This window comes from Corylus avellana, chromosome 2 (assembly GCF_965113065.1).
Source record: "Corylus avellana chromosome 2, dhCorAvel1.hap1.2, whole genome shotgun sequence".
NCBI classification, from domain to species: Eukaryota; Viridiplantae; Streptophyta; class Magnoliopsida; order Fagales; family Betulaceae; genus Corylus; species Corylus avellana.
In genome coordinates, this window is record NC_142491.1 from 3598432 (window position 1) to 3712599 (window position 114168).

Sequence of the window (114168 nt, forward strand, 5' to 3'; positions counted from 1 at the left end):
ATTTTCTTTCTTCTAATGTTGGCCAAAACGATGAAAAAAAAAAAAAAAATTAGGTGGGATTCTATAAGGTAGTTGTGACTTAGGTAAGTATGTGGGTCTTTGGGTGATGGGTTTGTTAAAGGGATGTTTAGATTATGACCCCTCACCTACACATAGTCATTATCCCACGGGACACGCTCCTTTTTCTCTGCAATGATTTTACCTAATTCTAATTTTATACCTATTTTCAGAAAATATGAAAATATGGGAGACCCAACCTAAGTTTTCTTAACATTTTAAAACAAAAAGTTATTTCTTAAAGCAATATATTTTCCTATATATCATAATCAATATTCCTTGAATAACTAAAATAAATGAAAACAATGCAACTATTTTTAATAATATTATCGGAAACTTTGACTTGTAACTTTTTTTTTTTTTTTTTTTTTTTTTTAAGTTGAAAACATTTCAATTAAGTGTACTACATTTTTAGATTTTTTTCAATGTCCCCCATACGTTAAGATTTTTCGTTAAATTTTTTTTAAAAAATTCCAAAATTACCCCTCCCTTTTTTTTTTAGAAAAAATATTTAATTTTTTTTACAAAAATTGAGACAGTTGTATTTTTGTAAATATCATTAAATTCGGACCAACGCCTTAATCTTTGTAATTTTTTTTTCTTAAATATCGTTAATTGGGAGATGAAATTGTAAACAATTGAAAGATGAATACACTAAATTGAGAAAAATTAAACTTTAGGATGGCATTGCAAAGCTGATGACAATTGAAAGAGTTAAGTGAAAATTTCCTTAATATTATATTAGCTTGAGAAGTCGTGTCCACCTTTTTTTTTTTTTTTTTTTTTTTTTTTTTTTAAGTTCTACTATTTTTTTAAAAAAATAATTTTGGGAGATCCATATTGGATTCCTTTTCTTCGGGAAGTTTCATTACAAATTTACAAGACAGTCTTAATCTAATAACAGTTGTTCTTTACCTAATGCACAATTTGAGTTGGCAAATTATCATTATAAAATAATTTGAAAGACTCTTTACAGCTTTGATTTGGACTTTAATTTGGATATTTATGTGTAAGGCTTTTTGTCTTTTGTCCAAATCATGCATATGAATAGCAACATTAATTTTTTATTTTATTTTCTTTTGTGTTGCTAATATTCTATTTCTTATACTCTAATAATAATAAGGGAAAAATATAAAATAGCCCCCCAAATTATCAGTCATTTGTAATTTAGCCCTATAATATTTAAAATGTAATAAAGTAGCTCCCTAAACTACGAGTTAGTTGCAATTTGGCCACTCCGTTAGTCAACACCGTCAAATTGGATGAAAAATACAATACGACGTCATTTTTTGGGGTTAAGTTACTTAAATACCATTTTAAAAAAATGAATTTAAAAAAGGCCTCCAAAACGATGTCGTTTGACGAACCCTAAAAAAAAAATTAAAAAATTAGTTAAAAAACAAATTAAAAATTAATTAATTAAAAAAAGGGGTCGTGGGTGGCCGTCCAGCCTCCCCCATGCTCCAAAGCCTCCTCTCTCTTCTTATACGAAGAGCTTATGACAGTCACATGGTGCCCCATGGCCTTTGCTATCTTCACCCCCATATGTCCCACTCCTCCAAGCACCAATATCCCTCCTCTCAACCCACTCTACTTCAAACCAAAGTGACTCAGTGGATTGTAAAATGTCACCCAGGCGCACAACAGCGGCGCCACCTGCTCTACATCCATCCCATCTGGTATCTTCACCACAAACATGTGAACCAAAAGAAAAAACGTCAGCTTTACTTTAAATTTCATCCGACGGTGATTTTTCATGAACACGTCGAAATATGCAAAAGTCATGGGGGTGGCTCACTGGCCCACCCCATGGCCAGTGGGGTGGCCGGCGAGCCACCCCAGGCCGACGAGCCACCCCTAAACCACCCCTTCTAAATTTGTTTTTTAATTAATTTGTTTTTAGGGTTTGCCAAACGATGTCATTTTGAGAGCCTTTTTTAAATTGAATTTTTTTTTTCCAAAATGGCATTTTAGTAACTTAACATAAAAAAACGACACTATATTGTATTTTTCATCCAATTTAACGGTATTGACTAACGCAGTGGTCAAATTGCAACTAACTGGTAGTTTGGGGGGCTACTTTATTACATTTTGAACATTGGGGGGCTAAATTATAAATGACTGGTAGTTTGAAGGGCCATTTTATATTTTTCTCTAATAATAATAATAATAATTTTACATACCCCTCAAACTACCATTAAATTGTCAATATATCCCAAAAAATTCAATTGGGATAATGTCATTCCAAACTACGAAACAATTATCACTGTCCCCCGTACCAGTAAAAAGAAAAAAATGACTCTAAATTTTTATTAATAAGACAAAAATACTCATTTTTAAAAAATAATTTTTCTTAATATATATATTCACTCCCTATTTTTTTTCTTTTAATTTTTAATATTAGGTGTACCATCCCACATTGTTTGGGTGTGACAAAGAACATGTTCTTATATAGAGCATACTCTCTCTAAATGATATGAAGTGTTTTGAGATAAACCCAATAAAAAGAATCGTGTGGGCAGAGTTCAAAGCGAACAATATCATGCCACTTGGAGCGAAGTGTTACACTATGTTTTTATTTTTATTTTATTTTAAATAATGTTAATTTTATTAAGAGTATTTTTTCTTTAGGAAAAACACAAACGATTTTAATAATTTGCAAAAAATATTGTCACAATTGAAAATTGAAAAAAAAAAAAAAAAAAAAAACATGTTCACTTAAATAATAATTTGAGGGATTAGTAGAACTTTATATATACAAAAAAATAAAATTAAAAAAAAATAAAAAATAAAAACAGAAAAAATAATAATAATAATTTTTTCATGGTCAAATTTGGTTTCATATGTCCACTCGTGAACAACTAGTACACTAGAAAGTTAAAAGTTCATAACTCTCTGCAGGAGTTCCTGTGAAATATAGGTGGGAGCATGATAATTAAGTGGTACTAGAACTGCTTTTTTAGTCCTTGGACCGATGCTGACCTTGGCATTTGAAAGTTAAAGAAACGATATTTATGAAAGGTGGGGTCAATATGGACCATGTCACTCTGATGTTATGATTACATAAACGAGAAACACAACTAACTTTGGAAAAAAAAAATCAAAGTTGAAAAGTAAATGGGTCTGACATCATTACTTTGTCACTCATTTCTCACATCATTGGCTTTGTTTGGCATTGGTTTTATAGGGTGTGTTTGTCAAACGACTTCAAATTTTTTTTTTACTATTTCTCTCAAAATTAATCCAATATTTTTACCTTTTATATCATATTAATCACTTTTTATTATTATTCAAATAAAAAAATTACTATAAAACTTTTTTTTTTTTACTTTTTCATACAAAACATTCTTATTTTTTTTTTATCACATCAATCAAATCTGTTACAGTATCAGTTCACTCAATTTTTCAAGTCTTTTGCCAAATACACCCATAGAGACCATTTGTCATTGGCTTGAAAAAAGAAAGTGGTTTGAAACTGTAGCAAGATTTGATTGATGTGTGAAAAAAGTAAGAATGTTTGATATAGAAAAGAGAAAAATTTTTGTTTTGAAGTGATTTTTTTTATATAAATAATAATAAAATTGGATTAATGTGATATAAAAAGTAAGAATATTAGAGTCGAATAGTATGACGCCTTTTTTTTTAGTCCATTAGCAAACAACCCCATACTGATTTGTTGTTTGGTAATATAACAAAAATTGATTGATGTGAAAAAAAAAAAAAAAAAAAAAAGTATGAATGTTTAGTATGAAAAAGTAAAGAAAATTTATTTTGTAGTAGTTTTTTTTGAATAATAATAAAAAATAATTGATATTAAATACGATGAGAAATTAATTTTTTTAATAAATAGTAATTGTTCATGTTTATATTCGCTGGCCGTTGCCAAACACAGCCATTAGTTCATGCATAGTTGGGGTATTACTGCTGGTTCCCATGATAAATGGTCCCACTCCATGACCACCTAGCATTTCAATTTTGGTCATTATTTCTGGTAGGCAACTTTATTGACCTCAAGTCGTGGGTGGAGCCAGCATGGGGTGAGAGGAGGCAACGTTACGTTATTGACCTCAAGTCGTTGGAGCCAGCATGTTATGGGGTGAGAGGAGGCAACGTTATTGACCTCAAGTCGTTGGAGCCAGCATGGGGTGAGAGGGGGGTGAGAGGAGGCAACGTTATTGACCTCAAGTCGTTGGAGCCAGAATGGGGTGAGGGGAGGCAACGTTATTGACCTCAAGTCGTTGGAGCCAGCATGGGGTGAGAGGCGGGTGAGAGGAGGCAACGTTATTGACCTCAAGTCGTTGGAGCCAGCATGGGGTGAGAGGAGGCAAACGCTTTTAAGAGTTCGTGTTAAAGTAATTTATTTTACTTAAAAAGTCTTTTATTTTTACTATGCATTGCAATTATTTATTTAAAGACATTAAGCTCATTAATAAATGAATTAGAAAATTAATCATAAATATTGTGTTTGAAAATGGTTTTAGGTTTGCTCAAAATTTAAAAGATTTAGGTTTCCTCATAATTTAAGGTCTAGGTTCTCTCAAAACCTAAGTTTTATCCCCGTTATGTATTTACATAACATTTGGTATCAAAGCAGGCATGTTGGTTGTTTTCTACATCAATCAATGATTCATGGAAGATTTATGTCTTGATCGACTTGAGCAACAAATTGCTAGTCTCATAACTATGTTCGAAGGCTTGATCAAGAAATCAGAAGAACAGATGCAAATATTGGAGAAAAAAATCGAGAATCTTCTCTCAAAGAAAGGGTTGGATGCACAAAACAATGAAATCGTCATTCGGTCATTCTGCCACCATCCAATCGCACCAATGGTTGTCATATTGTCTAGCGCTGTTCAGCCACCCCCAGCCTTTGTCTCCAAAGGGGGCCATCACTTCGACCCAAAAACCACAGCGGCGGTGATCCATCAACCACCATGCGTTACACTAATGAGCCATCGCTCATATGAGTTGAAGACAAATATAAAAAATCTGAGATTTTTGCCAAAGATTGGAGATGTCGTGAGTGTAGATGTGAAAAAAATTAGTGCTATTGTGGCTAATAGTACGACCATCGATATAAATTCACGCTCGGAACGACTGCCTAGGAAGCGTATGAAAACCCTGAAGACCGTGGATACGAAGACTCTCTTTCTCTCCCTCAGATTCTTCAAAGAATGTTTCGTGCTACCAGTGACGTGATCAAGACTTCAAAGTTTTCAAGTTCAAATTTACTTTATATTTTCAAATTTGTAGGACTTTGACGTTAAGGTCTTTTTTTAAGGGGAATGATATATTAGGGGGTAGAGCGCTGCCATACTTCATATATGGGAGGCTTGACGAGATTGGCTGCAGGGAAAAGTGAAGGCGAGTTTGAAAAAATGGTTTTGCTGAAATTTCTATTTTATCCTTACGTTTTTCCAACTAAAATATTATCCAACTTTTTCCCTCTTTTAACACAAGCGCCGAAGATGTCAAAAACCTCTCCCCAGCCAAAAATTGGTTTTCTTCCTCCTTCTGTTATTGATTCATCTCCATTTTTTTTTGTGCTTAACTCCATTAGCATTTCCTTCCATCACTTTCCTCTTTTCGTCATTCTCTTTCTCTTTCCCCCATTCTCTATCTCAGCGTATACGAAGATCAAAAGGGAAAGGGAATCAGCCGCACATTCATCGGCTTGGTGACTGGGTTATCTCTTTGAACCTGTGTGCCGATGAGTGTATCTCTTGTGAATTAGCGTTTCACTACCTCATTAGAACATATAGGAAAAAAAAATAAAAAAACAAAAATGGAAAAATATAAAAAAGCTTTCCCAAACTACTAGTTGTTTGCAATATAATCCCCAATGTTTAAAATGTACTAAAATAGCCCCCAAACTTCCAAAATGTATCAAAAAGGCCACTTATTTTTTTTATATTCCTATAATACCCCTATTCTTTTAACAAATAAAATAATAAAATAATTGTAAAAAAAAAAAACAATTTAAAAAATAAAACCAAACAAATTATTATTATTTTTTTTAAAAAAAAAAACCAATGGGCAAATAAAAACAAAAAAAAATGGTTTTCTGTAATAAATAATAAAGAATTAGTCACTGTAGTTGACCTAATTTACAAATTGCTTCATATCGTATTAAAGTAAAATAAAAGTTACGGTTCTTGAGATATTCAAAAAAAAAAAAAAAAAAAGGTACTAAAGTAGCCCATCAAACTACCAAATTGATTTTACTTTAATACGGCATGAAACAATTTATAATTTATGCCAACTACAGTGACTAATTATTTATTTATTCCAAAAAATATTTTTTTTGTCTTTATTCACCCATTGGTTTTTTTTTTTAACAATTATTTTATTTGTTAAAAGAATAGGGGTATTATAGGAATATAAAAATAAGTGGCATTTTTTTATACATTTTGGTAGTTTGGGGGGCTACTTTAGTACATTTTAAACATTGGGCGCTATATTGCAAACGACTGGTAGTTTGGAAGAGCTTTTTTATATTTTTGCCAAACAAAAAATAGTTGAAAAAACTAGGGGTGTCAAAAATTACCGGGAAACCGGAACCGGAACCGGAAAACCGGAAAACCGGAAACCGGGAAACCGGGGTCCCGGTTCCGGTTCCGGTTTGAAAAATCTAAAAACCGGGTACCCCGGTTCCGGTACCGGTTTTTGGTACCCGGTTTTTACCGGGAATACCGGAACCGGGTTTCCATTTTATTTAATAATATTTATATATTATTATATTTATATATTAATATTTTTTACACTTAGGTTTAGGTTTAGGGTATTTTAAAAAATTAAATTTTTATTTCTAAGGCCCAAATAGGCAAAAATAATGATTTTTTAGGATTTTTGGACTTTTTAAGGTTTATTTTTTAATTATTTGGAACAATCACAACAAAGCCCCTTTAATTTAGACAAAGAAACTAATAGATTTTTTAAAAAATGGGCCAACTTATGAAAAAAAAATTGGCTTATTTTAGGCCCAATACCTAAAATAAGCCCAAAAATTAATTTTTTAAAAAAACCGGTTACCGGACCGGGTAATACCGGAACCGGCCGGTAACCGGGACCCCGGTTAACCGGGGTCCCGGTTCCGGTTCCGGTTTCTCAAAATTGAGAACCGGGGTATCCCGGTTCCGGTTCCGGTTTTAGGCCAAAAACCGGGAAACCGGACCGGGTTGACACCCCTAGAAAAAACCCACTGCTCTCTATTCCTCTTACTCCAGTTGGCTGTAATCCCGAGCTAAAAAACCAATTGCTATCTATTTTTTGTAATATGCCTTAGGACAGTATAAGCCAAGCAAGGATACCTCCTCGAACCAGATTGACGACCAAAGTGAGTGGGTTAAACTTCCTTCTTTTTTTTTTTTTTATATATATATACTTGTTTCAAATACATGTTTGAAATGCTAGAAATTAATAGGATGGGGGGCATGATTAGGAAATATTGTATTGAATAATTAGGAAAGATGCTAGAAAATATTCTTGTCGTTATTGTTGAGAACTTCATGCTTGTGTTTACTGCATATTGTCATTTCACTGGTTGAGGTTGGAAATGAAAATTCTTGAAACCCAGCCCTGCAAAGTTCCAACGTCTTCCCTCTAAACATGTAGCATTTTTATTTAGGGTTTAGTACCATTTTTTTTTTTTTAAGTAATAGGGTGTGTTAAAAATATAACTTGTACATGAATATTGGAGGAAATTTTGTGCACTTAAAAATTTCATTTTTATTCTTTCGAACCGTCTACCAATTGTTAGAAAAATTAACTTCTAAATGAAAATGCCAATAAAATGTGGACCCTGGATAGCTCCTTCATCTTCTTCCTAGCCGTGTAATTTTTTGTTTTGTTTTCCAATATTGTTGGGGGTTTAGGGATGTAGTTGTGCAAGAGTTCCCTTCTGATTAATTGAAAAAAAAAAATTAAAAAAATAGTGTAATGTATGACATGATAGACCAAAAAGAGTGTATTAAATAGGTAGGTTTTTCATGTCTTGGTAATTCAAGATATGTTTCTAATTATTTTTTTAAAAAAATTGTTTTAAATTTATTATACTTACTAAACAAATGAACAAGTTGTGTGTGGAAGATGGTACATGCTCCCCATGTACAGCTTGTTCATTTGTTTACTTTAATTTGTATATTATTTCCTTTGTCCTGTTGTTCAAGAATTGAAGGATTAAAATGAAGAAGCAAATCAAGTTTTTTCATCTGAGTGAGGAATGTTTTTCAATTTTATATTGAATACCATTTTACAGCAACAACAAAAAAGTGGCAAAAGGGATTCGTGGATAGATATGATGAAACTGTAAAGAGAAATCTATGTTGGAGTAGTTGTAACTTGTAAGGGGGCTCTTATAGGTTTCTTTTGATTTTTTTGTTTTTTTTGTTTTTAATTTATAATTTATGACATTCAAATACATTTAATAATATCTTCTCTAATCTTTCTGTATACCATAAAACTATTTTTCTTTTGCCAAATGGTGGATAGGAACATAATAACCTTGTGCGGGGTCCACATTTTATTGGCATGTTCATTTAGAAGTTAATTTTTATAACAATTGGTACACCGTTCGAAAGAATAAAAATGAAATGTTTAGGTGCACAAAATTTCCGCCAATATTCATGTAGAAGTTATATTTAAGGTCTTGGTAATTCAGGTCTCTTTAATGTAGTGGCAGGATTATGAATTAATAAATGTAAATCACTAATATGGATATCGTTTATCTTTCAGTACGGTGGATATAATCTACGATCACGCCAAGTGAAACAACCACAGGTAGGTTGCGCAATCTGGAGTTCAGCAATATGGAGTGGCGGGATTATGAATTAATAAATGTACAATCAAGATGTTTCATATCCATCTCCATAGGTTGTTCAGCAATATGGAGTTCTTTTCTTTTTATCTCATTGTCCAATTTTAGTCTATCTATTTTTGAATTAACTCTGACTAAATCATCCATAATACAATCAGTGTCTAGATTAAGAGTGGAAAGTTCCTTGGACATCGTATTATAGGAATATAGCAAAGCATCCAAGGAAAGAGTAGGATTAATACGATCACTTTCAATATAGTTAGAAGAATTAAGAGATTCAGCAATACTAGCACAAGAAACTGAGGACATATCAAAGTTGTTTAGATAACCACCAAGTTCATTCAGAAAAGGAATATTCAAAGACATGATAAAAACAGTGGAAAAGTGTAACGCCTTGTGAAAATCAATTAACTGGTAATTAACTCCATAGTTCGCCTCCCAGCCTACACCCTTGTTGGGACAAGACTCAAGGATCTTAACCTCTCATAAATGAGAGAATACAGCAGAAGACTTTAAACTAAAAGAATAGAAAGCAATAACTAAATTTCACAACATAATCACCAGAGTAAAGATAAAACATCATGTCATAATTAGATCATCAAGCGTACTGGTCAAATACTGGTCATCAAAATATTACATCCCAAAATATTAATGTCTGGAAATAAAGTAATAAGATTCATGCCTAATCTTGAGTAATGCCAATGAGATAATAATCTCTATCATGTCTGCTCGTGTGGTTCCTCCATTATCCCACATGGACTTCAGCCACACCGGATCCATGTCTTAAAAAATTAACAATCATCCCACGAGGATTGTTAATTTTATTTAGATTTGATTTTCCTAAATTAAATTGTCAAATTGTCACAGATTTGCAATGGTGAAAATATATAAAGATAATGAAGAGGTTAGGGTTTTGATATTCACTACAAATCATACTAATTAAGAAAATATTAGATCAATGTTCCAATCACATGGCATTTTAATGTTTGTCAATCTAAGGGCATGGTATCTACATCTTAAATTATTGATCTCCCTAAGCAACGAATTATGTATGGTATATACTCTAATTCTTTTCTTCCCTAAGAGATTTAACATTGTATCTATTAAGTTGTTCTTGGGAAACATAATTCTATGGAGATCGACAAACACATGAATCGTAAGACATGATATGTACTCCTAGTTTCCATGTTGATTAAGCCAAGAACCCATGATGAGGTTTTTTTGTCACTTTATTAAGCCCAAGATTTAGTTATCTAAATTGACTTAATTAACAGATTCCAATCATAAGCAAATAATGGTGAGACACATTCACAAGGGGAATTCAATTACATAGGCATAATCAATTAAAATAACCACATATGATTGAAACAAAGACACTAATATTAAACTTAAAAAGATATGATTAAGGCTTCAATCTAGCCCTAACAATTGTTTAGTTACACATAATTAAACTAAAACTAAAAAGAAAATGGAAAGAAGAAACCGGAAAACGCTTCTTGAAGTAGTCTCCAAATTCTCCTATCTGGAATTGTATATTTTCTAAGAGATCTAGAGGTCTATTTATAGGCTTTAGAAAGACCTAGAAACCATAGGAAACCTAAAAAAATCGGAGAACAAAATCATAGTCCAATTAGGGTTGGGAAAACCTAGTTTTAAGTAAAAAATAAGTCTTTCCACATCTGGGTTGCCCGAGTGCGCTCGATCGCCATGCCTTACGCTCGATCGTTCCTCTTTTGCGCTCGAGCGCTGATGCGTTCGAGCCTAAGTGTGGTGTGCTCGATCCTAACTCCAGCTTTATCCAAAATTGGCCTTTGATGCCCAAAACTCCCATAAACAGTTCCTTTTTCCTTCAAAGACCTAAAAATAGATAAAAACATGAAAAGGAAGTAAAACAACATAAAATAGCACAACTAAAGGATTAACACACATAAATTAAGGGGCTAAAATATATATATTTTTGCACTTATCAGCAATCCAGCATAGTTTGTTGAGAAGGCATCTGGAAAGCCCGCACCACAGGGATATCTTGCAAGTTCTTCTCCTCCTCCTATGCCGGGGTAATGACAAATGCAAAGAACGTCTGACCTCCTCACAGGATAAGCTTTATGGCCTGCACTGCAGAAATAGTGGGAGGTAAGGATCTTACTTGCGATTCGACAGATGTGACTTCTTCTTCTCCCTATGGCCTGAGCATAACTTGCTTACTAATGTAATCGATGACTGCAAAATGCTTAGCCAGCCAATCCATCCTAAGAATAACGTCATAACTATTCATAGGGGAAACAACTAAGTTTGCGGGAACAACTGTAGCACCCCAGAATTTTCAAAGTTATTTAAATAGATTATTTTGATGATGATGTTATTTTAATATTCATTTTAGCCAATGATTTTTATTCTTGGAAAATTTTTGGTGTTACGGAGAGTGGTAATTAGAGAATGGTAATTGGTGAAATAATAGGATAGTAAAAGGTAGGAAGAATAGTATTGGTAAGTAGAATAGTAAGGGAATGTAGAATAGTTAATGGTAGGTATAATAGTATTGGTAAAGTAAAAGGAGTGTAGAATTGTAAATGGAATGTAGAATAGTTAATGGTAAGTATAATAGTGTTGGTAGATGGAATAGTAAAATGAGGGTAGAATTGTAAATGGAAGGTAGAATAGTATTTAGTTTTTCCTATAAATAGAGCTCTTCCCCTTCACAAGTTTTACCACTCCTCTCCCTTCTCTTTCACATATTCTTTCTTCTTCCACTTTCTACTCGATCTTTCTTCTTTCTAAGAGTGTTTACACAGAACAGAGAGAGAAAGGGCGGGACAAAGTGCTGCAAGAAATAAAGAACACGATAGAGAGAGAGAGAGAGAGAGAGAGAGAGAGATGGTGAGAGGCAGAGTTAGACGGAGAGGTAGTGAGACGAAGATAATTCAGAGAAAGATGAAGACAGAGAATCAGAGATTGAGAGGGAGTTTTTGGAGACAGTGAGAGATATTGAAAGAAAGAGACTGTGTGAAGCAGAATGAGTTTCAACAAGTAATTACCTTTGATGATCCATTCATGTAATCCACTGTAAGTATTCTTGTTTACTGAGACTGATATTGATATTCAATAATACAGATATTTGTAGTTTTATTAAATGTCTGGCCTTTTGATATAATTGCTTCAACAATGATTTATATTATCGTGACTCAATTGACTCATTACTTTACAGTTTTAGTAGTGCTTGCACGAATGGAAAGTCAAGGTAATTATGCAGTTGTGATTAGAGCTTCATATTTGTGATGTATAGAGATTCTAAGTTGGTGAAGTTTGTCTAGAGTTTATATAGTCAGATAAATTTGTATAAATGCCTTGTTTGGCATAATTGTGGGTATTTGTATAAAGAAAAATATTTTTAAGGGTATTGTTTTGTATTGATAAATTTCAGATTTTTCGCATTGTAAGATTATTTCAGCGTAACACTCGATTTATTTAGAAGATAAAAAAAGAGAAATATTGGGATGTTACAACAACCCTTCCTAAGTTGCTCACAAGGCATCCATAAATTGCATGCATACACAATACAGTTTCTCCTACAGGGGTAGCTGCAGCGAGACCGGTTTCCAAAGTATCACAAATCTAAATAGTCCTACAAGCATGATAGATACAAAAGAGTGGGTAGCCCCCGAATCAAATAAAACTGATGCTTCGAATCCAAGTATATGGATGGTACCTGTCGCCACCTTAGATCCCCCTAGGAATAAGCGAGTAGACTCGTGTTGGTCCCTAGTTGAGGGACTGCCTTCCCCGTACAGTCTTTGCTGAAGTGGCCGAACTAACCGCATTGGTAACACGTCCTAGCACCCATCCTACAGAGTCCCCAATGGACCCTGTTACACTTCCGGCACAACTCTGGCGTCTGGCCCTTCTAGTGCTGCTAAGGTTGAGCTTGAGGGGCAATTGGGATACGCCCTTGTGGTCGTTGGGGTGGATGACTCCCCACAACCATTTTTTTAACTGGTTTGGCTCCTCTAGTCGATGAACCAGATCCACGAGCCCTTCGCTTTTGATCCGCAAACTCTACCGCATTCTCCGTCAAACTCTCCTCATAGATCAAAGCCCGATCCACCAATTGAGAGAAGTTACGAATATTGAAGCACGTCATCATAGTCCGGATATGGGTGTTCAGATCCCTCTCAAACTTATTCGTTTTCTTCTCCTTGCCTGAAATGATATACATAGCAAATCTTGATAACTGAAGGAACCTCGCAACATACTCAATCACGGACATCCTCCTCTAGACCAGGTCCATGAATTCCGTTGCTTTCACATCTTGCACGACCCTAGGAACGAAATGCCGATTAAACTTGTTCTTGAAGATAGTCCAAGTATGGCTACCTCCGATCCTAGCTCCACGACGAGTAACGCCTTCTTAGCTTGCCACTAGCGCTTGGCTTCTCTAGTTAACCTGTAGGTAGTGTAAGCCACCTTCTGTCACTCATTATTTTGTTGGGTTACTTTCGTATATTTTAAACATTGCGGGGTTATATTACAAACGGAGGAGACATTTGATGCTCTTTTATATTTTCCCCTTAAAAATTTGTACAACCGAATAGTAGGGGTGTCAACCCAGTCCGGTTTTTCGGTTTTTGGCCAAAACCAGAACCGGAACCGGGACCCCGGTTAACCGGGGTCCCGGTAACCGATTTTTTTAAAAAATTGGTTTTGGGGCTTATTTTAGGTATTTGGCCTAAAATAAGCCTTTTTTTTTTTTTCATAAGTTGGCCAATTTTTTTTAAAATCTTTTAGTCTTTTAGTCTAAATTAAATGAACTTTGTTGTAATTGTTCCAAATAATTAAAAAATAAACCTAAAAAAGTCCAAAAATCCTAAAAAATCAATGTTTTTGCCTATTTGGGCCTTAGAAATAAAAATTTAATTTTTTAAAATACCCTAAACCTAAACCTAAGTGTAAAAAATATTAATATATATAATACATATATTAATATATAAATATAATAATATATAAATATTATTAAATAAAATGGAAACCCGGTTCCGGTATTCCCGGTAAAAATTGGGTACCAAAAACCGGTACCGGAACCGGGGTACCCGGTTTTTGGATTTTTCAAACCGGAACCAGAACCGGGACCCCGGTTTCCGGTTTTCTGATTTTTCGGTTCCGGTTCCGGTTCCGGTTTCCCGGTAATTTTTGACACCCCTACCGAATAGTACCAAAACGATTATATTCTTAAAAAGAAAGGAGAAAAACGCACGGAAACAGTGTTGGGCCTGGGGCATATGCTTTCCAATCAAACCCAGATTCCCCAATCCCCATCACTCTTTTCCTCCATTTCTTTCTTCGACCCCCAAAACACCCTCTCGTACGGACACGAATGGAGTCCATACAGAGCCGAGTCGAGTCATGGATCAGAGACCAGCGAGCCAAGTTTTTCAAGGTCTCGTGGGGGCCTCTGCAATGGCGGATGCGGTGGCCGTGGAACAACAACGACAGAGAGCAGAGGAAAATGATCCAGGAAGAGTACGAGCGCCGGAAGAAGCAACTCCATCAACTCTGCCGCGCACTCAAGGCCGAGTCCGTTTCGGACTTGCAGGACATTCTCTGCTGCATGGTCCTGGCCGAGTGCGTTTACAAGGTATGGGATTTTTGGGACGCTTTGAATTGCTTAAAATGTTTCTTTGGTTGTTTAGAAACCTCAGGAAAATAAAGGGCATTGTGGATTTTGATTATACGGTAAGAATCGGTTGGTGGTTTAATGAGAAGGGCGAAGGTATGGAAGGAAAATGAAGATCTGGAGAAGATTCTCTTATTGTGTTGTTTCATAAGCCAGAAGTAATGGTTTTTCTTTCGTTGGTTGTATGGGTTGTGAGAAATTTGAGTACAGGAAGGAGAAATGATCTTGGCACGTGCATGTGGGTTTTAGGCCTTGACCCTTGTAATGCAGGGGCAGTAATGATAAGCAGTTTTAGTTAAATTGCATGTGGCGCTTGTTGATAATTTTGAGTGTTCGACTAGTTGCATCTCGATGATCATTGGGCTTTGATATTTCTAAATTCGTTCAATTATTTGTTTGCGAAAAACGTGACCATTATTTTGTAATCTGTTTATCATTCCATTATAAAAACAGTGGCAATATGGTTGTGCACGTTTGATGTAGTTTTGAGGCTTAATTGGAGGAGTTTTCTAGTAGAGTTTAAAGACTCTCCATTGCCTTTTTAGCTCTTACTTAGAATGACATTATATAAAAGAAAAGTGTGAACTGTTCCCTTAGAACACTTTCCCCTTATCGCGGCGACGTGGGCGGTTCGCTGCCAGCAACGTCGTGAGAAGTCCACTGAACCTTATCATTTAGAGGAAGGAGAAGTCGTAACAAGGTTTCCGTTGGTGAACTTGCGGAAGGATCATTGTCGAAACCTGCCTAGCAGAACGACCAGCGAACTTGTATAAACAACTGGGGGCGGGGGGTGTTCTCGCCCTGTGCCCCCGAATGGTAGGGAGACACTCGTGCCTTCTTGCCGAACAATGAACCCCGGCGCGGTCTGCGCCAAGGAAAAAAAGACTTATCAAAAAAAAAAAAAACACTTTCACCTTTTTTATGAAAAGAAAAACATAGAGAGTTATATATCTTGAAACTGTTTTCTGTTTTTTAGTTTAGGGAAAGCAAAGCTATTTAGAATATCTTATTTGTGATTTCTTTAATCTGTTCTCTGAAAACAGTTTTTAGTTCATGGACTTTTCCCCATTTCCTTTATTAATGAGATTTAGATTCAATGCTGGTTAATACGGATGTTTAATGCACCTTGCTTGATGCTTGAGTGGGAGGGTTCTTACATTTCAAGAAACACTACTTTTTTTTTGCTAAGTCCACACAACACTACATAGTTGTCTCTTGGAATAGCCTCTTCAACACGCAAGTAACCACTACCAACTTAAGCGTAACTGAAGAGGCCCCAAACAAAAAACTACTAATGACTATAATTCTCTATGAGAGTACAATGAAGAAGGTGATTGTTTGCTGTCTCCCCAATTTCTTTGCACAAAACACCGGCCAATTATAATTATCTTGTGTTTCCTGAGGTTATCCACAGACCAGTATAACATTGTTTCCCCTCAAGCCTTGTTGTCATTCTGATCAGAAGGTGGCTTTGGCTTTAGATAATGATATAGATGTCTGTTAGTGTCATACATGTGTCTCCATTGTCTATAGTGTTGATTTTGACAGCCTACAAAGTTGGGATGCAATAAAAATGCAATGATGTTGACCCATACAATGCGTCTATGTTTTTGCTGGTGGAATAGTTCTTAATTGAAATTGTTTTGGCACTGAACTGAACTTGCTTTGAATTATGGTATCTGTTCTTCCATACATGAAGAAACCAGCTGCTGAGATAGTTCGAGCAGTAAATAAATTTAAGGCCGACTTTGGAGGGCACATTGTTTCTTTGGAACGTGTGCAACCTTCTTCAGATCATGTTCTTCACAGGTGTGTTCTGCTCTATTTCTCTTGAATACTTTCTTTAAAAGGAAAAAGTGTAAAATCAATCCCTTTGGTTTATTTAATTTATAATTAACTCCATCTGGTATCAAAATGAACTCAGAGGTTTCTAGGGTATGCCAAAAAAACAATTCAGTTACTATAGTCAAATTTGTCAAAATATTTGATTTATTTTGCTAGGTGCCACGTCAGCGCCAATAAAATGACGACATTTGTCACTTTTAATAAAAATAATAAAAATATAAAAAAGAAAAATTAGAGAAACTTATAAAATTACTTTATTTTTTTTTTAAAAAGGAAAACGAGAGGCCTATGAGCCACCCCCAGAGGTGGTTGGCGAACAGCAAGAGAGAGAGAGAGTCTGGTATGGGCAATGGGTTGGATAGGGCTTTGGGTTTCATCAATGGTGTGGATGGAACTGTTGTGATTAAACTTGCTGGTGATGGCGGCTACACTAAGGCAGTGGAATGTGCAAAAGAGGTTTTCCCCTTGTTGGGGATCTCTTGTGGGGGTAATGAGAAAAAGATCTTGGACCTCTTGACAGTTCTTGATAAGGAACAACGTCATGAGGTTTTGACTTCTCCCTCTACATCGAAAGGTAGGAGGGAGCTTAAAAATTTGGGGTGCTCTATTAATTTTGATGGTAGAGGCGACTGTTCTAACCGGGATAAAGGCAAGAGGGTGGTTTTGGCTGGGTGATGAAGCGATGGGTCTTGTGCATGTGTCTGCTTGTGGGTGTCTTGTTGTCGTTTCGTTCTTTTTTTGGGTGTTTGTGGGTGGTTTTGGTTGGGTTTTATTTGTTTCTTCTTTTAGTTTTTCTTTTGTACTCCCTGTGTACTTAAGGGTGCCTTATGCTTTTAATGATACTTTCAATTACTTATAAAAAAAAAAAAATTGGTGCTGACTTGGCACTAAATGGAATCCATCAAATGTTTTGACAGAATTTGACTGCAGGGACTAATTTTTTTTTTTTTTTGGCATACCTTAGAGACCTTTGAGTTTATTTTGATCCTAAAGATAGTTAATTGTAAATTAGGTAAATCACATGGATTGATTTTTCATTTTTTCCTTTTTAAAATGATTTTTCTTTTGCCAGTCTGTTGATACACTTTTTTTTTTTTTTTTAATTATTAAATACTGATTGCTGAGGTTGTAATATCTTTTACTTTCCCATCTGTGGGCCTATCTTTCAGTTACGGAATTAGCTACTACCCTCTGAAACTATTACTTTTTGAGTAAATTACCTCTCTCCATTACCTTTTCGTCCCTTTTTTGAATGGCACTTATTTAGGTCATATGGAATATTGTGGATAATGAAGTTTTGGGAAAAAGAGGTTACACGCGCGCACACACACAGAGTATTACATCATTGTTTTGAGTTTTTGTCAAGCAATCTCTATATCAATCCACTATGTTGTATGATATTTCAAGTGGTGCGCCATCCTTCTGTATTGTCCTGTGTACCAGAGCAAGCATCCATGTAGTAGAGATCTTTTCCTGTTAAGAAATGTAAAACATGGAAGATTAAATGTAGGCAAATGCTATACACACTCCTACTCCCACACTCTTAAGTGCACAATCCTTGACGTGTTAGTAAAAATCACAATTAGATGATGAATGGATAACTATTGGATTTTGGATTCAATGGTGATTTTTATTGCCACATCAGGAGTGTGTACTTGGGAGTGTGGAAGTGGGAGTGTATGTAGCATATCTCTTAAATGTATTAGAGTTTTGATGGGTTGATGTTTGTCTATAAATGGTTAAGTGTATCATACTTGATTTCCAATGTTAGCTGGTGCAAACAAAGATATGGAACTTTGGATATGTTGAAATTTCAAAATTTTACTATATTAGTTGACTGTAGGTGTGGTAGTAGTGACATTATCTGTTCAGGAAAGTTACTCTAGTTTCTTATGTAGTAAAGTTATATGTCTACCTATGTATTGTTTCTTTGTTTTTATTCAAGGTGTTTTGTTTATTTTCATTTTTAATAAGTTTTAATTTTTTGTTCTATCATATAAGCTTATTTGCATGTTGGTTGTTACAGGTATTTGTTGGCAGAAGCAGGTGACACATTATTTGCTTCCTTCGTTGGAACAAAGCAGTATAAGTAAGGATGATGTAATTTATTTATCAGCTGCCTTTGTCTGTATTATTTTTTGTGATTTTTTTTTTTTAATTTTCTTTTGTAAAAATCAAGGGATGTCATGGCTGATGCAAATATACTGCAAGGTGCTATATTTCATGAGGATGCCATGGAAGATGCTGAGGAAATTGAAACTGTTAAATCTGAACAGCATGAAAGTCGAAGGGGAAATTTGGTCTGGAATCCCCTTGAATCAAAATCTAAGCAATTAAAAGATAAATCTAAACCTGCTGCCCATCGGGTAAGATAGCAGTTATTGTTTTCATGGTCCATTTGATCATGTTTCATTTGCATATGTCAAATATCTTAGATCTTAACTTCTGTTTTCCCTCACTTTGCTATGCAGCTCTTATTCTCTATATGCTAATGTGTTGGTGTCTAGTTCCTCCATCCTACACATGCTTAATGTAGCATTCTTGTCTGTGTAGTGTCTTTCTGATTTTTTTTGTCTTTCCAATTTTCTTTAGGGTTTTTTGGCTCGTGCTAAAGGGATACCTGCTTTGGAGTTATACAGGCTTGCTCAGAAGAAGAAGCGAAAGCTTGTATTGTGTGGACATTCACTCGGTGGAGCAGTGAGTCTGATTAGCTTGTTTTGCTTCAGTTTTAGCCAGTCCTCTGCGTATGATTAATTGACATAATTTACTTGGGCTGCGACCTGTGGCCTTTTCAATAAACTAATTTGCTTATCAAAGAAAATTACTCATACTATACCTGTCATCTACGCTTATTTTGTCTTTGTAGGTAGCAGCATTAGCTACTCTTGCCATTTTGAGGGTCATAGCTGCTTCATCATCATCTAAGGAAAGTGAACAGGTTTTAGTTAAATGTATAACATTCTCCCAGCCCCCAGTTGGAAATGCTGCTTTAAGAGAGTAGGTTTCTGATAATCTTTGTAGTAACTATGTAATTTTTTAATAATGTGGGTTTGACTTGGTTAAGATAATAAATCCATGTTTTGATTTTATTGTATTTTCTTTCAGTTATGTTAATAGTAAAGGTTGGCAACATTATTTCAAGAGTTACTGCATTCCAGAAGATCTGGTGCCTCGTATCCTGTCTCCAGCATATTTTCATCATTATAATGCACAGGCTCTCTCAATGCCCGCTGAAGCTGAATCTACTAATTTATCAATGTTAAAACGTGAGGAGGGGATAGAGAAACTTAAACAGAACAATGGAGAGCAGTTGGTTTTGGGGTTGGGTCCTGTACAGAGTTCATTTTGGAGACTTTCAAAGCTTGTTCCTTTGGAGAGTGTTAGGAGACAGTTCAGTAAATATACAGGAAAACGAGTTGACTCTGTAGAAACGTCTTTATCAGCTAATTCTGTTGCAACAACTTTGGCTGAAGATGAAGTAGTTGAACCACAGTCTCTTGAAATCCAAGAGGGTTCAGATGGCATTTCCCTTAAGCCGTTTTCTGACACTAATAAAGGGCCACTGGATGTAGCAACAAATGGAAAGTTAGAAGAACAAGGCAGCATTAAAGGTGGAGATAGTAGGACCTGGCGCAAAGTGCCTTATTTACCTTCTTATGTTCCATTTGGGCAGGTATATATATAATGTAACTCATTTTATTGTCTGTTTTTCTTTTAATAGTTTGTCATCATAGAGTTCATGCATGAGCATCGGAAAACTAGCTGATATTACATAATTTCTGTTGATATTGTTGCTACTTGCTAGCAATCCATGTTCTATTTTTCTTTGGTGGCATGTCCTAGTTGTTTCATAGTCATTAGGTTCCCTTGTTGTATTTTATTGATTCTCATAGGGGTCTCTGTCCATTCCTACGGAGTGTATGTGACATTATTGACTTGCTAACAATTTGGTGCCCAAGTCTTATAACTTAAACCAGTCTAACAATGTCTTCCAGAGTAATTTATGTAAAGTAAATTCCAGTGGCAACTATTTTTCTTTACGTTGTGGTATTAGAGATTGTGTGTATAGTTGTCTTTGAAGACAGTGAGAGGACGGTGGTGGAGCTTAAGGCCTTCTTTTTCTATACCTTTTTCCAGTGGATAGCCGCTTATAATTGTTTTCTTATTTCTAGTTTTCATGACTTTTTTGACATTTTTTCTTTTTTTGGTTAGGTGTTTTTTTTGTATACTTCAGTGTGCCCTTTGGTTTTTAATGAAATCGTTATTTATCAACAAAAAAAAGTGTATCTCTGTTTTCTTTCTCCAATATTAGAGGCATCATCACATGCTGTTTGCCAAATTAATTGTCTTTATTGGGGTTCCTGTTTTCACATAACTGCATGCTACTAATTCTGTGCTTTACGTAGCGGAAGACTAAGGTAATTAATCAAAGAATAGCGTCTTTGATTCTGCAAGGAGAAGCGTCTTCGTCTTCTACCTAAAAGATAAAAATAAGCCCGCAGGCTAAAAGAAAAATAAAACTCCCCTGAGTATTTGATAGAGAATTCTCTAATTTTATAATAATTCAATGAGTCGGTTTTTACATAATAAGCTAGCCTATTTATAGGAGAGAAATACTTGTAGAGAAAGTAAACCTACTCCTAGTAGTAATAGTAAACCTAATCCAAATAAGGAAAAGAAAATAATTAAAACAAATCTAACCCTATTAAGGAAAGAAATTAAAGTCCTAATAAAATCCTAATATAAAATTGACAATCAGCGGGAATCGTGGCAATCTTTCATTTTGTACTTCCATTGTTTGAGAACGAGTAAAATTCTGATCAAGCAGCGTTGCTCCAATATTATTTTTAATATTTTTTTTATTTTCGTTTTTAACGAAAATAAAGGTAAATATCGTCCTACATCAGTTCTTTATATTAGTCTTTTTAATTATTGATCTGTTCGTTGTATTGGTGACTTCATTAGTAGCCTTTTATTTATTACAGCTTTATCTCTTGGAGAATTTATCAGTGGAACCACTATCAGGTGCAGAGTATTCAAAGTTGACATCGGTATGTGCTTCCTTTGTTTAGCCATCTTTTTATTAGTTTTTTTTTTTCATTCTTTTTGGGGCTGCAAGATGTTTAATATTTCTGTGACATAAATCCTTTGTTCTTCATGATCATGAGTGGTAGCTGATAGTAGTGTCTTCTGGGATCTCTCATTTTGTTTACTTTCTTCTGGCAAAGACATTTTCAGGTCAAATCTGTCATTGCGGAATTAAGGGAACGGTTTCAATCACATTCCATGAAGTCATATCGGTCTCGATTTCAGAGGTGTGAATTATTGTAGATTCAAAAGTTTACCTATTACATTTTTCAATACCACAATTCAGTTATGATTGTATGTTGTTCCTTTGCCCCCAGATTGGTAGTCAATGGTTGCATTGCTGGCAGGTTCTTGTATGTACTTGAATTTTATCTATTACATTAACAAATCTAGCTCCGAACTGATGTTATTTATTTGCAATTGTCCCTTGAAATCCTGTTTTGTTAGTCACCTTGTCAAAATCAAATCATGATCCATTGGCACTGGTTGTAGACCAAGGAATTTTCTTAGATGGGTTTAAAAGTTTATAGTGAAATTATTGTTTGGTAATAGGACTTATTTGTGTGTTTGAAGCAAATGGAACAGTTCAAAATCATCAATTAATTCTTGATATCTCTTTTATTCTTTTTTTTTTTCTCATGCAACTTCAATAAATTTGACAACTTAGATCCTCAAAGTGTGATTGTTTCTTGAACTGTCTACTTGAAAAGATATTCTCAGATTTGGAATTAGAGGATGGCAATACCATCTGCTTAGAGTGGCCATAACTGAATAACATCCAAACTATGCAGACTTGGACTCTTGTAGGTTGGCAAAGGGATATCACTAGAACTTGAAGGTTGATATCTAATTTTTTAGATACATTACTCTGGAGGGTCCCTTTTGACGTTATTAGCATGAAAATTCAGGAAATGTGAGCATCATACTTGATGCAGCTTTGTCTTTTGTGCAGAATCTATGACCTGTGTATGAGTGATAGTCCTTCATCTTTCTTAGGAATCGAGCCACTGCCTCAGTTTCCACACCTACAACAGTGGCTTGGTCTATCGGTTGCAGGCGCTGTAGAGCTTGGGCATATTGTTGAGTCTCCTGTTATTCGCACGGCTACTTCAATTGCTCCTCTTGGATGGAATGGAGTACCTGGTGAGAAGAATGGAGAACCTTTGAAAGTTGATATCACTGGATTTGGTTTGCATCTCTGTACACTGGTTCACGCTCAAGTGAATGGTAACTGGTATTGTTCTGTCATTGTCATAAAATCCTCCCCTACCCGCTCTTATGTTCTTTCTTTTTTGGTCTTTGTAAATTAATTTTACCATCATTTTGTGCATCCTATATGATCGGCAAGAGTGGTCTTACAAGGCTGTGATTGCAATCTGGCATTTGCTGTTTCTATTGTTCTTGGAAAAAAAGAAGAAGATACTTTGTCATCGTTTTAAATCATTGTCATCCTCATCATCATAATTTATGATCGGTATCTTCAGATCACCTACACTTACCTTTGCAAACCTAATGCTTTTAATACTTTGGCTATTGTCATATGTTTTTTCTTTTTAAATACATGATTCACAATAATATCTTTTGGTTAAATTGCTTCTTTGCTACACCTGTTTGAGCTTTTGACCTGACTAATATGCTCTTCACTTGTGTACGGGGGTGCCTTTGGTGTGCTTTCGAAGGAATCTTTATTTCAAGTTTTGAGCCTTTTGTTGTTGGAATTTGTTCACTGATGATCATAATAAATTAAAGGGCTTATGCTTTGGCTGTTTTCTATGACATTCCCTTGAATTTTAATTTATTTTGGTCACACCTCCTATAGTACCCAGCTATTATAATCTAACACAGGCCTTGTGTCATGTATCGAGCACTTGATTTAATTTTCTACAAAAGATACTTGTGGCTAAACAGGACTGAGACCTGCACAAACATTATGGCCGGGATCACACACCTCTCTCTCTCTCTCTTCATCTGCTTACTAACCCACACAAACAAGAACAGAAAACATCAATACTCCCTCATAGCTGCACACCACCAAAGCCTACAATTCCACCACACACCCACCATTTGCTGCACTCTTCCTCACTGATTAGAAACCCACAGCCAAACCACCATCTTCATGACACCCATAACCTAACCCAGCTCTACCATCAACTGAACATTGAAAAACCCTCACACCTACTTGTCCATGGCTCTACTAGTAAAAATACCAACTCCCAAGGCTGAGAACCTTGACCAAATACCCAAAACCACCCCATTTGTGTCTCGGAAAGCCCCAAACATCCAAACTGGCATTAATGCTGTTCGAGAACATCATAACGCAATCACATGAGGCTGATCGGATAATCCCAACATAAAAAATGGTGGAAACTTTAAAGAAATATTGAAAAAAAGTGAGTAGCATTTGGTTGGATCTGAATTTTGTCGGTTTGAAGATTTGGTTGGTCTGGGGAGTAGTAGCATTTCCTACATGATGCATATTGGATCCAGATGATGTCGCTTCTGGTGTCTTGCACCTTGTAGACATATTTTGGTGGGATACCCATGCCGATTCACTTGAGCACTCACCAGTGCCTTGGGTAAGTTGTACTGAGTCCATTGCTCATGCTGTGCATGTGACTCTGATTCCTAGCAATGGCGAGGAAAGTCCTGGTCTTGACTTTAAGAGGATTGGATCGAAGCTTGAGGTTGAAGAGCTGCTTCAGGATTTTGGTGATGTATGTTTGGGATTTGATTCGAAGTGTTTTGTTGATGTTCTTTTAGTCCTTGTGTGGAAATCAGGAAGGAGACAAAGAGAAGAGCCACATGTGGTTTTTGACAGGTCACATCCTTGCACATGTCGCGAGTGTGTATGAATCTGACAGAAATGCTGGGTTAGAGTAGTTAGGTGTCACTACTGAGGGATAGTCAGAAGAGGAAATTAAAGGCCCAAAGCATAGGGGTGCAGTTGCATCTTACCCTGAATCAGGTTGCAAATTGTTTTAAAAAAATTGCAAAATATTTTTTTATTCTAGTGACTGTACAAGTATAAATTTTCAGCTTCTAGAGAAAAACAATATTCTTTTTTACTGTTAGAAACATTTACTATATTTGTTAATGTGTTTTGGGTTTTTTTTTTTTTTTTTTCTTTTTTTGAGAAAGTGTTTTGATGTGACATGAATGTGAAAATTGCTTTATTGTTTTTATGAGTATTTTGTGTTTTGGGTTGTTTGTGAATATTTTTGTTTTTAAGAACAGAAAACAAAAGACATAACAAAATTTTTTACACCAATGAATTCCTTTTCCAAAATAACAATAAATAATATTTTATTTTTGTGTGTGTGTGTGTGTGTGTACTGTGCTGTGTGCAGTGGTGCTCGGTGGTTTTCCGGTGAAATTTGGGTGATTATTGGTAGGTTTGTGGCTTCCCGGTTACTTTGTGGTGTTTTATGGCACTGTATGATCATCTCCGGTGATTTTCAAGTGGTTTTGTGGTGCCTAACGGTAGTTTTTGTGATCTCCTGCAAGATATGGTTGTCGCCGGCGAGTTGTGGAAAAGACAACCCTGTTTTGTTCTGGTTGCTTAGTTGTTCCCTATCCTGGATAAGGATATCAGGAGTTGTGTTTGGATCTTCCCTTCCTGGATAAGGATAGCTGGGTTTGCTGGTTTTTGACCGGTTTAGGAGGTTTGCATTGTCTCTCATCTGGTTCACGCCGAGTTTCCTTGGTTTTTATCTGGTCCAACATCTTTCACATCCGGTTCAGTTGGTTCTTTACCGGTTCAGTGTGTTTCTCACCATGTTAAGTGCATTCCAGGTCAATTCAGTGGTTTTCTTAGCTTTTTGTATAGCCGGTGCAGTGCCTTTCTTGACTAATTCAGTGGATTTTATGACCCTGAGTTTATGTCCGGTTCAATTGTGTTTTAGTTCCGGTTCGTGTTGGTATGGACATGGTGCTTCCATTGGGTTTGTTGCTCAGGGGAAGTAGTTCTTGTTCCAATTTTTGTTATTGTTTGTTGATTATGAGCAACGTGATCGTCGTTGGCTGTTGAGATCCGACCAGCCTTGGTGTTTTTCAGTGAGAGCCGACCGGCCTAGGTGTTTTGCAGTGGTTTTCGACTGGTTGTTGTTTTCTATTGAGGTTCTAACTAGCCTTGGTGTTTTGCTGTGAGATCCGATCAACTCTTTGTTTTCCGTTGTTGGTTGTCGAGATCTGACTAACCTTGGTGTTTTGCAGTGTGTTCCAACTGGTCCTTGGTGTTTTGCAACAAGATCTGACCGCTTCTTGTAGTTTTCCGACGAGTTTTTGATTAGCGTTGAAGTTCTTAGCAAATGTTATTGTTACTTTTATTTTTATGTCTTTGTTTTGTATGCTCCGAGCTGTTCCAACTTGAGGGTGAGTGTTAGAGTATGTTTTTATAGGTGTTTTTCGTTTGCTTGTTTCTTCCAAGCTGGGTTTATCTAATATATATGCTCTAGCTTGACGGGAGTGTTAGAAGAGTTACTAGGGTTTGTGAGAGTCATTAGGGTTTGAGTGGTATTTTGGTCATTGTGATACTTCCCTAAACCTATATAATAAGATGTGTGTGGTAGGCTGTAACACCCCGGTCCCATATTAGGAAGATGAGAAGTAACGCACATAGAGTTGCATTGCTTAGTTATTAAGTGAAATTGAGCTTTATAATGAATTATAGAGAAGCTCCAAATTGACTAGTCCTTTTGGGTTGATAGCGCAGATTCTGCTAAAAGTTTTTCCTGGGTCGTTACAAATAGTATCAGAGCCACCTAGTAATGCCATGCTATGCGGTATTGGAGTGTTGCATGACGTGGCCCTGCCGAGGACGTCAGGAATGTAAGAGGGGGAGTTTGTAATACCCCGGTCCCATATTGGGAAGATGAAAAGTAACCCCCATAGAGTAAGCGGTTATAAAGATGGTCATGAGTGGTAAGTCCCACATTGTTTAGTTATTAGGTAAAACCAGGCTTTATAATGGATTCTAGGAAAGCTTCAAATTGACTATAGTTCTTTTGGGGTGATAGCATAAATGTGGCTAGACCTTTTCTCCAGGTCGTTACATAGGCTACATAACAAGTTGAATAGCCTCCACCTTTTGTGTCTAAACCGTTCATGCAAACTACAAGAAATAGCACACTTTTAATTTACCTACATACTTCATGTCCCTCTTGTCTTTCCCTGTGGGTGTTGCAAACTGTATTGTGAACCTTCAATGATTCTTATTAGGCGGGCTAGGCAAAGAGTTCACATGTCACTTGGTAAGCTTGTACAGGGTGTTCTTTGAGGGAACCTAGCTTGCTGATATTCAATTGTGCTTTCTTAGGAAAATGGCTATGGCGCTATGTGCATGAGAGAGAGAGAGTTGTGGTAGATTCTAAATTTGGTAGTTCGTGGGATGGGTGGTGCCTTATGAGCTGCTTGGGTTGGGTTATGGAAAAATATTAGGAGGGGTTGGGGAAAGTTATCAAATCATACTAGATTTGAGGTAGGAGATGGCTCCAAGATTATATTCTAGCATGATCTATGTTGTTGTGGGGATATGGCTCATGAGGAAGCCTTTCCAAATTTTATGTTTTTGATTGCGTGAAGGATGTTTTTGTTGCGGCTTACTTGGAGCTTTCTAGTGCCTCCAATCAGTGGAATTTAAGTTTTGCTAGGGTGGCTCATGATTGGAAGGTGAGGATAAGCTAATGCAGGATGAAATATAAATAATTGAGTGTTGTAGTTTTATTTAGGTTATTAGTATTTAATTTTAGGTTTTATTTAATTTTTTGATAAGAAGCGAAATGAGGGGTGCAACACGAGGACTTCCCAGGAGGTCACCCATCCTAGGTTTTATTTAATTTTAAGAGTTTGTTATTTGGTAATTCAATAATGGGCGCCCAAAGTCAGTCAAATTAGGGTTCGGGTTAGGGTTAGGGTTTAGTTAGTGAGTTTAAGTGTTTTTTTGTACTCCTATAGGGATAGATTATAATTGATGAATAAATGGATTTTGTTCTTTGTGAGTTGTGATTACTCTTCTCTTGTGTTGAGACACCATTCCCTTAGAGTGACACCAATTCTTCTGTTTGGTGAGACTACAATCCTTTATCTTTTTAGTTCTTGATTTGTTTGCGTGACAATTCTTTTTGTGTTGCGTCACAAGCTTTTGTGGGTCCCTTCCAAAAGAGGTTTGTTCAATGTTAGATCCTTCTTCAATGTCATGATTAGTAATGATGGCTTTCTTTTTCCTTGGAAGAGTGTTTGGTGGAGTAAGAATCCTTCAAGGCAGCCTTAGGAAAGATTCTTACTATGGACAATCTTTGGAAGTGACATGTCGTTATGGTCAATTGGTGTTGTATGTGTTAAAAGGAATGGGAAGTTTGTGGGCCATCTTCATCTCCATTGTGAGGTTGCTTGTGCCTTATGAAGTTTTCTTCAATCGATTTGGGTTGTCTTGGGTTTATGCCTAGATGAGTAGTCAACTTACATGCGAATTGGTGGACTGTTGGCAGCACTCGGAGTTCTATTGTGTGAATGATGGTGCCTTCATGCCTTTTGTAGTATCTATGGAAGAAAATGAATTACATAAGTTTTGAGGATCGTGAGAGGACATTGTAAGAGATTAAGTCTTTATTCTTCAATGCTCTATATCCATTAACAATTGCTTTTGTTTCTCCTTTGGCAATTAGTTATCATGATTTTCTTGTTCTTTTTCTCCTTTTATTTAGGTGTTCTCTTGTATACGTCCTATGTTGGTGAAACCTTATGCTTTTAATGATATCTTATTTACTTATAGAAAAAAGAAAAAATATTATTATTCATCAAAATTTTTATAGTTTATATAATTTTGATGGTATTTTCTATTTTGCAAATAGGACACCTAGCCATCCACTCATTCATGCACATATGCACATCATGAACAAATGCGACTTATTCCTGAAAAAATGGTGCTCCGTGGATTTCTTTCTGTATGGTTGGTGTCTTCATGATTATGTATCTGTCCTGTCCAGGTGTGCTACTAGAGTGGAATCCTTTCCTTCAGCGACTTATTCTTCAAATCATGAAGCAGAGCCGGAATTGCAAAAGATGCGAGTTTTAGTTGGAGCACCCTTGAAAAGGCCACCAAAGCATCAGATCGTGGCAGATACATTGATTCCCATGTTTCCTTCTATTGATTCAGATGCTGCCAATCTCAATCATGAAAAAGCTTCAGGATTATTTAGTGATGAAAAATTCATCCGTCCTGAAGGTTTAAGTGATTTTTTCATATTCTGCACCAGTGATTTTACTACAGTCTCTAAAGAGGTTCATGTCAGAACTCGTAGGGTCCAATTGCTTGGTCTTGAGGTACCGATTATATACATAAAAATATGTTCTGTTTTGATTATTTATGTCGTCACTGAAATGACTTGTGGGTTGGGCTGTAGGGTGCTGGTAAAACTTCTCTTCTTAAGGCAATACTCCGTCAAAGCAAAGTAAACACTATCGCCAATATTGAGAATATGCTCCTTGAGGCTGACATTCAAGAGGGTATTGCTGGTGGTTTATGCTACTGTGATTCAGCAGGGGTAAATTTGCAGGTATTCTTTTTGGTAATGTAAAAGATATGTCCTGTTTATAGGGTTTTTTTTTTTTTTTTTTAATAATTCTTCTATGTTCCACTCAACGTTGGCAGATAGCATTTGCTGTATTTCGTACAAGTATCATGCTACAACATGTTTTTGGTGCACTATTTTACGAAAAAAAAAAAAAAATCAGCTGAACTGCTTCCTCCGCCAACCACCACCCTAATCGGCCCTTTTCCTTTTGATGTTGATGGCCAGTTACTTGTGTCACTGCTATATTATTAGCATCTGAATGTCGTAGAATATATTATTGCTTCACTATGAGTCTACTTTTTTTATGGTTAAGGATGATAGCTGAACCTAAGACTTGGACCTTATAAATTCAAATTCTTTATCAGTATCACTCCCCTCCCACGAAAAGAAAAGAAGCAAAAAAAGGAAAAAGGACATGAAGAAATGTTTATTTTTCATGGTATATCGTACAACTTGCATATGTAGTGTTCTTAACCAAATGTTACTTTTGAATATGGAGAAAGAGAATAGGAAGCGTAAAAAAAAAAGAGGTGCATTTTGTTCAATTTTTTTTTTTCTTGATAGTTTGATTTGAACCCAAGATCCCACATAAACCCATCAATGTCCTTACTTGTTCACTGCTGTGTTCGGAAATATTGATATTAGTTATAATGAACGAATATTATTCAATAGTTGGCCTCATTGCCAGCTGGCTCTTGCACATTCCTTGATATACAAGGTAAGTTCCCATTCCCATATGACAAGTGTAGCTCGCAGGAGTGTTTTTAACTCGAAATGTGTCCTTACTTTCTTTCCCCTGTTTTTTTATTTTTATTTTTTATTTATTTATTTATTTTTTATGGTACTGCAGGATCTGAATAGGGAGATTTCTCATTTCAAGGATGAACTATGGATGGGAATTCGTGACCTAAGTCGGAAGACAGATTTGATTGTTCTTGTGCATAACCTGTCCCATAAAATACCTCGATACAATCACTCAGATGTGTCACAACAAAAGCCAGTCCTTTCACTTCTGTTGGATGAGGCCAAATCGCTTGGAATCCCTTGGGTCCTTGCCATAACAAATAAATTTTCTGTCAGTGCACATCAACAAAAAGCAGCAGTTGATGCTGTTGTGCAGGCATACCAAGCATCTTTAAGCACAACTGGAGTTATCAATTCCTGTCCATATGTTATGCCCGGTGCTGCAAGTGCTTCTTTGTCTTTGGGTGCAACTGTTGGAGATTCTGATGGGAGGATGGGTGCTCAAAAATTTCTTTTTGCCCCAATTAATCTCGTTCGGAGGCCTTTCCAGAAGAAAGATATTGTCCTTCCGGTGGAGGGAGTCACCTCTCTCTGTCAGCTAGTCCACTGTGTGCTTCGGAGCCATGAGGAGGCATCTTTACAGGTAAAAAGCGTTCATTTTAATTTTATATTGCACTAACAGACAAGGGTACAAATGCTCTTGTGTGGGATTATGACCATGGGCACAAATTTGTGTATGGAAGGGGCATGGTAATCACACACACACACACAGTGTATTTATGTATTGACATTTATATGTTTTTAACGAACATGGTTATTAATATTTCTTGTGTTTATGTGAGAGAATCATAGAGTTAAGTACCTGAAGAACTGTGATCTGATAGGTAAGAGTGCTTACTACATGAACATCATGTGAGAAAAAACAAGACACTCACATTATACTTATATCTTGTTAGTCTTTCGGGGAGTACGTACCAGTAAGGTGTTGGGCATCATGCCAACAGGTGCCTGACAAGCAAATATGGATGGAAAGGAGAAGTACTTCATTTTAATATTATTTCTAATCTACTCAGACAACCTTTTCTGTCAATTGCTAACTGCTTAACTTGAAATGTATGTTATACACAAAATAAATCTTTGGTTGGACATATAAATTCCACAGCGAAAAGGTGGAAAATGTGTAGGAACATCCTGTCTGGGTCTGATGCAATTCATGTGTTGAAGCACACGAATAATTCTACAGATAAAGATAACCCAAGACAGAGTTCAAGTTCAAGTGTAAAGTGATAAGAGATAAGTCATAGTGTGAGATGCGATAAGAGATGCGTTATAACTCTACCTCTTGTATAATTGTATCTCTACCTCCTGTAGAGTTTAAATATTGTTCTTATCCTTGTAACAAACCAGTGTAAAGTTTAACTATAAATATCAATGGAGACCCAACAAGATGTGTACGATAGAAACAATATTCAACAGAGATTTAGAGTTCTTATATTATGGTTCTCAGACAATAATCTGCCCACTAGATCTTCCATGAAAAACCATAATGTGATCAGGGTTCTTTTTCACATATAGATCCTTAATGGAGCAACATTTAGTTGGTATGGTTGGATTGAATTGCATATCTTCATATTGATGGTGAGAACTTAGGTTTCTGGATGTACCTCTTCAATGATAAAATAGAATTTGGGTATTATTTAGATTTCTGATCAAGTGATTAGCTGGAAGAAAGGTCAAAAAATGAACTTGGGCATATATTTATTTAGAGAGAGATCTTTGTGATTTTTGTCGCTGAGGGTCATACTTTTGCAAGCTTGTGATATGTTGGTTTAACTTTAGATGAGGCCAATCATCTAAAGTTAAACCAATAGATCACAAGCTTTGTATGTATGTATGTTATATGTACTATGGCTTTTGTTTCTACTCTTTATTTATTTGATATGCGTATGATCAAAGATTACAGTTTACTTTATTTCTTTTCATTTTTTTCTTGCTCAAATTAAAGGAACTTGGTAGAGATAGACTTCTGGTGGAACTGGCACGAGAACGCGCGATGGTAATGGATGCAAGAGGAGATTCTCAAGCCAAGGCATCCTCATTAACAGCCGCAGCTGTGGGGGCTTCCGTTGGTGCTGGTCTTGGCATTGTTTTGGCTGTTGTCATGGGTGCAGCATCTGCCTTGAGGAAGCCCTGAGAATCTGCATTTGTTTTCCTCATATTTCCATGAACACATCTTTCAAGAACTGAGAGTTGGATAGAAGAATGTTCTCTTGCTGTTTCCATTAGTGGCCATTTTTGAATGTAGAGTTAAATCATCTTATTAGGTTCCTCTAGCAGATGGCCAGCCATTTGTCTATTCTATGTATGATATTTGTAGGCAAAGAGCTTGTTTAGGCGTCTTTTTAAAGTTCTTATGTTTATCTAAACCCTGCCTTCTGTCCTGGATGTACAGATTGTATATTTTGGTAGTCCATTACATTGTCATCTATTATTTCAAGAATTTGTCTAACAAATTGAATTAACCGAGGTGCACTTGCAGAAAACTTGCTGAGGGCCTGTACACCTCCGGGATTAGTCTGAGCGAAGCTTCAGATACCCAGTGCCAAATTAAAAAATAAAACAATAAAAAAAGTATATTGATTATTCGGCGGCTTATGTGCTGCTAGTGCCAATCAGTGCCAATCAGTGCCAACAGTTGATCACAGGCCTTCTAATATGCGTAACCCTTGCAGTGTCATCAATTATCTATGAAGTTTAAATGAGGTGCAGAATATTCATTTTCTGCTGGTACAAGTTTTCAAGTATTCTCTGAGGAAAAAGGTGAATCAACTCAGCCGATATGGGTAGCTTTTGGAAAAGGATTTAGTTGGTCTCTTTTCTCCCTTTTTCTTTTTTTTTTTTTTTTTTGTAACAAACCACTTCATAGAAAAGAACCAACAGAACAAAACCCTCACAAGGAGGGGAGAGAAGGAGGTGGATCTTTTCCACTACAAATGGGAATAGAGAGAGGAGGGGAAACTAAGGAGGGAATGCAGCCCGAGATAACTCTTGCCGCGGCCCTATATGCCACATGATGGGCGCAGAAGTTTGCACTTCTGTTGACTTTTCTGGCCTCCCAAAGGGAAGAGGCCGGAATAAGAGAAATTGTGTCAGTAATTACATGATCAATATGCCAATCCAAGACTATAGAAGGTTGCTGTAAAGATGAGATTACAATAGAGGAGTCTCCTTCTAAAATGAAATTATCAAGATGCATAGAAGCTGCCAAGGAAGCTGCCAAAAGGGCTGCTTGAGCTTCACCATAAGTAGGATTACAAGGGGGCCTGACTTGGGAGAGGATTTTGATAATCTGCCCATTAGAATTTCTGCAAACAGCTGCTTGCACAGAGAAACTCTCTCTGATGGCTGTATCAAAATTCACCTTGAAGATGCCTGTTGGAGGAGGAGACCAAAGCTCTCTCACTGGTTTAGAGGAAGGAGTCCAAGCTGCATGGTGTTCCAAGGAAATCCGATTGATTTTTGCAGCCAGCTGGGAGGCTTCAGGGATAACACCGTTATGGACTGCTTGATTTCTGGAAAACCAAAGCAAATCACAAAAGACAGCAGCATAGCTTTGGAACAAATGTGAATCTGCAAGAGGAATACCAAAAGAACTATGAGGAGTTAAAATACCTTTTATCCATTCTGGAAGACTGAGAGAGGACCATTTTAACGAGTCTAGAGGCCAATGAGAAGATCTCCAAGATATTCTAGCAAAGAAGCATCTGAAGAAGAGGTGAGAAAGTGAATCCTCTTCCACATTGCATAGAGGGCAAATTAAATTGGCAGGAGGTATGGGAAAAATAGCATTTAACCTAATCTTGGAGGGGACTATGTCCCAAGCAATTTTCCAAAGGAAGAGTTTCAGCCTGTCATTTAGCTTGAGTTTCCAGAGGAGCTTCCAATGACTGGAAGAGAGAGGGGAAAACCCAGCTGAAGTTCTCGGGCTGCTAATGAGATTATATGCAGATTTAGAAGAGAAAGAACCATTAGCAGAGGGGGTCCAGATATGCTCATCCGAAGAGAGATGGGTATATTTGATTTTTAGGATTTCCCTAACACTGACAGAATCAAAAAGAAAATGAAGGAGAGGAAAATTCCATGAAAAGGTGGAGGAAATAGGATCATAACAGAAAAGATCCGAGACTATAAGGTTGGGAAGATCCCTTTTTCTTTTGGGTAAGTCAAATATTCAATCTTTTTGAAAACTGTTGGCTAAAGAAGAGAGAAAGGAAATTGCAAAGTGAGAAAAATCTGTAAGATTGAAAAGGCAATTACAGTGTATTACCTACCAATTGGTGAAAAGAAAATGTTTCTCTAGCCAACGATGGAGGTAGGTTCAAATCTGGAAAAAGAGCTTCATACTTTATGAAGTTTGGGAAAGAGCTTGAAAGTTCTGCTGCCGCTAGCCGGCTGTCCCTAACGATCAATGGAGCACCATTAGTGACTTGTCAAACGCTATAACTGTAGGTCATCGGTCATCGTCGTCATCGACAAGAGCTCCCTGTGATGGAACCAACATATATTCATAATTCCATCACATGAAGGCTGCTAGTTTCATGGCATTGCATTGCATTGCAAATCCCAGTAACATTATAATAGAAAACAAGAAAATAAATGAACTTGCAAGTACAAACTTGTCTATAAAGAGATTCATTGATGAAAGAAAGCTCCAGAACCAATAAAAATAAATTGGCCACCGGAGAGACAAAAATAATTAATCATCTGTGGGGAAAAAGGGAAAAGAACATACACATAAAACTGAAATAACATAATATTAATTAGATCATTTAGAACAACAAGAGAAATTGAAAGAACTTGTCTTGGATGAGCCTGCACCATTAACCAGGCTTACTCGATTTGCCGACAATTCAGCCTTATAAGAATCAGAATTGAGGACTTTTCTGCTGATATTGTTGTAAATCTCCCGGATAACAACCTCAAATGCAGCATGAACGTTGGTAGCATCCAGTGCAGATGTCTCCATAAAGAATAATCCTTGTGCTTCTGCAAGCCCTTTGCCCTCCTCTACACTAACATCTCTGATATCCTCCAAATCACACTTGTTTCCAACCAACATTCTAGCCATAGTGCTGTCACAATGAGCTGCATTAATCCAATTCGAACTTTGCTTACAAATTAAGGGCCACATACAGGGAGAAAAGAAAGAAATCATAAATGTAAAACATTGCAAAAGAATGGCATCAGAGAGAGAATCAGAGATGAATACACTTAATAATTAAGTAAAAAATTTATATGCCTCAATGAAACAAGATTGGAAACAATGGTATGAAAGAAAATAAACAATAAGAAGGAAGAATATGCCTCTTTAGGTGACTGCTATACCTAAGGTTAAGAGATGAATACCCTTCACCACCATGAAATAAAATTCTCTTAGCCACCCACCATAAAAAGGAAAAATAACTACACGTGTGAAACACTCTATAAAAGGAAATGTACGCTGACTTTATCCTTGCGAAACACTCTTACTTTCCTTCTCGAAGGTCATCACTGACTTAAGCATAAGAGTAATGCCCCGATGGACCACCGATAGGCCACTTTTACCTTTCTTCTGTAGCATTGGCTATCCAGAGCTCAGTGTGCAATCTACTGACATCTTCAATAAGATGCAACACCTCTACTAACCTATATAAGATTGACCGAATTTTGGAGTAAATTTCTTAAATTTTTTTTATTGGTAAATTACATATACAGCTCGTGGTCTTAAACCCACAACCTCACCCACCACCTCATCATTCTGATGGGAAGAGAATACCATTCGAGCCAGAGATTAATTAGCAAAATATCAGAATAACTAGAGGCATTTTTAATTTAATTTGTACTTTTTTTTTTGCACCATCTCCATAAACTCCAGCAAGAACTTGGTGACAAAATTAGATTTTAATCTACTTCCACCTTTTTTGCATTAATAAAATTTATTTATATAGCTAAAAAAACTCACATATCCTATATTATTATTATTATTATTATTATATATGGGTAATTTCCCAGATTTATTGAGAAACGAGGGAGAGAGAGAATGAGAAAAAGAAGTAGTGTTAACTTACTGGTGAGTTCATCGAGCCAGCGGGTGACGCTGTCAAAGGTAGTCCGGCGAGTAATGTCGTAAACAAGGAGTGCACCGACGGCGCCTCTGTAGTAAGCGGAGGTGACGGCCCTGAAGCGCTCTTGGCCGGCAGTGTCCCAGATCTGGGCCTTCACTTGTTTGCCGTCGATTTCCACCAACTGGGTCTGGAACTCCACTCCGATGGTCGCCTTGGTGTTTGTATCGAACTCGTTGCGAGCGAAGCGGGACAGGAGGTTCGACTTCCCCACTGCTGAGTCCCCAATCAGCACTATCTTGAACAAATACTCCTCCGATCCCACCGCCGATTCCTCATCATGCTCCTCCATATCTCTCTCTCTCTCTCTCTGTGATGTGAAGCGGGGTTGAAGAGGATGCAGACAAGCTGCGTAATTGGCGGGGTTATGGGTGTGACCGTGTGATGACTTGTTTCAAGCACCCACCGCGGTTTCAGTTGTTTTCATGTTCATACTTTTGATTTTTTTGTTTTTATCGTGTCTAGAAGAGAAGCCGCAGATATATTCGAATTAGTGATATTCATTTAATTAGCTATTGTCTTGTCCGATTGAGTTACTACTTTGGGACATACTTGTGAGTTAGCAAGGGTGTGTTTGAAATTGTAATCGTTATTTTTAATTGCCCTTTCTAAATTCGCAATCACAAACGGACCGAGAGAGAAATGATAGATATAACTTTGGCTCAACTGTTCTCTTACGTAGTCATTTAAAAAAATTTTATAAGAAAAAATCTGAAGTAACAACATCCTATGTGAACTTTTTTTTTTTTTTTTTTAAATAGTATTTTTCTTCAGAATAATAACCTTTTTTTTTTAAAAAAAAAAAAATACCAAATAAAAAATAACCATATATAATGTTATTACTTAGAAATTTTTTTATTTTTTATTTTATTTAAAAAAAAATGACCACATAAGAGAAAAATTAGGTTTAAATTGTGTTTTTATCGTTTCTCCTAAATTTATTTAGGAAAAAGAAAAAGTCTAAACGTTATTTTTTTATTCAATTTTTTAAAGAAAATTAACTATTAAATTTATAAGATTTACATAAATAATTAATCACGGTGTAAATTTTACAAATTTAATAATTAATTTTTTTTAAAAAATTAGATGAAAAAGACAGAAAAAGGACAAATAGCAATTCTCTGTGGGAAATTATTTGACACCCACTACTAACTCTTATATATATATATATATATATATATATATTTATGAGCATTTTATGGATGTCAGTGAGAGGGACGTTACGTTGCATACATGTGTTCCATAACCTCGTTGGTTGTGTGGTTATGGCTTGAATCAGACTACCTAACTAAACTCATCCTCGAAAAGACAATGAGAAAAAGAAAAGAACCAAGAAAAAAAGGGCAATGAGACGGAGGCGAGCTATCTACCACAAGTTCTGAACACTTGATTGGACCGATTGGTTGCCTTTAGAGAGGTAGCTATCATCCTCTTTATCAAAGATTTATACATTTTCTTGAGGGTTTATTTATTTATTCAAAAACTTCACTTAAGACTTTGAATTATCACGTATTTTGAAAAGGTTCTTCAAATTTTATAAATCCTCAATTTCACTCTTTAAATTTTCAATTTAATAGAATGTACTCTCTCCGTCAAATATTAAACGTTAAAAGTGATAAATTGATCTTTATACTCGTAATTTTTTTATTTTTTTATTTTATAAAATTTTAAATTTACCCTTAATTTCAAATTAAAAATAAAATAGAAAAACAAAAATTGAAAGGGTAATTTTGTTTTTTTAGTAATTTGAGTTAAGGGTTAATTGCTGAATCTGACGGGAGGGGGTCAATTGAATCAAATTGAAAGTTCAAGGGATTAAATTGAGAATTTTTGAAATTTGGTAAGTCTTCTCAAAACGTCGACTATATAGTTCAATGGTCTAAAGTAAATTTTTTTTTTTATTTACTTTTTACTTTTTGCTCAAAATGGCAAACTCAAATTGGGCCACAGTTTCACTAAAAAAAAAAAAGCCCACGAGATGTCCAATTAATGTTTTATTGGGCTTAAGGCTCATAGCATTGTTTATTGGGCTCTAGCCCACAAGGGAACGCGGCTCAAGTAGGGCTCTAGCCCACGATTAACTTCTCTGCACGAGGGGATAAGTCTTCTTTGTTCAACAACTAGCCTGCACTTATTCCTAAATGATCCGGAAGAGCTTTTACATTGGCTTGGCATCTAGTTTCCATTTGACCCAAGTGAAGCTCTACCCAAAAAGGGCCCCAACAAAAAAAAAAAAAAAAAAAAAAAATGCAAGTTTTTATTTGCAGCCTCGTCAAAACTATTCTTTTTAGTTATTTTGGTGAGCGAATTAAGTGAAAAAGCCTTAAAATCTTCATTTTTCAACCTTACCAATTTGGCCAAAAAAAAGTAGAGAGCGAACAATAATAGTGAGTACTATTCACTCACCAAATAAATTAAAAAATAGCTTCTCTTTCCCCATTTTTCTTTTATGTTTATTTTCTCCTTTAATTGTTAAAGAAATAATAAACAAATCTTTGAAAAAATATATTTAAACGGAATAGTAAAAGTAAAATGTTAAATTAGTCAGGCCGTTAAGGATGCTCTAAAAAAGTAAATATTTAAAGTAAAGAAAATTGTACTTTTAATTATTTTGGTAAATAAAATTTAGTAAAACTGCTAATAATGCTTTACTTTACAGAGATAAGAATGCAGCACAATCTAGCCCAAAGAAGACCTAAGTCATCTTTTTCCTTTTAAAGAGGTGAACTATGCACCAGCTCACCTTCACACAGGTTGCATCAAGATGATTACTTTGCAAGCATCCACTTACTTGCCCATTACTTAATCAAACTCTCAACTTATGTTTTTTCAAGATAAATGCTAGAGGTCAATAAGTTATTTATATTTTACCCATATTTTTTTTATAAATTTAATAGATTAACGATTAGATTTGTAGGATCCACCATTAACTTATGTAAAGTCTGCAAATTTAATGGTTAATTTGTAAAATGTAATTGACAAAATATAAAAAAAAATATTAACCCATAGCATTTTTTATTTATTTTTTTCAATTATGAACCAATCCCATTAGACCTTCCTCTTCATAATGAAAAGGGTTGCTTCCTATGTTATTTTCTTGGTTACATCTTATTTTAATAAAAAACAATATATACTTAATAAGTGAAATAATAATTTTATTCTAAGAAGGGCTCATCTCCTAGAGATTATCCGGTAAAAATGAACGACGGCCACGGAGCATCCACTCAAGACTCCAGTCTCCAGTGAAATACTTACAAAGAGAGCACTAAATGCCAACCAATCATAAAAGATTCTGATTTTATGCAACAGCTGCTGCGATTGTCTTCCATTATCTTACAAATAAAATCAGTCACTTTCATTTGTTTCTTATTTACAATTTTTTTTTTTTTTCTAGCTCTTATTTACATAATTTTTTCTTTTATTTTATTTCTTTTGTCGAGTGCTACACAACCTACACCTACACACGGCATACAAGACACCAATCACGGGCGGAAATCTTCCGCCATCGCTTTTTTAGAACATCTCCAGTAAAATAAGTAAATGACCTATAATAATTAAATTTGACTATTATGATTTTTTTTTTTCTTGAGCTCTAATTTACATAGTTTTTCTTTTGTAAGTAACTATTTTAATATTTTGTTTCTTATAATGTAAATAGTAAATAGGCTCTCATTATATTTATTATTCAAATTACAAATTATTTTTTTAAATTTTTTTCTCTCTCCCACTCTTTCTTTCACTCTATTTCTTTACCTCTTTCTTTTATGCTCTCTCTTACCAACAAAAAAAAAAAAAAAATTTAAAAATTTTAAAAAAATTTATTAAAATATGTATAAAAAATAAATAATTAAAATAAAAATTTATATTTTTTAATAACTATTTTGGCTACTCTAATAGAAGATGCTCTTAATCTGTTCCATATAGACAGAGGTTGACTTTCCTTGATTGAAGTGCTCACTAGGTTAAGGGACCCACAAGGTTCAACTCACACAAATGACAAATGATGAAGAGAACTCTATACAAATCTCCATTGATATTTTCTCTGGAGGCTATGCTTTGACTTAGATATGAATGTCTGAAAATAATTTTTTTAAAAATAAACTTAATTATGACCAACTTTTATGAGAAATGCAATACAACATCTATCTATTTTTTTTATTGGAAAAACTTTAGTTTAACCTCTCGAATTTTTACTCAATTTAACAAATTCTTCCAAATTTTCAAATTTTTCACTTTGGACTCCTAAACTTTCAATTGCTCTCAATGTGAACCCCTCCGTCAGATTTTAAACGTTACACGACGTTTGTACCCCTAAATTTTGTATAAAATTTCATCTTTACCCTTAATTCCAAAACCTTTTTTTATTTTAAAAAAATAAAAATCATGAATATTTTAATCTTTTTTGATATTTTTAACTGCTAAAATTGATGGAATGATCTACATTGAGAGTAATTGAAAGTTCAGGGGTTTAAATTGAGAGATTTGAAAGTTTGAGAGTTTGTCAAATTGCGTGAAAGTTTAGGAGGATACAGTGAAGTTTCCTTTTTCATATTTTATTTTTTGTTCTTTTTAAAATTTATGTGGCATTGTCTCATGACTCTCATTACATAAGAGACTACATTTTTTTTTTCTTTTATCACGCCACATCATCTTTAAAAGATAAAAAAATTTTAAAAAATGATGTATAAAATTACAATAACAAGTATAGATTAGGCAAGAACCAAACAGATTTCACTGCTCGCTGCTGCTATTATTAAAAGTTTGGGGAAACTTCAGAAAACCTCCCTAAACTTTCAGTCAATTTGAAAAACCCCCCATGAATTTCCAAAACTCTCATTTAGGCCATTTGAACTTTAGTTTTCTCTCACTTTTAACCCTTTTAACATTAAACTACATCGTTTTGGGCTGGGTAGGTATTGTAATTTTAGGACACAAAACGACGTAGTTTAATGTTAAAAGGGTCCAAAGCGAGAGAAAATCAAAATTCAGGAGGCCTAAATGAGAGTTTTGAAAATTCAGAGAAATTTTTCAAATTGACTGAAAGTTCAGAGGGGCTTTTTGAAATTTCCCCTAAAAGTTTTTAATATATGCACCGTTGAAGTCTTGAATCGGCCTTTTTGTTAATTCTTTTTTCTTTTTTTCTCTCTCTCCCTCTCCCGAAAAAGTCAAAATATTAACAAACAATTTTTTTTTTCATTTTACATTCATAAAAAGATTATCTAACACCACAAAATTTCCTACATCAAGAAGCTAATCAGAAAGAGTTAAAGGCTTTGCAGCCTTTCTTTTCCTTTGTTACTATTCATTTACCATTTTTCAAAGAAATTAACATCAGAACATTCTAATTTTTTTTTACCTTTTACATCACATTATCCACTTTTTGTGACGTCTCACATCGCCTATGTATAGAGATGGGGATGTGCTTAAATGTATATTACACCCTTAATGACAAAAACATGTTTTAAAGCCGTAATGATCATGATTCCATTAAAACTTCGTAGTTAAGCAAGCTTCTGTTTGAGTAGTACCAGGATGAGTGACTTTCTGAGAAGTTTGGTTCGAGGGGAGCCAAAAACAAACAATATTGTATGTCATTGGGGTGGGGTGGGGTGGGGTGTAACACTTTTTATTACTATTCAACTAAAAAAAAATCACTATAAAATAGAACTTTTTCATTTTTCTAAACAACTTTTTCACTTTTTTATACAAAACATTCTTTTTTTCTTTTTTTTCCACATAAATATACATCAACTGCGGGAGTCTGTCTATGCAGCTGCCAAATTGGGGTAGCCAAGCATCGTCCAACGCGTGGCTGCCTCTAAAAAAAAAAAATAAAAAAAAAAATAAAAATGGAAATGAATTTTTTTTTTTTTTTTTTTGTTAGCTAAATTTTCATGACCTAATATTTGTGTTCTAATGCCTAAAAACTTATTTTTGGATTCAAAACTAAAACCTAGGACTGAAAGATTAACCCTTTAGGGATGATGGTATCAACCTAAAGAGATTCAGTCATCTTCAATTTGGTGCTAATGTCTCAAATTTGATATTAATGCCTCAAATTTGATCATCTATAATCCCATGTAACTTGTTTCCTCTTCAATTAAAAAAAAAAAAAAAAAAAAAAATCTTACTTGGCAGAGTCTTGGCTGACTTTTGTTAGCCAAAAATCTTTACTACAACTACGGTATCTAAGGAAAATGATTTGCCAAACATTTTATAATACTCTTTTTTTAATGGTTGCCAGCTCCTTCAAAGCATAATCATAAAAATTCAACAAAAAAATAATTGAGATGTGGGGGACTGACTTTCTAGAAACATGTCTTGTTTAGTTGTTTTCGACTCATTGAATTGGTAGGGAGCAAACAAGTCAAGAATGTCTGCTGGGGTATCCCCACACCCACTTACAATTCCAAAAACCTCAGCCTAATAAGAGAAGAACCTCATGGAACGAAGCTTCGCGTGAGCTTCAAAGGAGGAAGTACTATGAATTCAATACCCAAAATTCTTCTTCTCTTGCTAGCTCTCTGCATTTGCAGTGCAGAATCTGCAGATCCTTTGGGGCAGTATTGCAATAGCGATACTAACATTAAAAGTGGTAGCAAAATATCAGCAAATATTGATCGCTTATTATCTGCATTGATTTCCAAAACCTCCTCCAATGGCTTTACTTCTACTTCTTATGGTGAAGGGAAAGACCAAGTTTTTGGGCTGGCTCAATGTAGAGGGGATGTCGGCAGCACAGACTGCACAAGTTGTATTCAAGATGCAGCAAAGCAAATCCGCCAACTCTGTCCAAACGAAGCCGATGCAAGAATCTGGTAATCTTAAATTGTCACTTATCTTAAAAGTTTCAGCTTTAACAAAAACACGGTTTGAATTCGGAACCTTTATTGTCATACCATATTAAGGACAGAGTTTTCTTCTAAACTGGGTTGGATGGATTTTTTCCAACCTAATTTATAAAAATGACATGTGTCTTTTTTTTAAATAACATGTGAGATGCATATGAGTTTTAGTAATATTTATTATAACTTTGTCCCTACTATTAAAAAAACTGTGTCCCCATATTAATGACAGAGTTTTCTTCCAAACTATGTTAGAGGAAGTTCCTCAAACCTAATTTATAAAAATGACATGTGTCATTTGAACATGTGAGATGCACATATTTTTTTAAGGATCCGTGCATGCTATAACCCAAAAAGACTGCGTTTTGGGCAATAAAAAAAATGTTTTTAAAGAAATAATATAAATATTAAAACAATTAATAATTTAAAAAATAAAAATATTAAAAAACTAAAACTATTAAAAAACTAAAAATAAAAAATAAAAAATGGGATGGCCGACCACCCCATTTTTGGCCAAGGGGGTGGCTGAAGCTACTCCCATGGCCTATCTAGGGGTAGACGAACCACCCCCATGGCCTTTGGGGGCCTTTGGGCCGGGGGTGGCCACCCCCAAAAGGCCAAAAAAAAAAAAAAAACAAAAAAACAAAACAAAACAAAAAAAGGTTTGGGTTTTGGGGGTGGCCGGACCACCACCAAGGGCCTAGTGGTGGTTTCGGCCACCCCTACGGCTGGGGTGGCTGAAACCACCCCCAGGCCCTTAGTGGTGGTCTGGCCACCCCCAAAACCCAAACCTTTTTTTTCTTTTTTGTCATTTTCGTGGTGGTCGGACCACCTCCAAAGGCCATGGGGTGGTTTGTCCACCCCCAGACCGGCCATGAGCCACCCCTTTGGCCAAAAATGGGGTGGCCGGTCACCCTCTTTTTTTATTTTAGTTTTTTTAATATTTTTAGCTTTCTAATTATTATTATTATTATTTTTATAATTTTTTAGTTTTAATGAATTTTTTATTATTAGTTTTTTAAACCTAATTTTTAACGGTGGATAACAGTACCGTTTAGTGGAAAATGGTACTATAGCATGCATGCGGTAGTTTTCACTACAGCATGCAAGTCAGATCTTTTTTTTAATAATAGGGACAAAGTTGAAATAAGTAATATTAAAAATTAATGTGTATCTCACATGTTCAAATGACATATGTCATTTTATAAACTAGGTTAAAAAAATTCTTCCAATCCAGTTTGGAAGAAAACTCTGTCCCTATATTAAACAACCATGACTTATCAAAAACGCTTAAGCAGATAGAAAAAAATGAATTTAGTCATTTAATTTATATTCTAACAGGTACGACTTTTGCTTTTTACGTTACAACAACAAGAGCTTCATTGGGGAACTAGATACATCTTTTGGTATATTCTATTGGAATGTAGCAAATGTGACAGATCCTGAGACTTTCAACAAAGACCTAGGAGCCCTCATGGATGAAGTCAGAAAAGAAGCTGTTGAGCCTAAGAATGAAGGGCTTGGGAAAGGTGACACCAAAGTGTCACCATTTGTGACAGTTTATGCCTTGGTTCAATGCACAAGGGACCTAGCTCCCCTAGATTGTGCCCAGTGTTTGGCCATTGCTGTGGGAAATTTTGATACCTTTTGCAGCAACCGCAAGGGATGCAGAGTTCTATATAGCAGTTGTTATGTCCGGTATGAGATCTACCCTTTTTTCTTTCCACTGAATTCAAACAACGACAACAAGGCTGATACTCTAATGGCCATAGTTTATCCATAACTTCTTTTCCAAGCTCAGCTGGGAGGGCAAAGAACACAGCTTCAAATGAAGATCTCTGTTACTCTTGGTGTGTGTGAGAATAAATGTCAAGTGCTTGATTTCTGGTCTTACTGGCCTTGCTTGTTGTTCATTGTTCTATTTCTTGCTTTATTTTATTAGCTGCAGTTGTATTGTCATTTTATCATATTCTTATTTTATCTCTCCAAAGGCTATTTAGGTTTTCAAATTGTAATTTTTTAAAAAATGTACTTCTAAACGATATATTTTTCTTCGATTTGATTTAAAATCTCACTTTTGGTATGTGAAAATCATAGAGCCAAACTCACTTTCAATCCACCCATCTAGTGAAGTCGGACAAATATCTGAGAGCATTTTCAATGAACTCTCTATTCCTTAGTTAAAATTTGATTAAAAAAATTCAAATTTTCTAGTTTAACTAGAGCGCTTGATGAAGCCTTTTAGAATTTAATCAAATTTTGGCTAAAATGAGGTCTTAGAGAGCTCGTCGAGAAAACTTTGATATTGGACTAGTTTTGGCATTGTTATATTAAAAAAAACAATTAGACATAGATAAGGATAGGGCTACTGCAACAATACTTATGCTACATGCTACTTTTTTATTTTATTTTTTATTTTTATTGTTACTTGTTTTGTCAAGGGTTTTGATACCTGATCGAATTATGGTTTTGATGATGTTGATGGAAATTGCATTGATGATTTGACAATAACAATGGCAATGATGAATCATCATCCCTGTTGATGCATAAATTATGGTATTTGAAAATCGTTATTCTCCGTTCCATTTCTCTATCATTTAATATAGAGAAATGTTAGGGGTTAATAAGTTTTCTATATTTGACCCATATTCTCTTACAAATTAATCATTAGATTTGTAGACTTATGTGGACATCACATAAGTTAATAGTGGACCATACAAATTTAATAGTTGATCTATTGAATTTATAAGAGAATATCGATCAAATATGAGAAAATTATCTACTTCCATATTTTTTCTTCAAGATGTCAATGCCACAATCATATCGGTATACTTAACGCTTGCCAACCTAAGAGCATGGTATCTACTCCTTAAGCTATAAATCTACATAAGCAACGAATTATGCATGGTATCTACTCTAATTCTTTTATTTCTCAAAGGATTTAGCATGGTATCTACTAAGTTGTACTTCAAGAAAGTATAAATCTATGCAAATCAACAAACATATGAAACATAGGGTATGGTATCTACTCCTGATTTTTCATGTTGATTAATCCAAGAATTCGTGATGAAGTTCTTTTGTGACTTTATTATGCCCAAGACTCAGTCATACAAACACATGCATATGTTGATCAGGCACATTCATATTAGGAATGCAATCAAATAGAAAATAATCAAGTTAAGTATCCCAAAATTTAATTGCAGCAAAAACGCTTTTTGGTCAGGTTGTGCAATGCTTAGTTCCCTTAAGCTTTCTAATTGACCCATGTAATGAGTGTTAAGCCAATGACTCCCAAACCAAATGGTTTTAGGGTATTAGGTGTAAAGATACCCTTAAGGACTTACTAACTCGAGTAAAAAAGGCTACGAAACCAAACTAGTCATAACTTTAACCAAATCAAAATTTTCACCTTTTGACATGAACACTCATTGCTTAATGTGGCAAGAGGTCCAATTACTCAGGGAAAATCTCGCAATGATCAACTTTTATTTTATTTTTTATGCTAAAGCATCCATGCAACAAGTCTGCCAGCTTCACCCAAGACATTGAAAACATATACAATCAGGTTCACATGTCATACCTCACAATTTATGTGTTAGTGTGCTTGTGGCAATTAAAATCAAAACAAGTGAATTTTCAAATGTCAAGAGTAAGTAACAAGACTTATAATTTTAGCCATCAGATCATGTGTTCAACATTTTAAGCTTAGTAATGAAATTCAAATCACAGTTTCTAGATCAACCAAAATCTCAAGAATGACATGAATATATATTTCAAAATAAAATTTTTTTAGATAAAATGTGTGTGTGTTTCTCATATCCCCAAACTTGAATTAAACATTGTCCTCAATGTATAGAGAAAAATGGAAAGATCATACCATGGAGATGAGAAAACTGGTTTGAATAGGTATGGCTCAAAGCATACCCCCAAACTTAAATGTAGGAACACTTGTCATGGAATGGGGTGCCTCCCAAGAGCGCTATGTTTACCGTCTTCAGCCAGACTGTGTGACTCTCATGCCATTCCCGCATTGTTGTCATTGACATTACCATTCCTCAAGATTGTTACAGCCTTGAGCTCCTCATGACCTCTCGAGTTTGGTATGGTCTGTGACAGAAATTTTCCTCTCTTTCTCTCACTTAGATCCTTAGCCAATTGCCCTACCTGCGCCTGGCTTGACTAGTAGTTGCTTCTAGTTTCTGAATGCTTTGACTAGTCTAAGCATTAATATGCCGCTATGCAGTCAAAAACTAGTGCATGGTTCCTTCAACGTCATTCTTTTTATGCTCAAGATTCTGTTGGACCGCTTGTGGTAAAGCCTGATAGTTATTTCCCTTCTAGAAATTTCTTTACTACCCTTGAGGGGTCAGAACATTCTGATTGTTATTCCATGAGAAATTGGGATGGTTGCATAACCCTGGATTGTAAGTGTTGGAGTATGGATTGTTCTTTGGAGGGTAATTGTTCTGTCCCACATAGTTCGCTTGCTCCTGATCTGTAAATGGAGACATGGGACAAGTTTCAGTTGTATGTTCAAAACAGGAACGTTCATAGCACATACCTCAACTTGTGCCACTTGGTGAACAGGGGCAATGCTCTGAGTAGTCATGGTTTTGACTAGCATATCCAGTTTCCTTTCCATGGTGGCCATTTGAGCATGAACTCCACCATTGATGCTCACTTCATACACGCCCTTCCCCTTGAGTCCTTGTTTCTCTCTGGATGAGAAATGCTAGTTGTTCTCACTTAAAGTCCCAAAGAGCTCTATAGCTTCCTCACTGTTCTTTTTCATAAGCACACCTCCACAAGCTTAATCAACAAGAGTTTTATTAGTATCATTTAAACCCTTATAGAAGGCTTGTACCTGATTGTCTTGAGATAAGTTGTGATGCATTTGAAAAACAGCTCATTGAAATGTTCCCATGCTTCAAAGAAAAGATCTTCTTCTTTCTATTGAAAGCTTTGAATCTCCTTTCTAAGTTGCCTTGTCTTTTGGGTTGGAAATAACTTTTTTATGAACTTTGTAGCCAACTCCTCCCAGTTGTGAGTAGACCCTGCATCCAAAGAATTTAACGAGAGCTTAGCATTATCTTTTAAGGAAAAAGGAAAAAGAATTAACTTGATTCCTTCTGCAGTTAGGCCCTAGATATTCTAAGTCTTGCAAAGATCGAAGAAATCCCTAATGTGCAAGTATGGATCTTCAGAAGGCGTGTGTCTATAGTGTGGAACCATATTGAGCAGATGTGGAGATAAGTTGTAATTGTTCTGCACAATGGGCTGAAAATCAAAGCATGATGGCTGGTCGAGGTTTTGGGGAATGAAGGAACTCTTCATAGGTCTTTGCACTGGTGGGTTCTCAACAAGTTCGTCTTCCATATTTTCCTCAACTTCGAAATCTTCTTCTATATTAGAGTTGTTTCTTTGCCTTTGTCGAATGGTCTATTCAATCTCTAGATTGTATGGAATGATCGCTAAGTTTTGAGATCGACAACCCTGCATGAAAAAGAACACAATCAAATTCAGTAAGTACATTAGCTTAAGTGTTGTTATCTGGCAGAGGAGCGCTCGATTGCTATTGATGTACACTCGATCGCATTGCTGCAGGGCCGAGGCAGAATCAGGAAAACACAGTAGCTTTAGTGTGGCTGTCCGGCAGTAGTGCACTTGATTGCTGTTGAGGTGAGATTGATCGTATTGTTGCAGAATAGAAACAAAATGAAAACCAGAAAACAAAAACAAATTAAAATTTAAACAAAAACTCACACAAATGACAAATGATGAAGAGAACTGTATACAAATCTCTATTGATATTTTCTGTGGAGGCTACGCTTTGACTTAGACATGAATGTCTGAAAATAATTTTTAAAAATAAACCTAATTATGGCTAACTTTTATGAGAAATGCATACAACATCTATCTATTTTTTTTATTAGGAAAACTTCAGTTTAGTCCTTCAAACTTTCACGCGATTTGACAAATCTTTTTAAATTTTCAAATTTTTTACTTTGGACTCTTGAACTTTCAATTGCTCTCAATGTAGACCCCTCCGTCAGATTTTAAACGTTACACGACGTTTATACCCTTGACTTTTGTATAAAATTTCAACTTTACCCTTAATTTCAAAATTTTTTTATTTAAAAAAATAAATAAAAATTAGGAATATTTTAATATTTTTTGGTATTTTTAACAGCTAAAATTGATGAAACGGTCCATATTAAGAGTAATTAAAAGTTCAAGGATTCAAACTGAGAGATTTAAAAATTTGAAAATTTGTCAAATTGCGTGAAAGTTTAGGAAGATAAAGTGAAGGTTACCTTTTTATATTTTATTTTTTGTTCCTTTTAAATTTTATGTGGCATTGTCTCATTACATAAAGGAGTACAATTTTTTTTTTTTTTTTTTTTTATCACGCCGCATCAATTTTAAAAGATAAAAAAAATTAAAAAAAATGGTGTATAAAATTACACTAACAAGTATAGATTAGGCAAGAACCAAAAAGATTTCACTGCTCGTTGCTGCTATTATTAAAAGTTTTTTAATATATGCACCGTTGAAACTTGAAATCTTGAATGGCCTTTTTGTTAATTCTTTTTTTTTTTCTCTCTCTCTCTCTCGAAAAAGTCAAAATATTAACAAACAAATTTTTTTTTTTTTCATTTTACATTCATAAAAAGATTATCAAACACCACAAAATTTCCTACATCAAGAAGATAATCAGAAAGAGTTAAAGGCTTTGCAGCCTTTCTTTTTGTTTGTTACTATTCATTCATTATTTCTCAAAAAAATCAACGTCAAAATATTCTAATTTTTTTTTTTTTTTTTTCACTTTTTATATCACATTATTCATTTTTTATTACTATTTAAATAAAAAAAAATTACTATAAAATAAAACTTTTTCATTTTTCTAAACAACTTTTTCACTTTTTTATACCAAACATTCTTATTATTATTATTTTTTCACATAAATCTACATCAACTATGGGAGTTCGTCTATGCGGCTGCCAAATTGAGGTAGCCAAGTGTCGTCCAACGCGTGGCTGCCTCTTAAAAAAAAAAAAAAATAGAAATGAAATGAAATTTTATTATTATTTTTTTTTCTTCTGTTAGCTAAATATTCATGAGCTAATATTTGCGTTCTAATGCCTCAAAACTTATTTTGAGATTCAAAACTAAAACTTAAGAGTGTAAGGTTAACCTTTTAGGGATGATATCATCTTAAAGAGATTCGGTCATCATAAATTTGGTGCTAATGTCTCAAATTTAGTGCTAATGCCTCAAATTCGGTCATCTATAATCCCCTATAACCACTTTCCTCTTCAATTAAAAAAAATAAAATAATAAAAAAATCTCACTTGGTTGACTCTTGTTAGTCGAAAATCTCTACTACAACTATTGTATCCAAGGAAAATGGTTTGCCAAACATTTTATAATACTCTTTTTTTGATGGTTGCCAGCTCCTTCAAAGCATAATCATAAAAATTCAACAAAAACATAATTGAGATCAACCCACAAAAAGTTGGGGAATGACTTTCTAGAAACATGTCTTGTTTTCCACTCATTGAATTGGTAGGGAGCAAACAAGTCAAGAATGTCTGCTGGGGTATCCCCACACCCACTTACAATCCCAAAGACCTCAGCCTATTAAGAGAAGAACCTCATGGAATGAAGCTTCTCGTGAGCTTCGAAGGAGGAAGTACTATGAATTCAATACCCAAAATTCTTCTTCTCTTGCTAGCTCTCTGCATTTGCAGTGCAGAATCTGCACATCCTTTGGGGCAGTTTTGCAATAGTGATACTATCATTAAAAGTGGTAGCAAAATATCAGCAAATATTGATCGCTTATTATCTGCATTGATTTCCAAAACCTCCTCCAATGGCTTTACTTCTACTTCTTATGGTAAAGGGAAAGACAAAGTTTTTGGGCTGGCTCAATGTAGAGGGGATGTCGGCAGCACAGACTGCACAAGTTGTATTCAAGATGCAGCAAAGCAAATCCGCCATCTCTGTCCAAACGAAGCCGATGCAAGAATCTGGTAATCTTAAATTGTCACTTATCTTAGAAGTTTCAGCTTTAACAAAAACATGGTTCGAATTCGGGACCTTTATTGTCATACCATATTAAGGACAGAGTTTTCTTCCAAACTGGGTTGGATGAATTTTCTCTAACCTAATTTATAAAAATGATATGTATCTTTTTTGGGAAAAATATAAAAAAGCCTTTCAAACTACCAGCCGTTTTCGATTTAGCCCCCTGATGTTCCAAAAGTCATAAAGTAGCCCCCTAAACTGTCGCATTTTGGCCACTCTGTTAGTCAAAACCGTCAGTCTGGACGGAAACTACAAAACGACGTCGTTTGGTTACGGGTAAGTTACAAAAATGTCCTTTTTTTTTATTTATTTTTTTTTTTTAAGAAGGAGCAAAACGCCCGTTTTGCTCCCAAAAGGGTTCACTTACCCTAAGCAAAACGGCGCCGTTTTGCTTAGGTTAATTAAACCCTTGTTCAGCGTTTTCCTTCCACGCCTGAACAAACCTTCTTCTCGACTCAGACTTCATCTTGTCTCAGATGTTGGGTTCAACTCCTCTGGAGAGAAATATGGTTTCATCTCCTTCTCAATCGCTTAGGTTCAACTTCTCATCAGAAAAATCTGGTTGCAATGCTTGCTTTCGTTTCGGATCTTCGAGAGGGTTTACTAGATCTGAGCTTGCAGAAATATAGATTAAGCAAAACTTGCGGCATCTCAACAAGTTGTGTGGGTTTGAAGCTCAGTGAGTATGACGTTTCTCTGATAAACATCGCTTAAATGGATGCCATTATAATCATTTTCAGCGCATTAAAATCCAGTTTTTGGGTTCAATATTCATGAAAGGCCAAGTTTCAATTTCAAATAAACACAAACACCATCGGGAGTTCATTTTAGCTCCGTGAACAGAATCTGTGGAAGAATAGTGCAACTTGATAACAACCTCATTTCACGAAATTACAATCCCACATAATAACACCCTCAAATCTTAGCCTCTAACTATTGGACAATCCTAAGAGAACCGGGAAAAAAAAAAAAAAAAATCCAAGGCAGAAAACAACACCCAAACCCATCTATGGGAATTGAATTTGGTTTTTCTCTGCAGTAGTCATGAAATCAAAGAACGTGAATGTTACAGATCAACAACCCGGCCAGTGGGTTTTGACGGAATGATTTCTGGGTTGGACAAAATGATTTTTGGACGGAATGATTTCTGGGTTTTTGGGTTTTGTAGGACGACGGCGTGAAGACAGGACGACGAACGATTGGCATGAGGGGGACCACCGGCGCGATGGGCTGGATCACCGGAGCTGTGCGTGTGGAGAAGAGAATCGGCCACGGCTGTGCGTGAGGGGAAGGGGGGGAGCTGTGCTGCGTGGGATTGATTGAGAATGGGGAAAATGGTTTAATTAACCTAAGCAAAATGGCGCCGTTTTGCTTAGGGTAAGTGAACCCTTTTGGGAGCAAAACGGCGCCGTTTTACTCCTCCTTAAAAAAAAATAAAAAAATAAAAAAAAATACATAGAAGGACATTTTTGTAACTTACTCATAACCAAACGACGTCGTTTTGTAGTTTCCGTCCAGACTGACGGTTTTGACTAACGGAGTGGCCAAAATGCGACAGTTTGGTAGTTTAGGGGGCTACTTTATGACTTTTGGAACATCATGGGGCTAAATCGAAAACAGCTGGTAGTTTGGGGGGCTTTTTTATATTTTTCCCATCTTTTTTTTTTAAAAAATAACATGTAAGATGCATATGAGTTTTAGTATTATTTATTCTAACTTTGTCCATACTATTAAAAAAACTCTGTCCCCATATTAAGGACAGAGTTTTCCTTCAAACTGGATTAGAGGAAGTTCCTTCAACCTAATTTATAAAAATGACATGTGTCATTTGAACATATGAGATGCACATATTTTTTTAAGGATCCGTGCATGCTACAGCCCGAAAAGACCGCGTTTTGGGCAATAAAAAAAAAGTGTTTTTAAAGAAATAATATAAATATTAAAACGATCAATAATTTAAAAAATAAAAATATTAAAAAACAAAAACTACTAAAAAACTAAAAATAAAAAATGAGGTGGCGAGTTGGCCAAGGGGTGGCCGGCCACCCCATTTTTGGCCAAGGGAGTGGCTGAAGCCACTCTCATGGCCTGTCTAGGGGTGGACGAACCACCCCCATGGCCTTTGGGGGTGGTCCGGCCACCCCCAAAAGGCCAAAAAAACAAAAAAAAGGTTTGGGTTTTGGGGGTGGCCGAACCACAACCAAGAGCCTGGGGGTGGTTTCGGCCACCCCCTATGGCTGGAAGTTCGGCCACCCCCAGGCCCTTGGGGGTGGTCTGGCCACCCCCAAAACCCAAACCTTTTTCTTTTTTTTTTTTGTCATTTTTGTGATGGCCGAACCACCTCCAAAGGCTATGCGGTGGTTTGTCCACCCCCATACCGGCCATGGGGGTGGCTAGCCACCCTTATTATTATTATTATTATTATTATTATTATAGTTTTTTAATATTTTTAGCTTTTTAATTATTATTATTTTTATTTATTTATAATTTTTTAGTTTTAATGAATTTTTTAAACCTAATTTTTAATGGTGGAAAAGGGTACCGTTTAGTAGAAAATTGTACCATTTTCCATTACAGCATGCAAGCCAGATCTTTTTTTTAATAATAAGGACAAAGTTGAAATAAGTAATATTAAAAACTAATGTGCATCTCACGTGTTTAAATGACACATGTCATTTTATAAACTAGGTTGAAAGAAATTCTTCCAACCCAGTTTGAAAGAAAACTCTGTCCCCATATTAAACAACCACAACTTATCTAAAACGCTTAAGCGTATAAAAAAAAATAAATTTAATCATTTAATTTATATTTTAACAGGTACGACTTTTGCTTTTTACGTTACAACAACAAGAGCTTCATTGGGGACCTGGATACATCTTTTGGTATATTCTATTGGAATGTGGCAAACGTGACAGATCCTAAGACTTTCAACAAAGACCTAGGAGCCCTCATGGATGAAGTCAGGAAAGATGCTGTTGAGCCTAAGAATGAAGGGCTTGGGAAAGGTGACACCAAAGTGTCACCATTTGTGACAGTTTATGCCTTGGTTCAATGCACAAGGGACCTAACTCCCCTAGATTGTGCCCAGTGTTTGGCCATTGCTGTGGGGAATTTTGATACCTTTTGCAGCAACCGCAAGGGATGCAGAGTTCTATATAGCAGTTGTTATGTCCGGTATGAGATCTACCCTTTTTTCTTTCCACTGAATTCAAACAACGACAACAAGGCTGATACTCTAATGGCCATAGTTTATCCATAACTTCTTTTCCAAGCTCAGCTGGGAGGGCAAAGAACACAGCTTGAAATGAAGATCTCTGTTACTCTTGGTGTGTGTGAGAGAATAAATGTCAAGTGCTTGATTTCCGGTCTTACTGGCCTTGCTTGTTGTTCATTGTTCTATTTCTTGCTTTATTTTATTAGCTGCAGTTGTATTGTCATTTTATCATATTCTCATTTTATCTCTCCAAAGGCTATTTAGGTTTTCAAATTATAATTTTTTTTAAAATGTACTTCTTATAGATATATTTTTCTTTGATTTGATTTAAAATCTCACTTTTGGTATGTGAAAATCATAGAGCCAAACTCACTTTCAATCTACCCATCTAGTGTAGTCGGACAAATATCTGAGAGCATTCCCAATGAACTCTCTATTCCTTGATTAAAATTTGATTAAAAAAATTCATATTTTGTAGTTTAACTAGGCTCAGATTTCCTAGTAATCGGATATTTTATCCACCTTTAACTGACGGTCTCTAGACCTGTCGACTGTCGACATAGCATCCATTCGAGACTCCGGCCTCCAGTCAAATATTTACAAAGAGAGCACTAAATGCCAACGAATCATAAAGGTTCTGATTTTATGCGAGAGCTGCTGTGATTGTCATCCAGTATGCATTCCGCACCTTGCAAATAACCAACCACTTTTAATTTATTTTTTATTTACATTTTTTTTTTTCTGAGCTCATATTCATATAGTTTTTTTTTTTTTTTTTTTTTTTTTATTTTTTTTTTTATTTTTATTTCTTTTGGTGAGTGGTACCCACGGCATACAAGACACGAATCACGGATGGGAATTCTCAGCCGTTCGATTAGCTTGTTTTTTTAGAGCATCTATAGCAAAATTTATAAAAGACTAATAATAGTTATATTATCAACACCCTTTTTTTTTTTTTCCATAATAATCATTGTAAAAATTTTGCTATATTAAATTTTAATATTTGTTACCGTGAAAGTTCAATGTAGCACATTCTTCTCTCTTAACAAACAATAAAAATTATCAGGTTTAGGATTGGCCTTATTAAATGAAAAATATCTTGTATTAAGCGTAGTGTTTAAAACAATGGAAAAAAGGGGTTAGATTGTTTGTGTTTGAAGTGCTCCTTGTTTTCCCGTCAGGAAGCACATCATGACATGCTCGTAACGGGACTGAAGCTGAATTCATTGCTTTCTCGTTAGATGCATCATTAGGACGGGCTCATAACACAACTTAAGCTGAAGTCTCTGTTTTCTCGTCAGCTGCTTTGTCAAGACGGGCTCGTAACGGGACTAAAGTAGGACTTCCTATTTTCTCGTCAGATGGATCGTCAGGATGGGACACATGACACAAATAAAAAGAAGCTTCCTGGTATCTTGTCAGATGCCCCGTCAAGATAGACTTGTGACGAGGATGAATTCTTTTGTTCTTCCTGTCATGACTGGACTTTTTTCACATTAAGACATGGACATTTCCATATCTCGAATTTGTGAAGTTTTGTTTATCATGTCATAATGTGAAATCCCGTTAAGACGCGAAGAGTAGAATGTTTTCTCTATAAAAGGTTTTTCCTGTTACTGTTCGAAGCAGACTTTTTGGAAAATATTTCTCTAAGCAGTCTCAAAAAATTTTCTCCGAGCTGTGTGTCTCGTGAGTTGTTTTTACAAGAGAGGATGTGGTGAAAATTTTGGGCTGTCCTTTCTCTTGGTTGGTTTATCCTCATTCCACAATACACAATGATTCCCATTGCTACAAGGTGAAAGAGTCTACCGTAGGGTCGGTGAGGAGATGCGCTCCATGAAAATGGTTAGTTAGGAAACAAGTAAGAAGCTTGTTGTTTTTACTGAGTCTAGAGATTCTCAAGGGTTGTGAATATTTTCTACTATCTATAATCTTAATTTTCATATAGTAATTTTCAGGGTTTGGCTTCCGTGGAGTGGTTTATCCCTTTGATTGGTTCAAAGGGTTTTCCACTTCGTCAACAAGTTGTTGGGATTATGCCCTGAATTCCAAAGATTATATATCTGTGTTGACATTTCAAATGTTTATAATCAATATAGATGTTATATTCATTGATTAAAATGAATTGAGCATATAGCATATAAAATGTCTGTTACATGCTTATTACCATGTTTATCATATTTGTTATGCATATGAAAGGTCTTAGGATTACATTGAATATGGCTATGGGTGTGAGTAATCTGGTTATCACACAAGGTCATAGTCCATAATCCTTGTATCCTCAAAGTATAAAGTTCATAGTCAGTAAATCGAACTGGGCATTCCATTTTGAGTAATACTGTTATATATCGAATCTTAGTGATCTACCTTGATCAAGCGAAGTAGTGACTTCAGGATTGATGTGTAGTGTGCTGAGAACCTAAGGCATTGAACGGACCAATGAGTTGTCTTTTCATAAAGATATTGTATATTGAGAAAACAATAAACTCCTTAAAGACTATTTATACCTTGATTCTAAATCCTGAGAAGTTCGTGAACTTAGATGTGAAGTGTTGATTACTTAGATGTATCATAGAGTAAGACTTATCGTCGGTCAACAGAAACTCAGTGCGTTGGGTAATCACATCTTACATTGTGGGAACACCAAATTCAAGAGGGAATCCAAATCTTTTGTTAGTAAACAAAGAGACAAGAAATTTCACTTGAAATAGATTTTATGGATATTATTCTTAGAGTCTTCGGCCGAAGCGTTTTGGTTGGCATACCAAAATATATACATGTGTTTCTCACATGTACGATAATAGCATAAAATCAGTGACTCGAGGATAAAAAGGTAGATAATTAAGTTGTAACGACTCAGGGAAAAGCGTTAGCCACATCTGCGCTATTACTCCAAAATGACTAGTCAATTTAGAGCTTCTCTAAAATTCATTATAAAGCCTAATTTCACCTAGTAACTAAGCAATGTGGGACTTAGCTCCCATGACTATCTTTATAAACCACTCACTCTATGTGGGCTTTTTCTCATCTTCCCAATATCGGACCGGAGTGTTACAAACTTCCCCTTTTAAATTCTTGATGTCCTCATCAGGGCTACGTCGTGCAGTGCTCCAACACCACATGACCTGAAGTTACTAGGTCAGAATGGTCGGAAAAGAAATGCACTCCATGAAGATGGTCGGCTAGGAGACAAGCTGGAGGCATGTTGTTCTTACAGAGTTTAGAGATTTATAAGGGTTTGTTAGTATTTTCTACTGTCTGTAATCTGAATCTTCGTATAGTGATTTCCTAAGTTTTGTTGCCCCACATTGGTTTTTCCCTTTGATTGGTTCAAAGGGTTTTTCACTTTGTCAACAAATCTGTGTTGTGTTTGTGTTAATGTTTCTATTGTTGTGTTGTTTTAATATTGAGCATTGCAATTTTATTTTTCTTTATATAAACTGCATGTGTGCTCGATTTGGAGTTAGAACATGATCCTTGTGTTTTATCAAGAAAAAATAACAAATAGAGAAGAGAAAGACCCTAATTGCCCAAAATAAGCAAATAGAAAAATAACTCTGAAAGACTTAAATTTATTTGATAGTTTAAATTGAATTGGAAGAAAAAAAAAAAAAAAAAAAAAGACTAAATGTCTTTATATAGTCTAGGCATCTCATAAAATAAGAAGGAAAATGAAAAGGCAAACCTAATTAGAAAAGAAAAACAAATCCTAATAAGAAAAGAAAAACAAATCCTTATTGAAAAAGGAAAACTAAAGTATGAATAATAAATCCACTTTTTTATTATTATTATTGTTATTATTATTATTATTCTCCTGCATCAGTTCTTAAGTTAATATTTTTTTGCATGTGTGTGTATGTGTGCATATAACTATCATAGCATGTATGTATATATAACACAAGTTAATATATTTATGCGCATATATTTTATGTATAAACGAGCATTTAATGAGCTTAACGAGTTGAGTCGAATTTACACGAATGTATAAGAGATAACACTTGCAAGCAACCACATTGAAAAAAAAAAAAACACAAACTTTAGTAGTATTCCTTTTATAGCATAAATTTTTGTTATATACATTTACTTAATTCATGTGATCAAGTGAACATTGAAGGGCTCAAGGATAAACTCTGCATATGGGGGATGCTCTTCTTGGATATGTACACCATAACACCATATATGTTTAGACATTTTCCCCTGTACTGAATGCTGGGACATCTTCATTGCTGAAGCCAAATTCTTTCCTTAAACCCGATTAGCAGTCGGCTTTGGCATGACTTCTGGGAAAAGGGATAACATCTCTAACATTAGTTAGCCCAGTGGCCAAGAGGACCACATGGTCGAAGCCAAGACTGAATCCAGAGTGCTCGACTGTTCCATGCCTGCGAAGATCTAAGTACCACTCGTACTGCTCTCTAGGCAACCCCAATTCCTTTATTCTGTCAACATAAGAGAGAGAGAAAAGATGTCAACATAAACCATCGATGATAGCCACAGATTGAACCAAGAAGACAACATAAGGATGTATCACTTTAACTTCAATTGTTCATACATGATGTCATGTGAAAAATAAATGTGAATTCTTTATTTCCTGAGCAACAACAAATGACCTGCCAGCATTAACCTCCCAATTCAAAAGCCATTTGACCATGACTGTTGAACTTTCTGAAGCCGAGTACTAAACCCATTTGACTAATAGGGGGGAGGGCCAGCAGTATCATTGTTTGTGGAACCACACGGATCCAAGGCAAAATGAAGAGTAAGCGTGCGTAACATTTCTTTACAGACAAGAAGTGCTGTCAATAATTAGTTCATCATTTGATTTACTGATCCAGTTGTCAACTTCTACGACATCTGATACAATGAAAGTACTAGATATATATAATGCCCTGACAAATGGCTAGAGAGAGGGTAAAGTAGAATTTCATTACCTTGAATCTAACTTGTCGAAACGCTCCTCATTTTGGCTACCAGAAATCAATGTTCCAGCCTGCAAAGAAATTTTGTCCAGGTTTAACACCAGCCTAAATTAAAACTTGGATTTTATACAGATAGGAAACCTCACTGAAAGGCACTTCACTGTCTAAAAGACACAAACAAACCCATTTTAGCTCACCTTTGGTACAACCATATCAAATGCTGCGACTGTTTTTCCGTCGTCATTCAGGCGTGCATAAAAAGGCTTAGCTTGTTTCGGATAATTGTATATTATTACAGGCTTCTTGTGGATATCGTCCACCAAGTAACTGTTAAGGCACAAATAGGAGGTAAGCACTCACTACATGTAGAGGTCTCATTTCCTACCTTTCAGACACTCTCATATCCAATTATTAAAAAATTGGCATACCTTAGATGCTCTGCTGTTAGAGCAGCACCCCACTCAAGTTCGGTTTCAAATTTCTTATCTGTGACCTGGGAAAGAAACGGTCAAAGAATATTTAAAAGGTAAAAATTATTCTAGGTGAAAATAGTTGACAGACTGATATGTGAAGAAACTTATAGCATGATATACCTTTTTTAAAACGTCTACTACGTCATTGTAGGAGACCTTTTCAACTGTACTTGATATCAATGACTGAAGACGATCAATGCAGGTTTTGTCACTTCGTTTTGAAACAAATGTGATATCATCAGAACAGTTATCCAGAATCCATTTGCAGAGGAACTTGAAAAAGTCATCTGCACAGCTCATTGCATCCTGAAAATTCCTCAAATATTTAATATCAGAAAAAAAAAATGAAGTCTGTCATCGGTATATGAGAAAGGAATACAAAAGTAAAACAGAATTACAATTTCTATTTGGAGATCTAGTTATTATACTCAGCAAGTATAGAAACATGTTTGACTCCAAATTAAACACATGAATTGTTGCAATAAGGGAGTTTACGGGGAAAAAGGTATAATCAGTTAGGGGACTATTCTTCACTATGGAATTGAAGTGCAGATTAACGAGATGAAAATTTTAGAAAGCCAATATCAAGGAGACATAATAATAATATTAAACCAAACTTGATGAATGACCTGAAAGTTGAAACTTAATTTTCAAGAGTCACTGAATGTAGTATACTCATTTTCTTCTATGCGAATAACTATTTATAAAGCATGCATGCAGCAGTAATAATAATATGAAGGAAAAGCTTAATGGTCAAACTCCCTCCTAGGCCCTCACTGAACGGTGAAGTTCACAATCAAGATTATTGCAAAATGAAAGGGTAAGAAGGATGGAATAATTGTGCCCCTTAATTATTCTATTTTTAACCTCTGATTGACAAAAAAAAGTAAGTTTTTCCAGAGACCAACCAATCTATATGGTTTGGTGAGAAGGCCAACAGCAATCAGTCCTAAAGTGGGTCAGTTCCTCACATTATGAAGGATTATTGTCTCCTATTTCAGTCTACATGGGCAAATGGAACTTTTCCGTGATTCTTTTCTTACTTAGGGCTTTTATTTTCTACTTTTTGATTCTATTATCTTAAAAAAATTGTCTGGAATACTTTGATCTGTTTCAGAGTTCAGCTATTAAAGAATAGACTTTGCCCAACATCCCAACATCCCTATATCACAGTTTCACATGACTTCAACAGTATATCATATTCAAAGTTGTCAAGAATAGCATTTAAAGAGACTGACCAACAATATAGGAGAACTATTCTAATCAACCATTTAATAGATAAAGATAGAAAATAATTCACATATATCGTGCTTCCTAGTTCGACTTCACAGACGTAAAACCATATCTTACATCAAAATCAAAGGTCATGTGTTTCTATAAAATATATTCTCCTCTTGCTCAACTATCACTAGATTTGACAGGCACATATCATGTGATCAATTGGAATACTTTAAAAATGCCAGAATAAATTAGCTTATACCTCCAACTGTGAAAAAGCCATTTCAATCTCAATCATTGACATCTCTGCCACAGGTTTTGCACAATCTGCCTGAAATCTGGGTCCAATTGAGTAAACATTTCCAAGGGAACATGCATAGCTCTCCAGGTGCAGGCGACCAGAAACAGTCAGATAAGTTTGGCAGGAGAAGAAATCTTCGGAAAAGTTAACTTTCTCAACCTTTAGTGAAGTTCCTGGTTTTGATTTTTCTTTTGCTTCTAACTGTGATGCTAGTTCATTAGTTTTCCTTAAATCCTGAACTGCGGCAGCCAGTGCTTCCTTATTGCTGTCACTTCTCTTTAGTTCTTCAACCAGATTACTCTTCTCCTTTACAGCAGACTTAATAACTTCAAGGCTAATGCCTTCAATTTTAGTATTGGCATTTGGCTTCCCCATTTTAACTGCTTTTCCGAAAAGAGTCGTAACCAGGAATTTTTCAGTAAATCCTTCACTGTCTGTGGTCGTGATAATGGGTACTTGCATGTAAAGGAACCCATGGTTATGGAAGAATGTATGACTTGCAAAAGTCAGGGCATTACTAATTCTTGTAACAGACGCCACCTGGATAGTGTGAAACATGTCAAATAAAGTAGAAAAACATTAATTGGCTCTGATTGTTGTGATAGAAAACTACATTGCAAGAGTGGACTCTTTAATAAAGGTAAAAATATTAACAAGCTGTGTTACTGAAGTATTCACATGATAAAGGACAAAACAGGCTCATTAGCACATTCTATTTCCTAGAAGTAGTAACTTAATAATTCAATTCCCACAATTCTGAACATAGTTAAGAGTTGTTATCATTTACTTTCCTACATAGGCTATGAATCATTGAAATCATTCTAGTATAATTTCAAACATGGAGAACTGGAAAAGTATATTGGGAATGCATAATACAACAAGAGTTAGGCATACTTTGCTCTAAGTTGCTGTTAGCTATGTTTATAGTATGGTCCTAAAGCCAATAATAGCATGGATCATATTGGTCAAACATTTCATGAACACAAAAATTATCTCAACACTCAGCAGAAATTATAAATGAATACTATAAGATTGGGCTACATCTAAAGAGAAATGTTACACTACACACTCCCACTCTCACATTCCTAAATGCATACTCTCTGACGTGGTACTAAAAATCACCATTCAATTTTGAATGGATTACTATTGAATTTTGGATTAAATGGTGATTAGTGCAACGTCAAGGAGTGTGGGTGTAGAAGTGGGAGCGTGTGTAGCATTTCTCACAAGGACTAGCCAAGAACAAGTAAAATAAATACAATAAAATTGTAATGGGATTTTCAGTTTACCGTAGTTGTCCGAGGTCGGAAGTGGGAACAATCCCTTAGCATATCAAATGGTAATTTTTTCTTTGATAATGGATACTTATCATGTTCCACTGTCCCTACATGAAGAACTTTCTCTGCTTTAAGCTCGATGACATGTTTTCCCAGTACTGATGGCTGCACCAATACACCTTCCACCAGCATACAAGTTCCAGTTGGCAGGAGCTGGCTGATGGGAGCTACAGCAGCAACTACAACAACCTGAGAGATTTTAATCGGTCAGAAAGATGATATATAATCTTAGAGCTGGTACATAACTCAACTCAACTAAGCCGTAATCCCAACAAATTGGAGTTGGCTACATTAAACCTTTTTCCACTTGGCGCTATCTAGTGTCATAAGAAAACAAAATGACTTAAACGCACTATGTGCAGTCCCACCCAAAATTTGAAAGAAAAGATAAAATTTGGAATGTAATACCTCAAAACTGTGGGTTTCAGAGTGTAGAGTAGAAGTAAAGGACTTTTTTGGGCCCTTAGAATCGTACAATATATTTTGGCAGGGCAATTTTGCAAGTATTGTTTCTATTCATACATGCAGAATCTCGTACAATTGTTTTTCGTTTATTGTATGTCTTCAAATCATACCAGGAAGGGGGTTTAGGCTCATGAGCAGAATACAGTTGGCTATAATTTAAACTTGGATACTTTCAAGAGGAATTTACAATCCCATTAATCAGCAGGCATATCAACAAGCATTGAGGATGCATTGCACGAACGAAACATAAAAACTGAAGATTACTTTCAAGAAAAATAATGATTGATACTATGTTTGATAACAGCAAAATAGGAACAGTTGTAATATCATAAGGAAAAGAGAGAAAAAGGTTGAAGTACCTGAAGACAAGCAACACATGAACCATCACTAACTTGCAAAAAAGCAATCGAAGGCGATGGGGGTGCGGGTGGGCCGGGTGGCCTAGGAATCACTTGCTCCAACTTTTCGCGAAGATGGTAATTCCCACCACCAAAAACTTTCAGAATCGACCTGAAAAAGGGTATCCGAGACTGAAGAATTTCAACACAGCTCACATCTTTCGATCCCGTTTCATCAACCCTTTCATCGGTTTTTGGCCGTGGCGGTGGCAGTGGCGGCGTCGCAGGCTGTTCCGTCACCGCCTTGGAAGACCTCACCCACCCCCCTATCACAACTCTCTTACCAACCAATCCCACCCCGCCATCTCTGCTTCCCAGTATAGTTTTCAAGACAACCCGGTTCGAGTACTTGAAACGAGTCACGTCCACCGGAGCGGAAACCGCAGGTTGTTTCGTGGCCATTTAGAGGTGAAAAAAGAGAGAAAAGAAAAGAAACAGAAGAATATGGATGGTGGGTTTCGGGAGCTGAGCTCTGTGGGTCGAGTTGAGGATGGTAGGTTTCCGGAAGGGACATGGTGGATGGTGATATAGAGGAGAGATTGGATGCTTTCCTTGGGAAGCAACGTTGAGGAGGAAGAGGTTGGAGGGAAGGGGAAAGGGATTGTTTCCCATTTTTGGTTTCTGTAAATCAGAAAGACAGAGGAAGAGGAAGATGTTTGGTTTTGGTTTTCTTCAAAGTTGGGACAACGGTAACCCAACAATATTGATAAATGTCTCGTGCCTTTTTCTTTTAAAAGTTTTTACTCATTAGTTTGTTATTTGAATATTTCCGGAGGAGAAACACAAACAAGATGGATAATATTAGACTTCTCAACATTTTTTTTTATTTTTTATTTTTTTCTAAATAATCTGATTCATTTAATAAATAAATGGATTTATATTACTTTTTTTTATTAAATGAATGTAAGGTTCAGATCATTTGAGAAAAAAAAATTGAAAAAAAGTGTTAAGATATTTAGCTGCCCTCATTAAGTATATGAGAGAGAAACTAATGGCAATCCACATTCCATGATATAATCAAGAGAAATGACTGGCGCCACATTTACGTTCACTCGTATTTTTTCAAAAAATATTAGAAAAAAGCTATTGAGAGATGGAACTTGAAAATGCTTAACATTTATCTAGGTTTAGGGTGTGTTTGGTATTGTAATTTTATAGACAATAAACATAATTTTAAACTAAATCGTAAAAAATGAATTGTTTGGAATTGCTTTTTTAAAAAATTAGCAGAAAATTTGTTTATCTTTATTTTTTATTTTTTCAAATAATAGGTAAAGAAGTGTTTTTTGAAAACGCACAATTTTAAAGGCTAAAATGCGATTTTAAAAGTCAAACCATGATTTTACAAACATTTAATTGTGTTATTAAGACTGAAATTGCACATTTTAAAATTACCATTTTAAAATCGCACTTTTTAAAATTATAAACCCAAATGAGCTCTTAATTGGGCAGCACTAAGAGAGTAGTGGGTTGCATAGTTATTGTAGTTCTTATCAAGAGAAGTATGTAAAAAGAGAGGGAAAGGACCATTTTTTTTTTTCTTTGTTTTTTCAGCGACCAAGTCGGCATGTTCCCAAGTTACAACTCTTGCCATTTCGAACTTGTCCAATTGTCAACTTTTTATATATATTTTTTTCTTGCTTAAGATAATGGAGTAGCAAAGTAGGATTCATGCTTTATCCTAACAAATTGAGATACAACAAATCTTGATTTTTTTTTTTTTTTTTTCAATTTTGGTATTATATCATTCTTTTGAGGGTAAAACAAGTTCCATACATCATAGGTTATGTCAAAATGTGTGTATTTATATGAGCGTTAGATCTAATGGTTGTTCGTGACCGGCGCAATTATGTTTGATTGGTGTGTCACTATAAGACATATATCATTAGTAGCGTGGGCTACCTGATATCGGACTCAATCAGGTGGCTAGTGTTATGGACAATAACGTCTAATATCTAGAGCACCGATATTATGTTACAGGTAGGGGTGGCAATTTGGACACGATCCACGAACCCGACACGAAGTTACAGGGTTTGGGTCATAAACGGGTCAACCTGTTAATTTTTGTGTCAGGTGGGTCAACCCACTTGACCCGCAGGTAACCGGCTTTTTTAAAAAAAAAAAAAAAAAAAAAAAAAAAGTGAAAAAAAAAACCATTTGTTTCTTTTTTCTTTGTTACTTTGTTTTTGCTAGCTCTCTTGGGCTATTTTTTTCTTAATATGGTTCCATCTTACTTGGTAAGTGATTTGGTGTTATGGGTTTAATTCCAAGAGATGGAGTTGCTATTTGCTATTTATTAAACTTATTAGAGACAACTCCCAAAGCATTTACCATGTAAACTTTATAGTTTAAAATTTGCTACTTGCTATAATAGAGTTGAAAATTTGCTAATCTTTGTGAAGGCTTTTATTGAATGCATTTGGTAATCTAATAGAAAATTAAACCTATTGTGTTTTTATCACATTGTGAATATTCTTATTAAATGCCAATTATCAACATTTTTCCTTCAAAATGGTCGGGTCGGGTCAACCCGATACAACTCGTTCTTTTCAATGTGTCAAACGGGGTCGTGTCAGGTTACCCGATAATTTACAGTGTCGTGTTTGGGTTTTGCTGTTTGACCCATTTATCTAAATGGGTCGTGTTCGGGTTGAGGCTAAACGGATGACAGGTCAAGCAGGTCAGGTTCGAGTTGACCCACCAACCCGTTTTGCCACTCCTATTTACAGGTCCTTTGGGATAGTGCCAACCCTACTAAGAAAAGGTTATATCTTGGGTATACCATATGAAGTTGAACTATGACATGACCATCATAACTATAGCATGTACTATATCTATATTGCATCCATGATCATATGATAACTATTACCTCATAATGTCGCATGTGATTAAAAAAAAACTGAATTCATCATTTAATGACATGTACATCATGTGCATTTATACTCACTAAGTCGTCGGACTTACTATTTTATTTTATTTTATTTTTTCCTTATATGTATTATATGTTGTTATAGATAGCTTAGCTAAAGATGGATTTCAAGAGGCATCCGATCATTGTGAAGGACTTGATCCAAATCATTTTTTGAGGACTTTGACCCTGTGTAGCTCAAGTCCGCGTGGGACGTTGATGGAGCTACTCATTAGGATATGATCAAGATTATCTTTATATTGTATCTTGTTAAGTGTAGGCTTTAGTTATGATCGGAACAATTAGTTCTGGTATGTGATATATTTGAATGACTAGTCTTTCACCTCGGCATTTGGTGGTCTATATATGTCATGATACTTTAAGTTTCACTCTGGTTATTTTTTATTATGAATTTAAATTGTAGTTATCTCTGTCTTTTAGTGAAAAGTCTTCCGCTGTAAACTCTTTTCGGAGATAATGAAATCCATGAGTCTTGTTCCTGGTGGAATAAGGCTGTGAGGCGAACTATTGAGGCAATTATTAGATAATTGATTTCACTAGAATGTTACAGGCCTCGATATCAAACATTCGGTATACAATAGTTGAATGTTTGACCAGATGCCATGGAACATTCGATGGGCACTAGAATGCTTGCACAACTCTAAAACTCCTACCTAACACGTATCCTACCTTAACCAAAGTTTGTAACAACTTAATAAAACACATGTTATACTATATTAACGTGATAAATCTTGAAAAACAATAGTAAGTTCATAACTTTTGGGAAAATTGTTTACTTTAAGAAAAATAAATTATAAATGCATTATGTCATACTTAAGACTTGTAAAAATCATGGTAAATCTCATGGATGGTTCACGGTTCACTTCATTCTCTCCCTAGAATCTCCTAATCTCACTATGGGTGAGGTGCATGGGGATGAATGAGGTATGAAGGGTCATGGGGGTTGCTTTTTTATAGGAGTAGGTGGAGTGGATAAGGCTTGATGAGGTGGCTAATAGGTTAAATTTATTTTTCAGGCTTCATCGAACATTTGGTGTACTACCTTCGAACATTCAGTGTACTGTTTTACTAACGGTTCTAGGGTTTTTATCAAACCTTCCAAGGAATCCTCAAACGTTCGAGTCCAGGGTTTCGTCAAATGTTTTAAGGGAGCTTCAAACATTCGACCAGAATTAAAATAATCCAAAATTGATTTTGGATTTTCACATAAAATGATTTAGACCCCTTCTTAAATTACGAGTGTTTTATAAAATATGAATAATATAGATAAATCCATTTGTTTTATTATTATTATTTGGGACATTACATCTACAGTAGCCGACAGACCATCGATTCCCCCCACCTTGAAAGTCCTGCTTGACATAATTGCACAACGATGAGCTTCACATGTCCCCCATGTAATGCCCGAGAAAAATCAATTAACTAGTAATTGACTTCATGGTTCACATCTCAGCCTTATTTCTCTCGAAACAAGACTCAGATCTCATCCTCTCCAAAGAGAGACTGTTGTGGAAAACTTTTAACTAAGGGACAGAGATAGCAATTATTTAAACCACAATCATAATAACCAAAGCAAAACTGAAAGCATCATAACATAGATAGATATCCAAATGTATCGGTCAGAGACCGGTCTCCAAATATAATACATAATAGGAATAGTTTTTCTAAATAAACTAAGGCCAACGTTTAACTAAATAAAGTATAAAGATGATCTGGAGCAACTCTAGACGAGCAGATTCGTCGGCATCCCACATTGACTTGAACCAAACAGGGTCCAAGTCCGTCATAATGACTAGGTGTCTCTTCGGATCCATCATAAGCTAAGCTAACTAAACAGCGTAGTTGTACATAATGAAAGGGAAAGAATACAAGGATAAGTCCAACGACTTAGTGAGTAAAAATGCACAGTATGTACATGTCATTTGAATGATGAACTCAATTGTTGATAAATCACGTACACCATTATAATGTGACAGTTTATCATTGATGCAATATATATTATTCCTAAGGGATTGTTGCCGCACAATCGTAAAGGCCGCTAGACGACCACAATCTCATTGAGCCATAACAATAATAGCTTAAGGGATTGTTGCTATACGACCATTGGATAATCATAATTCCATTGAATAATACCAATGAAAGCTTGAGATCCAGTTCAAGTGCTATTGCTAAGGGACTATGATACAACTGACATGTTATTGTTGGAAGCTTACAAAGTATATGCATTATAAGAATTAAATCATAGTTCAAACTATATGGTCTACCTGATATATTACCCATTTTCAACAAGGTTGATGCTCATGAGGAACCTATAATATAATGCCGATGCTCCGACCATTGTACGCTACCGTTCATAACTAGAAGTCCGGCTGAGTCCGACCTCGAGTGGCCCACGCTACTAATAATGTACGTCTTATAGTGACCCGCCAATTTACATTGGGGGTTAGTGACGTGTGGCACTGTTCCATTTATTAATTTAATTTATTTTCCATTTTTTTCATTCTTCATAATTTTCTTCTCCCTCAGATTATTTATTTATTTATTTATTTATTTTCCACACTACCAGCTGAAATCTTCATCTTCCACACTACCAACTCAACACTGTCACACCTAGGTTCCTCTGTGTTTTGTTTCCTCACGTTTCCTCTGAAATCTTCATCTTCATCTTCTCACTTTTTTCCTCACGTTTTCTTTTCTTTTCACAAGGCGTTTTGCGTTTTGTTTCTTGAAGGTAAGCGATCGATCTGGGTTCCTCTGTGAACACAAAACAGCAGCAAGAGAGAGAGAGAGGAAGACGAGAAGAAGAAGATATGAGGGAAGCAGATCGAGACGAGAAGACGATCTGGGTTCTTCTATAACAAAGAAGAGAGAAGGAAAAGAAAAGAAAAGGAAAAGAGGAGTGGGTTTCAGGAAAGAAGAGAAGAAAGTGGTTTAGGGAAAAGAGGAAAAGAAGAGAAGAAAGTGGGTTTCATGAATCTCTGTCTCTCTCTTGTTGTGTGCGTGAATAGAAAGGAAGAAAGAAGAAAGAAAAAAGGGCCAAAAAAAGAGGGAGGTGTGAGCAAAAGGGAGAGAGTTAGCGATGTGTGAACAGTAACTCATCACTAATTAAATTTTAAAATTTTTTTTCTCTAAGAAAAAAAATAATAAAAAAATTCAATTAGTGACGTCACTAGTCACTAATCACTAATTAAATTTTAATTTTAAATTTTTTTTCCTCTTTCTTTTATAAAGAAGAAAAAATTAAAATTCAATTAGTGACGTGTGAATGTTTAGTGACGTGTGAACGAACACTGACAAGTCACTAAATTTTTTAGTGACGTTTTACTCTTTGGCACGTTACCATTTGATGACACTTTGAAAACCAAAATACTGTAGACACGTTACAAAAGCCTTAATTTTTTCTAGTGAAGAAAAGGGTATTTGAATCTAGCACAATAAGGGGAAGGATTGGCATTGGATTGCCAACCGCCGGCATACCCTGTGAATTTCCTGCATATGTTATCCTCAATCAGATTATTGGGAGGCGGTTAAGTGTACTGACTGCACAAACAACATGGCACATCTCCCCCGTATCAAACTCCTCCCGGCACATCAATGTAAAAATAGCAACATGTGGGAAACAAAATCCTGATCAAACATCATTTCCTAAGTCACAAGAAACATATTTGAGAATTTGTTCTCTGAAATTTGTACAAATATTTTAGTGGTGGGATTTGCATTGAAGGTCCATTGACCACATTCTATTCAAGAAAGAATCTGCCTTCTCATAATTTTCACCAAATTCAGGCCAGATTTCTTTCGAGGAATCCCACAGGACACTACAATTCCTGTAACCCCTGCAATGCAATCTGCTTAGTTGTCTCTTCAAATGATTCTCTTACTTGAAATCCCCTTTTAACCCTTATGAATGTAATGTTCACACATAAAATGTTGAAAACTATGTGGGCATTTTAGTAATTATGTTAACTAATATACAAGTTCATGAGTTAGCCACAATAGGCAATCTCTCAGTTGGGGACCTCTTAATGTGCTCCTCTGAGTCACTGCAAATTTTGCCAGTCCATCTCTTATGGCCATTAATTGACCACACATCTCTCCCTCTCTCTGTCTCTCTGTCTCTCTCTGTCTCTCTCTCATATTTATCCTTCAAGTATACTGACCACCAATTCATCTCCTTCAAATTTATTCCAATACCAAGGGGAAAAAAAATGTCCAACATTAAACTATGCAACTTACTGTTGTTTTTCTTGACCTTAATCCTAGCAGCATATGTTATACAAGGTCCTCATCAGCTACTATCTTTTTTCCCACAGTTTTCTCTTCACCAATCTACTATTTCTACAGAGCTTTTTTGCCTACTGCATGCAATGGTTTTCCTTTCTTGCACTTACTATAATATTCCGAGATAATAAAGCAATCCCTCCTCCTAAAAACTCTTCATTCTTCTGGTGTTCTTGGTTGCATGCAGGATCTACAAACCATTCAGAAACTCATCGTCCAAGTGCTTTCCATTCATCACCACACGCACAAAAAGAAATGTATTTGCAGGTGAGAGATTACAACAACATCTGAGTATGATAAACTTTTTTTTTTTTTTTTTGCCTATTAATTCCGACATGATAATATATATATATATAGGGTGGCAATGAAAGAATGAAGAGGAGAAACTCGAGGAGATTGATGATAGGATCGACGGCGCCTACGTGTACTTACAATGAATGTAGAGGTTGCAAGTTCCGGTGCAGAGCCGAGCAAGTGCCGGTGGAGGGAAACGACCCGATTAATAGCGCATACCACTACAAATGTGTTTGTCATAGGTAATCTACCTTGTATTATGTCTCTCATTTTCATGTCGATTACCAGCACAGAAAGAGCTCAACTTTTCCCTTTTTCTCCCTACCTTCTAAACATTTTTTTTTGGTTAAATGCAGTTGTTGTGGTGCCCTTTTTGAGTTTTGAATGAATTCGTTGATTAATTATTGTTAGAATATAGATTAGAATGATTTAATTCGTTTATTTTTAATAGTTTAGACTTTTGAAATAGGCGATAATTAATATAAATTAAAATGATTAAATTCATGGAGAGGTTTTATTTTCTTTATAGAAGGAATTCTTCTTCTTATTCTTTGTTTTCTTGTCTTTACTTATTTTTTGATTAAGATGCCAAACCCTCCTTGTGACTTTGCATAACACAAACCAAGCATCAAGTTCAAGAATATCTAAATCCTACCCTACTTTCTGAGATGATTTACTTTTTTGGTAATTAATTTAAGGAAAACTTGACTTAATTTTTCTAAACTCTCAATGCTTTTGCAATCGTTCCCCTAAATTTTAAATACTCTCAATTTAGAGTATCAAACTTTAAAAAGTTTGCAATGTCACCCTTATTATTAAGTTTTGAGATTAAATCAAACAGAGTATAGTTGAAATGTCTTTCATACCCCTGATAGGATTTTTAAAATTCTTAGGATTTAACAAAATATCAAACAGAAGGGTGATAGTGTAAAATTTTTTAAGTGGGAAATACTAAATTGAGAATTTTTAAAGTTTAGGGAGATGATTGTAAAAGCGTTAAAAATTGAATTAAGTGTACTTTTCCCAATAATTTATTGCTTCCATGATAAGTGATTTTATCTTCTTGTTGTTTTCAGTAAGTTTCCATTGTTCGATAAGTTTAACCCCAAAGCCAAAGTGGAAGTAATTTTCGATTCCACTTCCACGTTATTACTTGGAGAGAAAAGCCAACTAAACTCAAGCACGTTCTTAGCCCATTGTTTATGTTGTCAAAATTTTGAAAATGAAATGAAGCACAAGTAAATATTTCGAGAGAGAGAGAAATGTTATACATACTTTTAAGTGTTTACTTTCTGGTATAGCAATGGAAATTACTATTACAATTTGGACGAATTAATCTGCATATTTCACATCAATTGTGATTTTTACTACCACATTAGAGAGTAAATACTTAAAAATACATGTAACATTTCTCGTGTAGACAACACAACACGCAAACTTAATGATTAGGAGCAGGGACGGAGGCAGAGTTTAGTATAGGCAGAGGCCAAGGGCCAATAAATTGTGTTGCTAGGGGCCGATATATATATATATATACACCTTATAAATTATTTTTTTTACCTTCAATTTTTTTTCTTCCTTACGAGTTGGGAGTGGTCATGGCCTATATGGTCCACCCCGTCCCTGACTAGGAGTTATTTTTGGCATTAATTGTAGGTTGATATTTCAACAATTGTCTGTATGTGATACTGTTGTGAGTCCCTCTGATCGATAAACCATTCTTTCTTTTTGTATTCTGCTCGATGATGGTGTCATTTTTTCGCTTACCCATTTTTCTTGGTATATTTGAGGCAGTATATATATAAAGCAGTAAAAAAACAGAAAGGTGGGTTTGTGTTTGGGAATATGAGGGTTGTGCAAGTGGGCACATGGGCACTGAAGTGGTCCCAAAATGTAGACAAAAGCAAGCAAGGGATCACATGGGTAAGTTTGATATACACATAATGGCAAACTGAATTTAAATAGGAGTATGGTCCATGGTTCATGGTCCATGGTCCATGGTCCATTGAGGTCCCATTTTCAGTGTAAGACAAGACAAGTAGCCACTGCAACTTTTTTCACGTTTAATTGCACTCACCTCCCCAACCCACGCTCTTCTTTTTCTACAGATCGAATATTCTTCGCCTACAAGAAAAAAATAATTAAAAATTCCATAATAAATGAATAAATAAATATTGAATGGGCAAGCATATCCGTGCCAGGAGGTGTTTGTTTCCCGGGAAGAGTGGCGCATACGATGCTTCTTGAGGTTTCCCGCATTAAATAGCCTGCACCCATCAATTCACTTGGGTCTTTCGAGAATTCATGTAGCCTTACATACTTACATGATTCACATGTGTTGGCAACAATTTGATTTTTTTTTTTTCTTAAAAAAAAAAATTATTATATAATTGCAAGTGCAGTGTGCAGACAATTTAATTAAAATAGTATAACTGAGTAAAAAAAGAAAAAAAAAGGCACATATCGACAGTAGAAAAGTGCATTTTGTAAACATATATATATTTTGGACATGTCCGCACAAGAGGGGGAAAGAAATTCAAACTAGTAACTTCTGCTTTATTAAGTGTGATCACAGCCGATTAAACTACCTCTTGTGAACCCGTAAACATAATTTGATTAATAATAAAACAGCACAAACTATTTGTTGGGTATGTATTTAGATTCTTTTCTGTTGATTTTAATAGGAGAAGAGCCGGTTTTTTCTAAGTGGAGTAAAACTGTTAAAAATAAAAACAGGTGAAATAATAAACTTGCCTTTCACTTAAAATTAATAGGAGATGATCTGTTTCGGTTGGGTTAAGGTAGAGTCATGTATTAATGCAATGTGAGAAATTTTGGCGAGTTTTTTTTTTTTTTTTTTTGTCATGATTTTTTAAATCACTATTGAATTTTGATATATTGATGATTTTAAAAGTTACTTCACATTTGAAAGGATACAAAGATACTTTAGTTCTCTTTCTAACATTACTACATGTGTTATCGACATGGCTTGTTAGAAATTGTCCCATCTTTTTAGCAATTCATACAATTTAAAACGAAAGCGCCACTTTTACAATTTGTCTTTACTTATTGGACAATTTTTTTTTTTTTTTTTGCGAAGGAAATTCTTTTAATTTAGCCCATTAAATTAATACTTATACTTGAAATATATAATTTTCACGTGTGCATTTTAAAAAGGAGAAATACTTTCCTAACTACCAAGGTAAGACCATGACAATGAACACTAAACCATCCTCATGGATGCCACTTATACGAGTGTGAAGGTGTTACCTCCTATGAGATTTGGGTAGGTCTCTAGAGCATTCATGAAAACATTTTCTATGGTATAACAACAAAAGATGCAAAGTGAATGAGAATAAGCATAAAACACTTAATGGGTCTATAGTCCCTACTAGTTGAGATGAGGTGTTCTCTATATACATTCCTGATGCATGCCATGAGTGTAGAGGTGGTGCCGCCTCCTATGAGACTTTGGCAAGTCTTTAGAGCACTCATAAAACCAGGGGCGCATGACTTGTATAAGGTGCTAACCTGCTATAAATTTCATATCGCGGGGCAATTTTGATATATGAAATGTCCGAATTAGAAAAATTGTATTTTTTCAGAAAAATTTGTTACACTTTGAATTGGCTTTCCAATACCACTAGTTTCACGTCAATCTAATACTTGAATTGAAAGTTATGACAAAACACTGAGATGTGTGTGTAAAATGACTTTCAATCTAGGACTTAATCAAATCCGATATTTTCTCAATTTAAATAAATTTCTTGTTGCTTTCCTTATTGAATAAGCTTATCCACATCCTATAGATCCCATAACTTGGGTTGGGCTCAGCCCACTTGAGTTGGAGTCAAGTCCACCCTCATACCTTGGATAAAGCCCATCCAAAAAAATCCCTAACACTTTTAAATCGTCCTTAAAAAATTAAAACCCTAGAATTAATTCAATGATCAACTCTTCCAAATCATCCCATAATTCCACCACAAAGATCCATGATATTAGAAATTAGGAAAAATTACAGTTTACCCCCCAAAGTTGATAGCATTTTTCAATTCGAACACCAAAGTTTTAATTTTTGCAATCCACCCCCCCCCCCCCAAAAGTTTCAATTTTTTGTAATTTGACTAATTGTATCCAAAACTTCTCATATTGCCCATAATTTTTTATTTTAAAAAAAAAAAAAAATCGAGGTGGCTACGACTAGGGGTGTAAACGAGCCGAACTTGGGCGAGCTTCCCTTGTTCAAGCTTGGCTCGTTTAAATTTTACTCGAGCTCGAGCTCAAGTCGAGCTAAAGGACAAGCCAAAAAAATCGAGCTCGAGCTAATAATAAGTCGAGCCGAGCCAGCTCGCGAACTGGCTCTTATATTTAATATTTTTGTTTTAATTTCAAGTACTCTTAAACGACTTAAGAAGTTAGTTTGCATATGAGTATTTGCTTAGCCTAACTAGTCGAGTATGGAGCCTGAGTCAATACAGCAAGGCATTTGGTTTCAAAGAGAGAGGATATGCATCATTTTATAGATAAGCAAACTTAGAGATTGATGTTTTTTTAACAATGTGGGACAAGTTAACAGGTTGCATTCAGACTGCATTGGGACAACGCCCCCTACAAAAAAATATTTTTTTAACGTCTCTCTCTCAATCCCCCTCACCAGTCACAACGGATCTTCCACCTGAACTCTCATTTCCCACTCTCCCACTCTCACTCACCAGACATGTAGTGATAGTGTTTGGGTCTGTTTGATTCATCAATAGTTTATGCCTTTCGCAATCTCCCTCAATAGTTTCTGCTTGATTCTTCTTCCTTTCATTTGGATCTGCTCTAATTGAATCGAGGTCTTTTTAATGATTGCTCTCTCTCTTTCATCACGAAGGGTCTAGAATTTTTCATTCTCTAACGCTTAAATATAAATGCAATTTTAAGGTTTTAATAATTATGAGATTTATAATTAATTATCTATTACTTAGTTTATATATATATATATATATATATACACACACACTCGAGCTTATACGAGCTGTTCACGAGCTTAGCCGAGTCGAGCCGAGCTTGTTTCGTTTAATATTCGAGCTAGGATTTGTGTTCATGAAGTGCTTCATTTAATATTCGAGTCGAGCACGAGCCGACCCCGAGCTTGCTCGCGAGACGCTTCGCTCACTTAACAGCCCTAGCTACGACCATCTGCCCATTTTTGCACCCCCAATTTTTATTTATTTTTATATAAAAAATAAAAATTATGGACAATGTAAAAATTTTGGGATAATATTGGTTGAATTGAAAAAAATTGAAACTTTGTGGAGGTGAATTGCAAAAATTGAAACTTTGGTGTTCAAATTGAAAAACGCTATCAACTTTAGGGGAGAAACTGTAATTTTCCCTATAAATTATATTCACCAAAACATTCTAGCCATAAAATATCATAGATCCTCCTTATCTTCAAAACTAAAATTAGGGTTCTAGAAAAGTGGCCAGTACCTTCAACCTTCACAAAGCCACCTCGAATTTTGTAAAAGTCAAACTAGTTATAAAAATTGAGAAAATTGAAGATCAATATATTTTCTTGTGCCAAAAGAGACATCACAACTTTAAGCTCTAATACACTGTTAGAGCTTCACAGCACATGCACAAGAAAACATCCGTAGGGAATTATCCCACTCAACCGACCCTATCAATTGTGGGCCTTTAAATCAGCAACGGGCCTCCAGCCCAGGCAAAAGATCTTCAAGATCCACTTATTACGAAAAATGTACTAAAGTAGTCCATCAAACTATCAAATTTATTATACTTTAATATAACATGAAGCAATTTGTAATTTAGACCAACTACATTATTTATTCCAAATAACATTTTTTATTTATTTATTCACCCTTTTTTTAAAAAAAAAAAAAAAAAAATTGTTTGTTTTTTTTTTACAATTATTTTATTATTTTATTTGTTAAAAGAATAGGGGTATTACATGAATATAAAAAATAAGTGGTATTTTTGATATATTTTGATAGTTTATGGGGCTATTTTAGTACTTTTTAAACATTAGGAAGCTACATTGCAAATGACCGGTAGTTTAGAGGGTTTTTTTTTATATTTTTTCAAAATAAAAAATAAAAAAATAAAAAAGAAAGGAGAATCAAGACAGATGAATTTAATTTAAGTTGGATGGACACATTCAAAGTTGGTAATATATATATGAGCACGTGATGAAGTGAAGAAATAGGGTTTCATTTTCACATTGAACTCAAAATTGTAGTCTTGTGCATGAGATTTTGCTTGAATTGACCAAATTCCAGCTGATAATGACAAATCTAGCGTCAATTATCTTGTTTTTTTTGTTTTTTTTTTTCTTTTTAAAAAGCTTAATTTGCTTTTAACTACTACTTTTGTCCTACGTCCCCAAATCATTGTCACGTTCCTGGATCTTTGAAAATTCCAACAGGACGATTAAAGTTTACTTTCGGTCACGATAACGTTTTTTATTCCATATATAGTGACTCTTAATAATAATAATATTAATAATAATAATAATAATGATAATGATAATGATAATGATAATGATAATGATGATTTCATATCTTTTTCTTAAAGCGTACGACTGTAATTTCAAAAGGATAATGAAAAAGCAAGCAGTGAAATAGCTTTTATTAATTTTAGGAAAAAAAATCATATTTAGTTTGATTTGAATTTAATTTTTGGGTTTTTAATTTCAAGAATATGGCTCTTTTGGCCCAAAATTTAAAATAGGTCCTTCTATTACTTTAATGTCAAAATTTGCCCTTTGTCATCTACCACACGTCTTATTTGACACGTCAACGTGGATCTCAACACCTTAATATAATGTCACACCTACAAAACCAAAGTCTTTTGTTACTTACTCTTTAAGTTTGATTTGACACATAGATTTATCATTTGATCTTTAGATTCATTCTCTCAACTATCTTTCAACTATCTATTTTTTGTAAATCTAAAAAAATTAATTATTGGATTTATAGATTTATGAGGGTCCCATAAAAATTTAACATTAAATTCACCCATTCACTATACGAATACGACTGAAAGATAGTTAAGAAAATGATTTTTATTATTTATCTATTTATGAAGTGTCAAATATACAATACGTGGTAGATAACAAACCGTTCACTTTAATGGTAGAGTGACATATAGACATATTTTAAGTTTAGGCAAAACCTAAGCACGGTATACTTGAAATTGAAAACTCAATAATTACATTCAAATAAAATAAAAATATAACGGATAGATATGATGATCTTTCCCTTAATTTTAAATTTTATTATTAATTTATTTTTTTTGGTTGAGGTAGGTAGGTAGCTTCTAGTCCTAGATCGGAGGAGTACGGAAATGGTTTATCTATGGGGAACGTGTATGCGTGATATGGTTGCTAATTGCTATAATAATTTAATAATATTTTCACTATTCATTTGGAGGCTGCAGAATTAATTAATTAACTACTAGTTTTCTCTTCCCTCACTCGAAAGGAGAGGAATGGTTAGGGAAAATAAGAGGACAAAATAGTCTTTACAAATTTAAAAAAAAAAAACCATTTTGTCCTCCTATATTTCAGTAACCGTCATTCCCTGCTCTGCTGCATGCGCCCGTGATGGAAGCTAGGAATTAAATAATTTAGTTATTGATGATAAGATAATGAATAGAGTTCCAAATCATGTATGGCTACAAGATCGACATAATTAAAAGATAAGATAGCATGCAAGAGAGACGGGGAAACAAATATATTTCATAACATTAAATTATGAGAAATGATTGATGCAAATAATTTTTTTTTGGATAAAAGTTTCTTTCAAATCAGTTTAAAATAAATATTCTAAAACTCATTTAAAATAGTGTCAAGTTTTTATAAACATTTAAAAGACACATTAAAGTTTTTAACTTTATTAATAGCAGTTTATTAACTTAGACTAAATTTAATGTGCATTTTAAATATTTATAGACACTTAATACTATTTTAAATGGATTGGAGGTTCTCAAGCGGTAGCTCAATCGGCTGTATACCCCGCCAAGACTCGCTTGGGATCTCACCCGGACCTAACCGGGACTTGACTGGAACCCGCCTAGGACCTCGATGGGACTTGACTAAGACCTACCCTAGGACCCACCTAGGACCTAATTAGGACCTGCCGGGGACCCTGCCAGGACCCACCCACGACCCGATCAGACCTGCCTGGGATCCGCCCGAGACTTGATCGGGAACCGCTCAAGACCTGCCCGGGACTTGACCGGGACCCCGTCGGAACTTGCTCGGGACTCGCCCAGGACCTGCTCGATCAAGTCCCAATCAGGTCTCGGCGGGGTCCCAGACAGGTCCAGGCCGATCTTGGCCAAGTCCAACGCGAGTCCCAGTCAAGTCGTGGGCGGGTTCCTAGTAGGTCCGGTCGGGTTCCGAATGAGTCCGGATCAAGTCTCGGGCAACTCTCTGCGAGGTCCCGGGCAGCTCCTAGTCAAGTCCTGGGCGGGTCCTGGTCAAATCCCGATCGGGTATTTTTATATTTTATTTTTTAAAATTGTTGTATATTAGTATTTTTATGTTGTGAATATAAAAAATATTTGTGATTTTTCATGCGCGCGCCAAATGACGGAAAATGTTTTCATCGTAACATATTTTCTTATAAAATGACTTTCCTAAAAATATTTTAAGATGTAAAATATTTTACGCTGAAACAAACGGAATCTTAATATTTGATAAAAGCAGAAGGAGAAGATGGAAGAAAAGCAAGAATTGTTAATATATATATATATATATATATATATATGATGATGATGATTGTGGAACAAATTAATTGACTATTTATGAATAAAGGGTTAAAATTAAAGCGCGTTGGGCCGAGTGGGTATATATATATATATATATATATATATATATATATGATGATGATGATGATGATTGTGGAACAAGTTAATTGACTATTTATGAATAAAGGGTTAAAATTATAGCGCGTAGGGCCGAGTGGGTGTGATTCACGTTCTATGTAGAGAGTCAATATTTGGTTTTGAATATGAAGTAAAAACAACTACCAGTACGCATTCTGCGTGGGAACCAAATAAATAATCTATTACAATTTAAATACATTATTATTTTTTATAGTAGTTAAACCTCTTCTCATTACATAAAAGATTTAGAGCCTAAAATTCTTATATCACATGGCATCAAGCTCTTAAGAACATAGACAAACACTTTCTGATTACAAAGTCGATACATCGAAAAATCTAACAATCAAATCGTATGGATGACCTTCGATCTCACTCACGTACAAACTTTATTTATGGCATACATCTATTCCTGGCAGACTAGATTTAAGACATGGATTGATCATATCCCAACAACAAAAGTTTTTATTTAACCGGCAGTGAGAGATAAGTTCCCACACCGAAAATTATTCATCTTCAACTTGAAAGCTAGAACATAAACAAACTAAAACAAAAAAACCACAAACATCAACGGTAAGCTTACACAAAAGCGCTTAAGATTTACGCGATCCACGCTCCGGCGCGTTCGAACCACAACCGTCGCGTGCCGACCGAAGGGAAAGCATCTGTTGTCTATAGAACTCGATGGCGTCGGGGAAGAATGTATAATAACACGTATAAAATTTGGACCGATGGCGAAAATGTAGATCTGCTCCGGAAAAAGCTGATGTAAGAACTCTTGCAGAAATCGACAAAGCCAAAAGATCGGGGAGGACAATGAATGGCGAGGTGGAGTAGGCTGCCAAAGCGGTGGAGGAAGTTGAGCACTGCGGCTGAAATCTAAACAAAATCTAAAACAAAAACAAGGAAAAAGGGAATCCTTCCTCCCTTTTGGATAGCAAATAATAAATATTATTTTAGAGAAATAATTGATGTCAATAATTTGCTCATATTCTCTTACAAATTCAATAGATTAACCATTAGATTTGTAGGGTTCATCATTGACTTATATGAGGTCCACATAAATCCGCAAATCTAATAGTTGATTTGTAAGATAAAATAGGAAAAATATGAGAAAAATATTGACACAAATCATTTCTCATTATTTTATATTAGAGAAATGATTGACGTTAATAATTTGTCCATATTTCTTTTATATTCTTTTACAAATTCAATATATCAACCATTAAATTTGTAAGGTACACCATTAACTTAATTATGTGGAGTCTACATACGTCTATAAATCTAATGGTTGATTTGTCAGATCGGATGAGATAATATAAAAAAAAATATTGACACTAATCATTTATCTTATTATTATTATTATTATTATTATTATTATTATTATTTTGTATTAAATAGAGTATTTTTTAAATTCAGATCAGATGGGCCTATTTTCACGACTAGATAGAATCAGAGTACTGATACACAACATACGGCGTGCTGTGCACGCCTGTGCCAAAAAAAAATAATAATAATAATTATAAAAGGAAAAAAAAATTCACACGCTATGTGCTCTTTTACTTCACCCGATAGAATCAACATATCCCCACTGTTTTTTTCATTATATCTGAACTTCAGGAATCTTTTACTCAAGCTATAGGTTTTTTTTTTTTTTTTTTTCTTCTTCTAAGGGTGCTAATAATTGGGGGATGCTTTTAACATCTTTAATAATTCTCCCATATATATATATATATATATATATATATATTAAATTTGTTAATTGAAGAGGAAAGAGAAAGAGAGAGAACCAAAGCATATAATGCAGTATTCTCTTCTTATATTCTGATATGTTCTACATAGCTTTTTATTTAGAAAGAGAAAAGCAGTAGTGCACAAATTACTCTAGACTAAAACCTAAAATAAATATAAAAATATAAAATATATATATATATATATATATATATATATATATATGAGAGTGCAACCCCCCCAGTAGGGTTAATAATAGGTTTTTTAACCATTTAGATTTAACTTTCCCTGTAGGGTTAATAATAGTTTTTTTTTTTTTTTTTTGTCACCAATAGGTAGATCAATCGGCTGGGACCATGCCTAATAAAGCGAAGGTCATTAGTTCGAATCCCCCTCCCCTCTCTTGTGTGGACATCTCAAAAAATAATAATAATAATAATAATAATAGTTTTTTTAACTATTTAGATTTAACTTCAAGTTTTTTATGAGGGTGAGAAAGAGAGTATAATTAAATATGGACGTTAAAAAAACTATACGAGATCTCCTGTAGTTTTTTTTTTTTTTTTTTTTTTTTTTTTTTAATTTTACAGTACCTAAGTCCAATAATTTTTTTTTTAAAAAAAAACAAGAATTATTATTCAAACAAAAATATTCTACAAATTGGTTGTAGAATAATTTCATCAACCCAATTTCTAAAAATACCGTATGTCCCTTAATATGTGAAATATATATATATATATAGTGTCGGCAGATCCTGTATCACACTGTAGTGTCGGCAGGTACTGTAGAAGGAACTGTAGTGTCGGCAAGTATTTTAGTGGAAATTTAATAAATGGTGTCACGGAGGGCAATTGAGTTGTCAATGGTGCCACAGAGGGCAAATGAGCTGTTAATGGTGCCACAGAGGGCAAATGATCTGTCAATAGTGCCACGGAGGACAAATGGGCCATCAATGAGCAAATGAGCTATAAATCTTCAAGCCCAGGGTAATAATTTTCATTGTCTCTTGGAAAACCAGAATTTTCGAAATAATCTCGTATGGGATTGAAAGTTGCTTTAGAGGATGCATCAGATTTCTTATCATTTTTATCATCATCAGAACTGGAGCTATCATCGAGAGAATTGAGTAGTGCTTTTAGAATTTCCTTCTTCTCTTTTTTCTTCGAAGATGATTTTTTCTTAGAAGAACTGGAAGAAGTAATAGGGGCAGTGGTCTCCTTGGGAGGAGAAAGGAAAATGCTGGGGGTTATCAGCTTGGCAGGTTTGCCAATGGTTAATGGTTTAGGAGTAAGAGGAGCTTGGATATATATATGGGTGTAAACGAGACGAGCTTGGGCTGTCCAGGCTCAGCTAGTTTAGTTTTGGCTCAGGCTTGAGCTCGAGTCGAGCCTGACTTCGCTGCTCGAGCTCGGCTCGATAGGGTTGGAACCCTGTTCGAGCTCGAGCTTGTCTATTTTTCTTGAGCTCGAGCTCGACTGAGAGGCGATTGACTGATAAGAGGCGATCGACTGATCAGAGGAGATCGACTGAGAGGCGATCGAGGCATACTGTGACAGGCGAGTGGCAAGACGGCGAGAGGCGAGAGGCAAGAGGCAAGAGGCGAGGTAAGAGGAGAGCGTTGCTGCGTCTGGGTGAGGAAGTCAGGAGGACGGCGGCTGTGTGAGTGTGAGAAAGAGACGGCTATGAGGGATTTAGGGTTAGGTTTTTCTTTTTAGAGATTAATTTATAGTGTGCCTGGAATTAATCCTATGTGTGCATTTGATGATGAGACTGGTTCCATTGATTAAATCCAACATCCAAGATTAAATTCAATTAAATTGGACGGCCACGATTAAATTCAAAATTCAAAATTTAGAAATTAGGAATAAAAATTGTGTTATTTAGTATTATTTAGGGTCAGTTTGATATTTCAATTTTAATAATTGCGATTTAAAAATTTTGTTTTTTCAATCGCATTTTTTTTTGTTCTTATTTTAGATTAAGTGTTTTTTTAAATGATAATGTCAAACGTTTTATGTCACCCTCACACGCACTAATAGTCTACCACTATATATTCATATTACATATAGTATTATTTAGTTAATATATTAAAATGTTAATGCTTAACACGAGTCAAGTATATAATGTCAATATTAATATATATTGTATCTTATATGTAAACATTTATATACTTATATAGTTATATGACTGTATCATTATCTAATTTATATGGGTAATGGGTCAATGTTAATAGTTATAACTTATATACTTATATTATATGTTCTCATTATCACGATTCATGATATAAGATTTAAATTTAAATTGTTAAGTTTTTACTTACCGTAAATTGTGATTATAATGTATAAATTATAAGAAACACATTAGTTACTTAATTATTAATCATTTAATCTAATAGTAATACTCAAACTCTAAGTAATAAATTCATAATGATCTAATGGTCATACACTCATACTTAAATTTTATGATCATATTATCTCACAATTAATATTAATATTATCTTAGATCTAAGATCATGTGATATATCATATATGTTTTATAAGAATAAAGTATATAATTATAATGTATTGATTAAATAACACAATAACTTATGCAAATATATCATATGATTATATAATGATTAATGATTATGTGATATACCGTATACAATTCCAATTTTCAAAGTATAAACTTTCTAATTATAATATTTGTATTAAATGACACAATAACTTGTACGGTTGTACTATATGATTATATCATATGATAAAATGATTAATGATAATATCTTATATTTCTTATTTTATATATATATATATATATATATATATATATATATATAACAAAAACAAAGGTATATAATATATTTGTTATTATTGAGTAAATGAGTAATATTGACTGTATATTGTTATTTGTTACTTAATAAAAAATATACGAGCCGAGCCTAATAAGTGAGGCGAGCCTTATACGAGCTTGCTCACAAGTTGTTCACGAGCTTAGCCGAGTCGAGCCGAGCTTGCTTCGTTTAATATTCGAGCCAAGATTTGTGTTCATGAAACGCTTCATTTAATATTCGAGTCGAGCACGAGCCGAGCCCGAGCTTGCTTGCTCGCGAGACGCTGCGCTCACTTAACAGCCATATATATATATATATATATAGCATGTGATTTTGACATACTTTTTTAATAGCATTACTAAAAAAATGTGATTCTCGCATGCTTAAAAGACACGTAATACGTTTAGAGATTGGGTTATAGCCCAATTTGTAAGAAATTTAGTACCCCTAAACTAAGAAAATAGTAAGAGAACAAAAATTTCCTACAAAGCCAGTTAGAATATGATTTGTAAGAATTTCCTACAAACCAATTTTTTTTTTTAAAAAAAAAAAAAAAAAAAAAAATTGTGTTCATAATAAGAGGGATAACACTCTTAGTATGAACACAAATTTCCTCACTATCATGACTTAGTGTTCATTAATATTATATTTTTGAGGGGGTAATGGATGCTAGTTAACTTAAGCACACATAATATTATAGCTAATAAACTACCAATGCCAACCGTGTAGCTCCACATTTTACAAACTCACATGCCTAACACATGGACATATATATATATATATATATATATATATATATATATGATATTCTTTCTATTTAGGACCGAATTAATGTGAATGTGGAAAGAAAATGACATTGCTATTATTATTTAGCAAAGGTTACAATAATTACTCGAATGCAGAAGTGAATTACATTCTTTCTTATGTAGAGAGAAGGATGTAAGTTTAGTCGGTTTGAAGATCATATCGTATACGGGCAAGTAAACCTTAAAATTACTTTTATGTTTCTCTTATATTACTCAAAAAATGATGTGATTATGCCAACCGACTTTTGAGCCCATGCAATGCCTTCAATGCCTTAATTGTGAATCCAAAAGGAAAAAGGAAACAAAAATAAATAAATAAATGGAAAATAGGGCACAGTTTGGCAAACACCTTCTTCTTCCCCCCCCCCCCCCCCGCCCCCCCCCCCCCCACCTTATTTTAATTTCTAAAAAAAAAAAAAAAAATCAATATCTTTTCCAAAATTAATTGTTTTTTTTAAAAAAAATTTATTATTCACTTTCTCTCACAGAAGTCAACATCTATCAATAACTTCTTTTTACTACTCAAACAAAAACTCCCAACAAAAAAAAAAAATTGACCAAACACACCTAAACTATTTGGTCAGTACTGCATATATATTCAAAAGGTGTATCACCGAAAGGAAAGTGTCGGATCACGTGGGTATTGATCTTAGGAGATAGCAAAATCGTGAAAGAATCTTGAATTGATATTTTGGTTAGACGGTGCCGTAACAGGTAGTGCATTGTGGAAAAATTTGATCTGCGCTTAACACATGTTTGTTTTCACGGGTTTTCTGTGTGCATCCAAATTGAAGTAATATAGTCAATGTCTATCAAATGTCAATGTTCCGTCTAATGCAAACAAAAAGACAAAAATGCCCATAAATTTTTTTAATAAAACAAAAATATTCATCTAAATTCGAAAACACAAAAAAGAAACCCTAAAAATCAATATATATAAAGAATGGATGGTTTGAAAATCACTATAGGTGTGACAAAGTTACCCCCAAGAAATGAATCGGTCACTCCCAAAATTATTGGAGTGGCTAGCCACCCTAAAAAATGTCTTGAGGTAACTAAGCCAATCCTAACCTCAAAACTGATAGAATGACTGAGCGACTAACTAAAGGGCCGATTACTTGCATGCGTTCGAAAAATTGTATAAAAAAAGTGATAGTAAGTATAATATTATTCGAAATAAAATTATTCTCTTGCACGTGTTCGATTGGGCCAATTTGCTTGGGTATGCGCCCATGCAATCCGGCTCCATTTACTTGAAATATCCAAGGACCTAGCTCACATAGGCCTACTGTTCTATTGCATGAAATTTTGGTACCAAAATTGAGGTTGTAATGTACGTACAGTAAAGAAAGAAAGAGAATATTTCATATAAATTAAAAATTAAAAATATTAAAATTAATTAAAGTTGATAAAGAGCATAAAAGGATTTTTTTTAGGTTACCTACCTTACAGACAAACTTAGCAAGTAATTTAAGTCCCAGACCATAGTTGGAGAAACTAGTTTCCAACCAAATGGAACAACACATGGGAAATCACTTGGTTTTATTCACTACTACTTGAAAATTATGAATGTTTGGTAAATTTACACGATGTAAATCACCAAACACTACTTGCTCTTCATAAGCATATCTTCTTCAGTTGGGAGAGGCGAGTCACCTCTGTCCTATTGCAACAACTGAAAAATGAAAAGAAAACAAACTAACATATAACTTATTTATTTCAAATTAAGCAACAAAACATAGTTGTCATTGTGTTTGTTTTGTATGTGTGTGTGTCTGAGAGAGAAATAGACGTCTAGATAGGCTCCCAGTTTGTTCTTCGTAATGTCAAGCTCTGGTTTCATGCCCGAGAATCCAATCTTACAACTGTTTATATATTCATGGACAAGTCAAAAATTTCTTATAATGCTTCAGCCTTGTTACTATTGTAAACTATGAGCAATATGAAGGTTGTTAAATAAATCTCAATCTCGTAATTAATTGTATGACAACTCGCGCTCAAGGTGTTACTTCAATCTCACGTTCATTATAATCATTAAATTTAGTATGAAACTATGTTGAAATAGACAACAAAAAGATAATTGTAGAAAAAAAATTTGTATTTCTGATATGTATTCAATTGTACAATAGAATGACCTATTTATGGTTGAATAAGGCCCTAAAAGAAAGAAAATATAATAATTACAAAATCACATAAAATAAGCATATTTACAATAATGAATATTGCAATAATATATGTGGAGAATATTTCCGTAATATATTGAGAATATTACGGAAATATTTTGTCACAAAAATATTACGGAAATTTTATTTTTGGTCATTTTTGTCAGTTTTTCAGTTTTAGTTTTTATGTTTTTGTTGTGTTAGTCGTTTTTGTGTTAGTATATTTTATAAAAAAAAAAAACATTTAAAAAAAAAAAGAATAAATATAATATGGTTCCATTGCCAGCGCAACCTTAACGATCGGTCACTACTGAACATACATCATTAGTAGTGTGGGCCACCCGAGGTCGGACTCGGTCGGGCTGCTAGTGTTACGGATGGTAGCGTACAATAGTCAGGGCACCGGCATTATATTACAGGTTCCTCGAAACAACTATCATATATGGTTTACTCGAGATATTACTGTAATGCCCCAAAACTAGCCTAGGCCAGCCTGGTAGGATTATTGGTAATTATCCCAGTTTAACCAACTGGTGGCTAAATGGGGAACCGCCCCTTTAAGCATTATCAGAGTTAATACATAAGAATGTGAAATAAATATCATTATGATACAAGTATAATCCTTAAATTAAAGACATGGAGTAACTAACAATAATATAAAGCAAACATGATAACAGTATGAAGATCTTAAAGCAAAGTCTGTCGTGACAATTGTATACGTCGTACCACTCTTAGGCTCTAGGAACAAGCTCCCTATAAGAGTAATAACCGCGTAAATTTAACGACTTAGTAAGTAAACATCATAGTTGGGTATGATATGAGCTCATTATTATTAAGCAAAAGTAAACATGCAGCTTCTGGTAAACCTTTATGAAAGAACGAGGATCGTGTTCTACCCCCAAATCAAACGCATAAGCGATTTATATAACCAAAACAAACGGATAAGCAATTTATATCAGGAAAATAAAAAGCTATGCTTAAAAATAAATCAACACAAAAATAAAAGAACATTCACACAACCACAACACAAGATTTGTTGGCGAAGAGAAAAACCCTTTGAGCATCTTAAGGGAAAAACCACTATGAGGTAATCAAACCTAGGAAATCACTATATAAAGATTCACAGTTACATACTAGACGATAATCACTCCCTAAAGGACCTTTAGACTTAGTAAGAATAATAAGTTTCCCACCTTATCTCCATTGTTACCACATTCATGCAGTGCATCTCCTTACCGACCCTTCGGTAAACTTTTTTGCGGTTGAGTGATGTGTATAGTATGGTTTGAAATCAAAAAAACAAAAAACCCAAGTGATGGAAAGCTTTAAGCTTTTTAGGAACTCCACTTGGTACAAAAAATGGTGAATGGTATCACTTCCATGAGTGATAATAGCAACCCTTTCTTCACCGAGAACCTCTAAAATCAAAAGAGCATAAATGGAAATTGAGAGGTTCAAAGAGTTCTGCAGAAAATGAGACAAGTGTTTATAGATCTGAAATTTTACTTATTTCCGTCTCAATGAGGATTTTCTTCCGTTTTGACAGAAATGCCAAAATCTGTATTTTGAGCTATTTCTGTCTTAATGGGAGTTAATCCTCGTTAGGACGCAAAGAGTAAAAAGTAGCTTCAACTTTTGTCCCATCACATGTCCCGTTCTGACGAGGATCCTGACGATGAACCAGTAACTTCCCGTTATATGTCTCGTTCTTACGAGGTTCATGACGAGGAACCAATAGCCTCCATGTTATATGTCCCGTTCTGACGGAGTTCCTGACAGGAAACCAGAGAGCATTCCTTCAGTCCCGTCACGAGCTCTTTTTGGCACCCCATCCAATGAGGAAGGTAAAGAATTCTAACAAACATCCAATCTTCACCTCAACACCTAGGGAAGAATGAGAAAATATCAATAAACGTTTTGATCATTAAATAAGGCCAAACTAAACCTAAAAATCTCCCCCTTTTGGCCATTTAATGACAAAACCCAAAACATCTCCAATCTTCACCTTAACGCAAGGAAAAGGAATGAGAAATTGCAAACACATGTTTTGCTCATTGAATAAGGTCAAATACAACATAACACTTTAAAAGATGTGTTGTCTCCATTAATACACCCTAAAAGTATCGTTTAGTTAATAAAAGAGTGATGTATTCCTAGCGGCAATCGCCTAAGTATTTTAATGTAGAAAAACTAATACTTTACAGGTCATAACTATCATATATGGTATACCCGAGATATTACCCATTCTCAGCAGGGCTGGCGCATGACCTACAAAGCATTAGTTTTTTACATTAAAACACTTAGGCAATTGCCGCCGATAGTTCACCGTTCTCTTATTAACCAAACAATGCTTTAATTGTGTATTAACGGAGACAACAGCTCATTTTCAATGTTTATCGAAGTTGCACGTTTTCCTGTAGGTGTAACCCATGGAAAAAAAAAAATCAAAAGTGAACCATACCAAAATCACTTATTACTTTTATCTTATATTAAAACAATTTTTCAAAAAAAAAAAAACAAAAAAACAAAATATATTGTATCCAATTTTTCAATTGTGAACTATATGAATGGAGAGCTCCTATTATTAGGTCCATCCTGATAATACCCTTTTTGCAGCCTCCAATTATCATGTGACACATCATCAATTTAAGAAAAATGCAAAAAATAAAAGTAAGAATAATCACACCAAATTAGAAAGAAAAAAAACCCATAGCCGCGTGGGTCTGGTCGGAACCCGCATGGGTCTCGCTGGACGTTTGCAAATGCTTAAGCAAGCTAAGCACTAAAAAAAAAAAAAATTAAAAATTTTTTTTAAAAAAAGAGCAACAACAAAGATCAAACATACAAAAACGCACACAAATAATCACCAAACTGAAAATCAAACTTATCTCCATCAAAACAGAAAGTGGAGAAAATTTTGATGAGATTGTAATGGATGAAAACACATTAAATGCATCTCGTGGGTCTCGTTGGACCCACGGGTTTCGTTTGTGGTGAACACCTCAAACCCCGTTAGTCATGACCCGTCTCAAAACTCGTTTCTAATGCCTCAAAACCTGTTTCTAATGCCTCAAAACCCGTTTCTAATACTCTAAAACTTGTTTCTAATGCCTCAAAACTCGTTTATGGATTCAAAACTAAAACCTAAAGGTGGAAGGTTAACCCTTTAGAAATTTTATCATCCTAAAATCTAGTATATTTTGATCTAAGTTATTTTTATGTACTTTTTATATTTTTACTTATGTATCAATTATTAATTAAAAACTATAAAAAAAGATGTTATCAAAATGATCCTAATAAAGGGTTTTCTCTTATAAATGATCAATCCGTTGACATTTATTTCAAAAAGAAAAAGGTTCGTGTAGCCATATTGACGACATGGCAGAGACAGACGTCGCCGGCTAATTGGAATCTTCCGGAGGCAGACAAGCCGTTCCCCACTCCCAAGAGATTTGTTGTATATTCCAACTTTTAAGAGCCAATGAAAATGAAGAAGAAGAACACCTAGACCCTTCAAAGCCACGAGGATCCAGGAGACCACATGGAAACGGAAAACGGAAACGTGGCACTCTTTTACATGTGAAAGAGTAATTGCAATGGTGACCATGCTTTATTTTGACTAGTCAAGATCTTAAACTGAGAAGAAAAATGTTGTCTCAGGCTCATTTAAAGTGGTAAATGTTTTGTGAGCATTGTTGGCCCACAAAATAGAGAGAAAAAAATATATATGTATATCAAAATATATGGAAGAATGTATATGATTTTGGAGAAAAAATAAAGAATTTTTTTAAAAAAAATATTTAAACCAAATAGTAAAAGTGGATGTAGAATCTCATAATGAAGTAAAAGAAGGGAAAGGAAGAAATAGAGGTTTCCTAGTTGGCATGTTAAAGTTTTAAACGCTATACATTTTATTTTCGGGGAATTTTAATTGTTCTCTTAGTATTTTTTTTTGGTTATAGGTAGATATTATTATTATTATTATTTTTTAAGGTGACCCTTATTTCTCTTAGTTTTTTTAGTGTTCTCATTATTATACGTAAATATTGTTTTCTTAAAAAACCAAAAAAAAAAAAAAAAACTTGTTTTTACTTTTTAAAAAACAATATCTACGTTGGATCAAGAAAATACTAGAAAAACCACATGAAAAACAGTAGCATTTCTGTTAATAAATTAATGTAATTAAATCCCTTAATTTAATAATCATTTATAATAAAGGGATTTCTATCCTTATGAGTGTATATCTAAACTAGATATTCTTTAAAAGCAATCCTTTGTTTTTATACAGGCTCTCTCTCTCTCTCTCTCTCTCTCTCAACACTCAAGCTGCTCTTTTTATACTCAAAGACCCTTCTCTGGAAATTTGCCCTTGTGTTTCTTTTGCTCTCGTCTGCTGTCATTTTCTTTCTTTCCTTCAATTTATTTTGTTTGATCTTGAGGAAAGATTACAGAAAGATGACTGGTGCTTCAGAATGTGAAAGTGTTACTCTTGATCTGCTGAAGAAGAAGATGACAGATTTTGCTAAGGAGAGGGACTGGCAGCAGTTTCACAGCCCCAGAAACCTCCTTTTGGCTCTGGTATCCCTTCAATTCTCTCTCTCTCTCTTTCTCTTCTTGTTTCGCTTATCATTTTCCCTTCCTTATGGCTATTTGGTTCATACACCTTTTCTTTCCTGTCATCCATAAACTGGTACGATCACAGAGAAATCAAATCAATTCTGTTTTTGTTTTTGTTTTTCTTTCACTTCTTTATGGGGTTTTGAAGATTTGACCAAACAAATACAACTCATGAAACTATAGTGGTATTGACAGATAAGTAATGATGATTTCATGTTTCAACTAACTATATATATATATATAGAGAGAGAGAGAGAGAGAGAGAGAGAAGACTATCATATAATTAAAAAAAATATATAAAATCAGTTTTTATAGTTTACTTTGGTTTATAATTAGCTCATTATGGTATAGAACAAACTCCGAGATTCGTGCTATATGCCAAAAAAATATAATTTATTTCTTGCAGTCAAATTATGTAACGTAACTTGAGTGTAGGAAATAATTTTTTGTTTTTTTACAATATTCGGAGTTTATTATAATACTATATAAAGTTAAGGACAGAAATTTCTTCCAAACTGGTATGGAAAAAATATCTTTTAACCTATGTAAAATAGTGTCAAGTGTCTATAAATATTTAAAAGCTAAGCCACATTAAATTTAATCTAAATTGGTAAACTGCTATTAATGAGGTTAAGAATTTAATGTACCTTCTAAACGTTTATATACACTTGACACTATTTTACATGAGTTGGAGAATATTTCTTCCGTACCGGTTTTGAAGAAATTTCTGTCCTAAAAGAGCTAATTGTATAAAAACTGATTTTACATTTTTCTCCTTAACTATAAAATAGCATTTATTTATTATTATATTTGTTAAGGCGAATAGTTTTGAACCGGAGTCAAACTTGACCGTCTTTGCGAACAGATGTTCCTTTTTTTCCTTTTGCTTTTTTGCCGCAACGTTGGAATAACAAAAGTTATTCTTGAGACGGGGGCTCTAATTATGGTGTGGGGTTTTAATGATTTGGCAGGTGGGTGAGGTTGGGGAGCTCTCAGAGATATTCCAGTGGAAAGGGGAGGTTCCGAAGGGGCTGCCGGATTGGAAAGAAGAGGAGAAAGTTCACCTGGGTGAAGAGCTTTCAGACGTTTTGCTCTATCTTGTTCAGCTCTCTGACATCTGCGGCATCGATCTTGGCAAAGCTGCTCTCAGAAAGGTTCAACTCAACGCAATAAAATACCCCGTTTCAAATCAGCAAAGCCAAGCCAGCATTAACAGCTCCCAGGCTGGTTGATTTGGAACAGAATTTTTATTTTATAATATTTAGTTAGTTTAAATACATTTTTACTATAATTAATTGGATATTATTCCATTCCAATGAAACGAAGAGCACTGACTTTTATGTGTATTTACTAAGGTTTGTAGGGGGCTTAGGATAGGCCTTTTGTGGAAGGTTTTTTCAGTTTTCATTGCATGCAGACTTGTGTGGGCCGGTGGCCTTGTTTCCCATTGATTTCTCACAGATTTTGCTACTGTTTTGGCTGTGATATCATAAGCATTTCTTCTTCTTTTTTTATTATTTTTTTTATTTACTGAATTGAATTTTACTTTACTTTTCCATATCCTTGTTTTTATTCGTGTCTGCGAGAGAATAAATTTTTAAAAATGTAATCTTTTCTCTAAATAAAAAATCTCCAAATAGTGTTTTGAAGAGGGGTAAAATAGTCATTTTAGTTGTTTGGACAATTTTATCTCTCTTAAAAAAAATTAACTGCCATTTTATTTAAAATTGAGAATATCTTTTCCCATACAGTGTTTATCTTAGTGACCAAATAGCATCACATTTAATTTGCAAAATCAGGTAGTGTCCTTCTGAATTTGGATCCTCTCCGGTTCAAGTGAATTGGAGGGGATCTAATTAGTTTTATTTAAATAGCAAAATTGTCCAAAAAAATGTGAAAGGACAATTTTACCCTTGTAAATATAACTAATTAAATTCCCTCCAATTCAAATGAATTGGAGAGGATCCTTGTCCCGTCCTTCCAGCTTTGAAAGCCATAGTATTTATACACATTTAATATCTGTTATCTTATCGATCAAAGAGTCATTTTTGCACAGTTGTTTTTACACTAAGTGCATGTTTGAGATTGCGTTTCAAATTTTAAAAATTACTTTTAGTACTTAAAAAGCTGTTTCAAATAAATGTTAGCATATTTGGTAAAAAAAATTTATCTTTCATTTTTTTACTCTAAAAATTGTCAAAACACACTTTTGGCAAAAGCTTAAAAATGAAGTTTTTACCAAAAATTATTTTTTTTACTTAAAAACTTTATTTCTCAAATACAATCTCAATCATACTCTATTGGTACAAGAGCCCACCTCTTATGAAAATCTTAATGCAACAATCATTTGTGTTATAAATTTAAATGTTAAGATAAAATAGAGCAATGTAACATACTTTCAATCACAATTGTTCAAATAATTTGAGTAAAAACGGAAAATGGATATGGGATAATTATATCATAGTAAGTGTTGTTATTCTCACACCTTATTAATTCCATAAATGGCGAAGGTTCTGGAGAGAAGATGTACAACGCTCCATAGGGTTGCAACTCCTCATATTTGTTGATGCATTTTCCAGTACCGTGTATATGAGCTCTTCTTCGCTCCAACTCTTTACGCTTCCCAGTATGTCTGCAACACAATAAACAATCAAGAGAACTTGCTAGGGATGTTCTGGTAGATCCTCCTCTGACGCCTAAGTTAGCTTCTTTGATTCAAGGGTATCCTCAAAGTCGATATTTTCAGTCTAGCGTCCATACCTAATGTAAGGGCTTAATTATAAGCTAGGTTGTTGTGGCCAAATATGTTATCTTAGCCGAGAATCAAGGATTTGATGTTGAGAGTGATCTTCATGTGATTGAATCTTTGACGTAATATTACCCTTATTCAAAAAGATATCACATTCATGTCTTCTGTTTCTGCCATTACTGTGTATCCCGAGGATCGGGGAATTCAAACCTGATCGTATTTGCTCATGGATTCCTTTCTAGGATAAGTAACACTAGCGCCCTTTCCAGGAGCCTGTTATCCCAGACCATTCATTCCTGAGACTGCCTTTGATCCCTGGGATACATGTGATATCGGAACCATCATGTCAACCGACCAACCATATCATTCCGAGACGTTGTGCTTTTGACACTCGCGACTACTTATCCGTATGGAACAAGCCCATGGGCTTGTGTGTAACGCTTCACGTGAAAATCAATTAACTGGTAATTGACCCCATGGTACGTCTCCCAATCTTACCCCTCGCGGGACAAGACTCAGAAATCTTAACTTCTCCTAAACGAGAGAATACAGCGGAAGACTTTAACTACAGGAATAGAAATAAACATCACAAGTACAATCACGAGAGTAAAGATGAAGCATCATAACATAAATAGATCTCCAAATGTACTAGTCAATTACCGATCATCAAAATATAGGTTACAACCAAAAAGATAATTGTCTTGCAAATAGATAATAAGATCAACATCTAATCTTAAGTAATGCTCACATGATGACAATCTCAATCATCTCTGTACAGATGGTCCATCCTGCATCCCACATGGCTTTCAGCCACATCAGGTCCATATCCTCAAAAATGACTCGAATCAGGTCCTAAGCAACCATCATGAGCCAGTCTGAAGGCATCTTCTTCTAAGTTAGCTAAACCGCGCAATTTATACATAATGTAGGGTGTTAGGTTGCATTTGGCCTTATTCAATGAGCAAAACATGTGTTTGTAATCTTTCCCATTCATCCATTCCTTTCCATCTATCAAAATAGAGATTTAATGTGTTTTGAGTTTTGTCATTAAATGGCCAAAGGGTGAGATTGTTAGGTTTATTTTAGATCAAAACATTTGTTTGTAATTTTTCATTCTTTTCTCAAGTGTCGGGGTGAAGATTGGATGTTTGGTAGTGCTCCCTGCCTTCTTGTCAGATGGGGCGTCAGGACAGGCTCGTGACGGGACTTCGAGAAGTGCTCTCAACCTGTGCGTTAGATGGCACGTCAGGATGGGCTCATGAAGGGACATAGTGAAGAGCTCTCGGCTTTCTCGTCAAATAGGCGTCAAGACGAGGATGTGACGCAACTGACGAAGGAACTCCCTGGTTCCTCGTTGGATGCCTCTTTAGAACAGACTCATATCGAAGCTGAGTTGGTTTTACTCTCCACGTCATGATGCGATTCATTTTCCGTTAAGACGTGATGAAGGATTTTGTCTCCATTGGATGCACGTCAAGATGTGAGGTACAATTTCCGTGGTATCTTGGTTTTCTTCCTTGTTTTTTCTTCACATTACTCTTGAAAAAGCATTGGATGTATTTATGGAAGTGTTCTACAATGTTCTGGTACCCGGACATCACCCGGATATCCATTGGACATCACTTGGAAGATTAGGTCATTTAGAAATATAATTCCCGTCACTTGGGCATCATAATGGGATACGAATATTTATCTCCTTTTTCAACTAAAAATAAAACATTAAACATCCATGCTTGTCCACTTGGATGATAATATGGACTTTTCCATCACTTACCATACAATTACACTTGCACTGAAGAATCCAATTTTTATAAAAAAAGCTGTAATTTCAAAAGGCCACTGAAAATTTAATATTTAACAGACTGATAACTTCCTTTCCCTGCAGAAGAGATTGTAAGCAGCTTTTACCAAAATTATCATCTCTATCTTCCAACAGTAGAACAAAAGCCATGATATCTATGTACATGTTGCAGAATATGCACAGGGAACCACTAGTTTTTCCCAAAGTAGGAAAACAGGGTGGGTTGTTTATCACTAGCACTCTTCAGGTTCCTCTTCTTCCTTGCTGGAGTTGAGCACAGCTTGATAGTTTCATCAGTTATTGGCTCTGAAGCAGCTTGAAACTCCCCATTGTCCCACTTCATTTGGCACTTAGCTGTACTGTCTTGAGAATCTATAATAGCAGATTTTGAGTCTTGGTCTCCTTCAGTAAAGGATAAAATTGGTGTGTTGTCCTCAGTATCAGGCTCTTTTTTCATGCTTTTTGATGGATCAGTCTTGAAAGATTTCGCACAAGAGTTTTCCGCCTCTAAGTTTGATTCTTCTTCTCTTTTAGTTCTCTTCGTTGAGAAAAACTTGGAGATTGGATTGTTCACCTCAGCCTTCAGTTGTATCTGTACAAAGATGGTACAACCACAATTAGAGGCTCCCTTCGGTCATAAATCAAGAACCAAGTGCATTCAAACAAAACAAAAAATAAAATAAAATAAATCTAACATGAAACAAGTTTCATGGTTTTTTTCAGAAAACCAAGTCAAATGGCGACAGATAAGAAAAAAATATATAAATAAATAAAAAATAAAAATAAAAAAAGAAATAAGGGGTACATTACACTTCACCACCTGTGTCAAATACACTACCAAACTCCAAATCTCTACTTGCCCGCTAAATCAAAGTTTTGATTTCATTTTTTTCCCCCTCAATCAAGTTCAACAGTTAATTCGGATGGAAAACGTTATGTCACATGAAATGACTAAAATGCCCAAATTTGTACTTTCCATTCAAATTATCACCTAAATTGACAAAGGGGCAAATAAAATTGAAACTTCAATTTAAGAGGAGAGTTACAGCGATTTGGAGTTTGGTTAAGTATTTGAGAATGCAGTCTTAGTTTGGGGTGATAAAGTGTGATTTACCCAAAAACAAAAAATTATATAGCTTACTAGTCGATAATTAAATAAAAAGAAAGAAAGAAAACAGACACCAACGTTACCAATAAATTGACACCCAGTCAAAATTGGGTCTCTTATTATTAACCCTGGTCATTCAATCAGGGTTCGACTTTCCCTCTAGAAAAGTTTATGCAAGACCAAACAGGGAGAGAGAGAGGGAGAGGAGAAAACATAGCAAAAACTCTCCTTGTGTACCACTAGAATAAGAATATATAAATCGTTGCTGCTGAATGAAACACCTTATCAAATCTTCTCATGATTTGTGTACCCTGGACTGTGAACATATTTAGTGAAATAACCCTTTTAAATGTCATTTTCGGACCTCTAATATTGATAATTTAATCTCCAAATGATCAAAATACATCACATTAAGGAAAAGGATGACTAGCCTCACCTCTTTAATGCACTGTGGTCCATCAAACGACGACTTACCCATTGCAGGAGTTACTGGGTACCACACCTGGAGATAGGCAAACAAGAAATTATGTTTGTAATATTTTGTACCAGGCATGCTTAAAAGTAGCAATCTGAATATAAAAAACGCTGTTACTTCTTATATTTAGAAAGCTCTTACTAAATCTGGATCTTCATATGGCTTAAGCACATTATCAAACTTGGAAGATGAAGAACCATTTAGCCATGTATCAGTTGATTCCTTATCACCCAAAATAACAGGCATCCTGTCTATAATGACAGATCAATCAAAAATTAGTATACAGCAGCTCAACTTTGGCAAAGATTGGCATAGTGCATAGATTATTTAGCAGCAGGAAAGAAAAAGTCCCATTTCAAACTCTTACAAGATAGAATGGGGAACAAGCAGATAACCAAGCTTAAAACTGTAATGATACTGTAATCTATAAACTTGAATGCCACCATTTATCAAAATTACAAAGGAAATAATCAATCACCATCAGCATTGAGCAATCAAATAGCAGGCCTGCAACATGACTCACTGTTCATTCTGTTAAAACTCCCAACAGCAGAAAAATTACTGTTTTTTCTTTATATAAATGTGGCATTCCTCTTCTGCATGTGTAATTGTGAAAACATAATAAATTCAATTAGTAATTCTTAACAGTTACCGTTACAAAGCTCCAGTTGAAAATTTCTTTCACTTTTGGCGATGTTTGCCTTTTCTGATCCTTTTTCTAAGCAGTGCTTGTCACACATAGACCAAAAGGTAACATCCATAAGGGGTGAACTACAAGGACATTGACTGTCCTTTCTATATAAGATATAACTCGCCCAAAAGAAGCAGCCGGAAAATAACATATACAAAAATACATAGGAATCGAACTCCACACAGTATGCTCCAAATAGCAAGAAAGGAGAAGCATGAGAGCAATGCACCGGACTACAACTTAAAACTTAATTGTTCATCTAAGAAATATAATTTTTAGGGTTTACACAACTTCTAAACACCTTTTCCTACATTACATTAGGAAACGCAGAAAGGAACCAACACTGAGTTCTCTTTTCTTCCTTGTCAACTATTTCACACTTATTATAAAAAAAAAAAACTGTACTACAGAGGTGCATATTCAAAAACTACTAAAATAACAAACAGGAAAATTAACCCCTTTTTTTTGTTTAGCTTGTTCATAATTGAAGTATCCACACATACAATAGAATTAGAATATTCAAGATGAGTCAATTGAAACAAGAATGACTCACCATGCAGCCATTGTAAAGCTGAAGACGAAGAAGTAGTAAGAATAGTAAAGGAGTAGATTATCTCGCCTGCGGGGAAAAAAATAAAGATTATTATCCAAACGAATGCCAGTAATTGGTACCAAATGGTAGACTTGACAATTAGAAGAGTGACAACAACAATGGACAGCATAATAGACATATTTTATTCACTGAAATTTCAATCTACACAAATAATATATCCGTTAATAGAGCTAAGCACAAATAAAAATATTAATTTAATAGTCTTCCATTAAATGCATCTCAAAGATGTGAAAGAAAAAAAAAAAAGTGGTTAACCTTCTGAATTTTGCCATGAATCATAAAGAGCAGCAAACACAAGAGGCCGGCCATCTTCAAAATGGATGTAGTATGGCTGCTTTCTTGGCCCATCTTTTTTCCACTCATAGAATCTGGAGAAAGAATCAAAGTCAAGTTATATTGTGGAACCTCCGAAGCAATGTATGGATAAATTTGCAGAAAACAGAAGCAAAAGCAGAGCATTTCTAGCAAGATCACCTTATCATATCAGGAAACCCTTTCAACGAAATTAAAAGATTTTTGAACATTGTTAGAGTGTGTTTTTCTAAGTGTATTTCGTTTGCTTGTTTCTTCCAAGCTGAACTTATATAATATATATGCTCCACTTTGAGGGGGAGTGTTAGAATAGTTATTAGGGTTTGTGAGTCAATAGGTTTGAGGATTTGTTTTTTTGATAAGTGACATCTTGTTGTTGATAAGAATATTTTGGTATATTAAATACTCTTTTTCTTTATATTTTCTCTATGTGGAACACAAACCTCACAAGTACATACACAACAAATCTCTCCCTCACTTGTGAGTCTCTTTCCACATTGACCCAACTCCCTCTCGCATAAGTGTCAAAACACTCTTTTTACCGGAGTCAAACTAGACGCATCAAACCAAGACACTTAGATCAGTAGCAGTAGAAGCTAACCATAAATCTGATACCAATTGTTAGGGAGAGAAACACATAGGAAGTTAAACAAGAGTAAGTTAATATACAATTAGGACACCACTTCTAACCCAAAAGCCTAAGCTTTCATGGGCCCCTAGATTGTGCCATTAAAAATTCCTACTGCCATGATGATTGCTTGCATCTCATTCCCAACCTCAAATTCATCTCTTCCTATAAACTTAAGCTTTTAAGACAAGTGTTGATGTAACATGGTATTAAAACTAGAGGTCTTGAGTTCGAACCCTAACTCCATCAATTCACCCCCTAATTCAATTAAATATTTCACATGTTGGGCATCACCTATTAAAAGAGAGTTTGAGCCCAAACGTGAGGAGGAGTATTATAATATAAATTAAATAATTAAATTCATCTCTTCCTATAAGTTTAAGCAAAAAAATAATTCAATTGAACGAGAAAGTTGTTGAACATGTTTGAAACTACACTAAACCGGATCAAACACCACTGAACCAACTATAAAACTCATCGAACTGGTCAAGAAATGCACTGTAAGTAAAAAAAAAAAAAAAACACTAAACCGGATGTGAAATATGATGAATTGGGTTGAGCCGATCTTAAAACGTTGAGAAATAGTCTGAACCGAAAAGAACAAAATGAACCCGCTGTGAACTAAACCAGAGTAGAAGCAATGCAATTAAGTAATCCTTATCCACAATAAGGATATCCTTATTCTCAAAAAGGAATAGCAGCCAAAAAGAGACCATCTTCTCCAACCACATGCCAGAAACGTGCTGGCGACAACCAGAAATCGCCGGAAACAAGCACAACCCACCGGCAACACCTTAGAACACCACACAAGTTGCCAGAGAACTCAAAATCCGCCAAAAAAGACCACAACAGCTGCCGAAAAGAACTAAAACAACCAAAGGTTGCCAGATTTTGCTGGAAGTTTGCCGGAAACTGGCTGATGTCACCACAAACAATCAGCAACTGCCGGAGACAGCCATGAAAGCACCCACTAAGGCCCCCAACAAGCAACAACGTAGAGAACCACTTAACGATAGCCAACTACCGTGAAACTGTGGTTTGGGTGTTGGGGACCTGAAAAAGATAGGTGTTTTTTTTTTTACACTGGAGTCCCATATAGGTGATGCTGCCACCAGAGGTCACTCACCAAAACCAAGTTGTAAAAGTTTAAACAAAGGAAGAAAACACAAAACTACAAACAAATCGATTAGACAAAGGATCTAAACCCTAAGTCTTTGATACCAAACATCATATATATAACTTTAGAAGAACTATTCAGAGTCACATGGCAATGAAAGATACACATTTTGTTTGCATTATCACCTTCCAGAATATATGGTTGGTGCCAGTAAATATCTGCACAAACTGGTTTTGAAGCAATGATTTAGATAAGAAGTTATGGGACACTGTATTGGTTAAACATTCAATTAGTCAAATTCAAGTTGGAAATTCAACAAGGTCTAACATGCCTTCTGTTAAAATGGCACAGCTAGGTGAGTTCCTAATGTATCCGGAAGTTTAATTTGGTTACTTTGCTTCTTTGTCTATTGCAACGACTAATGTAGGCCAAGACCCAAAACTACAAAGAACACCAATGGAGACTGATCACTCCAATAAAATCATTGCTAATAAGGCATCAGTACAGATGTTGACAAGGTAATGTCAAGCAAGACCTTATGTGAAATGTTGCAATGTGCTAAAAATGTGCCAATAAAGCACCCCAAACAATTTCAAATGCTGGATGTTATTAATTAAGGGAAACTTTACAAAGCCCTCGGAACTTCCACACGATTGGAGAAGACTTCCCCAAAGTTCAAAAACACTCAATTTCACCCTTCAACTTTTAAATTAATGCAATCTACCCTCCTCCGTTAGGATTTGGCATTAAATCCAAATGGAGGCTATGAAAAATACCAAAATAAGCTCCAACTTTTAAAAAACAAAAATTAAAATTTTTAATTTTGAAAGTCATTTCATCCCTTTTAACATTTGTTTAACGCCAAATCCTATCGGAGTGGGGTAGATTGCATCAAATTAGAAGTTAGCGGTGAAATTGAAAGTTTTTGATCTTTAGGGAGGTCTTCTCAAAACACGTGGGCATTCAAGGGACCTTTGTAAAGTTTCCCCTATTAATTATAAGATCCTAGCACACAAAGACAAGCTTTGGTGGATTCTGTTTCGCAAAGGGATTTTTAAGGTTAGATCTTTTTACAAGATCCTAGCACACAAAGACAATCCCTCTTTTCTTTGGGAGAGTATTTGGCGAACCAAGGCTCCCTCAAAAGTGGCTTTCTTTGCTTGGTCAGCGGCTTTGAAGAATATTCTTACTATGGATAATCTCAGGAAAAGACAACTTATCGTGGTCAATCGGTGTTGTCTATGCAAGTTGAATGGAGAATCTGTCAATCATCTCCTTCTCCATTGTGAGGTCTCATGTTCCTTATGGAACGCTATCTTTAGTCACTTTGGACTTTCTTGGGTTATTCCTAATAGTGTAGAGGATTTGTTCATATGTTGGTGGTCAGGGGGTAACTCGCGGAGTGCGGTCGTTTGGAAGATGGTGCCCCTTTGCATTATGTGGTGTCTATGGAGGGAAAAAAATGATAGGAGCTTCGAGAATCTAGAGAGGACCTTAGAGGAGATCAAGTCCGGCTTTTTTTTTTTTTCCCTCTTTACTTGGATAGCTGCTTATTTGGCTCTTTTAATTATTAGCTTTTTAGATTTCCTTGTTTTCTTTTAGAAAGCTAATAATTAAAAGTGCTAGCGAATTGACTGAAAAATGTGTTAGAGAAGACAATATCGAAGTCTCAAAATGCATATATCAAGGAGTATCAGATTCTAGATTCGGTTCTGATAGCTAATGAATGTATTGATAGCCGGCTTAGATCTGGTGAACCCAGTTTGTTATGTAAATTGGACTTAAAGAAGGCGTATGATCACGTGAATTGGGAGTTTTTGCTATTCATATTGCAACGAAGTGGGTTTGGGAAGAAATTGAGGAATTGGATAGCGTTATGTATTTCCACAGTTCGATATTTAGTTTTGATTAATGGAGAACCCTCAGGTTTTTTTAGTAGCTCCCGGGGTATAAGACAAGGGGATCCACTATCTCCTTTTCTGTTTGTTATTGTCATGGAGGCGTTAAGTAGAATGATGGAGGCTACTGAAGCTAGTGGTCTTGTGGCTAGTTTTTCAGTGGGATCAAGGAACAATCCTGGTCTCAGTGTCTCACATTTGCTGTTTATTGATGACACATTGATTCTTTGTGGGGCCGATGAGGAACATCTCAGAAATCTGCGGTGTCTTTTTCTATGTTTTGAAGCGGTCTCGGGGCTGAAAATCAACTTGTCAAAGTCTGAGATTGTTCCAATTGGTGAGGTAGAGGATATTGATCAGCTGGCAAACATTTTTGGGTGTAGGGTGGCAAGAATACCTATGAAATATTTGGGTCTTCCTCTGGCGGCATCTTATAGGTCTACCACCATTTGGAATGTTATTATTGAGAAGATGGGAAGGAAATTGGCAGGTTGGAAGAAAATGTATCTATCAAAGGGTAGGAGGTTTACACTTATCAAAAGTACTTTATCCAACCTCCCTACGTATTTCTTGTCTTTATTTCCTATTCCTATGAGTGTGGCGAATAGATTGGAGAAGCTACAAAGAGATTTCCTATGAGGTGGTCTAAATGAGGAGCCAAGTTCCATCTAGTGAAATGGGCTCAAATTTGTTCTCCCATGCAAGATGGTGGTTTAGGAATTCGAAACTTGCGCACTTTCAATCTCACTTTAATGGGTAAATGGTTATAGCGATATGCAACGGAAAGGGAAGCGTATTGGAGGTTGGTAGTAGAAGTTAAGTATGGGTGTATGAAAGGTGGATGGTGTACCAAGGTGGTGGAGGGCCCTTATGGAGTTGGGGTGTGGAAACATATTCGGAGAGGGTGGGAAGTTTTCTCGAAATTTATTACCTTTGGAGTAGGAGATGACTCCCACATTAGATTTTGGCACGATATTTGGTGCGGGGATTAGTCCTTAAAGGAAGCATTTCCTACATTATTTCGAATTGCAAGTAATACGGAGGCATGGGTTAAGGATCATATGCAGCTGGTCAATGGTGTTATACAGTGGAATGTTCCTTTTTCACAGGCGGTACAGGATTGGGAGGTAGAGGTGGTGATGGCTTTTTTTGGGAAGTTATATGCTTTCCGTAATCACATGGGGGTGTCGGATTGCATGCGGTGGACTCCTTCTAAACGACATATCTTTGAGGTCAAGTCTTTTTTTGGTAAGCTTTCTTCCTTAGGGACATCCTCTTTCCCGTGGAGGAGTATATGAAAAGTAAAAGTTCCATTGAGAGTTAGTTTATTTGTGTGGACAGCGACTCTTGGAAAAATTTTGACCTTGGATAATTTGCGTAAAAGAGGTATCATTGTGGTGGGATGATGTTGTATGTGCAAGCACAGTAGCGAGTCTATAAACCATCTTCTCTTTCACTGTGAAGTGGCCCGAGCTTTATGGAGTATAGTTTTCTCTCTTTTTGCTGTTACTTGGGTCATGACTAGAGGAGTGGTAGATTTGTTAGCCTGTTGGCGCGGTCAGCGAGGCAGTATTTCAGCTAAGGAGGTATGGTGAATTGCACCACTGTGCATCATGCGGATTATTTGGCGAGAGCAGAATGGAAGATGTTTTGAAGATCAAGAAAGGTCAATGGAAGAGCCTAAAAAGTTGTTTATTCAAACTCTGTTCCATTGGGCTGATGCTTTTAGTGTGCCTCAATTTTCTACTGTGTCTCAATTTTTATCTTTATGTTCTTCTTTCTGCCTTTAGTGGGGCCTTTCTTTATATACTTCTTGTGTACTAGGGTTGCGCCCATCTGCACTTTTCAATGAATCACTTATTATTTATCCAAAAAAGAAAGATTTCCTTGTTTTCTTTTCTCTTTCTTACTAGGCGTTCTCTTGTATTCTCTCTGTGTACTAGGGTTGCACCCTTATGCGCTTTTGGTATATACAACATTGCTTATAAAAAAAAAAAAAAGAAATCATGTGTTGATAAAGCACCATTGATATTGAAGACTAAAATTCACTTAAAAGGTGGGTATACTCCCTCCATTGTTGGCTGAGGTTCAAATCCCTTGACTAACCTAGTACTTATGGACAGGTCAAGTGCTTGAGGTTTACCCTATGCTAGGACAGTATAATCCTTGTGTGGTTGGCTACCTATATGGGGTTTCTCCTAGTTATCTGAAAAAAGAAGAATAAAATTCACTTGATTGCCAAGCCTATCATTACTTGATCTCAAACAAAATCGAGATTACTTGTGTCCATAGTAGACACCATAGAGAATCTATCGATGGAATAGCAAATTGAGATGGAAAGTGATAACGACAATTGACGGTTTAAATCTAGTGACCATGTCAAAAGCCATGGTTTCATTTCATTTGCATCTTTAAGTCACTTCTATGGGCATTTTTTCATGCCACCAACTGATTAGCGGCTGCTTGTTTGATTATTGGGAGCTTTAAAGAAACATGTCGTTAGTTTAAGGTATCATTAAAAATCTCTGTGAGAACTATTTGCAACATGGTTATACAAGGTACCATTAAAAATTGGCCTTATCTAAACATACCCAAACTGTTTGGAGTCAACTTAATGCTGCTCAAGGATTATATGTTGGCATCTTCAAATTATTGCTCGCGACATTTTTTATATGAATTATAAAAAAATTAAAAATTAAAAAAAGAATCCCAACAAACCACAAATAAGGAATGGAATTTATAAATAACTCCTAATAAGTTTTGCTAGATTTTGGAGGATGAAGCATTATCAAGAAATCATTAATTAGTGCATAATTTTATTTACTTATATAACCAATTCCATGACAAGTTAGATTCCAAGCATATGAGAATAAAAGAAAATAAGAAAATGAATACTTTTTTTTTTGTGATAAGTAATGTTTGATATATCAAAAGCGCAGAGGGGCGCAACCCTAATACACAATAAGTATACAAGAGAACGTCTTAAAAGGTGAAGAAAAGGGAGAAGAGAATAAGAAAGACAGAAAAACTAAAGAAGAAAGAAAGCCCTCCCACCCGAGACCCAACAGAGAAAGAAAACCCAACAAAAATCCCTCACGACACCATAAACCCTAAGACAATAGCCCTCCCACCCAATACCCAAAAGGAGGCTTAGCGTTGCCGCCCTTGCACCTTGCCTTTCCCTCGCCGATTGGAAGTAATATCATCGCCATAGTAAACTAAGCTCTTCAAGTTGAGCAGAAACCTAGGGCCTTTATACTTCGCCCGAGCGACTTTTACTTCCTTATGAAAATCCTCTTCAATGGCATCCAACAGCACCAAGGCCGGATCCTCCTCTTCGTCATAATCCCAGTCGAGGGGGTCGGGAAAATAATCCCACTCTTCCATCTCCTAAGATGGATGGTATACATCCAGAGGGACAGGAAAATCACCTTCTCCAACATCCCCACCACCCCAAAGCTCCCCACCCTTATCCCACACAACAATCTCCCCAAAACTAACCATATCCTACTGGGCAGTTTTGGGGTTTCGGCAAATCAAGCGGCACCTTAGACAAGCTAGGCTACGAACTTGAATTAAGAAAACCCCGCTGTAAAAGGCTAGGCTTCGAAGCAGGAACAGCCCCAAGAGAAGACACCGATTCAACCTTCGAATACACTATGCTCTTAGCAGCCTCCGATGGTAACTGATTAACAAGCCCAACAAAGAATTGAAACTGCACCGGACAGTCACTGAGAGCCTCCACCGCCTCCAGAATTAAGGAATCTATCACCGGTTTGCCTCTTGCTTCCCTAGCTCTCCGGTAGTATTTCAGAATCTGCTTTTGCATCGGAGACCGGAGCCTCCCTCCGATATCACCGGACGCGACTGGAACAACACAAGCCTGCTTGTGAACTGTAGGTCTAGAATTTACAGCAGATTTATCCGACTTCACAAAAACCGGCCTTGAGGAAGGCGTAGAAGGAGGAAGAGCCGAGGCAAAAGAAGAAAAAAGCACCCGGTCAGTCCTTTTGGCCTTCGGAGGCTCCAAATTCGACACAAGAGGCGGATCAGGGTCCAAAACTTGACCAGATACATGATCTGAGCCCATAACTGATCCGGGTTCCGAAACAGGTTCAAGATCCAAATTCGAACCAGGAAACGGAGCAAAAACTGACCCGGGAAAAAGACCATAGAAGAGGTCAAAACAAATCTCGGTGAGAACTATTACAATAACTGGCCCAAGAGTAACTATAAAGTAACAAAACCCATTCAAAATTATTTATATATGGAAAGAATCAAATAGATACATAGGGATATGGAAACAAATTATGGCTTCTCTCAATTTCTATAGCCAAATAAGAATCACATTGTGGTGAATCATCCATGCATCAATCATTAAGCTGAGACAAGTTAACTGAACAATATATGGATGACAACATGTTTTACTGATTAGATAGTTTCACGATCCCTTTTTTCTTCTAAATTATGGATTGATACTGGTAAGGAAATTATATCCAAGGGTAATATCTCTAGAATTTTCACAAGCAATTTTTAGTCTTTCCTTGAATACTACGTGATTATAAATAATTTGGTAAATTAAACCGGTTAAGGACTAAGCCAACTTTTAGCCTTGAACATGAAATTTCAATTAATTTATGGCATATCTATGAATTTAATTATTCTTTAAAGATTTTTAAGACCATATCCAAATTCTAGCAATCAGTTTCCAATTTAAGACTCTTCACCTATTTTAGTTCAAGCAAATCAGCAGGAGGTGGGCTTTCTCAACCACCTTTTGACACCAAACAACACTGGAATCACAATTAGGAATAAAATGACTCCTACAAAGAAATTAAAATAAATGAGTTTGAAGAATATGAGAAAATGAATTAATCACAAGGAAAATCAAATTAAGTCAATAGAAGCTCAAGCAAACTAATATGTGATCAAGGGGGGGAAATGTTGTGAGACAATCCAAACATACAACACTTTTTGAACTAAGGATAAAAATATTCTTATGATGGAAAATTTATATTAGTGAGCACATTAAATTTCCATAAAGGAAGATAATCCAGCCATTGCTTTAGTTAATTGTAATACCTAGGACAGACAGTAACACAGCGGGTGTCCTAAGGCTTGTTAGCCCCTCAAACCAAAGCAAAGTTTTCAAGCCAAGTTCCCAACCAATGCTAGGTTAGAGTGTTAGAAACTTAGAATTGATAGGATACTCCTCAATAAACCACACTTTTTTTCCAACTAAAATACATAACTGTTTCTCATTTACAACTCCTAGTTTTAAATATTAATTGTAAATAATCAAAACATGACATGTAAATATATTGCCAGAAAATTATTCCTAGATTACAATAATAAAGAAACAGGTGCTATATTTTGAGAAAAGAGTATACCCTTCTACTGCCACAAGGCACCGACTTTTAGGGACTAAACGACGGAAAGAAGCCTTTTCACATATGGACTCAGATCGGGCATTAAACTGCAATGCAAAAAGCACAAAATTATAAGAATGCTTTGAACAGAAGTACTAAGATGTTTAAGTCAACTCAACGTACAACCAATTTTAAATAAAAAATTTAAAGGGATGCATATCTACCATGTAAGTTATATGAGAATAAATATTTACCACATAAATAACATTACCAAGTAGATAATATGATTTACAACCATTATTTGTCCTCATTTGAGCTCAAGTGATACAACTAAAAGCAATAAACATCAATCAAAAGTTCATGGGCTCAGTCAATCTTGACCCCTGGAATTAATGTTAAAACACACACGTGGGAACAAATTACATATTCAAGAACATGTGAGGAAGTTTGATTAAAGAGGTGGAGTATTATAAAAACAAAATACCTACATAATTTCCAGAGCAATGATGAGATAACTGGCAGGCTTCAAAGGTGACATTTCAGTCTCATAGCTAAATTGATCACAAGAAGACAGGTTAAACTTATTTCATGAAATGTTATCTTGCAGCTCCAAGAAGTAACATGATGAAATTGTAGCTGGGACAGTGTAGTTGACTCAAACAAAATCAAGTCCAAGGAAATGAACAAGTGAGCAACGGCACATCCATAAAAAATTAAATTAATCCAAACCAAGCACATTTTATTTCGAGAAGTACAAGGACTACAAATGAAGATAACAGTTAGAATTTGCCCCGATAAGTAACAAGTGTGAGATGTTACACTAACTTACATGGAAAGATCAAATTTATGTTGAAATGCTTGTCCTCTCCTTCCCGTCTCAGTCTCGCTAAATACAAAACCGTGAAGAATGAGGTAAAGGCATCCACGGGTCAAATCTATATACAGCAGAGGCTCTAATGTCTCTCTTATGCCTCAACTCAATCTTATTTATCTCATAACTTTATCTTCCTCTTGTATTTTTAGGAGCATAAGCTTTTATGAGCATGCTAGCAATCATTCATCTTAAATCGCATATATCAACTATCTTGGATGACTTTCTCCCTTATTTTCCATCTAAAAGTGCAACTTCTAGCTCCTCAACAATGCATCAATTTCTTATTCAACCTATTCTCATCCCTTAAACGTATATTATATAAGGTGCATAAGGAAAATCTTGTAAAACCCTAATCATTTTGAAGTTCATTGGAGTTCTGCCAATCATGCCAGACTCTTCATAACAACAATACCGCCAAGGTTCACCTACAACATCCAAAAGGACCTTACACCTTGCCAAGAAAATTTCAAACTTCAAGTAACCCTAAAAGGGGATGACTAACCCCACGAAGTAGCATCTTATAATGCCCACTATTTTGTCACAAATAGACAACTTTCTACTTAAGATTGCATGTGATTCCCGTTAACGATTTTGAATGCATGTGCAAAATTTACCAACTGCGGTCTATAAAAAGAACTAGGGGTAAGTTTCAAATTCACTTATAAAGCGGTTCATCTTTTGTAACATCTTTTGTAACACAATTACAGAAATTTCTTGACGGTCCAGCACCAAATCTAAGAGGCATAAACATGCCTCATTAATACGGTAAATATGTGTAAAGCAACAAGTAGTATATAGCGAAATAAAGTCCTTTTTTTTTTTTTTTGGCAAATTCAACTTCCATAAAAAGCTCTAGTATAATTACCATCTTGTAGTGATCCGGCCTCTCGGTTTTCTTCGTGAAACTGGGAATCAGTCCCCATTTCATGCAATGAAGAGCAACGCCATCACCATCAGATCCGTCTTCTCTACAAACAACCGGCAGATTATGTCCCGGTGAAACATTGTGCGATGGACGGTACCTAAGTATCCAACTTAAATTTCAATCAACATGAACAAGCAGTTAAATAAACAACAAAGCCAAATAGTTATTTGGTTGCGTAAGAAAATGCAAGAAAATAGAGTAAATTTCCACAAATTCAGAACCGATATTTCAAAAATTCAAAAAACATACAGTTAAAACGGTTCCTAAAGAACAGTTTAGTCTCACTTCAGGTGATTGCAATTTTTTTTTTTTTTTTTTTTTTTTTTGCGATCATGCGATCAAAAAAGAAAATGTGAACCGATGGAGAGAGAGATAGAGAGGTGGGGTTTACCGGTCCGTGTGAACAACACGGACGGGGCCATTGTTACGGTGGCAAGCCCTAGGAATGTCCTCAGCTCTGAGCGTGCAACGAGCCCTCCCACACATCTCTTTCGCTTCGGTTCGATTGTGACATTGTGTGCTATGAATCTGATTTCGCCGGCTAAATAAGAGCGGGAAAGGAGTGTGGGAGTTCGGGCTTAATTGTTCACACCAAATGTTGTAGACAAACACTTGTGCACCGTTGGATTGCAACTGTCTTCAGATTGTTCAGATTGCATAAATTCTGGACACGCTACCCCACAAAAAAAAAAAAAAAAAAATCGTTAAATACCAAATACCCCTGGAGTTTGGTAACTTTATTTTTACCTCCTGAGGTTTCATTTTTATCATAGGACCCCCTAGGGTTTTGATAAAGGACCAAGTTAGTCCATCCGTTAGTTGACCATTAATTGACCGTTATGACTGACATGTGGACCAATCAGATGATGACACGTGGCACATATTTAATTTTTTTAAAATTAAAAAAAATGTATTTAAAAAATAATAATAATAAAATAAAATAAAATAAATTAGGGGGTGGCCTTTGGCCATAGGGGGTGGCCCATCTGGCCGGATGGGGGTGGCCGAGATTGCTTCGGCCACCCCCAAGGCTTCATGGGGGTGGCCGAGCCACCCCTAGTTTTTACAGGGGGTGGTTTCGGCCACCCCCATCCTGCCAGATGGGGGTGGCCAAGCCACCCCCCATGGCCAAAGGGGGTGGCCGAGCCACCCCCAAATGGCCAAGAGCCGCCCCCAATTTTTTTTCTTTTCTTTTTTTCTTTTTTTTTTTATTTAAAAAAAATTAAATATGTGACATGTGTCATCATCTGATTGGTCCACATGTCAGTCCTAACGGTCAACTAACGGATTGACTAACTTGATCCTTTATCAAAACTCCAGGGAGGTCCTGTGATAAAAATGAAACTACAGGAGGTAAAAATAAAGTTACCAAACTCTAGGGGGGTATTTGGTATTTAACCCAAAAAAAAATGAATACAAGATTAAAAGTTATATTTGTTATTTTAAAGTCGATCATTTTAATCTAATTTTGATTTAGTCCTTAATTTTTCAATTTTAATAATAAGGTCCTTGAATTTTATCCAAATTTCAAATATATCCCTTTATTACTTTACTATATATATATAAAACTTTTCTTTATGAAATTTCATGAGTATAAAGCTCTTACATCATAGAGCATATCGCTCTGAAAAATCATAGCTAAAAGCTATGAATGTTACAAAGTCATAAAAATGACTCCAAGCTTCCGCTAACCCATGTACAATTACATTTAAGGAATTGAATGAATTGATCTACTTCGTACAGACTAGATCTAGAACATGGGTAGCCCAAATACAAAACAACTAGAAACTAAAAAACCGACCTGAGAGTTAAGCCCCCACACCGATCTACTCCATCATCAACCCGAAAGCTAGGATAACAAATCAACCCGAAGGCCAGGACAAACAAAATAAAAAAACAAAAAACAAAAAGCCCACAAGCAACAGCGGAAGAGCACAGTATCGTAGACATCCCTTCGGAAGACACTCATTGACCAAAAAAGACGATCAAATCTAAGGTTGAAGAGACTAGATCTGGTTAGATCTACAAACTAGATCTAGAGCAACCCACCAGAAATGAAGACTGGTAGAGCATATAGAGAAGATACCGAGCACTGCTACCGTGAAAAGGGAGGAGAGAAGATCTAGATCTTCCCTCCTCTTTAAGTTCTTCTTGTTGCTGTGTAAAAGAAAAGAGGGAAGAATTATAGAGAGAAAGCAAAGACTCTCTCTCTAGAATACTAGAGAGAGAGATCACTTTACTATTCATATTAACCATTAATCATCTGTCACATTTATCATGTCAGTATTTATGCAAACACTCCAATATCATTAGTATCTATGTAAACTTTTTATTTTAAATTGGACTTTAAGTTTTCATTTTTAATAATGATTGGAGATTATGCCCTAAATTCCAAATTATTTTATGGGGGTAATTACTTTTATCCCCATCAATTATAATGTATTGTCAATTTGCCCTCATAAACTGACAATCTTACTGTTCGACCCTATCAAACTACCATTTTGTTCCTAAAACCCCAATTCCTTCAGTCAAAGGCGTTAACTCAGACGGTCAACCCGTCACGTGCGCCCCACATGCCATCTTGAAATTTTTTATCCCACTTTTGCCCTCACTTTGGACCGTTAAAAGAAATACAATAAAAATACAACCGTTAATTCACCAAATACTTCATGTCCCCACCCATCTTTAGCAATGGTCTGATAATCGAAACCGTCAGCGACTCCCCATTTAAATCGCACTCCGCAACAGCACCGTCCTGGTCCACTGCGTAGAATAGGTTGTTGCAATATATAATGTCCTTGCATAAAAACCTCGCGCCGTCTATGAAACTCGATGGATCGCCGTTATAAAAGTACGTGCAGGGTATCAAAGTCCACGATAGATCTTTGTTCTTGCAGTATGCCAAAATTTCAGATTTGTTGAAAATCACCAGCAAGATAAAGTTGTTCTGGCAGAGTGGGGCCGTTGAGAGAACGACTTTCTTGATAGATGAGTGGAGCATTTTCGGAAAAGTTTCGACGTGCTTGCGTCCTCCACACTGAATATGGAAAACGGAGGGAGGTCGAGTCTGCCTCCAGTGAGAGGGTTGAAGAGAAGGACCGCTGAATTAGGATACTCGATGAGGAACACAAGTCAGTCGTGCTTGCGGTGCCAAGCATCCTTAGGGAGCTCGCGATGGTGCATTATGCTGTCGGAGATGTCGAAGAACGAGCTATCGAATAGGTGGTGGGATTGCTCATCGGTGAGCATGAGCCATGGGAGCTGAGGATGGAAGTCTTTTAAAATACTTTACACATGAAGATATTTTCATGTGTTGGTAGCCGTGAATGGAGGGTCTAAGTGTCTTTTAACAGTCTAACGTGAACGCAAAAGTGGGATAGAAAATTTCAAGATGGCATGTAGGGTGCATGTGACGGGTTGATCGTCTGAGTTAACGTCTTTAACTAAGGGAATGAGAGTTTTGGGAACAAAATGGTAGTTTGATAGGGTCGGGCAGTAAGATTTTCAGTTCGTGGGGGCAAATTGACAATGTGTTGTAGTTGATGGGGAGAAAATGTAATTACCCATATTTTATATCAATGTTTTATGCTAATATTTAAGTTTATAATGAATATAAGTTGTTATTCACCGGTTAAATCATTTATGCCATATAATATTGTACATGTTTATTATAATTATAAGTGTTGTGCATGTGAAAAAGCCATTTGATTACATTGAATATTATTTAGGGTGTGAGTAGCAGGGTTATCCCATATTGTCTTTGTCCATAAACTTTGTAGTCTTAAACCTTGAATAGTTCGCAGTCGGTAAGGAAATTTAGAATTCTATTTACAAAAACTATTACATATCGAGTATTAATATTGTACCTTGATCAAGC

General features: G+C 35.3%; 8 protein-coding genes and 1 non-coding gene across 14 annotated transcripts; 6 read left to right on the forward strand and 3 right to left on the reverse strand.

Moving 5' to 3' along the window:
- Window positions 1-14149: 14149 nt before the first annotated feature.
- Window positions 14150-32431, forward strand: LOC132187117 (lipase class 3 family protein). Of its 3 annotated transcripts, none has more exons than XM_088513584.1 (14): window positions 14150-14501; window positions 16240-16349; window positions 18412-18474; window positions 18565-18751; window positions 18978-19082; window positions 19252-19382; window positions 19491-20058; window positions 21371-21436; window positions 21614-21700; window positions 22409-22707; window positions 28457-28793; window positions 28874-29026; window positions 29895-30431; window positions 31794-32431. In XM_088513584.1, the coding sequence occupies exons 1-14, from the start codon at window positions 14241-14243 to the stop codon at window positions 31980-31982; spliced, it is 3093 nt and encodes a 1030-aa protein (XP_088369710.1). In that variant the 5' UTR covers window positions 14150-14240; the 3' UTR covers window positions 31983-32431. The 3 variants fall into 3 exon arrangements, with proteins under 3 accessions (XP_088369710.1, XP_059457285.2, XP_088369709.1); XM_059601302.2 differs by having other exon boundaries at window positions 21624-21700; window positions 22426-22707; XM_088513583.1 differs by lacking the exon at window positions 16240-16349 and having other exon boundaries at window positions 14427-14501; window positions 21624-21700; window positions 22426-22707.
- A 2152-nt stretch (window positions 32432-34583) lies between these two features.
- RABA5B (RAB GTPase homolog A5B) lies at window positions 34584-36387 on the reverse strand. Its single transcript, XM_059593709.2, has 2 exons — window positions 35896-36387; window positions 34584-34933 (listed from the first exon to the last, which is right to left on the reverse strand). The coding sequence occupies exons 1-2, from the start codon at window positions 36239-36241 to the stop codon at window positions 34614-34616; spliced, it is 666 nt and encodes a 221-aa protein (XP_059449692.1). The 5' UTR covers window positions 36242-36387; the 3' UTR covers window positions 34584-34613.
- Window positions 36388-42401: 6014 nt separating this feature from the next.
- Window positions 42402-44763, forward strand: LOC132180759 (receptor-like protein kinase-related family protein). Its single transcript, XM_059593696.1, has 2 exons — window positions 42402-42767; window positions 44136-44763. Exons 1-2 carry the CDS (start codon window positions 42433-42435, stop codon window positions 44575-44577), a joined length of 777 nt encoding a protein of 258 aa, XP_059449679.1. The 5' UTR covers window positions 42402-42432; the 3' UTR covers window positions 44578-44763.
- A 2850-nt stretch (window positions 44764-47613) lies between these two features.
- On the forward strand, window positions 47614-54251 carry LOC132167742 (cysteine-rich repeat secretory protein 55-like). 2 transcript variants are annotated; one of them, XM_088513889.1, is made up of 3 exons: window positions 47614-47626; window positions 50485-50827; window positions 53700-54251. In XM_088513889.1, the coding sequence occupies exons 2-3, from the start codon at window positions 50493-50495 to the stop codon at window positions 54139-54141; spliced, it is 777 nt and encodes a 258-aa protein (XP_088370015.1). In that variant the 5' UTR covers window positions 47614-47626; window positions 50485-50492; the 3' UTR covers window positions 54142-54251. The 2 variants fall into 2 exon arrangements, with proteins under 2 accessions (XP_088370015.1, XP_059434750.2); XM_059578767.2 differs by lacking the exon at window positions 47614-47626 and having other exon boundaries at window positions 50493-50827.
- Window positions 47675-47777, forward strand: LOC132168287 (small nucleolar RNA R71). The gene has a single exon (XR_009438805.1). It is a non-coding gene; the product is annotated as a small nucleolar RNA R71 (small nucleolar RNA).
- A 3869-nt stretch (window positions 54252-58120) lies between the features above and the next one.
- Window positions 58121-63889, reverse strand: NS2 (asparaginyl-tRNA synthetase 2). Its single transcript, XM_059606578.2, has 8 exons — window positions 63169-63889; window positions 62297-62533; window positions 60969-61547; window positions 59609-59794; window positions 59444-59508; window positions 59213-59342; window positions 59028-59086; window positions 58121-58535 (listed from the first exon to the last, which is right to left on the reverse strand). The coding sequence occupies exons 1-8, from the start codon at window positions 63607-63609 to the stop codon at window positions 58352-58354; spliced, it is 1881 nt and encodes a 626-aa protein (XP_059462561.2). The 5' UTR covers window positions 63610-63889; the 3' UTR covers window positions 58121-58351.
- Window positions 63890-70227: 6338 nt separating this feature from the next.
- Window positions 70228-71112, forward strand: STOMAGEN (stomagen). 2 transcript variants are annotated; one of them, XM_059578690.2, is made up of 3 exons: window positions 70228-70417; window positions 70605-70684; window positions 70775-71112. In XM_059578690.2, the coding sequence occupies exons 1-3, from the start codon at window positions 70345-70347 to the stop codon at window positions 70955-70957; spliced, it is 336 nt and encodes a 111-aa protein (XP_059434673.1). In that variant the 5' UTR covers window positions 70228-70344; the 3' UTR covers window positions 70958-71112. The 2 variants fall into 2 exon arrangements, with proteins under 2 accessions (XP_059434673.1, XP_088370032.1); XM_088513906.1 differs by lacking the exon at window positions 70228-70417 and having other exon boundaries at window positions 70428-70684.
- Window positions 71113-91418: 20306 nt separating this feature from the next.
- LOC132167381 (dCTP pyrophosphatase-like protein) lies at window positions 91419-93008 on the forward strand. Its single transcript, XM_059578337.2, has 2 exons — window positions 91419-91692; window positions 92703-93008. The coding sequence occupies exons 1-2, from the start codon at window positions 91570-91572 to the stop codon at window positions 92961-92963; spliced, it is 384 nt and encodes a 127-aa protein (XP_059434320.1). The 5' UTR covers window positions 91419-91569; the 3' UTR covers window positions 92964-93008.
- Window positions 93009-96162: 3154 nt separating this feature from the next.
- Window positions 96163-110873, reverse strand: LOC132165919 (embryonic stem cell-specific 5-hydroxymethylcytosine-binding protein). Of its 2 annotated transcripts, none has more exons than XM_059576635.2 (8): window positions 110683-110873; window positions 110232-110388; window positions 108514-108599; window positions 99424-99536; window positions 99109-99174; window positions 98006-98115; window positions 97826-97891; window positions 96163-96873 (listed from the first exon to the last, which is right to left on the reverse strand). In XM_059576635.2, exons 1-8 carry the CDS (start codon window positions 110775-110777, stop codon window positions 96472-96474), a joined length of 1095 nt encoding a protein of 364 aa, XP_059432618.2. In that variant the 5' UTR covers window positions 110778-110873; the 3' UTR covers window positions 96163-96471. The 2 variants fall into 2 exon arrangements, with proteins under 2 accessions (XP_059432618.2, XP_059432624.2); XM_059576641.2 differs by having other exon boundaries at window positions 110650-110710.
- Between the last annotated feature and the right edge of the window lie 3295 nt (window positions 110874-114168).

Coding starts and splice junctions, on each gene's coding strand:
- LOC132187117 (XM_088513584.1), top strand. CDS start 14,241: ATGGAGTCCATACAGAGCCGAGTCGAGTCATGGATCAGAGACCAGCGA. Junction 21,437..21,613: donor AGTATTCAAAGTTGACATCG/GTATGTGCTTCC, acceptor CTTCTGGCAAAG/ACATTTTCAGGTCAAATCTG. Junction 29,027..29,894: donor CAGCAGGGGTAAATTTGCAG/GTATTCTTTTTG, acceptor ATGGTACTGCAG/GATCTGAATAGGGAGATTTC.
- RABA5B (XM_059593709.2), bottom strand. CDS start 36,241: ATGGAGGAGCATGATGAGGAATCGGCGGTGGGATCGGAGGAGTATTTG. Junction 34,934..35,895: donor CTGGCTCGATGAACTCACCA/GTAAGTTAACAC, acceptor GGATTAATGCAG/CTCATTGTGACAGCACTATG.
- LOC132180759 (XM_059593696.1), top strand. CDS start 42,433: ATGAATTCAATACCCAAAATTCTTCTTCTCTTGCTAGCTCTCTGCATT. Junction 42,768..44,135: donor GAAGCCGATGCAAGAATCTG/GTAATCTTAAAT, acceptor ATATTCTAACAG/GTACGACTTTTGCTTTTTAC.
- LOC132167742 (XM_088513889.1), top strand. CDS start 50,493: ATGAATTCAATACCCAAAATTCTTCTTCTCTTGCTAGCTCTCTGCATT. Junction 50,828..53,699: donor GAAGCCGATGCAAGAATCTG/GTAATCTTAAAT, acceptor ATATTTTAACAG/GTACGACTTTTGCTTTTTAC.
- NS2 (XM_059606578.2), bottom strand. CDS start 63,609: ATGGCCACGAAACAACCTGCGGTTTCCGCTCCGGTGGACGTGACTCGT. Junction 59,509..59,608: donor TAGTAGACGTTTTAAAAAAG/GTATATCATGCT, acceptor TTTCTTTCCCAG/GTCACAGATAAGAAATTTGA. Junction 59,087..59,212: donor TTGATATGGTTGTACCAAAG/GTGAGCTAAAAT, acceptor ATTTCTTTGCAG/GCTGGAACATTGATTTCTGG.
- STOMAGEN (XM_088513906.1), top strand. CDS start 70,499: ATGCAATGGTTTTCCTTTCTTGCACTTACTATAATATTCCGAGATAAT. Junction 70,685..70,774: donor AAAAAGAAATGTATTTGCAG/GTGAGAGATTAC, acceptor ATATATATATAG/GGTGGCAATGAAAGAATGAA.
- LOC132167381 (XM_059578337.2), top strand. CDS start 91,570: ATGACTGGTGCTTCAGAATGTGAAAGTGTTACTCTTGATCTGCTGAAG. Junction 91,693..92,702: donor GAAACCTCCTTTTGGCTCTG/GTATCCCTTCAA, acceptor ATGATTTGGCAG/GTGGGTGAGGTTGGGGAGCT.
- LOC132165919 (XM_059576635.2), bottom strand. CDS start 110,777: ATGTGTGGGAGGGCTCGTTGCACGCTCAGAGCTGAGGACATTCCTAGG. Junction 110,389..110,682: donor CGTGTTGTTCACACGGACCG/GTAAACCCCACC, acceptor TTGGATACTTAG/GTACCGTCCATCGCACAATG. Junction 108,600..110,231: donor GGCCGGATCACTACAAGATG/GTAATTATACTA, acceptor TTTGCATTGCAG/TTTAATGCCCGATCTGAGTC.